This window comes from Phocoena phocoena, chromosome 12 (assembly GCF_963924675.1).
Source record: "Phocoena phocoena chromosome 12, mPhoPho1.1, whole genome shotgun sequence".
NCBI lineage: Eukaryota > Metazoa > Chordata > Mammalia > Artiodactyla > Phocoenidae > Phocoena > Phocoena phocoena.
The window spans coordinates 26290741-26433882 of NC_089230.1; the positions used below are offsets into that span (position 1 = coordinate 26290741).

The following is a 143142-nucleotide window of genomic DNA, read 5'->3' on the forward strand; positions in this document are numbered from 1 at the left end:
AGTCAAATTCATTTTTCCTTTCATTCTTAAGAAAACTCCCTTTCCCAAGAAGATAAGAATTTTCACCCATGTTCTCTTCTACTATTTGGGAGTCATTGTTTCATTTCTACTTTTAATTCTTTTACCCGTCTAGTTTCTTTTTTTTTTTTTTCGTATAAGGCATGAGATAGGGATTCAGCTTTATTATCTTGGTTTCTAGGGCTGCCATAATAATTACCACAAACTTGGGTGGCTTAAGACAACAGAAGTTTATTCCCTCACATTTCGGAGACTGGGCCAAGTTCTGTCTGACAGCTCCCTGGAAAGGTCCTTTCTTGCCTCTTACCAGCTTCTGGGGGTTGCTGGCAACACTTGGTGTTCCTTGACTTGTAGATGCATTGTTCTAATCTCTGCCTCTCTTGTCACATTCTTCCCTATGTGTCTCTGTGTCCAAGTCTCTCTTTATAAAAACACTAACCATTGGATTACGGCCCACTCTAACCCAGTAAAACCTCATTTTAATTTGATTAGATCTGCAAATAGGTTATTTCCACATAAGATCACAATCATAATTATGAAGGGTTACGACTTAACATATCTTTTTAGGACACACAATTCAACTCATCATCTCTTTTCCCCTTATAAATTACTCAGTTGTCCCAACACTACTTATTAAAACATCCAACTTTTCTGTGCTGATTTCAGATGTCAGATTTGTCATATGCTGATCCTCAGTATTCCTGGGACTGTTCATTGTTTTGTCTTGTATACATACCACACTGTTTTAATTCTTACAGCTTTCTACTGGGGTTGTTTTACCTTGTGAGCCCCTCAATACTTTGGGTCAGTGTTCACTGCTCATGTTTCTCGCAAATGATTGTTCTTTCAGGTGAGTGGTAGAAATTTTTCCCAAGTTTTCCCCAAAATTTGGAGGTCCTTTTGGGATTTTTATTAACCTGCATTGACTTTGTACAATGTTTAGGAATAACTAGCACTTTCCAAATTTGATGTTCTGCAAGAATGGAGTATTGAATATAGTATTTCTTTATTCAAGTCTTATATCCCTCATTAGTTTTATGCTTCCTACAGGTGTATGGCATTTCTTACATTTAGTCCTTGATATTTTGTGTTGCTGATGGCAATATAATCTTGCATTATGACTTCTAAATGACTGTATGTAAGAAAACTATTGTTACAGATTGTTTTTAATCCAGCCAACATCTAAACTTTTCTTTTACTGAAGTTTCAGTTGATTGTCTGGTTTTCCCAGTATAAAACTGTGTCGTCTATAAATAAGAATCATCTTGCCTTCTTGTTGCCAATAATGTACTTTGTATTTTATTCCCTTGTCCTCAAACTTTGATAAATTGGAATAGTCTGTTTCTCTAGAGCAACATACCTACTAAATTGGTCAAAAGCTGGTGACTGTGGGTAAATCACTTAGCCTCATGGGAGTTGGATTAAATTCTCTCTACCTTTGGCTCTAAGAATCAGTGTTTCCATTTACATTAACTAATAAGGGGATCCTCTTCCTGACACAGTTCTGATTCTTAAACTAATTTTTCCCCTAAATTACTACTGCTTTCCAAAAACTCGTGCCATTGCATCATCATTTCATGCCAAGTTAAATTGTCTAAGATTACTGCCTGTGTCACCTTTAGGATACTGGATTTTATGCCTAAGAAGATATAAATGGATGACTTAGATCATAAATCCCAGCTTCGTTTGTTCGGTGACTAGTGAGCTTCCTTTATGAGGTGCAGGACTTACTCTACATTTTCCCCTTCTATGCTTCTACATTCTCCCCTTCTATGCCTCTACATTCTGGAGCTTGGACTCTTTTGGTCACTAGAGTTACCAGCTGGGAATGAATGAACAAACAAAAACAGATGTATAATTATTGAACTGTTTTCAAAAATACCCACCTCGTCTCATCTTTACAACACCCCATGAGGAGGAATTGCTGTCCGCATTTAAGGTGAGGAATCCATCAGATTAAGAGACTTACCCAGTAAGTGGTGGAATGGGGATTCTGCTTCCAGTGCTTTCTCCAGTAGATCTCAGCTGCCGGCTGGTGCTTATGGCATAAGTGTGTGGAATTATAGTCAGATGCTAAGAAAAGCTAGACAATTTGCAAAACTAACAAACAAAAAAACAGCTCTTTTTTCTTAATGGATTTGTACCTGCTATTATTTTTTTTGTTTAGATACCATTCGTATGCAAATGGGCATAAGTCTTTTTTTTAAATTCATTAATTTATTTAATTTTTGGCAGCGTTGGGTCTTCATTGCTGTGCGCAGGCTTTCTCTAGTTGCGGCGAGCAGGGGCCACCCTTTGTTGCTGTGCGTGGGCTTCTCATTGCGGTGGCTTCTCTGGTTGCTGAGCAACGGCTCTAGGCATGCGGGCTTCAGTAGTTGTGGCTCGCAGGCTCAGTAGTTGTGGCCCACAGGTTTAGCTGCTCGACCAGGGATTGAACCCATGTCCCCTGCATTGGCAGGAGGATTCTTAACCACTGCACCACCAGGGAAGTCCAAAATCATCTCTTCGGTTTTTTAAGAGTACCAATCTTCACGTTCCATAACAGGGTGCCAAACTCAGTGAACTGATTTTACCTCAACAGTTCCACCTGTGTTATGCCATCTATAGAACTGTTCTTTTCCATCATTTCCAGTGTTGTCGTGCAGGGCTGCATGGAACCAGATATGACTCTCTCCAGATCTGTAGGGATCCTGTGTTCCACATAGCAGGATTCCCACTTGACTCCTGCTGAATGTTTGGGAAACATTACTACAGCTGTCCCCACACACCCAGCCTGCAGGTAGGACTCATGTTTATCAAGTCTCTGTTATAAGCAGATGTTTGGCAAATTTCTCTTACTGATCCCCTAGAGACCTGGTGAGGCAAGTATTACACATTTTTTTCCAAGTGAGGAAACTGGGGCACAGGAAAGCTAAAAGTTGTTAGGTAAACTAGAAATCACAGAGATATGCCTTGGGAATATAATAGGAACTCAGAATGTAAATGAAACTTTGAGGACAGCAGGGCTGAGACCTTGTGCAGCTAGGGCATGGGGACAGGTACAGCTCAAAGGCTAAGTCAGCCAAGTGCTGGGATATGGGAGACAGGAGCCCAGCGTGACCTTGAGCAGGTCCCTCTGCGGGAGTCTGCCGGGCTGAGGGAAGGACACATCCCTTCCCCCAGGGATTGGGGGAAGGCAGGCGGCCTCTGCAGTTATGAAGGTGGAGTCCCTATTTTGGGGAATATGGGATGTTTAAAAGAGTCCAGAGACCCCAGTAATCACAACTTAGTCAGTGTTCTGGGTTTGTCTGGGCACTTGGGGGAGGGGGATAAGAAATGGCATCCTATAGGACTTTGAGCACCAGGATGGGGACCCCGCTGCAAACGAATGAATCTCAGAGAAATGTATTTTGAGACTCAAACTCGAGTTTCACTTATCTCCGAAGTCCAGGCTTTATCCACTGTGGTCTGATGTCTCTAGCTTCCTATGTAAACAAAGGGACACTAAACCTTCCACTTGTCTTTGAATATACATTATTCTTTAACTTTGACAACAGGCACCTACCTCCAGGTACAGCCTTCAGTGAAGCTGTAAATACACTGGAATAAGTTACGATGGTTACTCATGATGCTATAGTAAAATAGTACATAAAGGCATTATTTTAAAACAGGAAAGGTACTTTCCTTACTCTCAGGTTCATGAGGATTAAAAAATCTTTCTAGAAGCTCAGTGTCCATCTTGTTGTATTGCCTGGATGTTTTACCTTTGCTCATGAATAAGAAATTAACAGTAATCTGTTTCTCTGCCCTTCAACTCCCAGAAAGCAAAGCAATAGGAAAGGGGATTTCCAAATGCAAATGGTTGCCAAAGTCAGCCTGTTTTTCTTTCCTGGGAATCATGAAAAAGCAACAATGAGAACTGAAGTTAAAAAGCTTCTCCACTTGGAAGGTTGGTTTTTAATTCTCTCTGTAAAAACCCTTGGATCAGAAAAAGTAATCTGAATTGCAGAATTGTTAAAGAAATAAATAGAGGGAAAAAATTACATTTCAGAGCCAAAGGGAGAGCCTGTGGGATACATTCCAGAGTAAATTCCTAGTGTAAATACTTGTACTGTTATAAAGAATAAAACAAATGAAATAAACATCTGACAAAAGGAGTTTTTCGTAAAAAAAAAGAAAAACAGGTTAAATAGAAGAAAGATAGAAGAAAGGAATTTTAAAAGGTAAAAGGAGATATGAATGAGACATTAAATTTTTAAAAAGCAGAATATATAACTAATCATAAAATCTGGTTCCTTGAAAAAAAATTCAACTCTCTGCAAATACATTTAAAAGCATAAATGAAGTGCGCACTCTTCTAAAGGAAACATAATTTGTAGACTTTTCTGAAGAGAATAAGGACCACGTAGCCCCTCATTACCAAGAAGGGATGAAGAAAATGATGTTGGCCCCCTGTGGATGGGCTCTGCTGGCTTGTTCAGTACTGGATGCCTAACCTGGGGCCTGGCACACGGCACATGCTGAGTAAAGATTTGTTTGAGTGAATAAAGAAAGGAATGAATGGTCAAATCTTTCTTTATGGAATCAACATTACAAGTGAAAACAACACATGGTTTTATAATAAACCTCATACCCTGAGGGCAGGGAGATCTGACTGCACCCCTCACTGTGTCACAGCATGCTATGGAGCCTAGTCAGGTTGTCCTAGCCTCTCTGTGTCTCAGTTTCTTGTAACATCAGGATAATAATACAGACCTCCTGGGCTTGTTGTAATGATTAAGTAAGATAATGTATGAAAATGGGACTTCCCTGGTGGTCCAGTGGGTTAGACTCCTTGCTCCCAATGCAGGGGGGCTGGGTTCAATCCCTGATCGGGGAACTAGATCCTGCATACATGCCGCATCTAAGAAGCCCACATGCTGCGACTAAGGATCCCGCATGCCACAACTAAGACCTGGCACAGTGAAAATAAATAAATAAATTCATTCATTAACTTTAAAAAAAGATAATGTATGAAAAGAATCCACCATAGTGCCCCACAATTATTAGATATTATTATCAACACTAAAACACCATTAAAATTACTGTAAGAAATTTTATAAAGATGACATCTTGTAGATAAGCTTAAATTTTTTTTCTTTTGTTATGAAAATTTTCAAATATATACAAAAGTACAGAGTATAATGAACCCCCGTGCACCCAATACCCAGTTTCAATAATTATCAGCTCATGGCTGGTCATCCCCTTCCCCAAACACTTGGATTATTTTGAAGCACATCCCAGACATTATGTCATGTCATCTATAATACTTCAATATCTATTTCTAAAACAATAATAATAACCAAAATCCCATATCACACTTAAAAATAAATTAATAATGATTCCTTAATTAGATGAATTGTTGGTCGGCTGGAAGCCACAGGAGAAAAGAAGAGAATCGAGTCGGTCCAAGGCAGGGCTTTAGGTAAGTTCTCTCCAGATCCAACATGATAGAGGCATCCACTGTCACTGTCAAGGTAGTCTCTTTGTGCTGAGGGTCTGATGGCTGGGGGTTGGGGGTGGGGGCGAGATAGAGGGGAGGGGAGGGAATAAGTTTGAAGCCAGCATTTCATGCCTGAAGAAAAGTAAAGCAAGGGTCTCCCATTATCTGTAATTTTCTTACTTCCCAAAACAAATCTCATTTCATTTGAAACAATTCTGTACAAATTCCTTGGCTTCCAAATTGGTGAGATTTTAGAATTGAATTGTATCTTTTCATTACCTTGAGTCACAGTTGGTAGTGTGGCTTTTATGCACTCTGATATCACACAGTGAGCTCATCTAAGGGTGACAAGACTAGTTTAGTTTCTGAAAATTTTTTTTAAAGATTTTTTGATGTGGACCATTGCTTAAACTATTTATTGAATTTTGTTACAATATTGCTTCTGTTTTATGTTTTGTTTTTTTGGCCCCGAGACGTGTGGGATCCTAGCTCCCTGAGCAGGGGTTGAAGCCTCATCCCGTGCATTGGAAGGTGAAATCCTAACCACTGAATCACCAGGGAAGTCCCTGGTTTCTGAAATTTAACATAGCACAGAAGCTCACACATCTCTGAGAGAATTCAGTTCTTAGACTATTTGATGCTCTGCTCTCTTTCCCCCATTTCCCCTTATTTGTTCTACAACATCAGGAACCCAGTGGAAACCCCAATTTCCTTCTCTGCTGCTACTTATTAAACCTTAAATTAAGATATTTTCTTTTTTTCTTAACTGGAATTTGAAGCAATTTGGTTGCTCCAAAACATAAGCTACTGGCATTAAAGATATTGAACATCGATAGTTCAAACCCAGATTTCTATTCCCCATTTAAAACCAAGGTGGATGAAAAGTCTAGAGTTCAGTGGCTAACATGAGCAAGGAGATGAAGGACGACGCTGAGGAGGCTAGGAGACAAGGAGTCCCCAGAAGGGGCAAAGGGCACCTAAGATAGGCTGCTTGTTTCTTCTTTGAAAGCCTAAGCCAGCTTAGAAGCAATGGAAACTTCACCTGGAGGAGATAAGGAGTTTGGATTCAGAAGTCTGACCCAGCACAATGGCACTGGGAAACACCCTCCATCCTGCTGGGGAAGTATGTCTACTTCCCCCTTTAGCAGTCTGGTTTGGGTAGGTAGGGCAATGTCTATTTTATTTGCTGCTGCATCCTTGCTGCTGAGAGCAATGCCTAGCACGTGGTAGGGCAGCAAATATGTGTTCTTGACTTAATTAATACTTAAATAATTATTGATTAATTAGTACTGCTCTGCAGCCATCACTATTCCTTACTAAAGGGGCTATTCTACCGAGAACTTGAAAGTTTGACTACCCAAGAGGAAAAAGAAACCAGCATATATTTCTTCTTCTGACCCGAAAAGCCCCTTTAAAACAATCTTTATGACTTTCTTGTGCTTTAATGTATAATTTTAGTGTCTCTAAAATCATGTGGTACAAAAAAATTTTTTTGGTAATAAAACTGATGTAGTGAGTCATGGGCAAAGAACAGATGACCTAGTTTGATTAGATAAGAAGATAGGACAAAGATTTAATGTAGTTCAAAATGAACATTGCCCCCGCATTCATCCTTTTAAGGAATTACTTGGTTTGACGGGCTCAAAATCTTTATCAGCTAGGTTGCTGGAAACCGAGGGCAGGAATGGAAAAGGAAGAGGCATGAGCTGAGTGGGGCCCATTGACCGGGGCGGCTGTGGAGTGTGGGAGGGAGCCCTGCAGAGAGGCTGAGGGGGCAGAGGGTATGAGGTCTACACCAGGGAGGTTACTCGAGGAGCTTCCATGAAAGCAAGAAAAGGAAGAATCAACCAGAGACCCCACCTGCTTGAACCACTGCCAGGGGCCCTGATCATTGCAACTGCCAAGCCCTTTACTCAGAATCACCCTGGCAGCCCCTCTGCCCTCTCTGCCAGAATCCCCGAAGGCCTCCTTCACTCACCTGCGAGCATCTTGCATAATTCCTCACCCTACCTGCCCTCCGGGCCACCCATCCTCAGTGTTTCGCCTTTTCTCAGCTAGCAAAGCTTCCAAAAAAACAAGCGTCCACATCAAAGTGACTTAACAGCAAATGTTTTCTGAAATGATTCTTAATACTTATTACCCCCAAATTATAATACAATATAATTTATGAACAAAATGAAATTGTATTTGCTTCAAGAACCATGGTTACAACCAAAAGGGGATGTTGAGTGGGACGATTCAAGTTTCCTCTCCTGTCCAGAGCTGTCCTCCCCTTGAGGGGAACGCTGGTCGCCTGACCAGTCACGCTCGCAACCATGACACCTAAATGTTGTTTTCTAGGCTTCCTCATCGGTGTCCTCCTGCCTGGTGTGGTAGGTAAGTGCTTCATTTCTTTTTAATTGCTCACAGCTTTGTCATCTGAGTCTGCTCAAGGGGACTGTTAGACATGGCCGTGGTGCATTTCTGGGCTTTGTAAAAATTTCAGCTTTCTCCTGTCACTAACTGGTCCGGACAGACATGGGGTCCGTTTCTCTCTGCAGCCTGAATAACTGCATGCGGACTTCACGAGTAGCTACTAAAGAGGAGGCGCTCTGTGGGTGCAAAACCTTCACACAGGACAAACACACACCCCTCTCTGTCTCCTTAGCCTTTCTTTCGCCTTCAAGGGCAAGATAGCATACTGGTTACCAGCATAGCTCCTAAGCCAGACTGCCCGAATCTGGACTTCAACTCTGCCATTTTATCATCTAGAAAAACTGGGGCCACTAGCTTAAAGCCCCTCTGCCTCAATTACTTCATCTGTAAGGTGGGGATTGTAGGTCACTGTGAGGATTAAATGAGTTAATACGTGACAAGTGCTTAGAGCAGTGTCTAGCACAGAATAGACCATAAATAAACAACATGTGAGAATTTGCTGTTGGTATTTATGGAGAACTCTTCAAGAGCAGAGGGCATCTTATCATCTCAACATACCTCTGAGCAAGGTCATTAGGACCCCCAGTTAACAGATGGGTACCTCTCAGTATAAGTGTCTCAGGTAACTTTCACAAGACTGTACAGTTGCCCAGTGACTGATAACATAAAAACAATTCAATCCTCCGTTTCCCAGAAATGTGTGGATCTGAGTAGACTATGACTTTGGTCTTTGGTCAGACCAAGAACTCAATTAGCAGAATACGGCAGGAATTCAAGTGGTACCCAAATGACCTCGGCTCTGCATCTTACCAGACCTGTAACCATATGGGCAAGATACACAGCTTCTTTAGACCTCAGTTTCCCCACGTGTAAAATGTACTAATAAAAATACCTACCTTATTGGGTGGTTGTGAGAATGAAAGAAGATGTAAAGCTTTGAGCACAGGGCCTGACATACATTTAAGGTTCAAATACGTTCAGTGATGAATGAAGGCCGGCCAGGGGGAGGAGGCAGAGGGAAAGAAGAAGGAATATCTTCAGCCTCTCGTTACTCTGCTTCCTCCATTAGCTCCTCTCTCCTGAGGCTCTTCTGTTGATTTTCTGTGACGGGTGAGAGGCAGGCTCCAGGGCCAGACAGGCTGGTTACAAAATCAGCCCCACCGTCTGCAGCTGCACCAGCTCTTTCACTTCTCCAAGGCTTGGATTTTGGTCTGTAAGAGGAAGACCGCAATAATATCTTTTGCACAGATGAGCTGGGCAGACTCAGTGAAGACAGGTAAAATCCCCTCTGTGTCTGCTACAGAGGGATTGCTATTTTCTTTGATGGAGGTTAGCAGTGGTGTTACAAAAATGAGAGAAGAAATCTGAAGACAGACGAGGTAAAGGACACTAGACTATCTATGTTCGGGATAGAAAATCGACTCGAGGAAGGATCTTCCGGAAACTGTGCATGCTTGTCACCTCCTGAAAACTTCTGCTAAGTACAATTTTATGTGCTAAACACGATTGATCGGGTAGTGATCTGGGTGAACAAAACCAATGGTGGCATTTGACTCTTTCCAAGTACACATCACCACTTGATGCACTGAAGGAGGTCCAAAAATAAAAATAAAAAAAACACCAAATAACAGTATGACACTATTTGGTTGGTAAAAATAACTACCTAAGGAAACAGCCCCATTCATTGGAAAATAACACATCTTGAATGTTCAGAGCTGAGACCATGGGCTTAGGAGAATTTGCTTCCATCTTAATGATATTTGAGCAAAGACCTAAAGGAGATGAAGAAATGAGGCATGTGGAAAACGCGGGAAGAGTATTCTAGGAAAAGGGAAGGGCCACGGCAGAGACCTCAGATGGGGCCATTCCAAGCATGGTGGACCAGGAGAAAGGAGGTCACTCTGGAGAAGCCAAGGGGCAAGTGGTAGAAGATGAGAAAAAGACAGGGGATGTGCTTCCTCACTTCTCCTGCCCACCACCAATCCCTTAGCAGAAACTTTGGGCCTATTAGAGAGGCAAAGCTTTACCTCTGGCCATTTTAGGTTTTCAGCTGGGACTCTTTTTTTTTTTTTTTTAACTTGCACAACGTTACATGTCAAATTTGTTCAATAAAAAAGTCGGCTAGGGGCTTCCCTGGTGGCGCAGTGGTTGAGAGTCCGCCTGCCGATGCAGGGGACACGGGTTCGTGCCCTGGTCCGGAAAGATCCCACTTGCCATGGTGAGCCATGGCCGCTGAGCCTGTGCGTCCGGAGCCTGTGCTCCGCAACGGGAGAGGCCACAACAGTGAGAGGCCCGCATACCACACACACAAAAAAACGTCGGCTAGGACTCCTTAACAAAGAGGCAGATTAATAAAACAGTTTATTAATAAGTGCAGTGCACAACACCAGGGGGGATCCTGTATGAAGAGAAACTCAAAATGGCGGCTTAGAATTCCAGTTTCTGTAGCACCTTCAACTAAGCACGATACACCTGTAGGAACGTGACAGGACAGAGGAAAGCAGTGTTAGTCTTCCAAGGGAGGAAACTGTGGGAAAGTAAATACGTGGGAGAAAACTAATGGCGTAAGTTTCATTTGCAGATTCTTCTGGTGCCTTCTTTGGGCTGATAAGAATCTGCCTCCAGTAAAGTACAAGGAGACTTTATTGGGTTGGCCAAAAAGTTCGTTCGGGTCTTGCCGTACGAGCCTACCAAAAACCCGAACGAAATTTTTGGCCAGCCTTATATATCCTGCCTTTAGGTGGCAAAAGGGGGAGGTCAAGAGAGCTTTTCCTGCATTTGCTGCTTCTTAATGGCCTTCAGCTCAAAATAATTTTTATGTCAAAGAGACATATTTGGGGGTAATATATTCTGGTTTCCTTCAGACCCTAGAATAAAATTTTGTCAAAGGTCTCTTGCCTCCAGTGGACTGAATGTAGGTGAGATTGAGCTCTCATGTCGCATGAATTGACCAAGAAAGCACAAACTACACCAGTGAGAAATTATCCCCCTTCCTGTCGAGACTCTTCTCGGGAATGCTGGGTTCCATGGCAAGCCCTTGGGCAGTTTCCCTCCACAGCCCGGACCATTCCACCTGAGCAGTTATGCTCGGGCACTTGGAACCAGGATGCAGGCCGGTAAAGAGTGGAACCCGCCTACATGCAATGAAGCCAGGTCAGCTGAGAGAGGTGGAGGACAATGAAGTAGGAAGAAGAGATGAAGCAAGAACCAGAGAAAGGAGGAATGAGTTCCAGGCTGAGGTCCTGGAGGCAGAATAGAATCCAGGCGAAAGCTTGCCTCAGAGGAGCAGTAACGCCGGGTCTCCTAGGAAGGTGGGCAAAGTGGCCTTCATCTCAGTCATTACATTCCATCACCACCAGGGCTGGAATTAAGGACAATACTATCTTTTCACTGCTGTTACTTCCTCTCCAGCTTAGGAGTGGGGTGGGAGTTTATCACGTATGTTTTTATAGTCTGGATCACAACTGTCCTGACACTTTAGCATGCATCAAAATCATCACATCAAAGATCAAAGATGTTGATTTCTGGGCTCCACTTCCACCATCTGCACCTGTAGCAACTATTTCAAGGAATCCTGACGCAGGTATTATTACATTGAAGATTATGGCTAATAACGATGGTGCTCATATCAGTGTTGCTCTGTTTCTTATTGTTTTAGAAACTCAGCCAGCCCACGAGTCTCTGAAACCTCAACGAGTACATTTTCAGTCCCAAAATTTTCACAACATTTTGCACTGGCAGCCTGGGCGGGCTTGTCCCGGCAACAGCAGTATCTATTTTGTGCAGTATAAAACGTAAGTAATCTGAGCTTCCTCCAGCTAGTAGAGATGGCCACTAAGATTCCATGTTCTAGAAGGCGATGGAGTGTTAGGCTCTGAACTTCTGTCAGTTTCAGAAGGGTTGAGAAGAAGCAGAGGTGGGGGCAGGAGTGTGTCTTCCCTGAGGGTGACACAAAATGCATGATGACGTGTAGTCTGTGACGGGAGATAGTTCATCCCTCAGAGACCCAGCGCTGAGACTTCACAGGGTCAGCCTTTGGCTTCACAACAGAGACTCTCAATACACATTTGTCCACTGAATGTTAGAAGCGACTTGTTTAGCCCCTAATAGGTCGTCAATTAAATTGACGTTATTGATAGTTGAAAAAGAAGTTGTGGGACACATGGATGTGAGTGTGTAAACTACATTTTCAATTTGAAGGTCATTTCTTTAGAGTGGGTTTACTATTTAGAAAATTCTTTTCAAAAATGAACGCCTCCTGTAAGCATGAATGCAAATTGGAACACGCTGAGGCATGTTCCTCCTGTGTGATCTTCAGACAAATTCTAGTGGATCGTTGCCAAAATTCAGATATAATCCACTCCTTTCCTGGATTGAGGCCTGGAAACAGAAGCTCCTGATTTGCAAATGGCAGGTTTTCCCCTTCACACATCTCTGTTCAGGGGGCTGGGGGTGGGAGTATGCAGATAGGAGTTGAAGCTCTTCCTTCTCTTACATAGATTGAGAGTCTGGCTGAACATGAGACAGGAGATATTATAGTTTAGCTTTTATGATTTTCTATTCAGAAATTCAGAAGATTAGATGTAGCTATGGACCAAAGTAGCAATTTTTGTGCCATAAATTCCTTCATGTCTCTCCAGCATGGGGTAGATCCAAAGTCAGATTTTTCCATTTATCAAGCTCTCACTAACTTCAAAGGACTATTTCCAGAAGTTTCTCAGTCTTTAACTGCTGCTTTTCTCAACATATTTTGTGTAGCAACTGTAAACTTCACAAATCTTTACAATAAAGATTCCTCCACTCCAAAAACAGATTTGTGCGTCGTTGGAAATGCTTCCCTGTAGGAAGTGGGGATTGGTGATCTTTTTATATTTCCCCTGTAGGCAGTATAAACATATCCAAAGTGGGCCTATTTACGGTTCAACATAAACAGTGGATTAGACGTTGTTTTTCCATGAAATTAATGAAGAGTAAACGTTAGGGCCCCATGGAAAAATTTCATAGTTGTAATTCTTTTTCCTAAATAGAGCTCTTAAATTTGTATAAATTTCAGAATACCTGGATCCATTCCTACCTATGTGATATTTTCAATATCACAATGCAGATTTATATTTTCAAAATCTTTCGTTTTGGGTCTATCCAGTTCTCATGGGTCTACTGACAGTTTTTGTCCCATTTAGGATAGGACAAAAAATGAAGTATTACACTAAAAAAGAAGCCAGTCATTAGAGCTAAATTCAGCTAGCAAAGGCAATGTCTAATAAGAGTTAGAAAACATTAAACTGTGCTTAATATATGTTGTTGGTTCTGCTCTTATGGTGTCTTCTGATATAATGAAACTGCTGTCAGCATATAGTTTACAGAGTACAGACATCAGCAATGCTCTTCATTATATGGCTAAAAAGTTATATTTCAAGTCCTTCAACAAATATTTTGGAAGCTTTCTCCCCAGCCTCTAATTCCTGCTCTGTTCCCACCATCATCTTATTGCATTTTCTTTGATTTGTGACTGGTAAGGAAGGGAAGCATTAATCCTCCCTTTTGCTGTTACACCATCCCACAGTCTTAGGCTGAATGAACGTATCTGGCGCTTTGCCTCATTACCTTTTCTTCCTGGGTTCTCCCCATTCTCTCCCAGCCTCTAATAACAAAACCCCTTAAAGAGCCCTTCCTACAACCTTGTTCAGTTGTCAAATAAGAGATTGATGCTATGTGTTGGGTAAGTGTCACCTGAGATGAAAAGTGGTAGCAACTTCTCAGAATCAGCCACGTCACTCAACAGCAAGCTGATAAGAAGTGAGGAAAACCACAAAGTGTTGAAACCTCAGGAGCCTGAAGGACATGGAGAGCTCGTAGTCAAAAATGGAAGTTGGTTCAGACCCCAGAAGAAAAACTTCACTAAGTACTAAAACTCCCAAAACCCTCATGCTAGTGTTACAGAAGGTATCAAGCTTGAGTTTATATTTCAACGAGATAGCACTTTGATAGCACTTTAATTAATTTAAAACTTTTAAAGATACTTAAGAACAGCTGTCAGCTTTCACAGTGGCGCTGATATTGGAGGACAAATTTCAGCCAGTCTGAAAACTGAATAGACTGAAAAAAACTGAAGACTCCTTCAATGGAATAAAGGAATGCAGATTTTTGTCTTTTCCCTTCTATAGGTATGGACAGAGACAATGGAAAAATAAAGAGAACTGCTGGGGAATTCGAGAGTTCTTCTGTGACCTTACCAATGAAACGTCAGACATATGGGAACCTTACTACGGGAGAGTGAGGACGACCCTGGCTGGGGTCCACTCAGGCTGGACCATGACACAGCGGTTCTTTCCCTGGTGGGAAAGTGAGTTCCATGGAGTTTCTTTGCATTTGCTTTTCCTGCCCTTGAATAGCCCTCATGGAGCATGGTTAGCTAGCTACCAGGCCCTGTGCTTTGGTGAGGTCCACACCATCGTCTCACTTGATGTCATTCTCAGAACAGCTCTAGCAGATGGCTTTTACTATTCTCGTTTACAGCCCAGGAAGTCAGGGCACAGAAACTTTAGTAGTAGCCCAGGTCTCAGAATTCAAATTTGGCTGCCTCTGATTCAGAGCTGACATTCTATCCCACTGCCAGGATGTTGCCTGCTAGAAAAAAGAAGTATTTTTAGATGGCAGAAAAGGAGCCATATGGGGTTATTCCTAAGCATGACGGTGAAGTTCTTGAAAATACACATTAGAAAAATTTTCTATTGAGGAAATTAAGACTTTTAGTCACCTGTCCAAAAGAGGAGACAAAAAGTGCTCTCTTGTATCCATTTCTCAATGATGTATATTCTTCTAATTTAGTCATAATGTCAGAATAATATACTATAATCTATGATGTAAATTATAAATGGAGCCATTGCCAGCAGACCTTATACAAGGGGCTTCCCTGGTGACGCAGTGGTTGGGAGTCCACCTGCCGATGCAGGGGACACGGGTTCGTGCCCCGGTCTGGGAAGATCCCACATGCCACGGAGCGGCTGGGCCCGTGAGCCATGGCTGCTGAGCCTGCGCACCCGGAGCCTGTGCTCCACAACGGGAGAGGCCGCAACAGTGAGAGGCCTGCGTACCACAAAAAAAAAAAAAAAAAAGACAAAAGGTATGAGAAAAAAGGTTTAATGTGTATGTACAAAGATATGCATAACAAGACAGAAAATATGGGTATTTACTAGTCCTCACAATGGCAACTAGTCATGAAGCTGTAGTTAATATTTATAACTGCTTTTCTCATGATTTAACTCAACGTTCTCTTTCTTTTCAGCCAGCATCTCAACTTTCCATTTTTGAGGAGTTTGAGTCCTTTTGATCTTTTTCATATTAGCTTAACATAGTCTTAAATTAATTTTTATCACTGAATATAGGAGTTCTAAGAGACACCTCCAAGGATACCAAGAACACTTGACCCCGCTGTATATATAATTCTATTTCCCTTTGATAATTGGAACTAGTCACCCTAGACAACAGAAGTACCGCATTTCCTCCTTGTTGGTTAAATGGCATAAAGAGATCCCAACCTTCAGAAGGCAGCCTCAACTTCCAATTCTTTGAAAATATTGTTGTTATAACCCAGAAGAATTAAGGATCAAATGTATGGGCATTGCCTCCACCTAGATTTATTAAACAGCTTTACTGAGATAAAATTCACATCCCTTATGATTACTCATATAATGTGTACAATTCAATAATTTTTTACTCTATTCACAGATAAGTACAACCATCACCCATAGTCAATTTTAGAACATTTTCATCACCACAAAAAGGAAACTCCATACTCTTTGGCTATCACCCTCCTATTCTCTCCCTCCTTTAGCCTCTCAGCCCTAGGTGACCACTAATCTACTTTCTGTCTCTAAAGAGTTCCCTCACCTTGATATTTCATATGAATAGAATCATATAATATGTGATGTTTTGTGACTGGCTCCTTTCATTTAGCATAATGTTTTCAAGGTTTGTCCATTTTGTAGCATGTATCAGTGCTTCGTTCCTTCTTGTGGCTGAATAATATTGCAGTACACGGATATACTGCATTTTGTTTATCCATTCCTCAGTTGATGGATATTTGAGTTGTTTCCACATTTTAGCTCCTATGAATAGAGCCCCTATAAGTGTTCATGTACCAGTTTTTGTGTAGACATGTTTTTATTTCTCTTGGGTATATACCTAGGAGTGGAATCACTTGGTCACCCTGTAACTGTATGTTTAATCATTTGAGAAACTACCAGACTGTTTTCCAAAGCAGCTGCACCATTTTCCATTCCCATCAGCAGTGTATGAAGGTTCCTATTTCCCCACATCCTTAGCACCACTATGTCACCTTTTGATTATAACAATCCTAGTGCATGTGAAATGGTATCTCATGTGATTTTGCTTTGCATTTCCCTGATGATTAGTGATGTTGAGCATCTTTTCATGTGCTTATTGGCCATTTGCATATCTCCCTTGGAAAATTGTCCGTTCAGATACTTTGCCCATTTTTAAATTGAATGATTTGTCTTTTAATTACTGAGTTTTAAGTTTTTTGTATATTATGGACACCATTACCTTATCAGATATATGATTTTCAAATATTTTCTCCCATTCTGTGATTTGTCTTTTAACTTTCTCGGTGGTGTCATTTGAAGCCCCAAAGTATTTAACTTTGGTGAAGTCCAATCTACCTATTTTTTCTCTTGCTACTCATGCTTTTGGGGTCATATCTAAGAATTCTTTGCCAAACCCAAGGCTATGAAGATTTATCCTAAGCTTTCTTCTATGAGTTTTATAATTTTGGCTCTTACATTTAAATCTTTGATCAATTTTGAGTTCATTTTTATATATGATGTGAGGTAAGGGTCCAACTTCATTCTTTTGTATATGGCTATACATATGTCCCAGCATCATTTGTTGAAAAGGTATTCTCTACCCATTGAATGATCTTGGCACCCTGTTGAAAATGCAAGCCATAGAGAGAAAATATTCACAGTGCATGTTTGGGACAAAGGACTATGTCCAGAATGTATAAAGAACTTTTACAAATCAATAATAAAAAGACAAGACAACTAATTTAAAAAATGGGCAAAGACTTGAACAGGCTTTTCACAAAAGGGAATATTCAAGTGGCCAATGAACATATGAAATTCCATTAGTCATCAGGGAAATGCAACTTAAAAAACACAATAAATTGGTACTATACACTTACCAGAATGGCCAAAATTAAACTTTTTAAAAATAATAATGCCAAGTATTAGAGGGAATGTGAAAAAAATGGGAACTTTCATACACTGCTGAAGGGAATATAAATTGGTGTATCTACTGTGGGGAAATGGCAGAATTTACAAAAGCTAAACATATATAAACTCTATCACCCAGAAATTCCACTCTTAGTTATATTCCCAACAAAATGAATGTTTCTCAAGTGACATATACAAGAATGTTCCTGCTACTTTACTCAGAATATCCAAAAACTAGAAACAACCTAAAAGTCTGTGAATAACACAATGGATGAATTGTGTTATTCATACAATTAAATACCACACAGCAATCAAAAGAAAAAACTCTCTTTTTAAAACGTTTTTATAGCATTCTTTATTTTTATATATATATATATATATATATATATATATATTTATTTATTTATTTATTTTATTACTTATTTTTGGCTGCACTGGGTCTTCTTTGCTGTGCACGGGCTTTCTCCAGTTGCGACGAGTGGGACTACTCTTCATTGTGGTGTGCGGGCTTCTCATTGTGGTGGCTTCTCTTGTTGAGGAGCACAGGCTCTAGGTGCACAGGCTTCAGTAGCTGTGGCATGCAGGCTCAGTAGTTGTGGCTCACGGGCTCTAGAGCACAGGCTCATTAGTTGTGGCGCATGGGCTTAGTTGCTCCGCGTCATGTGGGATCTTCCCGGGCCAGGGCTCGAACCTGTGTCTCCTGCATTGGCAGGCGGATTCTTAACCACTGAGCCACCAGGGAAGCCCCGAAAGAACAAACTCCTGATACATGCAACATGGATAGATGCATAGACTTTAGATTGCCAGGGCTACCATAGCAAAATACGACAGACTTGGTGGCTTAAACAACAGAAATTTATTTTCCTACACTTCTGGAGACTGGAAGTCCAAGATCAAGGTGTCCACAGGTTTGGTTTCTTCTGAAGCCATTCTCCTTGGCCACTTTCTTGCTGTGTCCTTCCATGGTCATCCCTCTGTGCTCAATTGTATGTGTCCTCTTATAAGGACACCAGTCATATGGGATTAGGGACCATCCATACCACACATATGACTTCATTTTTTAAAAAGCCATATGCTTTTTTAAAAAAGACCCTATCTCCAAATGCAGTCATATTCTGAGGTACTGGGTGTTAGGACTTCATCCTATGAATTTGACGGGAGGCACAATTCAGCCCATAATTATATATATACAAATAAAAGTGAAAGAGTGAAACAAGGCAGACACACAAAAAAGTGTATATTGTATGATTCCAAAAATGAATGTACATGGCGATAAAAGTTAGGAAAATTGTGGTTATCCTCTGGGGTTAAGTAATTGGAGGAAAGGTGAAGGAGGTTTCTGGGGTGTTGGTGATGTCCTGTTGTTTGTTCTGGATGGTAGCTATACAGGATTGTTTATTTGTAAAGATTTGTTGAGCCATATCCTCACGAGTTATTTGTCTGTATCTATCTTATAAGTTGATAAAAAGTGTATTTAAAGATTTTAAATTCTAACTAAACAACAAAAAAGAAAGCATCAACTTTCAACATGTGTTCACAATAAAAACACAAGGAAGCAGATCAACACAAGCAAGGTTGGAAGAAACAAGTACTGGCTGGACCAGTGCTTCAAGGTTTTGTAATATTGGAAGCAGATAATAAATTAAATAACTTAAAGAAATAACAGAGGGAATAAAAACATAATCAAAGGACAAAATATTACTCAGACCAAATAGATTGAAAAAGACCCAAATAGAGCTCATAGAAATGAAAAAAATATAATCATTGAAATTCAAAAAGTTGATTTGGGGGGTTAAAGATTAGTTTAGACATGACAAAGTAGTAAACTGATGGACTGGAAGACAGCTCTGAAGAAACCCTTCAGAATACTCCACTGAGAAAAAAAAGATGGAAAAAGAAAATGACATATGGAAAATCGAATGAGAAATGCTAACAGATGTTGAACTGAAATTCTAGAATAAAAGCATGTATGTCTCTGTCTCTATCTATCTCTAAGTTGATTGATCATGGCTAGTTTTCAAGAATTATAAAAGATATGTATCTACAAACTAAAAATACATAATGAATGCCGAACAAGAAAACAAAACCCATTAACGAATTAAATCATTTAGAATTACCATAGTTAATCTGGGGGAAATTAAAGTGACTATTAATTTATTTAGTTTTCTTTCCTAGTTAGCGATCATCTGATTATTGATACCAAATGCAAGAAACAAAAATTCTCTCTTGATCCTTCTCCTGCTATTCCATAGTATATAACATAATTCTGTTGAAATAATTTTATAGCAACAAGTCTTCAAATGATTTTCAAGCTGCTTTGAAATTTTACATCTTTAAGGACCTACAAAATATTTGCCTTACACTAAGATCTTCACCCAAATAACTTTTTATACTTCGTTTTCCAAAACAATCACTGCAGGCTGTGGAAATGATTGATAAAAGTCCTCTTAAAGCTGATTCAGAATATATGTCTTTGCAAATAAAGAATCATCTGCAAAGAAACTTCTCAGATATTTATATTTTAGGTGTTAGCAGTATCTCTTCATAATGATTTTTGCCAGATCCTTGAGCTTAATAATGATTTGTTATTATGCATAATGTGTCCATATGAAATATTACATTTTTGGGTGATATTGTCAAATTTTCCTATTTTTCCTCAGCAAAAATAGATCCTCCATTCATGAATATAACCCAAGTTAATGGATCTTTGTTGGTGAATCTCCATGCTCCCAACTTACCATACAGGGACCAAAAAAGAAAAAATGTATCAATGGAATACTACGGGCTAGTATACCGAGTCTTTGTAATTAACAATTCACTGGAAAAGGTAAGTTCAGATGAATAGATTAGTTTGGTTTTTTTTTTTTTTGTTTAAGCAACATTTTAGCCATAAAATAGGTCCTGTCTTTTGCTACTCTATCCCCTCTTATTTTTCCTTATCGTTTTTTAGTTCCTTCTCACTTTCACCCTCATTGATAAGCAATTAGTGGTTATCATCGCCATCAGAATTGTGTGTACGTGTGTTTGCACCTTTCCCGTCATTCAGCTGGTTTCCTTTTGATTTTCCCTGCATATCTAAAGATTGGTATTAACACTATTTAATTCCATTTGATTGTCACAAATATTCATTTTTATGGACTTTACACACCTTATTTTAAAGTGGCTTTTGGATCAGAGCATTATATATTAGTGCCAGTTTTGCTCTGATATTATAATCCTCCATTGGTGACTTTATTTTGGTTTGGTGAATGTTCCTTTGTTTTGGTGTCCATCTAAGACAGGATTCCTTTGGCTGTAGAAAACAGAAACCCATTCAAACTGGTTCAAATAGAAAAGTGGAGGGGAGAGGAGGATTTTTACTTGGAGGTAATGATCAATCTTACAACAGCCAGAAGCAAGAAATAAAGAGCTGCCAGGCTTTGCAGTCACTGGGAAGGAGAAATGGAGAAGCAAGGTGTAAAGAATCTCACTCTGTTTCTCTGTGGTCACATGCCACATGTCTACAACTGTCCCCAAATCTACTCCATTCTCCTCACTGCACAGTTCAAATTCTTAAAAAAGAGACTCTGACCACTGGGTCAATCAATCAGCATCACTAGGGAGAAGTCATGTGGTTCCTCCACAGCCATGTGACCTGTCCCTTTCTCAGTCTGTGAGCTAGGACTCTGGAGAAGGAGGATGTGTCTTGGAAGAAACCCTACAACCCATCTAAACTGGTCATGAACAACTTAGTTTTATCAAAAATAGAGCAAGTCAATGACTTACTGGAAACCATTTATCATCTCATTTTTTCCCCCTTGTGTGTAGGAGCAAAAGGTATATGAAGGAGCTCACAGAGTTGTTGAAATTGAAGCTCTAACACCTCACACTGGTTACTGTATAGTGGCTGAAATGTATCAGCCCACATTAGACAGAAGAAGTCAGAGAAGCCAAGAGATATGTGTGGAAAGTCCTTGAAGTGCTCGGCAGAGTGGCAATCCAAACTTCTGAGAATAGGTCAGCTCGTTTTGAAGAATCTCATTGAAAGTTGTTTATATATATATATATATTTTTTCTGAAATATAGTTGATTTACAATGTTGTGCTAGTTAGTTTTTATATATTCTAAATGCAATGTTCACCGTTATACTTCATAGACCTCTTTGTTTAATCATTCTTTCTTCCTTTATATTTTATCTGTAAACTAAATTTAAGCAGTTCCCCTCCGCAAAAAAAAAAGAAAAACATTAGAATTTAAAGAAGAGGCAGAAAACAAAGGGCTCTGTGAAATACAGAACTTTATTTCTGACAGTAACATCTCTAACATAATCTCCATTCTTCTAAGTCAGCTAAGTAAAAATTAAAGAACCAAGGAGCAGTAGGCATGTTTTTAAATGTTGAATGAATTTTTAAAAATAGCATCATAGACAAGCAATCCTGATGCAATCCTTTTTCACTATCTATTGACAGTTAACTTGACATAGATATTTCAACTTTCACATAAGTGGAATTTTTATGTGAATGAGCATTTTCCCATACATTTCTATTTTATATGAATATACTTTCCATACATTCATTTTCTATTATATAATATTCTTACTTAATGAACCAATATTTTCTTTTAAATTCTGTTCTATGTAAATAAGAATAATATTTGAAAAAAAGCCTCTCATGATCTCTGGATTAATATCTAGGTTAAGTTTATCAGCACTAACATCTAAATACCAAAGGATGCCTACTCAATACAATTTCCTTCATTTAACACATACTCACATTAAGGTCTTCTTTTCTGTTTTTGTTTGTTTTTTAATATTGCCTGAGAAGAATGTATCTTTATTCTCAAAGTCAGGTATAAGATTTTTCAGCGACAAAGTAAAAAAGAACGTTTAACTCTAATTTATACCACACTCATTACTCAATCCTCCTGGTGAAGTGTCCCTTGCCAGTGGCATCTTCATAATCTCTATATACAAGGATCTTTTGAATGACAGTTTGGTTGGGGACATAGGGTATGGTTGGGGACCAGGTAAAGAAGTTGACTTGCAGCTGAAAGCGTAGCATGGGTGGTAGGTTTATTGGGGAGAGGGGCTAGTGCTGGCAGAGATTGTAGAGCCAGTTAAAACCCACCAACAATCTCCTAGCAGCTCCAGCCCGCAACAAGTGAAGGTCTATGGGCTCGGGCTCCGTGTAGCAACAGAAGGCTACCTTCCTCACCTTGGGCTCAGTGTTTAAAGCTGTCTTTTTCTGTGACGAGCTATGAATTGGAGAACATTTGTACGATTCCTCATGAACATTGCTACAAAATGTGACAAAAATATATTGTTTCTGGTTATATACAATTACACACAATAATAAACTGATTAAAAATTCAGAAATGTGTGGAGGGAGAAAGTAAGAGACGGAGAAAGAGCTAGAGAATTATTTTCACTGCTTTCCCATGTGGTCAAAAAAAATGAATTTGAGCACACATCTCAAGATAAAAATTACTTTAATCTATGTTTTTGAATTACAGTTTGCTTTTTTGTTGTTGTTGTTGTTGTTGTTTTTTTGCTTGCTGTCCTTTTGAGGGGGAATTAAGAGCAATGGGATGGGTATAGAGTAAGGATTGTGTGTGGCCAACAGCATTTAAGATTTTGAAATTCAATAGTCCTGAAGACTGATCTAAAAACAGTTATGGCTGCCTCATGAAAGTTATTAGGTAGCATCAAGTTTTATTTTATGTTTGTTGTACTTTGTTTTTGCTTTCATGCTTAGGCAAGTTACTTAGTCATGCTTAGGCAAGAGTAAAATACTTTGTAAAAAATGATAACTGCTACATTCTTCATTGGGTTCGGACTATACTGTACTATTTCAATAAATCTTTTAATTTTTTTGCTTTGTATTTTGACATATCTGTTACTTGGGTTTTTTAAAGGATAGACTTGTAAATTCTGTCAGATGAAATTAGACTTCTTAGACCTACACTAAGTTCCAACCAGAAAAGAGCAGTGTTGAGCAGGACTTCAGGCATTCCTTGATCTTGCCCTATGATCAAATGGCAATTCCACTCTTACAGGTTCTCTGGCCAAAAGCTTTGGGGCCATCTTTGTTTCCTCCCTTTCAGTCACATCCTATATTCAATCTGTCAATAAATTCTACTGGCTCTAAACTTCAAAATATAACTTTCCTCACACCTACCTTATTCCAGGCCAACACCCCTTCTCATCTCGATGATTTCTAGAGACACCTGGCTGGTCTCCCTCTCTGCTCTTGCCTCATTCTAGTCTGGTCTCAGCAGGGTAGCCGGGTGATGCTTTGAACATAAATCAGATCATGTCATTCTTCTGCTCCTAACCCTCCAATGGCTCCCCGTCTCATAAAGGTAAAAAACCAAAGTTCTTCCCATGGCCTCCAAGGCCCTGGATGATCTGACTCCTTTTCTCCTAATCTCTCCGGCCTCAGTCCCTAATTCTGACCACTCTCACTTTGTTCCAGCACACTGACCCTGCTGCTTGGCCCTCAAATGCAAACGTTCTGGCCTGAGGGCCTCTCTACCGGCTGCTTCCTGGAAAGCTGTGCCAGCAGTCCATAGGCTAGCGCCCTCACCTCCACTAGGTCTTTGCTGCAAGGTTGCCTTATCAGTGACGCTTCCCTCACCATTTGATTTAAAATGGCAAACTGCCCACCGTGACTCTCTCTACCCCTCATTTTCCCTCACAGCACTTAAACCACCTGACACACTGTCATTCACTTGTTCATCTTGTTTATTGTTTGTCTTTCCCTCCTCCACTAGAATGTAAAGGCAGGTCTGTCACTTTGTTTTGCTTTGTTTTGTTCTGTTCCCACAGCTGTCTCTTCATCCTCTAGAACAGAACCAGTGCATAGCAGATGCTCAATTAATATTTGTGAGATAATTTAGTGAAGCAAGAGTGGAACCACTGACATCATGGGAGAGTTGGTGAGGAGGACAGGGGAGGAGACTTTTCTTATCATTTTGTACAATCTGCTGCCTATCTTCCTCCACAGGTTAGTGTGAGAGAGTGAGCCATTCTTTACAGAAACTCAACGACGGAGATAAGCAGAGATAAGGTCTTGGGCAATTCTGAGCAGAGCTATTCTGGAGTAATTGTTTCTTCCTCCAACTGAGTGTCACTTCCTAGGCATTGTTTGCTCTCCTTGGATAGTGGTCACGTCCAGAATTCCCGCCCCAGGTTTTCTTTAAAAGGAGAGAGGGAGTGCAATTGGGAATGTGAAAAAACATACCCACTTTGATGAGAAGGAATTTTAGAAAGAGTTCTCAATATAGGGTTGAGGTAGGTGTTCATGGAGTAAATTCATTTCTAGGATGGGTTCTCACAGGACAGCAACCCAAGATCACACAATTTGGGATTATTTATATGAGGTTTATGGCATCCTTAGCAATGGCTTTTTTTGCCAGAAAAAATTATTCAGGGGATATTGGGATTGTTTTTAGTTAATTCTTGATTTATGAAAACTGCAAATTCAAATCCTTTGTTATTCTTCGTTTTTAAGTTCAAGTCATAAACCTCATTACTCCTGTTTATAAATCTGGCAACTTTTAGCAATCACTTTTAAGAGGACTTTTACAATTTAATTGAATGATTTTAGATATTTATAAATTTAATATATTCCATACCCTTTTGAGCACCTCAATTGTATAACACACAAGTTGTCAAGAACTGTAAGAGGTCTGATAGCTTACCCTGCTCAGAAGCTAACAAGTTAGCCTGTCAACATTTTCTCAAGGCTAGCAGCAGACATGAGACTCCTGGGTCAGAGACAAAGAGCTTTAACACTCACAGCAGTAGCCTTAGCCAGAGTATCATCATTTTGCATCAGTTCACTGTCCAGTAGGTCTGGGTTGGGGCTTCCCTGGTGGCTCAGTGGTTAAGAATCTGCCTGCCAAAGCAGGGGACGTGGGTTCGAGCCCTAGTCCAGGAAGATCCCACATGCTATGGAGCAACTAAGCCCATGCGCCACAACTACTGAGCCAGTGCTCTAGAGCCCATATGCCACAACTACCGAAGCCCGTGTGCCTAGAGCCTGTGCTGTGTAACTAGAGAAGCCACCGCAATGAGAAGCCCGGGCACCGCAACGAAGAGTAGCCCCCACTCGTCGCACCTAGAGAAAGCCTGCATGCAGCAACGAAGACCCAACGCAGCCAAAAATAAATAAATAAAATAAGTAAGTTATAAAAAAGAATAGGTCTGGGTTAGGACCCAATTATAATATGACAACTAAATTTAATGTGGTATCCTAAATGGGATCAAGAAACAGAAAAAAAAAAAAGGACATTAGGTAAAAACTAAGGAAATCTGAATAAAGTATGGACTTTAATTAATAATAATGTATCATGATTGGTTCATTAATTATGCCAAGTATACAATACCAGAGTAAGATAATCATAAGGGAAATCAGGTGTAGGGTATACAGGAAATCTCTGCACTATCTTCATAAAATTTTTGTAAATGTAAAACTATTTTAAAAACGTTTTTTAAAGTTGAGTAAATGAGAAATGTTAAATAAATTATAGAACATATTGTACTTGAGTATTGAAAACACTGTGAAAATTGTAATCAGTGACTGAAATCCAGGAACACTGCTTTTGAGCTTACCAGGGATGTCATTCTTTCTCACCGGTGTGACGTGGGAAGACATGTGACCAAACCACATCAGTGTCCACCCATAAGTTACAATTTCAGATGATTCTTAGTCAGAACTAATTAGAAGTCTTTCATCAACCACCCTGAGAATGAGCAGAGACTAACCACCAAAAGCAGAGCTGAAACATCTGCGAGAGTGAAACATGTCTGTCTAGAGGGAACTGGGGCTTCTTGGTGTCTGGGTTCTCAGGGGATTTCTTAGGTGGGAAGTCACTATTAACACCAGGCTCTGGCTTACCACAGGGGCGTGGCTCTTCAGAAGCTTGTGTCTTTCAGCAATCCCCTTGACAAACATGAGTCCTTATCTACACAGGCAAGACCCCTCTGTGTAGAGGTAGGGAGAGGGAATTAAGGGCCATATTCACTGATGCCCCATCCTCAATAGCTCCCTAACCTTCTATCATCCCACCCTGTTCACAATCATCTAGGGATTATAGCACTATCCCTCCCTAAACACTCAAAGTCCTAAAGTGAGAGACGAGAGTGCCAACATTTCTCGTCTGTAAAATGGAGGACAACAGGAAAGGGTTGGTCTAAGTCAGTGGTCTGAAACTTCAGTCTACGTGAGAATCATCTGGAGGGCTTGTTACAACACAAGTTACTGAGTCCCCCTCCAGAGTTCCTACTCAACAGAGGGCCAATAATTGGTATTTCTGACAGGTCCTCAGGTGATTCTGATGCTGCTGGTTGGAAAGCCACTCTTTGAGAACCACTGGCTTAAAGGATCTTGAGGACATCTTTCTACTTTCATATTTATTAAATCCATGTATCTCAGACTCATGTGGTGATAAAAATCACCTGAGAACTTGGTTAAACATACAGATCAGCAGACCCTACGCTAAACCTCCTAACTCAGAAACACCAGGAGAGCACCCCAAGTGATTCTTATGATCAGAGGAGTTTAAGAAAATTCATTGCATAAAAACTCAGGGGACCATCAATGAAGATGGTGTTAGGTTGGAGCAGGGCATGGTGGGGAGATCACAGGCAATCAAGGACAGCATGCAGCCCCAGAAGAAATGGGTAAAGCTGAAGGAGGGGATGAGAAGGGATCATCAGGGGCACCGTTTTGCCTTGACCCCTGCCCACTGGGTGTAAAGCACTGCAGAAATCATCTCAACCACTTGGCATGCTTCTTTACTACTCTACCAGTACTATTGGATGGGAAGGGCAGGAGGCTCCAGGGAGGGCAAATGGCAAAAAGGTGATAGATACGGGGTTAAAGAGCAATATTGGAAGGTCATCAAATGCAGCATTCATTGAGTGTTTTGAATGTGCTTGGTTTTCCCTAACATATAACAACACATCAATGGAAAAGCCTTTTATTATTTATTTACTTTTGTATCCTCTCTTACATGAGGGACAAAGCTGGTCTTATGAGTAATTAGAGCATATGGCTTCTAAAGCCTCTTATGGCCAGGGAGACCATATGTCCAGGTTTTCCCTGGACAATTTACTATTATCTCAGTTTCCTGTGCAGTCCTCACCCCCATTCTCTCTCAAAAGTATCCTGGCTTAATAACTTACATTACTTATATAAATTACATATAGCTCTAAAATTCCACACGTCCATAGATCTAGTCATAGTCACTTATATTTGTCAAATGCCTTACATTTTAAAAGACATTTTTTGTAAAATGAGTTGAAGATCTTATCCCCACTGTGACATTCTGGAAACAGACTCAGAGAGCCTAAGTGACATGACCAACATCACAGTGCTATTCGTGAATCAGAACTGAAGCCTCTTCTATACCCTAGACCAATGGGTTTCTTCCAAAATAGTATTATTTGAAGGTAAAGTGTTCCTTCTCTTTAAATTATATTATCCATGTATCCCAGAAAACAAAAATTCTGTCATGAAGATGTTCATTCCTTTTTTATTTATTTTTAAAATAAAAATATTCTAAGCCTCCATCAACTAATACATCTGTGGAGTTAAGTAGAGAGGTAGTAGAAAGCTGGGTCTACTATAGTAGGTAACAAAGCATATGCCACCACCGTAACCGCACCACACCCTGGCAGGAAGTAGAAAGAAAAATGGTAACAGAAGGAAAGAACAGTGAGTAGAAAGGCAAATCCCCTCAAAGGTATTTTTTGAGGGGAGGTGTAGGGCAAGGAGAGCATCACAATTCCTGCTTCCCAATTTTACCTACATAGTGTCCAGTAATGCTAGTCAGTTCATATTAAACAGAAACTAATTCTGTCTGAAAGCAATGTGAGGCTTTAATTCAGCCTAAATTCTCCTCTTATAGATTAAGCAGCAGAGAGAAATTTCTCCTTATAGAGAAAGCCCTGGCCCAATGATGGCAACCAAGATGCTCCATTTAAAAGACCGTTTTCAAAATGCCACCATCCTAGAAAGAAGTCTTATTTAGAATGAGACCAAGAATCTTCCTGGAGATATTTCTCCCTTTCTTCTCTGAAAGGCAGCTTCAGGACCATGTTGTTTTTCCGTGTTGTGACCGCCTGCCCTTCTTTCCTGCAGCATGTTCAGGGGGGCTGCTTGATTAAACAAGAGACTCAAGGAGAAGGCCGTTAGAAAATTGGAAAGAGTGGCAGCTAGAGACCAGCTGCTCCTGCCTTATAAATTAGTAGAAGATTATGCACAGCCAGCTGTACCATATAAATGCCCAGTTTTTATACCACACCATGACCCTCTGTGTTTATCACATGGTCCAGCATCTGGTCAATTCTGTCCCCAACTCCCATATATCTATTCAAATCAAGCATTGGCTAGGGATTTATTTATGTATATGCTTCAATCTCAATCAGGATACCCTCCTGAGGTCCTAACTTGCAGTGTGGCAGAGAATTAACCCAGCAAGTCCTTTGTATCATGACTATAAGTTCCTCATTCATCTGGAGGATCATTTGATTTTCGCAAGGTTTAAAAGGTGAGTAGTGGCCAAATAAGGAATGCATGCATGTATGTAGATAATAAAGACTAGATATAGATATAGATACAGATATAGAAATATAAGCCTCAAAGTCTTTACATACCAAGATATGGATTTTCTAGAATAAGGTAGAAGTAATGTTTTATATGTCTTGAATAATTAAGATAAAAAGGAAAGAGGCTTTCTTGTGTTTTTAAATCTTGAGCTAAATCTGAGGTTACAAAAAGTCTTCTAAGTTTCTTTTGTAAAGACAGTTTTTCCAAGAAAAAAATCCATTAATTGATGACTTGGCTTTGGGTGTTTGGCTTTAAATGTCTTTGTTCGTTTATTTTTAATGTGACCCAAGTTATGTGGGCCCATCTTTGTGGTGCAGCCCAAAGAATACTCCGATCTTCCCCTCATGCCACACATCAAAACAAAGTCTAGATTGACCAAAGAATTAAATGGAAAAAAGTTAAACAAAAAATAAAAGAAGAAAACACTTTAACAATTTTTTCTGATCTCTGGAAGGTAAAGGACTTTAGATTATAAAAACAAGGGAAGACATTATAATAGAAAAAGATTGATAGATTTTATCCCATAAAACTTTAAATTTTCTAAATTCCCAAATTTAGCACAACATGAATTAAAAGACAAACAGCATGGTGTGATTTTTTTTTTTTGCAACAGATCATGAACAAAGAATTAATAATCTTAACATATGGAAAACTCTTAGGGATCAACAAGGAAAACACCAAAGCAACAGATAAATAGGAAAAAGACAGAATTAAACAGTTCTCAACAGAGAAAATACAAATTGTCAGTAAATTTTTGTTTTGCACAGTTCATTAGTAATGTTAAAATCTTAAGTTGAAACAAGGTACCATTCTACACCTATCAGCTAGGAAAGATTAAATTATAATAGCGAGGATGAGATGACATCAATAAATGGGGCAATCAATCTGGAAAACAAATTAGCTTCAAAGTGTTATTTGATTTTCAATGTTGACTCAGATGTTATTTCTGGGCCTCTATACTAAGGGCGAAAATTTCAAAATGCAGGTGTGAATTCAGGCACAGTGATATTCACTCCAGGGTAAGTTTAATAGCAAAACAAAGAGTGGAAACCATCTAAATGCTCTTCAGCTATAGGGAAATGGCAAAGTATATCGGATGTGTCCTTTAGGCTATTAAGTTCTCATTAAAAATCATTCTTACAAGAATTTGTAATGACATAGGAAGGGGGAATAAATTCACATTTCTCTGGCCTAATTAACGTGGCACCTTTTCCATGGGCATTTGATCTGCATCGTGTCCAGTCTATGTGAAGCTTTCCACACAGTACTGAAAGGAATAAAGGTATACCACCCCCAGATATGTCAATTTGGCATAAAGATTATTTTGAGCTAGAGGAAATTAAGATTCAACAGACACAGGAAGACTTCTCTGCCCTCCCCTTACTTGCCTACATGCAGGGCATAAATTTCCCTTTGTGAGGGGTGACTTAAGTTCTCCCCATGTTCCTGCTCCAGAATGAGGAAAGCGACCTTTATTACGAGAGACAGTCAACACCAAGGTGACTCTGCATAAACAAACTTTACTAAAATAACCTGTATCTTCCACTAGTTCCCTCATACACTTCCTAGTTACTTCCCCACAATTTATAGTCCCTTGAAGTCCAAACCCTCTTTTGTTATAAGTTAAAATGTTGCATAAGTTAAAATGTTACATAACAAAAGAGTTTCACTTCTTTTCTGTGAATTCCTGTGCATGTAAAAATATTAATAAACGTGTATTTGTTTTCTCTTGTTAATCTGTCTTTTGTCAGTTAAATTCACAGGCCCCCAGACACAGAACCTAAGAGAATAGAGGAAAGGTTTTTCCTCCCCAACAGTTTTTGACATGTAGAAATTCTTTCATGAATCTTAGCTATTATTGTCACTCTCATTTAATCCTTGAAACAACTCTGTAAAGTTGGCATTGTTTTACCCATTTAATGAAAGAGTGAAACAAGGCTCACTGAGGTCAAGTGCAAGGATATCTAACTGAACTACTGTTTGAAAAAAGGTGGGTCAGAATCCACAGACCATGTTTTTCTCAACACATCCTGCTCCAAAGACTGGAGAATTCAACAAGACTCATCATAAAATTCAACAATATTCCACATTAAAAAGTTGTTTTCAATTGTTTGCAGGGTTGCATTTTGTACTTTGGGGTAGGTATAGAAAGAAATGCCTAAGAATGACTCTGATTGGTAGGAAGGAGGAGGGTTTAAGATATTAAGATTATTCTAAATTAAAGCAATATGAAAAAGAGCTATCATACTAATAGTAATACTTGACTTGCATAAAAAAAGAGTTTAAAAAATTTGCAGTATAATGATATACCTTGTTTTCTATGATTTTATCCAACTTCAAAGTCTTCTGATACCTGGAGGCAAGTATGCCTATAAATTGCAAATCCGAATTTCTAAACCTGGACTCTGAAGCATGTTTTGAGTGGAATGCTATAAATGTGACCCAGCTGTTACCTACACTTGCAACAAACAGAGGTGTCTCAAAATGGCTTCAAGTGACTTATAAATATCAGTGATGCAAGAAAAAGAAATTACTGGCACAAAAACAGAAATATAGATCAATGGAACAGGATAGAAAGCCCAGAGATAAACCCACCCACAGCTGGTCACCTTATCTTTGACAAAGGAGACAAGAATATACAATGGAGAAAAGACAGTCTCTTCAATAAGTGGTGCTGGGAAAACTGGACAGCTACATGTAAAAGAATGAAATTAGAACACTTCATAACACCATACACAAAAATAAACTCAAAATGGATTAAAGACCTAAATGTAAAGCCAGACACTATAAAACTCTTAGAGGAAAACATAGGCAGAACACTCTATGACATAAATCACAGCAAGATCCTTTTTGACCCACCTCCTAGAGTAATGGAAATAAAAAACAAAAATAAACAAATGGGACCCAATGAAACTTAAAAGCTTTTGTACAGCAAAGGAGACCATAAACAAGATGAAAAGACAACCCTTAGAATGGGAGAAAAATTTGCAAACGAAGAAACTGACAAAGCAATAATCCCCCAAATATACAAGCAGCTCACACAGCTCAATATCAAAAAAACAAAAAACCCAATCCAAAAGTGGGTGGAAGACCTAAATAGACATTTCTCCAGAGAAGACATACAGATTGCCAACAAACACGTGAAAAGATGCTCAACATCTCTAATCATTAGAGAAATGCAAATCAAAACCACAATGACGTATCACCTCACACCAGTCAGAATGGCCATAATCAAAAAATCGACAAACAATAAATGCTGGAGAGGGTGTGGAGAAAAGAGAACCCTCCTGCACTGTTGGTGGGAATGTAAATTGATACAGCCACTATGGAGAACAGTATGGAGGTTCCTCAAAAAACTAAAAATAGAATTACCATATGACCCAGCGATCCCACTACTGGGCATATACCCCGAGAAAACCACCATTCAAAAAGAGTCATGTACCACAATGTCCATTGTAGCTCTATTTACAATAGCCAGGACATGGAAGCAACCTAAGTGTCAATCAACAGAAGAATGGATAAAGAAGATGTGGCACAATGGAATATTACTCAACCATAAAAAGGAACAAAATTGAGTTATTTGTAATGAGGTGGATGGACTCTAGAGCCTGTCATACAGAGTGAAGTAAGTCAGAAAGAGAAAAACAAATACCGTATGCTAACACATATATATGGAATCTAAAAATATGGTACTGATGAACCTAGTGGCAGGGCAGGAATAAAGATGCAGACATAGAGAACGGACTTGAGGACACGGGGTTTGGGGGGAAGGGGAAGCTGGGATAAAGTGAGAGAGTAGCATTGACATAAACACACTACCGAATGTAAACTGGATGACTCGTGGGAAGCAGCTGCATAGCACAGGGAGGTCAGCTCAATGCTTTGTGACGACCTAGAGGGGTGGGATAGGGAGGGTGGGAGGGAGGCTCAAGAGGGAGGGAATACGGGGATATATGTATACATATAGCTGATTCACTTTGTTGTACAGCAGAAACTAACACAACATTGTAAAGCAATTATACTCCAATAAAGGTGAGAAAAAAAAAGGAAAAGAAATCTGTTTGTTTCTACTATACCATGATGTTAAATGCATTCTCTTTATTAGATTTTGTTACCTACATTTCCCCTTGGTTTATTTTTGAAAGATAACATCCCTTTTACCATATTTGAGACATATGTCAGTATGGAGGTTTGTACGTTAGAGTTAGTAAGAGAAGGGGCTGCTGCAAAGTGTGTCTCTGTTTGGTACAGAAAGGAGTCATTGAAGACTTTAAAGTGATTTTGAAAATATTTAGGTATTAGAGGGAAAGAACCATCATGCAAAAACACTAAATTCAAAGAGAGGGTTTTTAAAAAGCAAAGGAGGTGAGGGAAATGAGCTGCCTCCTTTTTTCCAAGATTTCATCTCATTTTAACTTTTTTTTAGGTACTCTGGATGCAAACATGTCTGTAAACATTACCAATGTGAAATTGCACTTCTTGAATTGGAAGCACATTATTCGATAGAATAGTATAAACATGATCACAGCTGTTTCAAAACATAGGTGTCCCAACATGGTCCACCAAGTGGCTTTTAAATATTGATGATGCAAGAAACATTAACTTGGTTTTATGTAATCGGGCACTACTGAGATTTTGCAAGGCTTCAGATTTTACTGCTAGTGAAAGCTGTAAGTCGAGTCCTCCCTCACCACCAATTTCTTCACCTCGGACCTCCCTCCAACCCCGCTTTTCCAGCATAATAAACAGTTGAATCCCAGCATAATAAACCAATTTTATAAGATGGTTTTATAATCAACCTAGAATATAGATGATACGTATGTCTTTCCCTAGTATGGGGACATTTATGAGATCATCCTTTCTGACCGCTTCATTCCCAAGGCAAGGGTGGAGGGGTAGGCAGCCGAGAAGAGTGAGAGGAAAAAATTCACCTTTCCAGGTGCTTGAAAACCAAACATTATATATTTGCCACAGGAAAGAAAGAGATGAAGAGAGGGAGAGAGGAAGGAAGGAAGCAGAAGTTCTCCTGTCAAGAAACTTGCAGTGGTGAGTGTGATGTGAGAATGAGAGCAGTTAGGGGAGATAAATAGCAGTAGTTTGGGATTTGTTTTGTTTTGTTTTTAGTTACTGGCTTCAAATCACAATGAAAATTTCAAAACCAGAAAACATTAACTTTAAATACCACTATCATATTATTTCTAAAGAAAGGTAGTTCCGATTAGCGCTTCTGAAACTAGCTGTGTTAAAAGATAAGTTTTTAAAAAAAATTTCTCAACTATCATGGTCAATACATTTGTGAAATACGATAAAATGGAATACCTAAAAAATAAAAACAAAGATACAAAAAAAAAAGAAAGAAAACATTAACTTTAAAAACTGAACAAATGACCCTCAACATCATTTGAAGGGTAAAGAGTTACCTTCGGATACAATGGCTAGTGGCCATATGGATCTGTGTTTTAATACTGAGGCATGTCACACACACACGCGTACACAATATTTCTGCTGCCCTCTTACTAATGGATTTCAGAGGTATTTCCATTCAGTCTCTTTGAGGTCTGGTGGGGGTGGGGAAATGAGAGAGGAGGAAGTCGCTGGTTCTATGGGAAACGGAGCTTGGGTGCAGCCCCTTGAGCTGGAAGAAAGATAAGCCACCTGGGATCCAGCTAACTCATCCAGGCAGCTCAGAATGAGTACCCAAGCCATCCTCAATCTTCTCTTTTTATTTTTTAATTAATTTTTATTGAAGTACAGTTGATTTACAATGTTGTGTTAGGTTCTGCCGTACAGCAAAGTGAATGAGTTATACATATATCCACTCTCTTTTAGATTCTATTCCCATATAGGTCATTACAGAGTATCAAGTAGAGTTTCCTGTGCTGTACAGTAGGTTCTTATTAGTTGTCTATTCTATCTAGAGTAGTGTGTATATGTCAGTCCCTGTCTCTCAATTTATCCCTCCCACCACCCTTTCCCCCTTGGTAACCATAAGTTAGTTTTCTACATCTGTGACTCTATTTCTCAGACAATTTTCTACAGTATGGTTGAAACCCTGCTTTCTGTGCCTAGAAAATATTTTTTATATTGGAATATCAAGAAACTAGGCTTCTTTTGAATTATCCAGCTTTTCTTTCACAATCGTTGATTGTTTTGTGGAATAAAACTCAGGAGAAACTCAACAATCCACTAATCAGAATCCTTCTTTAACTAGTAAATTTGCATATTTCCTGTAAAATTAAAGTTGAAGCTTACACTCTTCAGTGCTTTTGGTTGCAAACAACAGCAAGTTTTCTGGCTAATTTAAACAGGAATTTGCTCCAAGGATATAAATTACTTCACGGAATTGTTGGGAGAACTGTGTTTAGGCAGAAACTAAGGTCAGCAAAGCCCAGCCCACGTCCTGCTGAACTCCGCTCCTCCTAGGTCCTTGCTGCCGGGCCACCAGCCTCACAGCCGCCATTACAAATAATATCTAAGTGGTCCCAAGCCTTTGATGCTCCCAGTGAGAGCATCTGACTGGTCACCCTTTGGCCACCCACCCATGCTCTAGCAGTCAGGGGTCAAGAGTAGAAAATGGATCTGCCTCTCGTGGCTTCCACTGGGGTCGTGCAAGCCTTGTCTCCCATCCATCTTTGGATTCTCCCCAAATAGGAAGGACACTGGGCATACAGAGCCACAAATTTTAGGGCTTTATGATAGGCACTTCACCTACATTGTCTCATTTAACTATGACAATAACTGTATTATCTCCATTTTTAAAGATGCAAAATTGAGGCTTGGATAAGTTCAGGTGTCCATTAGGATGAGATCCGAGGTACTGAAGTGCTATCCCAAACATCAAAGAAATCTGAAATCATGCATACTCTAATTCTAATGATAGATGCGTTTGCGTATGTTTTGGGTTTTTTAAACTTTTTATTTTACATTGGACTATAGTTGATTTACAACGTTGTGTTAGTTTCAGGTGTACAGCAAAGTGATCCAATTATACATATACAGAATGTATTTTCTTTGAACAGTGGTGATCTAAATGTGACACAGGTGGTAACACCCTTAACCAAAGCATAGGTTTAATAGAACACCATTTCTTCAGACACACTGGTATCGTAGTACATGAATCTTTAAGAAGAGATTAGTGCCTCTGCTATTTTATAAGCTGCAAACATACTTTCTTCAAGCTACTCTATCAATCTATCTGCAGGTATGGAAGGAACAGATGCTACTCGTTAAGAAGAAGGAATCTATGCATGAAAGAGCAGAGAAGGTGCCGTTTTTTACCTCTTGGTGACCTCACAGAACACTACTGACCCCCTGTGGCCATATTTCAAAGTGCCATCTTCAACTGAAACCCAGCTGCTTCTGAGGGCCAAACAGCAACAGCAGGAGAGGGTCCCCTGAGTACCATGGTCCCTGTGCTCCTGTGTCATCATTGGGAAACTGGTTTTCATTGTACTGGTATGTGGAATCACTGAGCTAATAAGCCCAGTTTTGCTCTGCTCGAAAGCCACAGCCCACATCCTGAGGATTCGCCCAGTTCTACCCACAGCACGACGTCTGTATTGCGTTTGTTTATATTCTCCGAGCACCTTTCCTATTTGGGCCTTCTGACAAGCATTTGCCCTCCATTGTCTCATTTAATCATTGCAATAATTGTGTTATGCCCGTTTTACAGATGAGAAGTTTAAGTTCAAAGATCAGTAATTCCCCCCAACCCCACCCCAAGTCAGATGAATAAAAAGAAATTTTGAAAAAGGATCCAAATCTTCCTCCCAAGGTCTGCTAACATCTCCATGAAGGCTCCTAATGACTATTTGGTCCACAGAAATCTCACCCCTTCTAGACTTTAGTACTCAGCAGATGCTGTTTTGTATTATCTTATGTGTGTGGTAAAAACTTTGGGTGGCTGCTGGGTGGGAGGGAATGTGGGTTTGTAAACCCAGAACAGAAAATCTTTCCAGGACTGGAATCTGCACACATATGAAAAGAGAACAACAGTGACGGCTGATACGTAACAACGGCTCACCGTGTGCTGGGGACAGGACATCTCAAAATGCTTTCTAATGATTACTTCTTCATATCAACCCCACAGTGTAGGTATTATTAATAGCTTCGTTTTACAGGTGACAAAACTAAAGCACTGAGAAGTTAAATAAATTGCTGTTATGAGTTGAATTGTGTCTCCCCAAAATTCATATGTTGAAGTCCTAATAGCCAGCACCTCAGAATGTGACCTTATTTGGAAATAGGGTCGTTGAAGATGTAGTTAGTTAAGAGAAGGTCATACTGCAGGAGGGTGGGCCCCTAAACCGGTATGACCGTGTCCTTATAAAAAGAATGACATAACTCGTGTAAAGACTGGAGTTATGTTGCCACAAACTAAGAACACCAAAGATGGCCAGCAAGCCACCAGAAGCTAGGGGAGAGGACTGGAACAGATCACAGTCCTCAGAAGGAACCAACCCTGCTGACACTTGATTTTGGATTTCTAGTCTCCAGAACTGTGAGATGATAAATTTCTGGTATTCTAAGCCACCCAGTTTGTGGTACTTTGTTAGGCGGCCCTAGGAAAATGTTACTGTTGTGTAAGGTCACACAGCTCCTAAGTGGTGAAGGCTGAAAATGAACCTGGGCTGTGGGGCTTGGGAGCCCGTGCACAGTCCTGGAGAGAAATGGGGAGAAGGAAGGAGGGAATTGATGACAGAAGTTCCTCCAGGCCCTTGGCAGGGTGGCCAGCACCTAGGACCAGGTGGGAAAAGAGATCTGACTCAGAATCCCCACACTGCAGAAGCTGTAACTCTGTCCCCTGTCTCTCATTTGTACTTCTTATCGCCCAGGATCCCCAGGTCATCGTAGGAGCAATGCCATCAGCAGCAACAGTGGCAATGGTGATGGCTGCCCATGCCACCTTTGACCTTTAAGTTAGGTGTGCTTACCGCCTGTCAGACACCCACAGCAGCAAACAAGTATCCCAAAAATGTTAGCAAGGTTTTGTAAAGTTAATAGCTTTATTGACATACAACTGACATACAGTAAGCTGCCCATATTGACAGTGTACAGTTTGATAGGTTATGTCAAAGGTATATACCCATGACACCATCACCACAGTCCAGATACAAAGCATGTCCATCATCTACAAAAGTCTCATTATGTCCCTTTGTATTATCTCCCTCCACCATTTATACTTTCACCTGGTTTTTTTTTCTTCATTTTTTTTCATTGAGGTAAAATATACATAACATAAAATTTACCATCTTAACCATCTTTAAATGTACAGATCGCTGGTATTAAATACACTTGTAGAGTTGTGCCACCATCACCACCATCCATCTCCATAACTCTCTCCATCTTGTAACACTGAAACTCTATACCCATTAAGCAAATAACTCTCCACCTCCCTCTCTGTCAAAACCTTGGTAACCACCATTCTACTTTCTGTCTTTATCATTTGAACTACTCTAAGAACCTCATCTAATACGAGCTACACAGAATTTGTCTTTTTGTGACTAGTTTATTTCACTTAGCATAATGTCCTCAAGGTTTATCCATGTTGCAGCATATGTCAGAATTTCCTTCCTTTTTAAGGCTGAATAATATTGTATTGTATGTATACACCATGCTCTGCTTATCCATTGGTGGACACTTAGGTTGCTTTCATGTTTTAGCTAATGTGAGTAATGCTGCTATGAATTCTTTGAGATCCTGCTTTCAATTCTTTTGGGTGTATACCCAGAAGTGGAATTGCTGGATCACATGGTAATTCTGTTTTTAATTTTTTAAGGAACTGCCGTACTATTTTCCATACTGGCTGTACCATTTTACATTAAAACTTTCACGAAGCCCAATTTGTCTACTTTTTCACTTGGTGCCTGTGCCTTTGGTTTCACATCAAAGAAATCATTGCCATAGATTTTGCCCTGTGCTTCCTTCTAAGAGTGTTATAGTTTTTTAGGTCTTTCATTTAGACCTTTAAACCATTTTTAGTTAATTTTTGTATGTGGTGTTAGGTAAGAGTCCAGTTGCATTATTTTGCATACGGATATCCAGTTTTCTCAGTACCATTTGTTGAAAAGACTGTCCTTTCCCCATTGAATGGTTTTGACTTCTTGTCAAAAACAATTTGACTATATATGTAAGGGTTTATTTCTGGGCTCACTATTCCATTCCATTGACCTATATGTCTGTATTTATGCCACTACCACACTGTTTTGATTACTTTATCTTTGTAGTAAATTTTGAAATCGGGAAGTTCAAGTCCTCCAGCTTTGTTCTTTCTTTTGCAAGATTGCTTTGCCTATTTTGGGTCCTTCAAGAGTCCATATAAGTTTTAGGATGGGTTTTCAGCCAAAAAAAACTCCATGTCATTGGGATTTTGATAAGGATTGCATTGAATCCATAGATCACTTTGGGTAATATTGACATTTTAACATTATTAATTCTTCCAACCCATGAACATGGGATGTGTTTCCATTTATTTATGTCTTCTTTAATTTCTTTCAGTCATGGTTTGTAATTAACATTGTATAAATGCTTTACTTCTTTCATTAAGTTAATTCCTAAGTATTTTATTCTTTTTGATGTTATTGTATGTGGAATTGTTTTCATAATTACCTTTTCAGAACTTCTCTTCTGTTAGTAGAGAAGTTTAGTAGAGAAATGCAACTGATTTTTGTGTGTTGACTTTGTATCTTGCTACTTTGCGGAATTCAGTTATTAGTTCTACCAATTTTTTTGTGGCATCCTTAGGGTTTTTTACATATAAGATCATATCATCTGTGAACAGAGATCATTTTACTTCTTCTTTTCCAATTAGGATACCTCTTATTGCTTTTTATTGCCTAATTTCTCTGTCTAGGACTTCCACCCTATGCTGAATAAAAGTGGTGAAAGTGGTCATTCTTTTCTTCTTCCTAACCTTAGAGGGAAAGCTTTCAGCCTTCCACTATTGAGTAGGATGTTCACTATGGGGTTTTTTGTATACGGCTTTTATTATGTTGAAGTACTTTCTTTCTATCCCTAGTTTATTTTTTAATTTTTATTTTTTATACAGCAGGTTCTTACTAGTCATCAGTTTTATACACATCAGTATACATGTCAATCCCAATTGCCCAATTCATCACACCACCATCCCCACACTCCTGCGGCTTTCCCCCCTTGGTGTCCATACGTTTGTTCTCTACATCTGTGTCTCAGTTTCTGCCATGCAAAATGGTTCATCTGTACTATTTTTCTAGGTTCCACATACATGTGTTAATATACAATATTTGTTTTTCTCTTTCTGACTTACTTCACTCTGTGTAACAGTCTCTAGATCCATCCACGTCTCAACAAATGACTCAATTTCATTCCCTTTTATGGCTGAGTAATATTCCATTGTATATATGTACCACAACTTCTTTATCCATTTATCTGTTGATGGGCATTTAGGTTGCTTCCATGACCTGGTTTTTGTAAATAGTGTTGCAATGAACATTGGAGTGCATGTGTCTTTTTCAATTATGGTTTTCTCTGGGTATATGCCCAGTAATGGGATTGCAGGGTCATATGGTAATTCTCTTTTTAGTTGTTTAAGGAACCTCCATACTGTTCTCCACAGTGGCTGTATCAATTTACATTCTCACCAACAGTGCAAGAGGGTTCCATTTTCTCCACACCCTCTCCAGCATTTATTGTTTGTAGATTTTTTGATGATGGCCGTTCTGACTGTAAGACTTTATTTTCAATGTATCTGGGCTTAGTATAAATTACCTGTCAAGTGACATCCTAGCTGAAGGTGCCTGCAGGTGAAAACAAAACAGGATGGTGAGAAGTTGGCCTTTGACATATTGGAGGTCCATTTATGGAGATGCTGCTTAATGGTTCAGAGGATAGACTCAGAGCCAGACCATCTGGGTTTGAATTCCAGTTCCCCTCTTACCCACACCAAATTTCTAGCTGTGAGATCTTAAACTAGGTACACCAATACTTTTGAGCCTCAGTTTCCTCAGCAATTATATGAAAATAATACTTTATAATGTTTCTGGTTTAATAAAGGGAATCTAGTCATTCTGCCTCACACTTTCCCTCTCTTTCATTCAAACCATGACTAGGCGACCCAGTAGAGCTGCCATATATTTTCTCCTGTGATTTAGCTAAATCTGCAAACTGAAATTGAGGAGACGTCCTGACAGGATGCAAGGCAGCAAGAATTTAAGTATGATTAACTTGCAGGCATGCTGCACGAGATCACTGATATATTCTCACAGAACCACAGGAGGGAGGAAAGATAACTATGTTCTTACTCTAACCAACCTGAAGCCAGAAAAGTCACAAATTAATGTACTTTTATTATTGTGATTGGCAGAGTGTAAAAAAATTGTGCTGCTTCAACAAAACAGAAAAAGACTCAGGTATTCTCATATTTCTTTTCTGAGCTAGATTTGAATGGGACCATTCTATCTGATTGCAATTCCTGTAGGTAAGCAGACGGTCAGGCAGCGCACCAAGAATTATAATAATCTATGTGGAATGTTCCTAAAACATGAGTTAATGCTTTCAAACCCATAAAGCTTGGAATTTTATGGAGATGAACCACATTATAGAACCACAGGCAAGCATGTGCTCATCAATATTACCTCAGCTGAATCAACAGCTCAGCTCATTTGCACCTCCTGACCTTCTGGAAGTGACCTGTGAGATGCATCCTGAAAGCAATTTCTTCCTTTTAAGGATTAAAATTAGATATATAAAAATACACACAACTCACAGTGATAGCACATATTTTTAAGTTCAGATTTCTTCATCTAAAACAAACATGGGAAACAAGATAAACTGAACTGCCAAAAAACAAGTTTTAATTATAATCCATTGCCTCCCTAAGATTCCAGGGGACACTACCAGAGATGACTAGGAAAGAGATAGGAGGGAGAATAAATGGAAAAATGCACAATACCGTTGGCTCTTCATATCCACAATTTCCAAATCCAGGGGTTCAACCAACTGCTGATGGAAAATATTTGGGAAAAAATTCCAGAAATTTTCAAAAAGCAAAACTTGAATTTGCCATGCACTGGCAACTCTTTATGTAGCATGTACATTGTATTAGGTATTATAAGTGATCTAGAGATGACTTAAAGTATACAGAGGATGTGCATAGGTTATATGCAAATACCACACCATTTTATATAAGGGACTTGAGCATCGTGATTTTGGTACCACGAGGGTCCTGAACCAATCACCCCATGTATACTGAGGGTGGACTGTAGTAAACTGATCTCCATGGATTATATACAATTAATTGAGAGTCAGCTTTGGTGCAGTGAAAAGAAGGCACAGCTTGGAATATCCAAAAGGCTAGGTGTGAATCGTGACTCAGACACTTTCAAGCCAGTGGCATTAAGAGGTTATTTAACCTCTTTCTGCCTCAGTGTCTTCATCCTTAAAACAGGGATAACAATACCTACCTCACAGCACAGTTGTGAAATAACCTATATTAAGCACCTGGAACACAGTGCACAGCCAATGAATGTCTTTCATGTTTCTTTCTTCCTATATTTTTCACTTTTTAGTAAAAATGTTTTTATTTTTAAAACATCTTACTGCTTTCAGTGCACTTCTACATAGATTTTCTTAATCCCTCTCACAGCAAAATATACTAACATTAATTCTGTTTCACATATGAGAAAACTAAAGCTCATTCTAGAATGCAGTCTGTTTTACTTCTAGTCTTGTGCTAATCCCTCTAGAATGAATATTGGGATAGCTGAAACCATATGGGGAAAAAGGTCAAAACAGTGAGAAGATTCTAAGATGAAAATATAATAATCTAAGGTTTTTAGAGATCATTAAGTCAAACAGATAAAAAGAATATCATGGCAATCTAAGTGACATTTATTTCATTTTTTACTATATAGTTGGGGCTTCAAGAGACTAGAAATAAATATCTCATTAAGAATTATAGGGCTTCCTTGGTGGCGCAGTGGTTGAGAGTCCGCCTGCCAATGCAGGGGACACAGGTTCGTGCCCCGGTCCGGGAAGATCCCACATGCCGCGGAGCGGCTGGGTCCGTGAGCTATGGCCGCTGAGCCTGCGCATCTGGAGCCTGTGCTCCGCAACGGGAGAGGCCACAACAGTGAGAGGCCCGCGTAGCACACACACACACACAAAAGAATTATAAAGCACACAATATAGGATTTAGGGGGCTTGTGGAGAGCTGTGAAATGATTCTTTTAAAAATCCATTTTTGTTTGCAATTACTGTTTGCAGAAATTTACAGATAAGATATGCATGTATAAATTTATAAGACAGTTATTTAAAGCTCTTGCCTTTCGAAGTTAATGTTAAATAATAAGGGTGAATCCATTTTAGCAACTTAAAAAGCAATAAAATAACTCATAATATAGTTAAATACTACTGTGGAAATATCTTTTTTTGGTTTTTATCTAGTTTTCATTTATTACTGCAATTAGCACACACACGATCACTATAAGTCTTCATTTAGAAAGAGAGCTTCAGAACAATTTTATGAATATCTCAGAAATAAAAAGGTAAAACAAAGAGGTAGAATTCAGTGTTCAACAAATTTTGGAAGAGAACAGAAATAAAGGTTACTGTTTGAAAAAGGGCATACCAAGCACAGTGTCTGATAGATAGTAAGCTTTCTAGTCAAGTTATTTTCTGCCAAGGGAACGTGTGTTTTAGGTTTGGAAGAATAAAAGGCAGAGATAATGAGTCAACAAAGATTAAATCTGAGAGCAGAGCAAGTAGCAAAGTAGGGTCAGGGTAGCAGGTTCATGTTTTAATAGAGAGAAAATAATCCATCGATAATGTCTTGACCCCACAGTATGAAAACCTGGCTGGGTTGTCATAAGGGATGCTATTCCATACCACTCGCACCCCCACAGCTGCCAGAAGTGTTGGTTGTCACAGCTGAGTCCCGCCCAGGGAACTGCTCTTGGCTAAACGGAGCTGCCTTACGCAAGGTTGTGCTCCCCTCTCCTGGAGCAGTTGGAACCCAGTGACTGATGGATGCAAGGTTACAAGGCCCAGCAGCCTCTTCCCTCAATTAGGATAACCCCTTCCAGCTCCAGAGCCCCTCATGGGATTGGCTGAAACCCCTGTTACAGCTACTACACCAAAGTTTAACCTCACTCCACCAACACTGCTTCCCTTGCTTCCTTAGCCTTATTAATCCTTGGAGTTCTTACCAATTAACCACTGTCCATAAATCTCCATTTCGGAGCTGTTTCCGGGGGACCCAACCAAAGACAGCTGTTTACAGAAATGGTCCTAAGAATAAGACTCTAACTTGGAATTTGGGAGATAGGTGGCCTGCTGGCCGGCTGGTAATGAGGACCCTACAAAGAGTCGTACGTGAAGAACTGATAACCTGGCACATTGTAGCAGTCAGTTGTCAAAATGTCCAGTGGTGGTGAACTCAATGGGATAACATGTAGGGCAGTGCACAGGCTCGGGCATCTGAGAGGTACCATGGACAGCATCATTATCAGGACTATGGAATAGGGAAAACCTGATTAATCCGGTGGGACTGACTTCACTGCAGAAGTGATTGGAGTTCAAGCCACACTTAAGGGTGAGTGTGTGTGTGTGTGTGTGTGTGTGTGTGTGTGTGTGTGTGTGTGTGTATGAGACAGGGAATGAGGGATGGTTACCAAAGAGACTTCCAGCCAAAAGAAACAGCATCTACAGAAGCTCTGATGGACAAAAGCGCCTGGCAATGAGAAGAACTGGGAAATGAATCTCTAGAGAGTGGAAATGCAACAGGGGGAAGAATGGCACCTGGTGAGCCTGGAGGAATAGGCAGGAGATAAGTCTCAGCTGTGGTAAAGACCTTGTTGTCATCTTAAGAGCAGTGATAAATCATTGAAGGATTTGAAGCAAGAAAGCTAAAAGATAATATTAATTACTGAATCCAAGTTCGTATGCACGACAGAAGCCAATAAATTGAGAGACAACGTGTTGGGGCAAGGAACAGCGACTTTATTTGGAAAGCCAGCAGACTGAGAAGATGGTGGACTAGTGTCCCAAAGAACCATCTTGCCTGGGTTTGGATGCTAGTTTCTTTTATAGAACAAAGAGGAGGAGGTATAGTAAAAAAAAAAAAAAAAAAAAAGGTGATAAGGTGTTGCAAATATTTCCTGTTTCTTGCCAGACTCTGGAGGGGATGTGTTAATTTCTTCTTTCCTGGAGCCATTCACAGGTGGGCTTGGTCAGCATGTTTTCTGTGATCTAAACAAAGATATTTTAGCTTAATGCTCAGGCATGGGAGGCAGGGCTCCTGGAGATGGGCCATTATGTCTACTTTAAGCTCTAGGCAACATGCCTTTAGTGATCAACTTGTAGCAAAAGCAATAGGATAAGTTAAAGAAACAGAGCCAACATGGAGTCAGATTTGTTTTTCTCTCTTACTATGAGATTTGCTTTTAAAAAAATCTCTTTGGCTATGTGAACAGATTGGAGAGAGCAAAAATGGATATGAAGAAAGCAGGCTCTCAGAGGCCGTTGGAGTGGCCTATACAGGGATGTGGTGGCAATCAGTAGAACCTTTTTTACTCAGTGAGCTATCAAACCACCTTCTCTCTGAGATGCACCTCCACTTACTTGGTTGACATCTATAGAAACAATTGTGTGATCTCCCTTCAGCTTAAGATTTTAATCTCTGTTTGAACACTAGAATGTGGGCTCCACTGTAACAGGAATTTTATCTGTTGTGTCACTGTTGTGTCCCCAGCTCCTAAAATAGTGCCTAGTACTTAGAAGGTGGTACTCAATAAATATTTGTTTAATAGTTGAATAAATGAGTTTAATAGGAAACATTCCTAATGGAAGTGTAACAAGTTCCTATATTCCTACCTCGATATGAATAAAAGTGAGCAAGCATAGGCTCAAAGTGGGCAGGAGGGAAGCAATGGGTAAGGGGCCCGTAGCAACTTGCCTACTTTATTCTACTTATATGGCTGTGTAAGTATGGAAAGCAAGCAGGTAATGCCTGTGGGTTAAAAATCTTAATGGAACTGGCTGAAGATGTACTTCTAAGTCATACTGGAACCTTGCACTGTTCTTTCGAAGAGGGAGCAACTGTCATGTTTTGATATAAACTGGTCACTAAGCTTTGTTTTTCATTTCCTGTTTCTTTTTTTAATGGAAGAATTTTAGTATTATCTTTGAATGTAATCTGAACCAGCTATGAAACCCAAATGATTTCCAGTCCTCGTGTCCAAGCCTGGGTCTGTAGAAGAGTCTTGACTCTTGACTAAAAGATAAACAGCAGCTGGGTTCCTTCTGGCAGCTGTGTTGCTTCCCCTGAGCACTGTTTTCAGGCTGAGACTATAGCTGAGAGCGGCACTTGAGATCACATATCTCTTCTAAACCTTTCTGTGCTGCTCAGAACCGAAAATAAATTTTATGTAAGAGAAGTAAGTGATCCCATATTGAGGAGGCCTTTACAGGTGAGTCTGTGCCCTCTGTCAGGGTTGTAAACTAGGACATTGCATATTCATGCGTAGAGAGACCAGCAGGACACCCAGACTCGGTAGTGTGGGAAACAGTGACATCCAGTGGCCGGCCGGCTGCATTTCTGAAGTGTGGTGCACACTGATTGAGAGGGACGGGGACTCACTCATTACTCCAGGTGCTGACTTCTGCTTTTGGCCTTCCAAGCCTGTGAACCCTGTGAGACGCCAGGAAGATTCTGATTTCAGATCAACCAGGTTCTACCAATAATATTTATCCTTTTACATCTCCTGTTTTTTTTTTTTACTTTCAGGATAAGCACTCATCTCTCCCTACAGCTGCAATGTCTTAAATTGTATCATAAAATTGAATAAATGTTAATGATCAACAACTGAGAAAACGTAAAATTCCAAAATTACATTTTTTCCTGGTGTTGAAAATAACCTTTGTCATTCATTCAACAAATGTTTATTGTGCACCTACTAGGTGCCAAGCAGTGAGTACAAGAGGAATTCTTACCCTCCTGGGGAAGACAGTAATGTACACACACACATAGAGACATCCCATAATGCCCGGTCATGGTAAATGCTAAAAAGAAAAATGAAACAAGGGCATAGATTTTGACAAGAGAATTGCTGCTATCTTGGATGGTGACCGTACAAGGTCTCTCTGAGGACATTTGAGCAGAAACCTGAATTGAAGGGTCAGATCATGCGTATATCAGAGGAGAGCCTTCCAAACACAGAGAAAGGCAAATGATAAGAAGAACTGTTGTGCAAAATCCAGCTGCTAGAGAAAATTAAATATGATGTCAGTGTTGAAATAAAAATAATTATATATGAAAGCAGTTTAAATCTATTTTTAAAGATGAAAAGAACCTATAAGCCTAAACTCAGCTTTCATATTTTATACGGGAGAGTGCAAGAGTTAATTACAGCCAATCTTTGAATTAGGAATTCAGACCCAAAGTAAAATAGTATCATATGCCACTAAAATGCCACTATTCATAATCAATTTGCCACAAAATGCCACTATTCATAATCAATTTGCCACAAAATGCCACTATTTATAATCAATTTGTTTCAGAGTAAAGGCAGTGAGTCAGGAACGTGGATAGTCAGATGTTTCATTCTGTCCCCATACACAACATGCCCAGACCTCCTCCCAGTGCTCCCAGGGGTAGCTAGGGTGCTACACACACACACACACACACACACAGAGGAGAAAGGGTTTTACATTCATTATGGTATTTGATAAAGCTACTTCGGGAAAGATAACTTTTTTCTTTTTGTTTCCTCTTTTTGAGATATAATTTACACATACCTTTAAGGGTGCAGCTTGTTTAATTTTTACATATGAGTTTTGACATATGTGTAAGTTTAACCTCCACTGAGATTAAGGTATAAAACATTCCCAGCTCCTCAGAAGTGTCTCTTTTGTCCCCCTCCTGCTAACCTCCAAAAGATAACCAGTGTTTTGATTTCTGTCACTATATATTTAGCCAGCTTTTTGAACTTCTTATACACGAAATCACATAGTACGTACTCTTTCTGCATCTGGGTTCTTTCGTTCAACATTCCACCTGTGAGATTCATTCATGTGGCTGCATGTAGCTGTAATCTATCTGCTTTCATTGTTGTCTAATATTCCATTATATGAATATGCTACAGTTTATATGTTCTACTATTGACAAACTTTGGGATAATTTCTTGTTTGGGTGGGGTTAGTATGAATAAATTTATTATTAACATTTCTGTACGTGTCTTTGGGTGAAAATAAGCATTCATTTTTGTTGAGTTTCTATCCAGGATTAAAGTCACTGATTCAGAAACTGGGCCAACTACCTAATTTGCAAGCCCAATGCAAAATGAAAATGAAAAGCCCCTTATTCAAAAAGTGGGGAAACATGCTATTAAAGATACTAAAATATAAAACTTTTTCCTTTTCCCCAAGTCTCTCTCAACTTGTCATGGTGTTCTTTTATTTGCTATTTAATGTCCTGTAAGTAAGAAAACCTAAATGTTTAAATTTTAGCGTAAATTTCACCTTTTTAATGAATGAATATGAATGAATATTATGCAATGGCTGTTTTATATGCAAATATTAAAGCATTTAACCTGTATGCAAGATCACTGAAATTACACAATTCATTTTTCATAGTTTGTATATGCATATGTATTTCATTCTTAAGAGAACAGTGAAAACGCTGCATGGAACTAAGTTAAATATTTTTGTGTCTTCTCTTTGTACATGCCCATTATGTCAACACTTTCTACCCTCAGCTTACTGGTGAGAAAGTAGGATCAAAAAAAAAAACTATAGGTGGCCCTATCTTTCCTTTCCTTCCACGTTATCATTGCTAGCATACGCGTTTGGTTAATGCAGGAAGTAACATGAGTAAGAAAGGCTATGATAGAATTCTTTGGGTTTTTGTGTGTTTCTTAAAACATCATTGGGTTCTTTCTGTTCAAGGCAAGTTCTGGTTCAAGCAGAAATGGGGCTTCTCAGGGCTGTCAGTGTCCCCCACTTACCTTGCATTCCTTTGAATTTCATTGAACTCCCAGGCATTGGGGTTCCACTAGAATACTGTGCCCATGGGTACAGTGAATGCTATCCATGACTGGGGTACAAAGGAACAGCACAGACACACAAACTGCACTTCCTTTCCTGTTCAGGTGTATGCTCCGCAGTCTTGCAAGTCTTCACTTACAAAAAAAAGTTTAAAATCGGCAAGAATTTGGGGCTTTCCTGGTGGCGCAGTGGTTGAGAGTCCGCCTGCCGATGCAGGGGACACGGGTTCGTGCCCCGGTCCGGGAAGATCCCACATGCCGCGGAGCGGCTGGGCCTGTGAGCCATGGCCGCTGAGCCTGCGCGTCCGCAGCCTGTGCTCCACAACGGGAGAGGCCACAGCAGTGAGAGGCCTGTGTACCGCAAAAAAAAAAAAAAAAAAATCAGCAAGAATTTCGAAATGTTGACAGCAAGGCATCAAACCATGCATACAGCCCTTCTAAGTTATGGGCCCTGAGCATCTGCACAGGTCACCTGTCCATGAGTCTGTCCATGGAGTTATTCAAAGCATCTTTACCAGTTTAACTCTTCCCCTAGAAATACATGAGAGTTCTAGTTGCTCCAACTCCTTACCCACACTTGACATTTTAACCATCATAGTAGGAGTGTATTAGTATCTCATTGTAGTTTTAATTTGCATTTCCCTGATAACCTATGCTGTTGAGAAGCTTATTATTTATTTTGATATCTTATTTTGTGAAGTACCTGTTAAAACTTTTGCCCGTTTTTGTAGTGGGTTGTCTGTCTTTTTCTCATCAATTTGTGGGAGTTATTCATATTTTCTGCATTCTTTTGTCATACATATGTATTGCAAATATCTTCTGCTCTGTTCTTATTCTTTCATTCTCTTAATGGTGTTTTTTGATAAACAGCAGTTGTTACTTTTAACGAATTCTAATTTATCAATTTGTAACGTTATAGTAAGTCTTGATGTCTTTGTGTAAGTTGTTCAGTTTTGTTCTTCTCCAAGATTTATCTTGGCTATTCTAGGCTCTTTTCAAATAAAAACTCTGAAATGACCTCTGTGCTAACCTAGCATTTTCAAAAGTTTTCAGACTTAAATTCCTTAAATTACCCAGCAGAGGGTACTATGCTACAACCAAGTAAAGCCAGACTACTCTGGATTTTGACCAAAGAGGATTATTAATGTTGTGCTTTTGTCTTTCCATACCAGAAAAGAGGAATCTTTAGTTTCTTTTCACATATGCTGGCTAATTAGCATGCCTGGCAGGTGCAACTACCAACTGAATTATTATACCAACAGTTGTTGCATTGAGAACTTTTTTTTTTTTTTTTTTTGCAGTACGCGGCCTCTCACTGTTGTGGCCTCTCCCGTTGCAGAGCACAGGCTCCGGACGTGCAGGCTCAGCGGCCATGGCTCACGGGCCCAGCCGCTCTGCGGCATGTAGGATCTTCCCGGACCGGGGCACGAACCCGTGTCCCCTGCATCGGCAGGCGGACTCTCAACCACTGCGCCACCAGGGAAGCCCGAGAACTTTTTTGATGATCATGAATGCCAAGGTCATTCAGCATTTGCAAGGATTTTCATCTTCTTTATTACCACCATGCTTTACGGTAGTGGCTGAAGTAACTTCTGTGGCTTTTTATAAACCCTTCCAGAAGCCAGTTTCTGTTAGGAGTACTGTTTCCATTTTCCATAGTAGTTCTCAAAATAGAATAGATGACCAAAAACACATTACAAATCCCTTAGTTAAAAATGTTCTTTGAGACAAATATCATATGACATCAGATATATGTAGAATCTAAATTATGATACAAACAAACTTATTTACAAAATGAAAACAGACTCACAAACATAGAAAACAAACTATAATTACCAAAGGAGAAAGAGGATGGAGGAGGGATAAATTAAGAGATTGGGATTAGTAGATACAAATTATTATATATAAAATAAATAAACAACAAGATCCTACTGTATGGCACAGGGAGCTATATTCACTGCCTTGTAATAAACCATAATGGAAAAGAATAGGAAAAAGAATATATTTATATTATATATATAAAATTCATACTTATATATGAATCACTTTGCTGTATACTAGAAACTAACAAAACATTGTAAATCAACTATACTTCAATTGAAAAAAAGTTCTTTGAATATATATACACACACACACACACATATATATATCCAAAATATATGTATACATAATATAATGTTCTGCATAATACATGTTATATATGATGCACATACAGTCTTCCAGTTTGCAGCTTGTCTCTTAAGTGTCTCTTTCAGTGTCTTCTGATGAGCAGAAATTCTTAATTTTAATGTAGTCAAACTTTCCAATCTTTTTATGTGTGGTTAATGCTTTTTATACTTAAGAAATGCTTTCCTACCCAAGGGTCACACCCAAAATCTTTCTGGATTTACCTTTACGTTTAGTTTTTGGATTGGTTTGCTAGAGCTGCCTTAAGAAAAGTGGCTTAAATGTCTCACAGTTTGGGAGGCTGGAAGTCTGAAATCAACATGTCGGCAAAGTTTGCTCCTTCTGACACCTGTGAGGGGGAATCTGGTCCATGCTTCTTCCACAGCTTCTGGTGGTCTACCTGCAATCTTTGGTGTTGCTTGGCTTGTAGATGCATGACCCAGTCTCTGTCTTTCTGTTCACATGGCATTCTCCCTGCGTACATGTTTGCATTCAAATTTCTCCTTTTTATAGGGACACCAGTCATATTAATTAGAGGCCCATCCTACTCCAATATGACTTCATCTTAACTAATTACATCTGCAACAACCCTATTTCCAAATCAGGTCTCTTTCTGAAGAACTGGGGGTCGGGACCTCAGCATATAAATTTCAGGGGGAAAGGACATCATTTAATCTAAAACAGCTCTTTAATGCACCTCAAGTTGTTTTTCATGTGGTGTAAAATAAGATAAATACCCTATGTTCCCAGAACCATTCACTGAAATCCCACTCTTTTTCCACTCTTCTAAAATATCTGTAAAATGTCGCCAACAAATGTCTATAAATGCTGGACTTTATACAGGTATACCTCGTTTTATTAAACTTCACTTTATTGTGCTTTGAAAATAGTGCAGTTTTTAAACATCGAAGGCTTGTGGCAACCCTGCTTCAAGCAAGTCTATTGGTGCCATTTTTCCAACAGTAGTTGCTCACTTCTTGTCTCTGTGTCAAATTTTGGTAATCCTAGCAATATCAAACTGCTTCTTCATTATTATATTTTTTATGGTGATCAGTGATGTTTGATGTTATTACTCTAATTGTTTTGGGGTGCCAAGAGCTGTACCCATATAAGACTTAATCGGTAAATGTTGCATGTGTTCTGACTGCTCCACTGACCACTGTTCTACTGTGGGTAAAACTTTATCATACAGCTTTGTATGCTACAGAGAAATCATTCTTGAAAGGAAGAGTCAATTGATGCAGCAAACTTCACTGTAGTCTTATTTTAAGAAATTGTCACAGCCATCCCAGCCTTCAGCAGCCATCTGATCAGCCATCAGACCACTCTGATCAGCCAACAACATCAAGATTGAGACAAGACCCTCCACCAGCAAAAATATTATGAGTCGCTGAAGGCTCAGACGATGGTTAGCATTTTTCAGCAATGAAGTATTATTTAAGGTATGTACATAGTTTTTTTAAGACATAATGCTGTTGCATACTAAATAGACTATAGTATAGTGTAAACATAATCTTTATATGCACTGGGAGGCAAAAAAAATTCGCGGACTAGCTTTATTGTGATAATCACTTTATTGTGGTAGTCTAGAACCAAACCTGCAAAATCTTTGAGGTATGCCTGTATACTGTTTCATTGATCTTTTAGTTTACCACCTTTCCTTGCTGTAACTTTACAATAAGGCTTGATATGTGGAAGGGAAAGTCCTTCCATCTGAACTTTAAAAAAAAAGTCTTTATTTCTGGACCTTTGCAATTCCACACAAATTTTATAATCACCTTGTTAAGTTTCACAAAGGTCTGTTAAAATTTCGATTAGATTTGAATCTGTGGTCATTGAATATATGACCTAATTTTAACAGATATTGAGTCCTCAATCCATAACTACAATTCATATCTCCCCACCTAAAAAAAAAATTATTCTTCAATGTCATTGATTGGAATTTCATACATTTTCTTATAAAGGTTTCTCACATACTAGGTATCTTTCATACTGTTATAAACAATATTTTATTTAATTTTCTACCTGTTTAATGTTGGTGTACAGATGTGCAATTGCTTTTTGGATATTGAATTTATGTCTAGAAAACTTGCTAGACTAATATTGGTATTTTTAAATTATTCATAGATATTTTTTCAATCTACAGGATCCCTGGCCAATATTCCTTAAGACAGTCTAGTTCATGAACACATGGAAGTATTGAGAAACTATCACAGACCAGAGGAGACTGAGCCATGGCTGTCGCAAGCAATGTGGTACCCTGGATTGGATCCTGGAACAAAAATGGAAAAAGCAGAGAAATCCAAATAAAGTCTGGAGTTTACTCAAAGGTAACATGCCAATGTAGCTTTCTTAGTTTTGAAAATTTACCATGGTAATGTAATGGGATGAGGAGTATGCTGAAATTCTCTGTACTACCTTTGCAAATTTTCTGTACAGAAGTACATAAATAAAAACTAGGGCTTCCCTGGTGGCGCAGTGGTTGAGAGTCCACCTGCCGATGCAGGGGACACGGGTTCGTGCCCCGGTCCGGGAAGATCCCACGTGCCGTGGAGCGGCTGGGTCCGTGAGCCATGGCCGCTGAGCCTGCGCATCCGGAGCCTGTGCTCCGCAACGGGAGAGGCCACAGCAGTGAGAGGCCCGCGTACCGCAAAAAAAAATAAATAAATAAAATAAAAAATTTATCATGGAACATCCTAGCAATAAAAAAGATTAAAACTACTAATACATGTTATAACATAAATGAGCCTCAAAGACATTATGTGGAACAAAAGAAGCCAGATGCAAAAGAATACATGCTATCTGGTTCCATTAGTAGGAAGGGCAAGAAGATTAAAAAGTAATCAAATGGTAATGGAAGTCACAATAGTGATTGCCTGTGTTGGAGGGATATTGATTGGAGCATGTGGAAATTTTGCAGAGTCCTGGAAATATTCTATATTTTGTTCTGTAGTTGGTAACATGGTTGTGTATACATGAAAGATTTAAGATTAGTGGACTTTATGCACCTTATTTTATGTATGACAATAAAAAGCATTTTTTAAAAAAGTCTCAGCCAAGTTGTTTTTTGGGAATTTGCAAGTGATTCTAAAATTTATATGGAAATGCAAAGGGAAAAAAATAGCCAAGGTACTCGAATAAGAACAAAGTAGAAGGACTTGTTTGCCAGCAAAAAGATGATTAAAATAGTGTGGTATTAGCATAGGAATAGACAAATAGATCAACAGAACAGAGGATGGTTATAAACAGACCCCTTCATGAAAGACAGTTTATGAAGAGCTGTAAGGAAAGGATAACTTTTCAGTAAATAGTGCTGGGTCAGTTGAACTCACATAAAAAATAAAACTTGAACCCTTACTTTACATCATATATAAAATCAATTCCAGGTGGATCATAATTTGAAATGTGAAAAATAAAACAATAAAGCTTTCAGGAGATAACTTAGAAGAATATCTTCGTGACCTTAGGCTAGGATAACATTTTTTAAACAGAACACAAAAAAGCAATGACCATAAAAGAAGTAATTGGTAAATTAGACTTGATTACATTTAAGAACTTCTTTTATTACTGTCTGAAGAGACTGGAAAGACAAGCCACAACAAGAAGGAAAATATTTGCAACATATATAACTGGGAAAGGCCTCATATTCAGAAGATGTAACAAATTCCTTCAAACCAATTAAAAATAAAATTAAAAGACACGATCGTATAGAAAAAAATAGGCAAGAACTTGAGCAGATCCATGATACAAGAACTAATTATGTGTTATCCAAAAGGCTGATATATTATCCATTATCCAAATGGCTAATTACTTACGAAAAAGTTCTTAACATCATTAATCATCAGAAAAATGCAAATGAAAACCACAATGAGATAATTCTACATATCTTCTAAAATGGCTACAATTATAAAGCCTGAAAATACCAAATATTAGCAAGAATGTGGAAAAAGAACTCTCATTACAGCTGATAGGGGTGTAGATTGTTACAAGTACTTCAGAAATCAGGTTTGGCATTATTTAAGTTACTGAGGTTGAAATTAGGTATGTCTTATGATCCAGCAATTACACTTCTGGGTGTGTATCTGGCAGGAATATGTGCACATAAGCAAGAGACACGTACGAGAATGTTCACAGCAGCACTTTTAATAGCTTCAAACCAGAAACAATTTAAATGTCATAAAAAACAGAATGAATAAATAAATTGTGGCATAGTCGGCCAATGAATAACTTCACAGCATGGTACAACAGCTACAGGCAACAACATGGATAACTCTCATAGCCTAATGTTGAGTGAGACAAGCCAAATACAGTAGAATACACCCTGAGTGATTTGGGGGAGAAGAGAAAGAGTAGGAGAGGTGACTCTGTCAGGTTAGAATTGTCCTATTTCTTGACTTGAGTGATGCTTACCAATGCTTTCACTCCGTGATAGCTCGTTGAGTTGTAACAACTACCTGTGTGCATTTTTCTGTATACATATTAGGCTTCACAATTACAAAATTTTTTAAAATGCATGAACCACATTTCTCAAAACAAAAACTGAAGAGTTGGAGGAAGATTTGATGAGATAGGATGCCATAGGATTTTAGATATTGGATATAATTTGATTTAAGCAGACAGCATGACAAAAATTGCTAGTGGCCCCAAATAGCCACAGAGAATGGCAGAGTAGACGAAAAGGCTCATAGAAATCCTCTAAGTACCAGATGCTAATTACTTCCCCAGAACTCTCCTTTTCTCGAATTTGTCTCCACCCCCAATCCTTTTCAGAGAACTTTATCTTGCCAGCTCTCTCCCTCTAACTGCCACCTGTCCTCTAATCTTCAGGTTTACTTCTGGAGCAATCACCTTAGTACTTTCTGAGCCTGCCCTGTCCACAGCTGAGTATCCAAGAATGGACATCTCTTCTCCCTTACAGAGTAACTTACGCTAAGGAAATCACACCCATGCTGCATTTTCATAAATTAATAAGTATACATCTTAATATATGTGTTATTTTACAGTTCACCCCTCAAATGTATTGGCTTCATTTTCTTTTTTTTTTTTTTGCTGGGGGGAGGGAAACCGTCCTTTACCACATATGGTTTTATTTTATTTTATTTAACATCTTTATTGGAGTATAATTGTTTTACAATGGTGTGTTAGTTTCTGCTCTATAAAAAAGTGAATCAGCTATACATATACATATATCCCCATATCTCCTCCCTCTTGCGTCTGCCTCCCACCCTCCCTCCCTATCCCACCCTTCTAGGTGCACCGAGCTCCTCTCCCTGTGCTATGCAGCTGCTTCCCACTAGCTAACTGTTTTACATTTGGTAGTGTATATATGTCCATGTCTCTCTCTCACTTCGTCCCAACTTACCCTTCCCCCTCCCCGTGTCCTCAAGTCCACTCTCTACATCTGCGTCTTTATTCCTATCCTGCCCCTAGGTTCTTCAGAACATTTTTTTTTTTTTAGATTCCATATATATGTGTTAGCATACAGTACATGTTTTTCTCTTTCTGACTTACTTCAGTCTGTATGACAGACTCTAGGTCCATCCACCTAACTACAAATAACTCAATTTCATTTCTTTTTATGGCTGAGTAATATTCCATTGTGTATATGTGCCACATCTTCTTTATCCATTCATCTGTTGATGGACATTTAGGTTGCTTCCATGTGCGGGCCTCTCACTGTTGTGGCCTCTCCCGTTGCGGAGCACAGGCTCCGGACGCTCAGGCTCAGCGGCCATGGCTCATGGGTCCAGCCGCTCCGCGGCATGTGGGATCCTCCCGGACCGGGGCACAAACCCGTCCCCTGCATCGGCAGGCGGACTCTCAACCACTACGCCACCAGGGAAGCCCTCAATACATTTTTTTTAAACTGAAGTCAGAGTTGATTTACATTGTTGTGTTAGTTTCTGGTGTACAACAAAGTGATTCAGATAGACAGATAGATATAGAGAGATATAATATAGGTTATTACAAGATATTGAATATAGTTCCCTGTGCTATACAGTAGGACCTTGTTGTTTATCTATTTTATATACAGTAGTTTGTATCTGCTAATCCCAAACTCCTAATTTATCCTTCCTCTACTCCCTTTCCCCTTTGCGAATCATAAATTTGTTTTCTATACCTGTGACTCTTCAGCACATTTCTTAATTTCAGCCCCGCCCTCCCATTATGAAGAGCATGGGACCTAGAATCAAGCCTGTGTGGAAATCCGGGCGTCACTGCTCACAGGCTTGTGGGACTTCAGGCCGACGCCCCAACTTTCTGAGTGTCCCTTTCCTCATCTGTAAAATGGGACAATGCCTAATTGCAGATGAAGAGGATTAAATGGAATCAATGGAATCAAATACAATGGATGGCAGAGTGACAGTGTGTGGAGAAATAAATATCCATTCTTCCTCTGGCACTGAACTCAAAAGTTTTCAAAACATTTCAAAAGTTTTACAGAGATGACCATCAGGCCCGAAGACCAGAATCACTCTTCAGTGTGCGTGGCTCACGCTCCCTTTACTGGAGGGAGGTTTTTCCTGCAGTAGTAATCTCCTTGGTCGCGGCGGTGGAGAGTCTCAGATTGTCAGAGCTGCGAGCCTGAGGAGCTAGGACTAGAAGTCGCGGTCCCTCCCCTCTCCCTGGCGTCCGGCCCGGGCTGCGGCGGGAGGCGACTCCGCCTCCCCGGTCGCCCCGCCGACCCGAGCGCGGCGCGCAGTGGGAGCTGGGGCCTGGGGCGCCGAGGGGAGGCCGCGCTCCCACCGCCCGCGGCCCGAGGGGGCGTCGGACACTACCGGCCGCCCGCGGAGATGTGACCCGGCCCCGCCGCCCATGTGCGCCCCCCGACCCCCCGCGAAGACGGCTTCCATAGGGGCCCCGGCACCCGGCCTCCCGGCCCTGCCGCTGCTGCTGCTGCTGGTGGCCGCGCCGACGGGACGGGCAGGTAGGAGGGTAGCGCCGGGGCCGCGACGACCGCCCAGTTCCGGCTGGTTTAGGCCCTCCAGCCCCCGGGTTTCGCTTTCAAGCGCGCAGAGCGGGAGGAGCGCGGGTCAGCGCCGGGAGCCCTGGAGTCCCAGGGAGAAACTCGCCGCTGCCTCGCGTGGGCCGGCTTCAGGGTCAAGTTCGCGCGCTCCGCGTTTCACACTTTTCGTTGCGGGCGAGGTAGAGGAAGGTTGACGGTGGTCGCTCCGAGCGGTCCCCACAGCTGGTAACTTACGGTCGGTGACAGTGACCCTTCGCATTGCACTCGCCGGCACGTCGCAGGTTCCCGCCACCCAAGCTGTGGCCGCACCGACATGTAGCCTTTCAACAGAGCACCCTAGGGAAGGAGGCGATGTCTGCGCTTTAAAAATCAAACTTCCTGAAAGAGTGGGCTTTGAGGGAACCGGAGCTAGAAAGTGCAGCGTTTTTAAAGTAAGATCTTTCTGGGCACGTCATTTTTTTTCCTTTGCAGTTTTGATCTTGTACATATATGTGCTCTTTGATTTTTTTGCAAGTAACAAAACTTTGAACTGATCCATGATATAGGTAACTCAAGGCTTTTTGGTTTTAAGTTTTAACTCTCTACCATCTGGAATCCAGTAAACCAGAATGATTCATTAACCTGATTTCTTTTTTTTTTTTTTCCTTCTGCATTTCTGGTGTATGAGAGAAAGAAATTTTATAAAAGCAAGATATCTAGGACCCTCCTTTTTAAAAAAAAAAAAAAAAAAGTTAAAGCAACACAACTTCCCAGAATACTGTGCTTTGTACAGATTTGATCCAGGCTTCCATGTTTTTAACCCAGAGCTGAACAATGACAGTGAATGCAGGAAGAAAGTTGTTCATGACACTGCGGTGTCCTTAGTAGTCAAAGAAAAAGTTACTAAAGTTCAATATAGTTACAAAGGTAAGAATTGTGTGCATATAGATCTTGGAGAGATTTTTGGACAATAGACATTATACACAAAAAGTTTCTGTTCTAAATCCTGAAGTTACCAGAAATTGGAGTTCTTTTGTCTTGTGATAAATATTCTTAGGTAAGCTGAATGGGAAGATCTGCTCCTGACCTATCCAGATACTGAACCTCAACTAACAGATATGAATTTAGTTGTTTCTATTTCTAATCAAAGAAATAAAGCTTGCTCCTTAATTGGGTTGGGAGGCTGACATTAGAAGGTAATAATATTCTTGGCTTCAAAGCAAAATTGGGGAAAAAACAAAACAGAAGAAACTCTTTTCGGACCCACGAGACTCAGGTACTTTCTTAGCTCTTCTTAAAGAGTTCCTGTCCTTTTCTGGGCCTCCAGGCACCCTGAGGACTGCTGGGAAAACCAGGTGAGAAGGCATATGTGGTTACATGGTATGTGGTTACATACCTGGCTCTTAAGAGAGAGCTATTCTATCTTGATGGATCCGCCACCATATCTGCTGAGCAGTATGAACCTTCTAATAGTTATATGACGTTACCATTCCCCAGTAGGCGAGTTCTTTAATTTTTCGAACCTTCAGCACAAAAGTTCGAAGTCACACAACTCTGTGATTGGATCAGGCTGTACCATACCAAACATCCAAAGAGAAAGAGAAAAAATGCAATGGGGCATCAACATTTTAGGAAAGTTCTTTGTAGTTCATTTCAGGTAAACTTTTAAAGGAATCCAGAACGTCTGTGCCACTCCCTCAAGGCAGGAGGGATACACATCTGTACCTTCACTCTCTTATGTCTCCAGGGACAGAAGTTTCACTAGGAAGTTTATCACTGTGGTTTATCAAACTCTGCCCTGTTGGCCCAATCCCATGTCTTATTCCTCAGTGAAGATAAAGAACCATGGTCAGCATAATATAAACAAGCATTTAAAGCCAGTAAGAGAGTGGAAGGAGATGACTTTCCAAGGTCATGTATCTCCTCTCCTCAAGCCCTTCAGAGGCTTCCATCTGAATTCTCCTACGTGGTCTTATACGGCTCACTCCTGCCTGTGTCTCCAGCCTTACCTCACATCACTTAATTCCTGCTATCCTGGCCTTTTTCCAGTTCCTAGAGCAAACCAAACCATCTTCCCTCTCAGGACTTCATACTTGCAGATCCTTGTGCTGGAATGTTCCTGTCCACTCTGTCCCCGGCTAACTCCTGTTCAGACTTGGCATCTCACCTCCAATGTGCGTCCTTCAAGGAGAGCTTCCCAAAATCCCCAGAGAGGGAAGAAATATTGTTTATTATGCCTATGAACAAATGAGCCAAACTCTAGGTTTGGAGCTTTTGAATGCAGTCTATTACAGCATCTCCGCTTATTAGAACTAATATACTATAATTAACAGAATGAGGGTATTTGTTGAAGTGTGTCTTCTTTGATATGAACACAACAGCATCAGGTATTTTATTTCACTGAGAAATTATTTCAGGATATTTTTCAAACACACACAAATTATTCCAGTGAACTAATTAAATTTTCTTCATTATTTTATTCTTTTTAGCTTTTAATTTTGAACTATTCTGAGACTTACAGAAAAGCTATAGAAATAATAGAGCTCTCATAAACCCCTCACCCGGTTTCTCTTAATTTTAACATGTTACGTAACTGTGGTACAGTGTTCAGAATGAGGAAATTAACATTGGTATAGTATTGACACTATTCACTAAACTATAGGCTTTGTTCCAATTTCACCCTTTTTCCCACTAATTCCCCTTTTCTGTTCCAGGATCAATGCAGGATCCTTATTACACTTAGTTGCTGTGTCTCCTTCCTCTCTTCCAATCTATGACAGTTCCTCAGCCTCTCTGCTTTCATGTCTTTGACATTTTTGAAGAGTTCTTATCACCTCCTCCTCAGGCTGCCCCTCAATGTGGGTTCATTTGAAGTTTCCTCTTGATTAGAGTGAGGTTATTCCTTTTGGGCAATAATACCACAGAGATTATGTTGTCTTTCCCAGCGCATCATATCAAAGGGTTTATGATGTCAATGTGTCTTCTTCCTGGCGATGTTAACCTTGATCATTTGGTTTAGGTGGTGTCTGCAGGGTTTTTCACTGTATAGTTACTATTTTCACTTTCTGATTAATAAATACATTGTGGGAAGATACTTTGAGATCATGCAAATATCCTGTTTCTCCTCAAACTTACACCCTCTAATTTTAGTATTCATCAGTGGATACTGAATGTAACAACTATGATGCCTAATGGTGATTTTTTTTAATTTCATTTTTTCCTTCTCTATTTATTAAATTGGAATTCTAATGCAAAGAAGAGCATTTACCTCTCCCCCATTTATTTATTTATTCAATTGCTTAAATATATCAATATGGACTCATAAATACTTACTTTATTCTTTGAGTTATAATCCAATACTATTATTATTAATTTTGCTGCTCAAATTGTTCCAGCTTTGGCCATTAAAAGCTCTTTTAGCTTGGCTCCCATGTCCTTTCAACAAGCCCCATTCTTTTTAAGCATTTCATTGCTTTCTAGCAACATAAAATGTTTCAGGTTCATCTTGTATTTTCCCTTCCCCAGGGCTGAATCAGCTACTTCCCCAAGGAGCTCTAGCTCCTTCTACTGGAGAATAGGATCTAGAAACCAAAATCTAGTTGCCAGGCATACTCATTGCTACTGGAATGTTGTTTCTAGGCTCTCTCAGCGGACAGAGCTGGAAGTTATAAATATGTACACTAACCCAGGCATCCACACACATCTGTATTTCTGTATCTATATGTATGTGTCTATGTATACAAAAGACAGTAAGCCTACACTGATACCTCTGATTCCAAGAGCACAGAGTTCATTGTCTTTCTTTATTTGTAGCTTCTTTCTCCAACAGTGAGAAACCCGATATCATTATCTATAATAGATTTACTTATTTCTTCATTTCTAGTTTAGAGTTTCAGAAGTATTAACCCATGCTTCTATGAGAAGGACATTTACTAACTAGATTATAGCATCTATATACAGTTCTTTTGTCTTTAGCTTTATAATACCCAGTCAAGATACTGTTGACCAAAGTTACTTAGATTAGACCGGTTTTCTTTCACCTTCTTTACTTTATTGTCTATTTGTAATAAGGTTAGGTTCATTTGTTACTGTTTGTATTTCAGTTGGGGTTTCCCACATGCTAGGTGGTTTTGTTTCTTGATTTGGGAGTATTTGAAGGGTATGTGAGACATTACTGTAGTTTAAGAACCAGAGAGAGATGCACCAAATGGTACACTTGGAGAGGGGTTGCCCCCCTCATCATCCTTACAATCTGGTTCCTATTCTCATTCCATATCACCCCCATAGGTAACCAGTCTCCTTAGTTACTGGTTTATCTTTCCTGTATTTCTTTTGCCCCAGTGAACAGATATGTGTGTATTTTCTCATATTCCCCTTCTTTCTCACATGAAACCTAGCATACTACAGGTTCTCTTTTCCACTTAGCATTTTTTCACTTAACAGGATATGCCTTTTCTGCTTCACAAATCTGTAATCCTCAAAGGTAGGCCCTGACTATACCGGCCAAATTCATATCAAGGCTAAATCATTTCCAAATCTTGCTTCAACTTCGCAGGAAAGCATCTGGTTTTAAACATATTGTATGCTAAAAGTCAAGAACTTGGTCTACATCTGGGTGCTCTATTGCAGCTAAAGCAGGATTTGTCTTCTCAAATGTTCTTTCCATCAAACAAGCTCGTCCTCTTTTCCAGCTTCTCTCCCATTCCCTTTGGAGCAGACATGAGGGATTTCTTGTACATTTGCATGTACATTTATCATTTATTGGCTATTATATAGCTCCTCATTGATCAGCTCGAAGCCCATCCTCAGCATGTCTGGAGAGCATCATATACCTGAGATCTAAGCGTGTGGCTATAGGTATCACCAGCCTCCCCTTTCAGAAGATGTGCTCCTACTGCCTGTAGCTATTTATCCAGCTTCCTATAGAACAAATCCAGGAAAGGCAGAATTGCTCCCTAGAGAACAATAAAGGAGATCTGTTACCCACAGGAGGTGGCATGGTGTACGACCAAGGCGGTAGGGCTGAGGAGGGGCGTCAGTTCCCTGAGTGAACCATTCCATACAGCTCTGACTCAGAGCCATAGGTAGGATGCAGATTTTGCACTTAAGCCTAAACTTTAGACAAAGACAATAAGCAGTAACATATATTTTAAATTTTTAATATTAATGCTATAAAACTAATACTTTAGTATAAGCATCTCATAAAACATTAACTACTTTTAAGTGCTTGGCATAGTGCTTTTCACAAATGTCACTCAGTAAATTTGCCTTTTTGGTTAAAAGGCATCTTTCATTATATGCATGATTTTTTTTTTTTTTTTTTTTTTTTTTTTTTTTGCGGTACGCGGGCCTCTCACTGTTGTGGCCTCTCACTGTTGTGGCCTCTCCCATTGCAGAGCACAGGCTCCGGACGTGCAGGCTCAGCGGCCATGGCTCACGGGCCCAGCTGCTCCGTGGCATGTGGGATCTTCCCAGACCGGGACGAACCCGTGTCCCCTGCATCGGCAGGCGGACTCTCAACCACTGCGCCACCAGGGAAGCCCTGCATGGTACTTTTAAAATGACTCTCTACTTGCATCTTTTTCTTCATGTACAATTTTACCAGGTATCTTTGACATGTTTACTTCCATGATGATAAAAAAAAGACTGACAAGTATTAACGGCAGCTTAAGGTAGTATATATTTTAAGAAGTGAAATCATTTTATTCATCTTATTTATAACATTACCTTTATGCTATGATTGTGATGTTCTGACAGCATTTTTACTTGCTCCACATTTATGATTATTTGACTCAAAAGGTGATACTAGAAAAATGAATTAAATCTCTATAATCTGTCTCAAGATGTGTCAATTCCATATAAAATTGGAGAACAAGAGAACTTTTTAAAAAAAGAATGCTGGCTGAAGACAATACAATTAAATACTTCCTCTGCTTTATTTTCAGAATTCCTTTTGATATAGAAAACTAGGCTTGAAAGGGCCTTAAAATCCCGTCCAACTGCTTCCCTTGTGAATGTTCCCTGCAACATAACTTCAGAGTCATTACCTATCTGCTGTTGGAGCACCTCTCATCACAAGAAACTTGATACCTGACACCCAAGACAGGATGTCCTGTCGTTGTAGACTTCCAGCTACTAGAATGTTCTTCCCATGAACGAGCTGAGGTCTTGATCGCTCATCTTGTCACATTGTTGGTCCTCACTCTAAGCTGATGCAGTCATGCAGAACAAGCTGCTCAGCTCATTGACTGCAACCATCACATTTCCTCTGTCTTCATTCGTCTCAGCTAAGCACCTCCCCAGTTGTGTCATGCCAGGCGTCTCTCTCTCCTGGTCTTTTCTGTATGTGTGTGTTCCAGATTGTCTGTAAGTTCTCAGGCGTACTCACTGTAGATCATGATGACATGGCTGGTCTGCCGGATTTTAATCACTGCCCCTGGCATGTTGGTCCTTAAGTGATTCAGCATCAGTTTCCTGGCGAACAAAGGGTTCCTGATGCCTAAAAGTTACCCTCCCTTTTTACCTTTGCTGTCTTTTCCTATAAGACACAGACCTTGACCCCTCATTTAAACTCAGCATTTCATATTAATACAATTTCAGTTTGTGGAGGCAATTTTCTTTCTCTACTTCTCAGAATACAGAGAATGAAAGTATGGCATGATGTTTTATCTAGAGCACATGATGTCCGTCACGGTGGACTTTAACGCAATTAAGGAGACTCTTCTGGAAAGGAAATTTTTATTGATTACAAATATTATCTATTCAAAATCAGTTCTGTTTTTCAAGCGTGGTGGTCACCACAGTGCACGTTGAGACGCCAAAATGGCTTCCACTCAGCTTCTCCAATCACTTTATGCACCGCACCATCAAACACCAGCTCCACCTCCCGGCACAGAGAATGGGCAAACCTTGTCCTGTACAGATTTGTCAGGAAGTTTTCCTTATACTTCTTGAGTCTCAACATGTATGCCTTTAATCCAGCCCCCTGAAATTTTCCATCCCATACCATTAACATTTGTATTTTGGTGATATGAGACATTTTGGCAAGTGTATCCTCTTACTTGAAGCATTTGTTTACATTACTTCCGCCATTTGAATTTCCTCTTTTTCAACTTTGCAGACATTTTTCTTTCTCCTACTTCAATCCCTCCCTCCTTACTTCCAGGTTACTTGGCAGCCCTTAAACCATTCATTCTTCTGTTAAATAAACATTGTGTTCATTTTTGAGGAAAGATACAAGGAACAGACACCTACTATGTTACTTTCCTGAGGCTGCCATAACAAATTACCACAAACTGGGTAGCTTAAAATAACATAAATGTATTATCTCACAGTTCTGGAAGCTAGAAGTCTGAAATCAAGATGTTGGCAGGGTTGCTTCCTTCTGAAGGCTGTAGGGGAGCATCTGTTCCACGCCTCTCTCCTGGCATCTGGTGGTTGCTGGCAATCCTTGGCATTCCTCGGCCTGTTGAGCATCATTCCAATCCTCTGCCTTCACACACTGTTCTCTGTCTCTTCACATGATGTTCCCTCTGTGCATGTCTCTCTTTGCGTCCAAATTTTGCGTTTGTATAAGGATACGAGTCATGTTGGATTGAAGCCCACCCTAATGACCTCTTTTTAACTTGATTACCTCTATAAAGACATTATATCTAATTAAGGTTACTTTATGAGGTACTGGAGACTAGGATTTCAACATATTTCTTTGCGGGGCCACGGTTGAATTTATAACACCTACCACACCCTCAACGGCTTGTAGGGCAGTGAGCAGGACTTGAGCTTGGCTTCTAAAGTGGAGAAAAGCTCCCTTTTCTTTTTTTTTTTTTTTTTTTTCCGGTACGCGGGCCTCTCACCATTGTGGCCTCTCCCGTTGCGGAGCACAGGCTCCGGACGCACAGGGTCAGCGGCCATGGCTCAGGGGCCCAGCCGCTCTGCGGCATGTGGGATCTTCCCGGACCGGGGCACGAACTCGTGTCCCCTGCATCGGCAGGCGGACTCTCAACCACTGCACCACCAGGGAAGCCCGAAAAGCTACCTTTTCAACCCCGTGCAGTTTTCCTCCTCAACGTGTTTATTAGTCGTTGTCCACTGCCAAAAGGAAACCTTTGCAGAAGTCTCACGCCTGAAAGGCTCTCCTGAGAATGTAAAGGGCAGAGATGAGTCGTCTCCTGTACTTTCCATAACATGAACATAAAAGATAGCCACCATTTTGCAATACGTACAAACATGGAGTCATTATGTTGTACACCTTAAACTAATACGTTATATGTTCATTATACCTGTTTTTTAAAAAGGAGAGAAACGTCAGTGGGTATGTAATAAAGATGGTGGAGTTTAAATTTCTTCAGCAGAGGGGTTCACTCTCGTCAGACCTCCATCTCTGTTGCTCTACGTGGCACGTTCATTGCAAAATCTTCACCCCTGCTCCGGCATGGACCATTTTCATACTTAAGGCTAACTATCCATGTGACTCCAAGTCAGCCCTCCTCCGCCATTTTAGATGAAAGTATAAAAGAAGTAAAAGGTCCTCTGAATTATCCTACTGAATGCTTTACGTTGTTATTTTTTAAATTTGCTGACAGTTTTTAGGTGCAAAATAGAATATCACGTGTGCCTTAGGAGCAAATAACTTAGGGGAATGATGTATTTGAGGTGGTCAGATTTAATGAAAAAGAATTAACCTTCACACCCCACACATTCATTTTGAGTTTTCATAAGTTAAAATACAACTTGACACAATGTGATTTTTAAATAACCTTCTTTTGAGCACTTTTCATTTATTCATTCTTTCTTTCATTTATTCAATGTCATTCATTCATACATATCAGGAACTGTTCTCGGTATTGAGGTGAACAAGAAAACAGGGCCTCTTTCTTCTTGGAGCTTTTAACTTCGGGTGACTACATCGAAGTATAAATGCCAGAACTGAGGAAACCAAGCTTCTTTAGAAGCACGGAGCAAGGCAACGGATCTAATCTAGGAGTCAGGCAGGGCTTCCTATGAAAAGGGAAAGTGAGACATGAGAATTGCCAATATACTTGTTATATTTTGCATTTAAAATGCTAGCAAGAAAATAAAGTTAAATCCTTCTCTAAGCATATTCTATCTATAAACTACCACGTAGTTAACATTCCTTTTTCCCACCTACATTTCTTTCTTGTAAAACTACAAATCAACCAACAAAACCCAACAACAAATAGCAGAATCCTATGAAACAGGTGATTTTTTTCTGACAATGGTATTTATTGCCAGGTGGGTGGGAGTAAGGAGCTTTGCAGCTGTAGGACAGCCCGACCTCAAGGTCACTGACAGCTTCAACAGGTCACTGTGGTCTGCGGCTCTGTGCAACACTGAATCCAACCACAAACAGGTATCAAAAGGCTCCCTTGTTACAGCTGTGGTTTTCTAGAGGGCTGGTGCCGGAGGCTCACTTTCTCACTTCCTGAATCAACACAGTCCTTTGAAGGCTCTGTTAGCTTTAACGGCAAGAGCAAAGGGAATGTCTTCATTGATCCATTCTCTGAGTTGATCCTGGAGAGGTTCCAGTGTTGTCAGAGCCTTTGGCTCTTCGTGGGTGGCCTCTTCACCGTTGCTCTGCTTTTATCCTGACCAGTGTGTTTTAATATCTTTGTGGTAGGATAACCACCTCAGAGAGCTGATCTTCAGCGAGCCCCCGCGCAGCACGTGGATCCCCCGTCCATTTTATGACATTTAGTTACACAACTTCATTGAGGCTTAATTCAACCCTGAAGAGGTGTGATCCGAGCCCCGGTCACCATCAAAAACATCAAAGCATTGACTTGTCACTATGGAGGAGAGTTAGCCTATTGAAAAATATTGCACCTTTCTGACAGTGTTTTTGATGGCTGCTGTACACTTCTGTCTTCATCTTGTTTGACTGGAAAGTCTGAGATCACACTCTCAACCTCGTTTGCCTCAAAATCCCAATCAACAGCCAAGAGAAGTAAATACTACTAATTACTTCCAAATCTCCACTAAGTAATTATTTTTGTCTCTCTTACTTTTTCTATTAATTTTTTTCTCACATTTTTATCTTGATTTTCTCTCTGAAAATGTCAAGTGATGGAGATGTTAGTGGAAGAATCACATTACTTATGTGAGGATAAAAAGAAGTACTATGATTTATGGAAATTATTTGAAAAATAAAGTGGACGATATATGTTGATACCTAGTAAACACCTATTGATGGAACTGGGAGTTCCCAACAGCTATTCTTTCCAGTACCTTAGTGGTTTCAAATGGTTTGTCTCTGACTCTGTTATTTCTTTTATCTTTTCCTTTCTGAGGCAAGTTATCAAGTTGTAGAGACTCCAACCCACATTTGAATCTGTTTTTCCACAGTTACTATGATATTTAATTTGGATAAACACTTTGGAGATCACAAAATGTGGAGAAAAATCAAGTCCCTGGCCTCAAAAAGCAAGTCTGAAAGGGAAAGGGAAGGGAAGACATACGTACAAGAGATGACATAAGGAAGTGGGACTGCTTTTCTAACAACGAGACCAACATTTTCAAATTAATAATGGCGTCTTCAAAATAGACATTTTAGGAGGCTGTGCGCAAAAATCTCACAATGTATTTCCTAAACTCCTTTTTTCAGAGTTCTCAATAGAACCTGTATGCATCGGTCAGATTAAGGTTTGCCATTAAGTGGCAAACCTTCATCGTGGAGGTGTGGTTTAATTTTCAAAAGCATTCAAAGCCACTTCCAGCCAACTTGGGTAATCAAGCTAAGAAATGCTATGTTGGGCAAAAACAACGTGTGACTATAAAAAAAAAATGAGATGGAATTTTTTGCATGTATGCAAGCAACCGCTGAAGACAGTTGTAGCTGAAAGGAAGCATGCCCCAGATGCCAGAGCTGAGCGGTACCAGGAAATAATTATAAACCCTCCCAAGGGAACTGCTAGGACAATGCACACTCTTTGATGGGTAAATGCCAGTGTATTTATTTTAAGAAGTAGTCTCAACCTTAAAGTCCTACTTGCTCTCAAGCACCAACAGCAATATTCCAAAACATGTTTAAGCACATAGATTTACTTATTGAGGTGTGGCTATAAAGAAATAACATGCTTTTTATGTATGACTTATATATCACTCATCCATAGAAAAGTTCACATACCTGGCAGGGAAAGCATGTATTGATGGATTGTGTCCCAGATTCAGAAAATATCTGCTCTGTGAGAGCAGGGCCTTCTGTCTGCCACTGCACCCTAGTAACGATCAGTTTCTGTTTCTAGTAGGTGCCCAGTAATGAGGTTGAATGAATGATATGACTAAGTACCTTTCCACCAGAAAAAACTTCAATGAAGGAGAAATACTAGGGTTTTCCTCCTTGAATTCCTTGTGTGTGTGTGTGTGTACATATTTTTATTCACACTGAGAAAAGATAGGGAAAATCAGCATATGAAGCGTTTGCATTTTTAAGAATTGAACCCCTCATTGAAATTCTTATATATCTCCTTAGAAGCAGTCATCTGTAACATGCACACTTTCCAGTGACCATGCAATCTTTTCTTCCCACAACACTGCTCCTCGAAGCGTTCCCTAAAGGCAGTAAGTGAGTGTCCTAGTAGAGAACCCCGTTGTCCTCAGAGCACTTGGGCTCAAACAGCTTCCAGATGGCTGAATAACCACAGGCAAATCAGTCCGCCTCTCTGGCCCTCTATCTAATCAGCTATAAAGGGAGAATAGTAACCATGGAGGATGATACTGAACTAACGATTATCGAGCTCTTTCTTTGTACCAGGCGCTATTTTGGGAACCTTATTTAATCATTCCAACAAGCCTATGAGGCAGATGATATGATTGTTTTATTTTACAAATGAGGAAATCGAGTACAGAGGCTAAATGACTTACTTCAGGGCACACAGCTTAGGTACGCTGTAGAACAGGGAGTAGGTCCCAGTGTGGCTCTAGAACTCTTGTTCTTAAAACTTCTGCCTGACCTACTCCCGTAAACAATTATTAGAAGCCAATGAGATAGGGCGGGTGGCAGTGCCCTATATAACGTTCAGTATACTATTAAGAGAAAACAGAGGCAGTATGCAAGTACGGCAGCAAGTGGGCAAAGAAATAATTAGAGAAATTGTAGCGGGATTGGTAGAGGAAGATAATCGAGTTCAGAGGAACTAACGTTAACATCAAACCGTACTGGCTCCTTTACAGAAGACAGTTAAGTATATTTTCTCAGGTAAATAGTTCCTGAATAACATTTCAAGTGTTGTTTAGATGACTCACTTTCTGAGGGCACTTGATATATGTAATATATGTCAAGGGGGAAAAGAGGAAAGAGGAGTTAATATTTTTCAGGAGAGACAATTGATAACTTAAGACAAGAGAAAATATGCCTTTCCTTTCAGCACGATGAAGTTACAGCAATATTTAATCTGTTTGAAGGTAGTGACACTGTTTGGCTCTCCTTTGGTGGAGGCTGGGATGAGATATATCCAACTTTTGCTTCCTGAAACCGATCAATTACCCTCTGGTGCTTCTTGTACATCGATTGTTTTTAACCCCATTTCCCACAACAGAAAACTCATTCAGGAGGTGATTTTTTTTTCTTTTTTTGGTCTTACAACATAGTAGGTATTTTCCTATTTTGAAAGGCACTTGTAAGATGTAGCAACCACTTGCCATGAGCTGCTCTTCCTTCATTAAGAAGCATCTGTTGAGTATCTTCTGACTGTGCTAATCCCCTGTGTATAGTGTAAGTTTCCCAGGGTGATTTCAAGCCATCAGGGTTTGGTGGTTCAGACTGTGTCACCCTCATCCAGATGCTCATGTGAATCTGGGTCCTTCCCTTTCTCTACAATTTATGTGAGCCCAGTGGTCCCTGGTTAGTTCAGTTCAAAAGTATTTATTTGAGGGCTTCCCTGGTGGCGCAGTGGTTGAGAGTCCGCCTGCCGATGCAGGGGACACGGGTTCGTGCCCCGGTCCGGGAAGAGCCCACATGCCGCGGAGCGGCTGGGCCCCTGAGCCATGGCCGCTGACCCTGTGCGTCCGGAGCCTGTGCTCCGCAACGGGAGAGGCCACAGCAGTGAGAGACCCGCATACCGCAAAAAAAAAAAAAAAAAAAGTATTTATTTGAGAGGCACCGGGGATACAAAGAATCTTATAAGATATGGTGCTCAGGGTCAAACAGCTCAGAGCCTAGTGATGCCTTCATTGCTTCAGCTTCAGAAAGACAGATGGGGCTGGAGGGCTGGAGCCTTTCTCCGGGCAAAGGTGGGCAGGGCTTCCTCAATGCTGAGGTTCCCTTATTAATCATGAGCTTGAGAGACTTGAATGGCCCCAAAGGGAAGTCCCCAAAAGTGGACACATTTGACGGTTCAGCCTCTTGTAGTCTGATGGTTTTCCACAGGAGTGAATGAGCATACTGTCCATAATGGGAAACTCAGAAAGCCTCAGCCCCAGAAGAGAGAGGTTTGGGTAACCACGAGCCTGATTACCCTTTGTGAGTTCACTCTGAAAACCTCACCACTTTTTACCAGTGTTCATCAGGCACCAATTTATGCATAGACTTTTCCCACAGTATAATGAAATGGAAATACCTTTTACTGTCAGGCATATAATTAAAACTGCAACATACTTAAGATGATGACCTTAGTATTATCTTTGAGGCCATTAAGAAAATGTCACATACCATTTCATTCCACCTACAGAAAGGTAACTATAAGGTAATTCTTGGAACTAATGTAGCAGCCACATTTTATAAAACTCCACTAATGAAGTTGTCAAAGATTTACCCATTTCAAATTCCATTTATTTATTCTCTTTCTACTAGAAGGACCCAAGAGGAGATAGAGGACTTTTTCTTTTTGGGGTTATAACATAGATGAAGCTGGGCTAGAAGACTTTCCCAAAGGCCAAGATATAATGAGAGGAAAATAAACACTGAAAGGGAACACAGGTCTAAATGACATGACTTACAGGCTATAGCTAACCCATCATTACTTAGGAGTTCATTAAGTGGACCCCTTCTTGCTGACCCCGCACAGCTTTGTTAGGACAGAAGCCATCTTTTTGGTTGTTGTTCATTGGTTAATTTTTTTCCTTTTTTAAATTGAAATAGAGTTGATATACAATATTACATAAGTTACAGGTGTACCATATAATGAGTCACAATTTTTGAAGGTTATACTCCATTTATAGTTATAAAGTATTGGTATTCTTTGTGTTGTACAATATATCCCTGTAGCTTATCTTATACATAATAGTCTGTGCCTCTTAATCCCCTACCCCTCTACTGCCCTTCCCCACCTTCCCACTGGGAACCACTAGTTTGCAGAAGCCATCTTAAATACCCATTATCCAAGCGGGCCCCCCTCAAGTCTCCCTCCACTGACCAATGTCCATACCCCGGTCAGGGAAGCTCAAAGGGAGCCTGGATTTCTTGTCCCTTTCTGAGGTCTTCCGTGTTTCATTTTCTCCTGATAGACCAGCCTCCCACCCAGTGACTGTCGTCAGGAATACCCACTCCCTTTAGGGGAGACCATGCACACCCTCCACAACATCACGATGTAATCATGTCATTAAAATAGTGCAAGCCAATACTCTAAGTGGAGGCACACATGGAAAAATAAGGCGTCTTTTAGTTCCCAAAGATACTATAGGAAGAGGGTACCAAAACGGTAAAGGCATAAAAAGCGCAGAGCTAGTTAGGGTTTTGTGGGTGATTTGGTGTGACTAACGAGCATATAGTGCATTTGGCAGAATTACCAAAGGAGAGGCCAGACCAGACCATGGAGAACTTTGTGTACCAAACCGAAGTTGTAATGGTATAGCACTCCCAGAAATAAAATTATGTGTGCTAATCCAACAGCTTCGTGATTTGGGATATTAAATGGACGGACTTTCAGAGGATCAGAGCTGTACTTCCAGGCCATCAATCTATGCGAACAAAAATGCTTTTGTTACCCACGAATTGGCACATGACTCCTGATACCAATGTGGGTGTGACGTATTTCCTCTTTGGTGTTGATTAGATTATCTTATCGATACTGGCAGGTTAGGAGAATGACTTATCTCAACTGGAACATTTATTCAGGAGTGTTTTCTTTATGTTTTCCAAACTGGAAACAAACAGTGCCTACAACTTTGTGAAGATGAAAACACCACAAGGAAATACTAGTTATAAGTTGTTCTTTTTAAGATACTGTTTCTCCTCCTCAAAAACAAGTGCTAATTCTATTTTTTATCACTCTCTTGCATCATCAAAAGGGCAAATATTTCTTGATAAATCCTCATCTGTTGACTTAGCTTTCACAACACAGCAACTCTCTTACTGATGTGACTCTCATAGCTCTGCTTCATCAGGGGTTACTGTTTCTACTTTGAAAAGAGAGCTCCCAGCTGCGCCCACCTCACCCTCCATATCCACAGCCAGCATCTCGGTGCAAGCTCAGCCTTCCTCACTGGGGCTGCTGCAACTGCAGTCGCACAGGTCTCTCCAGTGCTATTCTTGCCCCCATCTTTCTTCCTTCCTCTCATAAAAGGCTAAGCCTTTTATGCAGTGGAAGCCATGGGCCTATTTGTATTTCAAATGGATTATTTCACCGTCCGGAGCCTGTGCTCTGCAACGGGAGAGGCCACAACAGCGAGAGGCCCGCGTACCGCAAAAAAAAAAAAAAATTAAAATGAACAGTCCATTTACTTTATTCCAAGTTATTTCTTTAAAAATTTGGGGGTATGTTTTAGGCATTTTGAGAATTCTGTTATTTACTTATATTAAAAGTCACACAGAAACCAATGTAGAAGATAAACCTTTGTATAGATAAACATTGAGAAAATATGCCTGGATTATAATATCTAAGATAACTTGTGTTTTTTTATTCTCCGAAAACAAATTGCCACAAATCAGACTATTGTGGTTCCTTCTCAGTTAGTTCTGTGGAGCCATGTTTTGGTAATGTCTTCCATCGCGATATTATAATACACAGTCTATTTTAATTTAGTTTTTACAAGATGCTAACCACTCTACATGTTAGTGTCATCTAAAAATATAGAACCACAGCATTTTAGATCTGGAAAGATCCTCCGAATTGTTTATGTTGACAGTGTTCCCCACTTTTTGTTTTGTTTTGTTTTGTTGCGGTACGCGGGCCTCTCACTGTTGTGGCCTCTCCCGTTGCAGAGCACAGGCTCCGGACACGCAGGCTTAGCAGCCATGGCTCACAGGCCCAGCCGCTCCGCGGCATGTGGGATCTTCCCGGACCAGGGCACGAAGCCGTGTCCCCTGCATCGGCAGGCGGACTCTCAACCACTGCACCACCAGGGAAGCCCTGTTCCCCACTTTTGAAGGGTTGGGGAATACTATACTTCATGGTGCTGCTTCCCCAAGTTCTCTGTTTTGTCTTAAAAATATGATTAAAAGTTAGAACCTAGTGATAGCACAGAGCAGTATTAAATCATTAATAATTATTCATTATATATAAGCTCCAGAAAAAGCCAATACCAGTTGATATGCAGTGCTTCCAAGGAGTTCGAAGAATAGAAATCAAAGACAGACACTTTGATGGCAGGTGGCATCCTTTAGAGATCCTTTCTACTGCTCCTACACACACACCCACACAGTGACCAGTTGACAGAGCTTCTCTTTGAGTGTTTAACTTCCCTCTCTGAAATAAAACTGAGGACTTCCCTGCTGGCGCAGTGGTTAAGAAGCCGCCTGCCAATGCAGGGGACATGGGTTTGATCCCTGGTCCAGGAAGATCCCACATGCCGCAGAGCAGCTAAGCCCATGTGCCCCAACTACTGAGCCTGCGCTCTAGAGCCCACGAGCCAGAACTACTGAGCCCGCATTCCACCACTACTGAAGCCCGTGTGCCTAGAGCCCGTGCTCCTCAACAAGAGAAGCTACCGCAATGAGAAGCCTGCGCACCGCAACGAAGAGTAGCCCCCGGTTGCCGCAACTAGAGAGAAAAGCCCGTGCGCAGCAACAAAGACCCAACGCAGCCAATAAATAAATAAATAAATTTATTAAATAAAATAAAACTGAGGTATTAAAAAAAATGAGCAAGGTTAAAAGTAGGAGTCATTACAAATGTAGCACATGCTTGCACACATGCCCGAACACAAACTCAGCCACTTATAGTTCGGTCACCCTGCCACGTGTTAAAGAGCTTACTTTGGCTCAGAATCAGGGTCATGTTACATTATAAAGTTTAATTCCAAAGGAAAGAATTTTTTCTTTCTTTTCATTTGGCTTGTGGGATTACAATACATTATATAGAGCTAATCTTAGCCAAGGATTACCACAATCATAAAGCTAATTCCTTTCTCTGACATTAGTCTCAGTTGATTTATACAAGAATTATTGAACGTTAGCCAAAATTGGACCAGCCTTCAGTGACTTAGCTCAGTTTTATTTCCTGTTTGATTTGAAATATCAAAATTTGATATTTTCCAAATTCATTGACTAGAATATGCATATTTATGATAAGTTCTTCATAATATCTGATTATTTGTTACTCAGGACTTTGGGATCTCTCCAGTAGTTTAAATTAATATTTTGATTCTTTCATATCACCACAGAATTTTTTCATTTATTGTATTTAAAGGATCGTCTTTGTTTTCTTTTATAAGTAACTATTCTTCACTTTTCTTTTTTCCTTTTCTAATTTTTTGGTAGTTTCTCCATTTTTTATCATTCCTTTACAGAGGATTTCTATAAATTAATCCTCTAGGATACAGCCTTTCTTAGAACACAGTTAGGTGAACATATCAGTGTTTTTATTGTTTTGTTTTGTTTGTTTTTCTTTTTTGCAGTACGTGGGCCTCTCACTGTTGTGGCCTCTCCTGTTGTGGAGCACAAGCTCCAGATGTGCAGGCTCAGCGGCCATGGCTCACGGGCCTAGCCTCTCTGTGGCATGTGGGATCTTCCCAGACCGGGGCACGAACCCGTGTCCCCTGCATCAGCAAGCAGACTCCCAACCGCTGCGCCACCAGGGAAGCCTGCATATCAGTGTTTAATTAAATAAATTGTCTTCTTTCATTAGTTCTTATTATAATTATTTCTTTATTATATACTTTAGTAAAGCTAACCCCAGCTCCAGTCTCCAGTCTCTGGCCTTTCAGTGACATCTATCCTAAATTTTATTTCTATATCTAATAAAGGGATTGTTTCAGTTATCTTCTGGTGCATAACAAACTGCCCCAACATTTAATGGTTTAAAAGAATCATTTTATAATTTCTCATAATTCTGAGGATTTATCTAGGGCTCAGCTGGATGGTTCTTCAGCTGGTCTCTTTCAGAGCCTCTCGTGAAGCTTCAGTCTATGGCACATGGGGCTGGAATGTCCACAGTGGCTTCATTCTGGCCCCTTGGTTGGAAGACTGGGCTCAGCTGGGACACTGGGACAGCCGAACCTCTCCCTCTTCACATGGCCTCTTGACATGGTTTCTCCAGCATAGTAGCCCACTTTTTACATGGCAGCTCAGTGCTTTCAAAAGGACAAAAGTGGAAGCTCATAGGCCTTGTTAAGGCTCAGTCCCAGTATCAATTTTGTTGGTTAAAGAGGACCATGAGGTCAGCCCATGTTCAGTTTGGAAGGAAATACACAGAGCATGAGTACTGGAAGGTGTGGCTCATTGGGGACCGTATCTGGAGACCAGCTACCACATGTTAGGTCTTCCTTTCTCTCTATTAAGACCTCAATTCCTCTCTACTCCTTTTTCAGTTTCCTGTGTCTCTGGTGGTCTGCCTAAACCTACAAATATAACCTTCTTATCTATAAACATGAAGAATATCCTACAGTGGAACCCACCACAGGGCCTACAAGGAGTGGAAGTTACTTATTCTGTGCAGTATTTCATGTAAGTTGGTTCTTTTCGTTTTGGCTAATTTATAAGCACAAGACTCAGACTCCTATTAATTGTGCAAAGATAAACCATCTATTGTATTAAATGAGTGAGGAAAAAGAAAGGTTTTAGATATTTCATGTTAAATTATCTCATTGTGTTGTGTTAGATTAAATTAGACAACAGTTTCTTCATGGAAACAGAGTATTGAGTACTTAGGCAAGAAGAAGTTGTTTAAATGGAGAAAAGAAGTCTGTCAAAACGTTATTCTGTGGCTGAGCAAACAAGGAAATCCATCACCTCTGAAACATCGATACTTATTAGAACTATAGGACATTTTTAAGTGAAACTGAGTGCAGAATTCTGTACAACTCACAGTTTTTATTAAAGATACTAGTGAATGGACATTTTCACTTTTCACCTCTCACTCAACGCACATTGCAATCAAGAAGGAATGCAAAATGGTAAGTCGGTGTGTGATAGATCCTCACTCCTATACCCACTCACCTAATATTTAATAAAGAGCTGGCTCCATTCAAAGAGTAATTGTCCCAGAGAATCCAGCACACCTATCCCTAATTACTGAAAGGGAGAAAGACAAAAAGAACACAAGTCAAACATTCCTGAAAGCTTTCTCATGGAAATTAAAGAAAAATTCAGACAAATAATGGTTCATAGTTTGAATCCATAAACAACATGTTCTCTAATGGTAAACCTCAAAGAAGGGATAACAGTCAAAGAAGAGATTCCAAGACAAGAAGAATAACTTTTTTAAAAAGCACGGTGGCAGAACTTAGGAAGAAGATGGAAAATAAAAATGTTATATAGAGATGAAAAACCTATTATAGCTAACAGGTAGTAATAATTGAACAGGTAATAATGACTATCTGGAATTGCATACTGAAAAGCATGCTCTGTCTAGGAAAATTTAATAAAAATAACAGGAAGACATGTCTTGGTAAAGTTATTTAACTTTGAAGAAAATGAAATTATTTATGACCGTCACAGCAAAAGCAATGATTTCTATCTGGCAACACTCAGTTCATGACAGTGATGTATCTTCTGAGGGAAAAATAAGTGTGACCTAAGACTCTTACCAAGTTCAGCAAATATATTTTCTGTATTTTCAAGCAGGTTGAACTTGGGCTATCACTCCCCTGAGACCTTCTTGCAGGCTGTGGTTGGGAGGGAGCACTAACTAAAGATGATATCCAGCTGACAGAGGGATAAAGATGAGCCTAAATGAGCTTAGAAATGACAAGACTTTGGCAAAAAGGGAGCAGGCATTGAAACTACCTAGATGTAGAACTAAGACTAGTGCTGGGAAATACGGTTACAGAAATTTCTTGTAAATGTTTGAACCTTATCAATAATATAACAAATCAGAAGGTGGGGAAAAACTGTATATGTACTGACTTCCGTAGCATGAAGCCATTATATGTGATCCAAAATGAAAATATGTCATCATTTTAATAACTAAACTCTCAATATCTTTCATACACAATTTTCTTAATTTAAAAGATCTTTTTAAGAACTAATATCTCATGTGGTGATGAAACATTTGAACTACAGTGATTCATTTCATTTTAATTTCTTTTTCTTCGAAGTTTGAATCAAGTTAAATTTACTACTTTTATTAAAGTCATAAGTATGGCATAACCTAGCTTTTGTCTATGTATTCAGCTATTGAATCATTCCTCTGGGTACCTATAAGCATAATGAGATGTGCAGAATCATGTGTACCAAATGTTTCAGGGTAATGGGCTTCAGGGTAATTTATTTCTCTCTTGGTTATACTTTTCTGATTGCCTGAGTTTAAAAACTGTACCATATTTACAAAAAAGAATAACATCATTTTTGTCTTTGAAAAGAAAATTCTGAGGCGATATGGGGATATATGTATATGTATAGCTGATTCACTTTGTTATACTGCAGAAACTAACACACCATTGTAAAGCAATTATACTCCAATAAAGGTGTTAAAAAAAAAGAAAAGAAAAGAAAATTCTGACCATTAAAGGCAGTGAAAGACTTTGGCTGCTACTCACAATGACCTCATTTATCTAGAACTTCATTCTCATTGCCGAAGAATTTCTCAGGAAGCAGTATTTTAGGGAAGAGGCGTCACTCTGCCAGGAGAAACAGCTCATGAGTGTGTCCTTGTCTCCTTTTTCATTAGGTGGAGCAAGGAGCTTGTTCTGTTCTTTATGTGTTTATGTGATTCAGAAAAGGATTTAAAAAGAGAGAGAGAGAGAGTAATCACTGCTCTGTGAGAGTAGATAATTTAGATTACATAAATTTCAAAATGAATATTTGAAAATAAACTTGCCATGATGGAGTTCTTACATGCCTGTGAATGTGGACAGTGGGCAGGATTACAGGGCAGCTGTGTCACTGACGGCTCCAGGCTCAGTTCCAAAGACAAACTGTCCTGGGGTCATAGCCAGACTGTGAACCTAAATGGGTAGCCTTGGGCAGGTTACATATTATACTTTTTTACTTTTGAGTGAAGTTTGTTTCTAAGCAAAAAATGAAATTTTAACAAACGTTTAAATTATATCTACCCAAAGAATTTAATGCCAAAAATAGAGTGTAGCATTAAAAGCACAAGCTTTAGCATCAGGGAAAAGTGGTTCAAATCCCAGATATGCCTGTTATACTAGTCAGACTGCCTTGAGCAGCTCCCTTAATATCATTGAGCCTCAATTTCCTCATCTGTAAAATGGGATGAAAATAACAGTACCTACCTCCTAAGGTTATTATGATAATTAAATGAGATAAAGCTTTTAAATCCTAAGCAGCAGTCCAAGCGCATAATAGGCACTTGATAAATATTTCCTGCCATTACCAGAAATCAGAGACCACTGAGGGCCCCGCATGACTTTTTGACATGCATGAACATCATTACTGTAGTATTTATTGAATGTTTCATGTCTATCAGCTTGTCAGACTTACAAAGCATTTTGTCCAGAATTCAGTAAAGAGCGTTTCTCCTTCATTGACATCTGTCATGGGAAGCTGCCTTGCCCTCGGCAAAGTCAGGAAATTTGAGGAGAAAAGGTCAAATAGGGGATGGCAATATTTTTCAAACCACAAGTCAAGATCTGTTGGTGGGCCATGAAGTCAATTTTGAGGGAGGGACATAACTAGCATCTTTTTTTTTTTTTTTTTGCGGTACACGGGCCTCTCACTGTTGTGGCCTCTCCCGTTGCGGAGCACAGGCTCCGGACGCGCAGGCTCAGCGGCCATGGCTCACGGGCCCAGCTGCTCCGCGGCATGTGGGATCTTCCCGGACCGGGGCACGAACCCGTGTCCCCTGCCTTGGCAGGCGGACTCCCAACCACTGCGCCACTGGGGAAGCCCTAGCATCTTTTTTTTAACGGGAAGGATTAGAATGGTGTGGAGTGGATTAGAATGGAAAATAACTAAGTGCCTGGCATGTTGTAAAGTTTAGGTATTACCTTCCAAGACCTTTGTTTTAGTATGTTGGATGCGTGTGTGAACTGGGTCACACTGTAAAATGTATTTCTTTCTATGGCTCACAGTCAATAAAAAGTTTGAAAGCCCCTCAGCATGGTGATTACTTGAATGGAGAAATTGGTCAACAAGATCTAACTATATTTCTAATGTTTTCTGGTAGCTGTGGTACTTATGAAACAGGAGACATTTACTTTCAGGACTCTGCTGCCGTATTTGGAAAAGAGAAGATACCCTTAAGCTTCGGCAACACTTGATAAAGTTGACATTTCATCCTTCTCAACACCCAGTCTTCCCTTGACTTTTGTGATGTCTGTTTTTCCTTCTCCCTCTCTAGCTGCTATTTCTAAGTGTACTTTGTATCTCACCTTTATTTTTTAAATAAATTTATTTATTTTATTTATTTATTATTTTTGGCTGCGTTGGGTCTTCGTTGCTGAACGCGGGCTCTTCTCTCGCTGCGGTGAGCGGGAGCTACTGTTCGTTGTGGTGCGCGGGCTTCTCATTGCGGTGGCTTCTCTTGTTGCGGAGCATGGGCTCTAGGCACGTGGGCTTCAGTAGTTGTGGCACACGGACACAGTAGTTGTGGCTTGCGGGCTCTAGAGCGCAGGCTCAGTAGTTGTGATGCATGGGCTTAATTGCTCCGCGACATGTGGGATCTTCCCGGACCAGGGATTGAACCCATGTCCCCTGCATTGGCAGGCGGACTCTCAACCACTGTGCCACCAGGGCAGTCCCTGTATCTCACCTTTAAATCTTGCTGCCCCTGAAATTTTATCCTAGGCTTTGCTTTGTCTCCATGGGTAATTTCATTCATGCCTGTGCCTTCCATGAGCAGATTTATGCCATAGATTTCAAAATCCCTACCTCCCACTCACCCCTTTCTCCTGAGCTCCAGCGCCTTCTGAGCATCCGCATTCGGATACCTTTTACGTATCTTAAGCTCAACATGTCAAAAACTGAACTCATTATCTTTCCCTCCCCCCTCCTCTCCCCATTTCCCAAACCCACTCTTCTTCCACATTCCTGATCTTGGTAAATGTTACCACCATTCCACCCAACTAGCCCGGACAGTAAGAGACATCGTCCTTAACACCTTCTTTTCCCTCATCTCTCTCATGCACTCAATCACCAAGTCTTGTCTCCTAATATTTTTTACTTTTGTCCTGTCATTCATTCCACTGCCACCATCCTTGTGCAAGCCACCTACCTCTTCCACCTGGACCACTCTAGCATCCTCTCAACTGCTCCCCAGTCAGCCACCCTTGACCCATTACATTCTCTACGCTACCACCAGAGTTAGCTGTCTAAAAGCCTGACACACCTGCTTTAATCCTTTCAGTAGCCTCTCATGCAACCCTGTCTCTTTCACTTGGCTCTTCCCATGTCACTTAAACTCTCAATACCTCAGTCTCTTCCACCTGAGAAATGCTAAAATATTTCCCACCTCCTATTTTCTATGGGTGTTATGTTTTTAATAAAGGAGAGGAAAAACAGATGTGAACAACCTAGTTACTATCATCATCATCACTATGATCATTGAAAATGCTAATTTCGGAATGCACTCCAACCTAGTGAATTTTCCCCAGAACCCTTGAGGGCAAGTATATTTTTAAATTCTATGAGAATGTCAAGAAGAATTTCCAAGGAAAAAATGACTAATTTTTCTTAAAACAATCTATCCAAAAAAAAAGACACATCAAACTGACCTTGGTATGCATGTGGGCTAAAAATTTACATAGAAGAATTGATCACACAATCTGTAAAATGTTTACTGTAGGCCAAGCCTAATAATAAAATACATGCTTTCAAAATGTACTATCCACATTATAATTCACAGAAAAGAGAGGTGATTATAGAAACTCTGACTCATGTTCCTGACAGCTAATGAAAAAAATTGCCAGCAGCAAAAGTAGATTCTTTTTTATCTCAATGACAAGCACTTTTGTTGTTCTGAAGAGAAGGTCTTAAGTTCCATTCAGTTTTATGTAATGACTGTTTTTTTTTTTTCCTACTGTAAAGCATAGAGAGCACCTCATTGTTAATTCACAGTTTCCTTCTCAGCAGATATGGGCAAAAGGAATGGCTGAATAAATCCGAATGCAGAAATATCAGTAGGACCTACTGTGATCTCTCTGCTGAAACTTCTGACTACGAACGTCAATATTATGCCAAAGCTAAGGCCATTTGGGGAACGAATTGTTCTAAATGGGCAGAAACTGGACGATTCTATCCTTTTTTAGAAAGTAAGTAACACAGTTGTTTGTTAAACATGTATCAATATCAAGTTCATCTGACCCCCTAATGTAACAGTCTCTGCCTCATAGACAGCCTTGTCGAGGCCAGCACTCTGCACTCTGTCGATCAGGTGAAGTGACCAGCCCAAGGTACTTCACCTTGCTGCATCTCAGAGTCTCATCTTTAGAATGAAAGTTTTGGCCAAGTGTCTCTTAAGATTGCTCCCGGATCCAGAATTGACGCTAGATGCCAATAATTTTTTTTTTCTTTTTTTGCGGTACGCGGGACTCTCATTGTTGTGGCCTCTCCTGTGCAGAGCACAGGCTCCGGACGCGCAGGCTCAGCGGCCATGGCTCACGGGCCCAGCCCCTCCGCGGCATGTGGGATCTTCCCGGACCGGGGCACAAACCCGTGTCCCCTGCATCGGCAGGCGGGCTCTCAACCACTGCGCCACCAGGGAAGCCCTAGATGCCAATATTATCAAATTTTGAGTTTGTTTTATTGTTTAGTTGAGATTATATAATTTGAGGAACAACTGACAGATTTATTTTCATGTTGTGGGTTTATAAACTATTTGACATATGCCCGCAGGTTGATTGAAGATTGTTCTGATCACCAAACTAAGTCTCTTCTTGTTACAAACTTGGTAGAGTTATTACATAATTTCTAGATGTAACTCAGAATTAAGGCAACATCTTCCTGGTATTTCCTTTGAAAATTTTCCATCCCTGATCTGTGACTGATTCGGCCATAGAGGACCCACTCAGAGCTGCCATGATGAAATTTACAAGCACCCCCTAAGTTCTGGAGCTGGAGCCTTTCCTTTGCTGCCTTTCTGGATCAGAAGTCAGCAAACTATGGCCTCGGACTAAATGCAGCACCCCCTCCCCTTTCTATTTTTGTACAAGACAAGAGCTAAGAATGGTTTTTACATTTATATAAATAATAGTTGCGACAGAGATCACATGGCCTGCAAAGCCTAAAATACTTACGTCAGTACCTTTATGGTAAAAGTTTGCTAATCTCTGTTCTAGATCATTCTCCAAAGTTTACTTCCCCAGAGGTCTTTAGCAGCGCTTCATTTCTCCATTTCTGATTTTTACAAACACATCAAATCCTCTTAATGTTATTTATCACCAACGTTTCAAGTCCCAGGAGTGTTGCACACACTTTTTTTTTTTTTTTTTTTTTTTTTTTTTTGCGGTACATGGGCCTCTTAGTGCTGTAGCCTCTCCGTTGCAGAGCACAGGCTCCGGACGTGCAGGCTCAGTGGCCATGGCTCACGGGCCCAGCCGCTCCGCGGCATGTGGGATCCTCCCGGACCGGGGCACGAAACCGTGTCCCCTGCATCGGCAGGCGGACTCTCAACCACTGCGCCACCAGGGAAGCCCATGCAAATACTTTTAATTATATTTACCGTCATCTAGTACTGTTGATCCATGTGACTAGGAGCTACATATGACTAAGTAAACTTGCTGCTTTAACGTTCTATCAGTGTGGGACATGATTGCTTCAAGATTCGGTATCACTTGGGCCCACCTAGAGCATTCTGAGGCATCTCAGATAAGAGGGTGGGCTTTAGAGCTTTGATCCCAGTAGGATTATATTGTCTCATCCGAGGTGATTTCTACATCTCAACGTGATCATTCCCTCTCCCCTCCCCTTTAAGCACAAATTGGCCCACCAGAGGTTGCTTTGACTACTGATGAGAAATCCATATCTATTGTTCTGATGGCTCCAAAGAAGTGGAAGAAAAACCCAGAAGAAAGCTCTATTTCCCTGGAACAAATATACTCTAATCTGAAGTATAATGTGTCCATACATAATACTAAATCAAATAGAACGGTAAGCCTGAAATGGAATGGGGACCTATCATTTGTGTCACTTTTTGCAGCTAATGCTGGAACACACAGCCCTGATGCTTAAATTCTCGGCATGTGAATCTGGGAAGGTGTGACATTCAAAAGTGTTGCCATACAAGATACAGTTGAAGCTGATGTGTAGAAATTTTAAAAACCGCCTTCAGATTTCCTTTACAGAAAGTCCCTGCTATGATGTTGCTGTTGGTGTGTAGAGCAATTGTCCACCTCACTTTGATGGAGAGTTTTTACTTGCGTAACATCTGTCAGTCACTCTCCAAGAAAGAAAAACATATCAGCAAGAACCCAGGACAAAGTGGAAGAAGAAATCCCTCCTTATGTCCTTATTTAGAATTGTTCCCACAATTTGCCCAGTCCCTAACTGGGACTGCCAAGCTGAAGGAAACGGATATTTTAAAGCTGTTGCTAAAAAAAAAAAGCTCTTAGTGATAGTAAAGGACTTACTGGTACCTCAGTCTTCTGTTTCCTTCTAAAGTTACTTGTCTGGGGTGGTGCTGGAAATCTCTGGCTCTAACTGCTCTTCGCAATCCCCTATCCTAGTGGTCCCAGTGTGTGACAAACCGAACGCTGGTATTCGGCTGGCTGGAGCCGGACACTCTGTACTGCGTCCTCGTGGAGTCCTTCGTCCCAGGCCCTCCTCGCCTTGTTCAGCCGTCTGAGAAGCAGTGTGTCAGTACTTTGAAAGGTAAGCTTTGAGAATCTCAGCTGGTCTGAGGTAGGAAATCTGCTGAAACTAGAAGGAAGGATGGTGGTGTAGACAAGGTTTTGAAAATCCGTGTCTACCAGAAACAGGCTGGAGTGCAGGCAGAAACAACCACCAACAGAAATGCACTGAGCAGCCTGGGACTCTACCATTGAACTTGGCTCACAGCAGGGAGTGTTTTCACCTCCCAGGGCACTCTTAGCACCAGTCCAACAAGACTCTACCTTGGGAAATAAGAATTATAGGAATTTTTACACACACGGTTTTTCTTCTTTAAAACTATAATCGCTCTGATCAGTAGAAGTTCTGTGGTCTTTAAGAACATCACATGAGTTTTTTCCTAGGAACAAAGCAGTATCCTAAAAACACTTTACGACAGAGTCTTTTGCTCCCCCTCGGGAATACAAATTATAGGCGCTGCAGGTTGTGTTCAGATATCACTCACTGTGCAAGGCTGTGCAAGGGCCTGGGATCAGCAAATCAGTTACTACTCCCTCACTCTTATAGTTGCTTCTCTCTCTTTCCTTTTGTCTCCTCGTGTTTTCTGAACTTGGCTGCCAAGGAAGTGTGGTTGAAGAGTCTCGTTCCTGTTAGGAGACTAGAGTTATAGGAGCCTGGCGTTTGTTTAATCGTTCTCCCCTGAGGGTGGTAAGACCCTGAACTCAAAACCTAAAAATTGAAAATAAATCCTAAAGTTTACCTTCATTGAATGGCTCTTCATCCATTCTTCTGTTTCTCTCTTCCAAATGTGCTGGCCTTCCAAACGTCACAATCATTTTCCCCAAGACTTGGTTCCGTCACCAGCTATGGGACAGGAATGGTGACAGAACCTCTGTTTTCCTCTCCCCTCAAGCCTCCCACATTTCGAGATGAAACTGTCCTAAGGATTAAAAAGGGAATTTTGTGAATACATATCAGAAGTGAAAAGCTTTATTTTTGAATCTCCATCATTATCATACCTTTCCCTTTAAAATGAAGGGTTCTCCACCATATGTCAAATATCAATAAAATGAAAATGCAAGGCAAGCAAAAGGCAAAGCAAAGCAGATTGAGGAAATCATTTTTGTATTTGGAAAAGTGCTCTGTTTACTAACAGCTTGATCAGTGGGCAAATGGTAGGAATGAATTCCCAGTGGAAATCATTTAAGCCATTGGCAGAGCTAAAGCAACTAAAGTACAGATTAAATGAAGTACTTCCCAGTAAGCAGAAGGAGCCGACCTTCTCACTAGTCCTGGAACGGTAATAACAAGGTACCATTTCATGTTCTGACCTTTCTTGATATCCCAGCTGTTAGAGCACCCCAGATACCTTTCCAAGACACCATTATGAGGGTCTACTTTTTCAAAAACCCACCATTACCTCTTTGGGGACTATTCTTTGAAATATTTCTGCTCTCCACACTCCCCCAATTCCTAAAATACAGATACAGTTTATTAGTTGGTTGTTGCAAACATGTGCTGGTGTATGCTAAGTGCCTTCAGTCACTGTTGTCATGGCTCTGTTTGTCAGGACGAGTTTGGTCCAGAGGCCAGGGATTGTATTAAGAGGACTGGATCGATTGGGATTGACATATACACACTACTATATGTAAAAGAGATAACTAATAAGGACCTACTGTATAGCACAGGGAACTCTACTCTGCACTCTATAATGACCTATATGTGAAAAGAATCTAAAAAAGAGTGGATATATGTATAAGTATAACTGATCACTTTGGTGTACACCTGAAACTAACGCAACATTGTAAATCAACTATACTCCAATAAAAATTAAAAAAAAAAAGGACTGGACTGAGTTGTAGCCTGAAGTAGGGGCAGGTGATGCTCAGCCATCTGCATTATTGGCATCTTTCTATGTGGAACCTGTTGACAGATGTGCTCTTCGGGATGGAAGAGCCTGCAGTTGGACCCCCATACCTGGGCTTTTCCCACTGGCTATTGTTGACCAGAAGTCCATGATGCTTCTGTTTCCACTCTTTAACTAGACAGTTGACCAGACAGTAACTTAGCTGCTCTCTCCCAGGACTAGGCATCAAGAGTACCCAACGCCTGCAATGGGTTAGAATACTCCCACGACACTCCTGCTGATTGTATTAGTATGTAAAGAATGCCCTAGAACTTTTGTCATTTGTGCTAAATGCTGTAGTAGTCAGGGATCGCCATAGAACACAATATACATAATCTTTATATATATAAATGTACACACACACACACACATCAAGATGGAGATAGAGACTTATTTTAAGGACCTGGCTCACATGATTTTGGAGGTTGGTAAGTTAAAAGTCTGCAAGGCTGGAGACCTAAGGAAGAATTTATGTTGCAGTTCTTATCTGAAGGTGATCAGCTGGCAGAATTCACTCTTCTGGGACATGATCAGTCTTTTTTCTATCAAAGCCTTCAACTGATTGGATGAGGCTCACCCTCATTATAGAGGGTAATCTGCTTTACTCATGTCTACTAATGTAAATGCTAATCTCATCTAAAAAATGCTTTCACAGAAACATCTAGAATAATGTTGGACCAAATAACTGGGTACTATGGCCTAGCCAGATGGACACATAAATTTAACCTTCACAATTTACAAGTACTCCACAGGAACTTAACAAATATAAATTAGTCACAATGAGTCCTATCTATCAAGCATATAGTCTGATCCATGGTGATCCAGGGCTACTTTTCTTAAAACCAGTCACCAGATCTTTTCATTCCTCTATGGACTTTTAAACTCATCATGAACCTACGGCACAGCAGGACCAGGGAGGGAGTTACTGCCATTCTCAGCACACACCAGCTCAGCTGCCTCTCCACACATCCCCAAGCTCCAGACCTACCAGAAAGCCTGGCCAGCTGTGTAAGGATGATTCTGTTTGTCACACAGAAGATGACGCCGTACATTCGTGGCAAGGTCCTGAATATATGGAAAAGATTGAGTCAAATGAGGGGCATGGAAACGTGGGGCAGCTTAATGGGATCTTCACAAGAAGGTTTTGTTGTTTGGTTTGAAGCACTGTGAGTTACTTGAGTATCAGGCACACTTTCCTGCAAATAGAAGAACCGGCATGAAGCTCGTAGCCAGATATAAAATGTTGGAATATCTGCTGACTTGGGTTGTTACGGCATCCTTGCTGTAAAGGTTGGAGACAAGTCCAGATGATTCCTTAAGCCCATCTGTTGTCAGAGAGAGTAAGAATTCTGAGATCCCTTCTAACATTTAGCTCAAGCTTCTCAATTTATAAATGAGAAAACTGAATTCCTGAAAGTAACTTATCTCTCCAAAGCTTCTTGACGTTACCAGTGTTTTCCCACCACACCAAATCACAACTGTCTACCCCACCCTACTTTTCTTTTTACAGATCAAACATCAACACTGAAGGTTAAAACCATCTTCTGCTATGTTTTGCCCATATCCGTTACTGTGTTTATTTTTTCTGTGATGTGCTACTCCATGTACAGATATACCTACGTCGGCAAAGAGAAACACCCAGCAAATCTGGTGAGTGCCTAGAGTGGTAGGAGGCTTTATAACACACCCAGGAAGATAGAAAAGGAGGTTCTAGAACAGATACCGTTCCTTTTATGGGCAGAGTGAGTTTCAAGTTAAAGAGTTGATGAATTAAAAACACTTTCTGTACTAGACTAACTCAGTACCATAACCAAAGAGAAAGATTCCTTAACTTTTGACAAAGATTTTATATTTATGGAACAGATCAGACTAGGTCTTGAGGTACACAGATAAATTGTCATGACCCATGCCCCTCCGAAGGCTTAAGTCTAGTTGGGGACTAGAAGTTTTAAAGGGTATGTGAAGACTAAGATGAAAGTGGGTTCTAGGGACTCTTGCGGATACAGGAAGGGCGCTGGCACCCTACGTGGAGGATCAGAAGTTTCATGCCTGGGCTTGGTCGTGAAAGTTCAGTAAGAGTTAGGGCACCTACCTCAAGTGGAAGAAACAGCAGGGGCAAAGGTAGGAGGATGTTTGGGAAAACATATAATATTGCAAAACCATGAGGTTCCTGATGAGAAGCTATGAAAGAAGAGACTGGAGGGTGAGGGGGTAAGGCCAGATAATGGGAGAATTGGGGAGCTATTCTAAGGACCTTGGACTTCATTGTGTTTGCAAAACTCTGTAGGGTTTTGAGCTGGGATCATTATGGTCAAGATTGAGTTTTAGATACAACTGGATAGTGTTAAGGCAACTTTAGTGGGAGGAAGACTAGAAACAAACAAACAAACAAACCAACCCAGCTAGGAGACTGTGGGAGTTGTCCAGGAGAGAGAAGATGAGAGTCTAAAAGAGGAGAGGGGGATGTAGGGCTGGAGACAGACACGGAATGGAAACACGTTTAGGGGGAAAGCGGCCAGGGCTTAATCATTCCCAGCAAGGAGAAGCAAGAAAGTAAAAGAAGGAACAAACCTTTTGCTTCTGGACCATGTACTGGAGGTTTCCCAAGGCTGAGCATATTTTAACAATCACAAACTATTTCTTTGGGAATTATCAAAATACGTGTTCATGTGTACACGATACATACATGCATTCCTGTTAGTTCTGTTTTTAAATGTTTCTATTATTCTGCCTTCATTTGGGTTTCAGAGTTAGCTTTTTAATGACGTAGGGAGACCTCTCCTGGGAAGAAAAAGCACAGGAGAACTGACAGCCTGTGACTTTTTGAAACCCACATTTTTGTAAAAGAAAGATGCTGAAGTTCCTATTTTGTAGTTAAATGAAATCACATCATAGGGTGTATAATGAGAGTTGTAACATAGCTCATCATTGACAATCTAAACAGGCACCTTCCATGTATTGCCAGCAAAACTTTAATCTTAAACAAGTTTTCCTGACATGGTTTAGAGTTTCTCTCTCTGCTATAAATTGGCAGGTGAATTTCCGTTTTGGGCCCTATTATAGCATGATTAGTTTGGTGTATGGGGGAGTAAGTAAAACCATCTCTATTCATGTGCTTATTTCTCTTTTTACACCTAGTTTTCATGCCCTTCCACATTTCCTGTCCAGAGTATATGCAAAAAAGAGCTGGTAGCCCAGAGGATGGCTTATTGATAAACACATAGTAAACTGTAATTAATAAAGCAATTTCAGCAACTCTCAGTCTTCACCACTCCTGACACAGCAGAAATTCTGATTTTACAGAATTAAAAAAAGGAGGCTCAAGAAATTTAAAAAGCCCCCTGAATTCCCTCAGCCAGTTAGAGGAAGAGGCGGTCACACCCGATCCTTGGACTGGATCACGACCACCCAGGGAACCACTCTTCACTGCCATATGCATTTCGTGCATCTTGGGTCTCTTCCCTCAAGGTGAGGGAGTTTTCCTGCGTATTCCAAACATAACTTTCACTTCCCTGAGTTGGTAAGAATAGGCCTTTACAACTATCTGGGGACAGTATAAATTCTAACTAACAGCTGGTTTTTTTTGTTTGTTTGTTTTTTTAATATCTTTATTGGAGCACAATTGCCCTACAATGGTGTGTCGGTTTCTGCTTTATAACAAAGTGAATCAGCTATACATATACATATATCCCCATATCTCCTCCCTTTTGTGTCTCCCTCCCACCCCCCTTATCCCACCCCTCTAGGTGGTCACAAAGCACTGAGCTGATCTCCCTGTGCTATGTGGCTGCTTCCCACTAGCTATCTATCTTACATTTGGTAGTGTATATATGTCCATGCCACTCTCTCACTGCGTCCTAGGTTACCCTTCCCCCTCCCCGTGTCCTCAAGTCCATTCTCTACATCTGCGTCTTTATTCCTGTCCTGCCCCTAGGTTCTTCAGAACCTTTTCTTTTCTTTAGATTCCATATATGTGTGCTAGCATACGGTATTTGTTTTTCTCTTTCTGACTTACTTCACTTTGTATGACAGACTCTAGGTCCATCCACCTCACTACAAATAACTCAATTTCGCTTCTTTTTATGGCTGAGTGATATTCCATTGTATATATGTGCCACATCTTCTTTATCCATTCAGCTGTCGACGGGCATTTAGGTTGCTTCCATGTCCTGGCTATTGTAAATAGAGCTGCAGTGAACATTGTGGTACATGACTCTTTTTTTTTTTTTTTTTTGCGATACGCGGGCCTCTCACTGTCGCGGCCTCTCCCACTGTGGAGCACAGGCTCCGGACACGCAGGCCCAGCGGCCATGGCCCACGGGCCCAGCCGCTCCGCGGCATGTGGGACCCTCCCAGACCGGGGCACGAACCCGCGTGCCCCGCATCGTCAGGCGGACTCCCAACCACTGCACCACCAGGGAAGCCCATGACTCTTTTTGAATTATGGTTTTCTCTGGGTATATGCCCAGTAGTGGGATTGCTGGATCATATGGTAATTCTATTTTTAGTTTTTGAAGGAATCTCCATAGTGGCTGTATCAATTTACATTCCTACCAACAGTGCAAGAGGGTTCCCTTTTCTCCACACCCTCTCCAGCATTTATTGTTTGTAGATTTTTTGATGATGGCCATTCTGCCTGGTGTGAGGTGATACCTCATTGTAGTTTTGATTTGCATTTCTCTAATGATTAATGATCTAACAGCTGTTTTTAATGTCTCTCTAAAGTGAAAAGGTGAAAAACATTCTCTTCTCTCTTTATAGATTTTGATTTGTGGAAATGAATTTGACAAAAGAGTCTTTGTACCTGCTGAAAAAGTTGTGATTAACTTTATCACCCTCAATATTTTGGAGGATTCTAAAACTTCTCATAAGGATATAAGTGTAATGGAAAAAAGCAATGATGCATCAGACCTGAATGAGCCCAACAAGGACCAGGGGCCCCATCAGGAGGAAGTGGAGGTGAAACACCTGGGATATGCTTCACATGTGGTGGACATTGTGTATGACCCTGAGAAAAGCACCAAAGGGACTTCCTTAAGCCAGCAAGAGCCACCCAGCAGGACAATGCCCACAGACAAAACAGTCATCGAATATGAATGTGATGTAAGAACCAGTGACATTTCTGTGGGGCCTGGAGATCAGGAGTTCAATTTGCAGGAGGAAGTGTCCCTACAAGGAAAGTTATCTGAGCAACAGGCAACTTTAGCAGACTTGGGTCCACAAACACTACCGTATTCATATACCCCTCAGCTCAGAGACTTGGACCATCTGCCGCAGGGGCATGTGGACACAGAGGAGGGGCCAGAGGCAGAGCCATCAACCACACTGGTCGACTGGGACCCTCGGACTGGCAGGCTGTGTATAGCTTCATTATCCAGCTTTGAACGTGACTCAGAGAGGTGTAAACATCCTGAGTCTGAGGGACTCGAGGACGAGGGCCTCTTGTCTAGACTCTACCGGGATCGGGCTCCAGACAAGACGCTGGAGGAACACGAAGCCTATCTCATGCAGTTTATGGAGGAATGGGGATTATATGTACAAATGGAAGACTAACACTCAAACGTCCCTTTGCCGACCTCTACTGTTAAAAACATGGGAGTGCAAACAGATAAGTGGCCGAACAATAAAGTACCGGACACAGAAGTTCACTCAGATTCTGTGTCAGTGAGAATTACTTATTCCTTCTATTTTCATAGCGCTTGTTTCATTCCGCCTCCTGTGGGTGGCTGGGTTGTGCATGTGGGCCTCCCGCACTGATGGTGGGTGCCCAGAGCGCAGTGGCTGACCCTCTTTGTACCCAGTAAGTATTCAAAAATGTTGGCCAACTTGGATGCAGAATTTATTCAGGTGGGTGTACTGTGGCCTCTTTATTTATGATTTTCTAACAAGAACTTGTACAATTATTTTCTGGGCCCTTACCAAGTGTATAGCACTGTAAAACATACTTCATGAAGACCATTCATTGTATAAGTGCTACTTTTTTAGAATTTGGTTTATTGCCAGAATGATGAGATACTTAAAACATGCAAATACCACTAAGTGGGTGGGAAGTGGTCACATTTAAAGACCTAACCCGCTGTTCAATCATAATAATCCATGTTCAGAGTGAATAAACCAGGCACAGATCTTGATGTCATATATGCTTTGGGCTACTTTAAGTGGCCATATTAATACTTCAGGAGAAGTTCTGGAGTGTAAACATAAATTGTTGTTATTAGTTTATAGTCAGAAAATGTCCTCTCGCCTTCCCTGGTGGCAGAGTGGTTGGGAATCCGCCTGCCAATTCAGGGGACACAGGTTCGAGCCCTGGTCCGGGAAGATCCCACATGCCACAGAGCAACTAAGCCCGTGCACCACAACTACTGAGCCTGCACTCTAGAGCCCGTGAGCCACAACTACTGAGCCCACGAGCCACAACTACTGAAGCCTGTGTGCCTAGAGCCTGTGCTAGCACAAGAGAAGCCACCACAATGAGAGGCCTGCGCACCACAACCAAGAGTAGCCCCTGCTTGCTGCAGCTAGAGAAAGCCCAGACGCAGCAACAAAAACCCAAGGCAGCCAAAAATAAATAAATTTATTTTAAAATGTCCTCTCAATAACTAGCAGAGGCTTTTTAGTAGGGAATTAACCTGAAAAAAAATGCCACATTTTATAATAGAACAGTACATTTATTTCTGGATATGTGTTTTTCAAAAGATATTTAGATAGTCTGTAAACTAGAACATGTTTAGTAGCTGAATCACTGTTACTATTATAATATTAAATATTCTATTTGAATGAGCAGTGCCTTAGAGATTCCTTGGAATATGTGTGAATGAATATCTCATATCTACATAATCTTAAAGTCAATAAATAAAGACATACAAAAGAAATAAGTTGAGTTTATATGTAAGGGAGAGTGTATTTGACATAATTTACTGTGGGAATGAAAGTATATCATAAAACAATATCACCCTAGTTAAATTACAGTAACCATTCCCATCTCATTCATCATTTGCTTAGAAAACTAAATTCGATAGTCACATTGTATTAAAATATGACAGAATCTGTTAAGTTGAGCCATATAAAATTGTTGATGTTTGACTGTTTTTGACCTGCAGAGACAGCAATTTCGTATGATTTACCTTAGCATATGTTTGCTTTAATCATGAGCTCATGACCCATTGATGCTCTTTCAGGAAAACAGATATCATCCGTATTTTCTTATTTATATTCTTGGCACAGACAGACAACCCTGGTAAGAGAGGTGGATTCTGAAGTCATGGTCTTTTCAGATTGTCCACAAATCCAAACAGCTTAACTGATCTAGTGATTTAATTTAGAGCGTAATTCTATTAACCAGAGTGTTCTGTTCTTCTCAATCTTTGTAAAAATGATTCTGCTAATTTTGAAGAAAAAATTTATTATTAAATAAATAGGTAAGAGAGAGTGTATTAAAATTTTGACATAATTTACTGTGGGAAAGAACGTATATCATAAAACAATACTACCCTAGCTAATTTCCACTAAGTATTCCCATCTCCTTCACCATTTGCTTCAAAACAGACCGTTTTGAAGAACAAATTTATTATTACTATAAAGGAAATTCAGGAGTGGGAAAGAATGAGTTGCTATTAAGAGCAAAAAGAAAATAAAATGATTGATGATTGTTTGGCTTATTCATTTCATTCACAAAATACTTACTGAGCATCTACTGTGTCCTACAATGTCCTCGTTGTAGGGAGGATAACAACAACCTTAGGGTTACTTTGAGGATGAAAAAGCGTTAGAACGTAGAAGGCATTTAGAACGGTGCCTGGCACATAGCGAGTGTTAGGTGTCTGTTATCGTTGTGCTTAACACCAGGAAAAGAAGCCATTTAGACATATGACTATTTTGATTCAAAGGCAGAGTTTGCCTCTCTTTGTTTCTCTTACCGAAAAGTACAAGAGTAATTTGCTTCCTACTTTATGCCTTCAGATTGAAATCCATCTGTGGTTTTGCAAAAGGGAATCTAATTCTGAGTTGCTTTCACATCTCTTATCATTCTAAGCATATCAGAAGTATTGAGCCTTTGTAAAATTTCGTTTCTTTAGTACTTTGCAACATACATAATGCAAGCAGGTATATATATGTATATATATATATATATATATATATATATATATATTCAAATGTGAGTGTACCGTAGGTATGTCTTGTGGGGGAAAGTGACACAGTCTTCGATGCAGTCTACCTTTATGAGCAACAATCACCGTGCTTCCTGTCACCTCTGTGGCCAGAGCCTCAGCAGCTCCGAGAAGTCATCCTCTGGGGCCTCATTAGATTCCATCCCTAGGCCTGAGGTCCCAGTGGAGCTGGGAAGTTGAGGTTTCAGAATCTTTGACCAGCACCTTCATCCTTTCACTAGCTGTTCACCAGTTTTAGGATTTTACATACCTCTTCCACATTAGGTGATTTTTCCACATGAAAATGTCTGCTAGTGGCTCTATGTCCATACCCCATAAATCCTAAACAACTGGGTGAATAAAAATACCCCCTGCTACAAAGTGAATGAAACCTAGTGCCACATCCTGCACATGGGAAGGAAGTAGAAGAGGGACATTTGTCCCCTCAGTCTACAACATGGGGAAGATCGGGTGCCCCCAGGCTGAGTTCACCTCAAAGGAAATCAGTGCAGGGAAAAACTATTTGTACAGCCCAGAGTGCAAGTCAGCACAGCATGGTAAATCTAATGAGAACATCAAATAGAGGGCTGCACCAGTGTGGATCAGTGCACCTGGGTCATAAATCAAATTCTTTCTGGCCCACACACTGCCATCCCACATCTTGAGATGAATTTTTGCTAAATTACCTTGGAAAGAAGTTTTTCTGTTTCCTTTGTGGTTCCCACATTATATCTTCCATAAATCTTCTATCCACGGTTTTTCAAAGACTTTGCTCAAGAACATGTGCCTATAATTTTTTAATAAATAACGCAATAAATTAGAAGTTTGGGGTTAACAGATACACACTACTATATATAAAATAGGTAATCAACAAGGACCTATATATAGCACAGGGAACTGTTAATAACCTGTATGGGGTAAGAATCTGAAAAAGAAATCATATGTCTATGTATAACTGAATCGCTTTGCTGTACACCTGAAGCTAACACAACATTCTAAATCAACTATACCCCAATATGAAATAAAAATTAAATTAAAACATAAATAAATAAACATTTTTTAAATTTAAAAAAGAAGAGTGTGACTACAGACAAATTACCAGCAAGATATATTACTTCTTAGTTTCAAGCAGCCTATTGGCTAGTTGCAGTTCAGCCAATAAACTTAGAATATTTTAAAATCTAATAAATAAATAAATAGTGCAATGGTTGTGGGTATTTTAAGACTAGATTTTTTTTTCTGTAGAAGATAAATGTACACATACTCATTACAAACTAACTAGAGATAAAGGGGGGAAAATTAAAATTACCTGTAATATTGCCACCCAGATTTAACCACTGTACACATCTTAGGGTAGAGAAATGATTCTCAGCTGGGGGTGACTTTGTCCCCGACGGGGCATCTGGCGATATCTGGAGACATTTTTGGTTGTCACAACTCTAGGGAGAGGGTGCTGCTGGCATCTAGTGGGGAGAGGCCAAGAATACTCTTCCACATCCTACGATGCACAAGGTAGCCCCCCACAGCAAAGAGTTATCTGGCCAAAAATGTCAATAGTGCCCACATTGATAAACCCTGGTGTAGAATTTTCCAGACACTTTCAATACATTTATGTATCTATTTTTCCTCAAAAGAGGGATGCTACTGAACTTTTATAACTTGCTCTTTTCCCTCACTCGAAAATATATAACTGTCTTAACTATACTTAGATTAACTTTATGAAGCACCAATCTTATTCAGACTAAAACAACTGAAATGACAGGTGATGAATTATTTTTTCTAAATGCTTTAAAACTTTTTTAGTCAAACAGCAACTAAAAGTTGGCATTATTAAGAGCAAAGTGATATGAATCCTTTAAAGAAAACTGAACCTCTCCAAAATGTTATTTCCTGGAAATCACTGCTTCTGCAGAGTGGCTGGATGACCCTTAGATGGTCGTTTATCTTCCCTTTGAGGGTGTTGGACTCCCCTGTGTTTGGTTTTGACCACCTTCCACCTTTCCGCTAAAGGTCTTCAGGATCTTCAGTGACAGATCCTTGAAGGTAATCTTGGCTTTCACTGTAAATCCTGGATAAACATTCACGTTTATCACTGATTTTCCTCCAGATTCCTTTGCCTATGGCAGCCACAAGATTTCTTTTGTACTTTACTAGTTTTAGACTGCAACAAATCTTCCAGGTGGTTTTCATTTCTGAATGCCAGTAAAGACGGCAGGTTAAGGCTCTGAAAACATTGCTTCATCCAAGGCTCCCTTCCGGGAGGGGTTACATTGTGTTGGTGCCGGATGAAGGAGTCTCCTTCTGTCCTCAGGCAAGGCTGCCTCTTCATGGGTTTCCCTAAAACCCTGTCTCTAGCACTTTGCTAAATTTGGAAACAGACGAGGTATTTTCTCCCTTACTTCCTCAACAGATTTCTTTTTGACATCTCAATCTGTCGTTCTCTGGATTAAGTGGTATTTGGTATTAAGTGGTATTAAGCCATATGTCCATCGTCTGGTGTTTGTGTTTTCACGCCCAGGCCACTGAGACAATGAACACTGCTGGGGATAGTAGCTACCATCTGCCATTTGCCTGTCCCTGGAACTGACTTTTATGGGACGTATGAATTAGCCACTGCTTTTAGAGGTCTCATAGAGTTAAGATAGTTTACATATTCTTCCTTCTCCTCAAGTGCATTCTTCTCCAATCTGAAATGCAGACGCTTCAGAACATTTGATGTGAGCGGGGGGAAAAAAAATCAGTGGGGATTTTAAGCCCAACCCCCCCCCAAAAAAGGAGGCATGGGATATTGGATCTTCATTAAATTTGTCAACTTTGTGCTTTTAAAAGAATTTGGCAGCATTTGACTAACAAAGGGATATATGGAGTGTCTACTGAAAAAAATTGCACAACCTAAAAGGTGAGAATTATATGTTATTCGGCAGACCTTCTGAGGACTGAAGCCCAGGAGGCAGCCTCTCACATAACTCTGATAGACTGTTCCGAAGGGGTAAGAGAAGAGCCAGGCTATATAAGAGTTTTTGCAAATAAACATCAGTCATAGAATATTGAGCAGTTCCCTGTGCTATACAGTAATTCTTTATTGGTTATCTAGTTTAAATATAGCAATGTGTACATGTCAATCCCAAACTCCCTAACTATCCCAATCTATTGAACACTGCTCAATGTTCCGTAATAACCTAAATGGGAAAAGAATTTGAAGAAGAATAGATACGTGTATATGTGTAACTGAATCATTGCTGCACACCTGAAACTCACACAACATTGTTAATCAACTATGCTCCAATATAAAATAAAAATTAAAAAAAACACCATCAATCAGAACATCAAAAGCCTACTGCTAATTAAAGAAAACCAGACATATCAAGTTAATGCATTTAGTGCTTTTCCATGTCTGGGAAGATCCAAGAGTCTGGGCTCATTGAAATCATTCCTTTGATATGCACCTTAACTGTATATGGCCAATGTCCTGCTCTTCTCCATCCTGAAACACCTCAGCGTGCACCGTCAGGATATGGCAGGCGACATTTTTCATCCACATTACCTTAGGCAATTTATTTAACCTTTTGGGACCAACTTCCCTCATCTGTGAAATAAGGATAATAATTGTCCCTACCTCCTAGGGTTGGGGGAGGTTTAAAGGAATCAATATATTGAAAGTTCTTAGAAGAGTGCCTGACACTAAATGAGTGTATTTATCTATCAGCGGAAGAAAGCCATGGACAGGAAGGAACTACACGTCCACATGGCAACGTGAATCTCACAGGCGTGGTGAGCAAAAATAGTGATTTCTAGAGAATATACAGAGGATAAATCCATTTACATAACATCTCAAGAAATACAGAATTAAACACTAGTCATATACACATGGTAAAACTATAAAGAAAGGCAAGGAAATGATTAACACAAAGTTTAAGATCATGGACTCCCCCCGTGGACTGAAGGGGATGGGAGTGCACAGAGCTCACGGGAACTTCAGCGGAACTAGCAACAGTCTCCTTAAACATGGTAGAAGCAGTGTATTCCTTTGATTATTCTTCTTTAAAGTGCACATATGTATTAATATATCCTCTAATGTGTGTATATTTAATTAAGGAAAACAATAATGGTGCCCCTAAATTTTGTGTCATTCTCATAGGTTCCATAACCAGTGTCAGCTTTGTACCATTGGTAAAGCTATTTGGAATGATGATCGCTCTTAAACATTTTCCCTTGCAAGTCGGAAACAATTATTTTATGACGATATTCTGCTTACCGATCTTCTTAGTTTCCCAAGATTTGATTATGCCTAAACTTCTGAACAGAAAAGAACTATTGACCAATTGATTCATTGGGTTTCCGTGGTGAAGGGCGTGCCTTGGCTCGGCTGAGAACTGCCATTATTCAAAGAGTGAATAACTGAGCCCTGGCAGGAAGTGAGGAGGACACGTGATTCACACAAGCTTCTGAAATGCAAGCACCTTCTCCTACTCACTGGTAATAATGAGTTAAAAAGATCTCAGGCGGGCTTTCCTGGTGGCGCGGTGGTTGAGAGTCCGCCTGCCGATGCAGGGACACGGGTTTGTGCCCCGGTCCTCGAAGATCCCACATGCCCGCGGAGCGGCTGGGCCCGTGAACCATGGCCGCTGAGCCTGCGCGTCCGGAGCCTGTGCTCCGCAACGGGAGGGGCCACAGCAGTGAGAGGCCCGCGTACCGCAAAAAAAAAAATCTCGGGCAGGCAGGCAGGCAGTCCCACTGACAAAAATTACACAGTGTAAATAAATCCCTTCCTTATGAAGCAGCTAATAGCTGATCTCTGCTGGTTTTAGGATGCAGAGAAGAAGGATTACGACTTTCAAATGCGCTGCCTTTACACTCCAGCTAACTGTTCCTTTCTGTAATAAGCTTGCCTTGGTTACACATGCTTAGTGACCATTGGCAAATAGAACGTGTTTGCTTTTCCTAAGTCCCATATTTCCAGCCAGCTTGTTGCCAGCAGCTTCCAAAATGAAAAATTTGCAAAATTACAGATTTAAACAACACTTTCAAGTGGAAACGCCTTTAATCCAGGCATAACGATGAACTTTAAACATTTAACTTTCCCCCAAATGAAGTATAAACAGAAGTATAATTAAGGTGTGCTAATATTTCTTTTTAGCCACCCACATGATCTTAACCCCAGTTTCAAAAATCTAGAGTGTATGTTCGTTCTGAGCATCACATTTTAACAAAGACTTGAACAACCAGAAAGCATCTCAGAGAGAGTCCAGGAGCCAGGACATAAGGGGAAGTGTGGAGGGGAATCCAGGGTTTAGTGAAGTCCAAACAGCTGGCACATGCAAAGGACTTTTCTATGAGTGAGGACATTGGCCACGTGTTTATTGCTCCAGAGAATGAAATTAGGACACATATTTGGGAGTTGCTAGAAGGCAGAGTTCAGTTCCAAGGAAGGAAGGGCTTTCTATAATTAAGTGGCAGCTCTTAATTCATAACCATATGAGGAACTGAGTTCCCCGTCACAGGAAAGGTTCAAGCATGGGCTGGTTTCTGCTGACACTTTTGCAGAGAGGATTCCTCCATGGGGCTGGGGGTTGACGTAGGTGGTCTTTAAGTTCTCTTCTGCCTCTAAATGTCTACTATGAAAAAACAATATTTGGGATCTTCTTTATTTCCCCCCTTTGTCTCCTTTTTCTTCCAGGCAGTTCACTAGCTAGTCACTCATCCTGTTTTTCGTAAATTGCCGTAGACCTGCCATTTGTGGACAGCTAAGGCGAGCCAAGCAGTGCCTTTCCCTGAATGTGATGTACAAGAGCTTAGAAATTCTTACCTGGGGGACTTCCCTGTCAGTCCAGTGATTAGGACTTTGCACTTTCACTGCCGTGGGGCTGGGTTTGATCCTTGGTTGGGGAACTAGGATACTGCAGGCTGCACTGTGCGGCCAAAAAAATATTTTTTTTTAATAAAAATAACAAAATAAGGGGCTTCCCTGGTGGCGAAGTGGTTGAGAGTCCACCTGCCGATGCAGCGGACACGGGTTCGTGCCCTGGTCCGGGAAAATCCCACATGCCGCGGAGCGGCTGGGCCCGTGAGCCATGGCTGCTGGGCCTGCGCGTCTGGATCCTGTGCTCTGCAACGGGAGAGGTCACAACAGTGAGAGGCCTGCGTACCGCAAAAATAATAATAATAAATAAATAAGGAGTGAAGTGTTATATTTTTTAAAAAAAGGAAAAGAAAAATTCCCACCTGAAGCATTTGGCACTAGACAGACTCTTCTGAGCTCTCTCGCTTACAAAAAAACAGTGCGAGTCTAAAAACCAGTGTCTTTTTAAAAATTATTTCTCCTTGTCATTGCCATCCTGCCTAAGCAAGTCTCTTTCATCATTTTTTTTTCCTTAATGAAGGTTTTGGGTTGTCAGAAAAGGAAACACTTCACACAAATAAGGCTCAGAACCCATCTTGTTTCCATAGATCTCTTTCTGACTCTGAGACCAGGACCAGACAGCTATGTATCAAAGAAGTACAAATAAATGACAGGTTAAGAGTGGTTTACAATTTTAAAACATTGCCTATATCACCCTTCAATCTGAATAAATATTATCTGTTCTCCTTCCAATTATACAGAAAAGCCCAAGGTAGTTAGCACTGAAGTAGAGGTTTCTTTGCTGGAAGCATCAGAGTAAGCTGGTAAATACAACTTAGCCAGTATCTCATTTCTTAGTGTACTCAAGGTCTCAGGTATGCCTAGGTCTAAATATCATATTATCGTTCTTTTCCAACAGCTAGAGAAAGTGAGAATCGAATGAACAGAGATGGGAGGGAAGGGGGTTTTCATATTTTCTCCATTTTAGCTTATTACGGGATACTGAATACAGTTCCCTGTACTCCACAGTAGGACCTTGTTGGTTATCCATTCCGTATATGAGTTTGCACCTGCTAATCCCAAACTCCCACCCCATCCCTCCCCCACACCCCGTTCCCCTTGGCAGCTACAAGTCTGTTCTCTACGTCTGTGAGTCTGTTTTCGTTTTGCAGACAAGTTCATTTGTGCCATATTTTAGATTCCACATGTAAGTGATATCATATGAAGAGCATATGTGGCAGCTGTAAGACGTTTGGGTTACACTTTAATGACAATGAGAAGCCACCAGAAAGTTTTATGCAGGAGACTGATATGACGTGATGAAGTCGACAAACATCAGTTGACTGAATCTGGACGACTGTGTGCAGGTAGATAGTGGTCACCTTCACTTTAAAAAAGAGAGAAACGAAGACCCAACACAGCCAAAAATAAAAAGTAAAAAAAAAAAAAATCCCAAAGTGAGATACAGCAACTAAAATGAAGACTCGAGATCAGAAAAACTAATATGAAGAATCCAGTAGAGGCAAAAGCTTCTGTGTTGGGAGAATCAAGTCCCGCTGAAGGGGGAGGCCACTTGAGGCCATGAGCAAAGCTACTGTCAAAAAGAAACTGGGTTCAGGAAATTCATCTTGCAAAAATACTTGAGCAAATACACAGGAATATAACTATGTTCATCACTGCATTGACCATAGCAAAGATTTTTAAATAAATTGAATCTCCAACAACAAAAGATTAATTCTGTTACATCCATACAAGGCAAAATTAGGCAACCATTAGAACCAAGGAACATGTTCATATTATATTAAGCAGGAAAATATTAAAAAGTGATGAAATGAATCACATTTTTACAAATATACATTTTTATAAATACTTTTTATAAATATGCATATAAGAATGCATTGTTTTTCTTTCTGCTTACATGTTTCCTCATTTTCATCATGGTCATGCATCACTTGTGACATTTAGCAAAGTGTGGAAATTCTATTAGGAGCACATTCATGCTATTACCCGCACCACCCTCAAGGACAGAGAGGCCTCTAGTTGTCGCATTTTTTTTTTTTTTTTTTTTTTTCCGTTACGCAGGCTTCTCACTGTTGTGGCCTCTCCCGTTGCGGAGCACAGGCTCCAGACGCGCAGGCTCAGTGGCCATGGCTCACGGGCCCAGCCGCTCCGCGGCATGTGGGATCTTCCCGGACCGGGACACGAACCCATATTCCCTGCATCGGCAAGCGGACTCTCAACCACTGCACCACCAGGGAAGCCCTAGCTATCGCATTTTTAAAGACCAAAGACTCACAGAAAAAGTAATTAAGATGGAACAGTGAGAATTAAATGAACTACATCCTTCCAACAATGTTATAAGGACAGGCACAGTGTATAAACTCAGACAGGAACATTCAAAAATGTATTTGAAATTAGGAAGTAAAACCGGATGCGCACGCTGACGGTGAATCTTCCCCTGAGACGTCTATCAGGCTGGAAATTAGCAAACAGCGCAGTCTACCACCCGAAGAATAATGATAGCTCTTCAACGCAGTCCCAGAAAAAGGAGCTCATACAACCTTGGGAACCTTTAATTTTAACTATTTAAAAGAACCAAAGTAAACTTTGTAGTCGTAAGTGGAATGAATTAGCTGAATATTTCAATACTGCTAGATATAATCAGATGCTCTCTTAGGAAGCCATGTTTGGTTTGTTTAGAATCTGAAATGCAAATATATTTGTAAGAGCAAGGGCCCTAACCCTCAATAAGTCTGCCTTTTAAACAGCATTCAAGGCTAGGTGGTAGGTATGATAGAAAAGAATTATTAAAGACCCTACGTATCTGATAAGGCAGTTAGTGAACATAAATATCTCTGAGTCATAGCTGTATTTCCAGGGAAAGTACAGAAATCAGCGCCTAAGGATTAAATTTGGAGACCCCCGGCAAAATTTCAGACAAGCCCAGAATTCATCTACGAATGCATAAACTCGGCCTGTCTCTGACAGAGAAGGTTCCCGCCTCTGGTTACTACATATGCCCTCAACTGCGGAGCCGCCCAAGCCGTCTTCACATCCCTGAGCATCTGCCGACTTGAGTTCCACGCTGCTGCCGGGGTCAGGACTCTGAGAAAGCCGGAGTGGGAAGCAGCTGCGAGCAGGTGCAGCCCCTGCCGCCTTTCCTTCCGCGGAGCGTTCCTGTGGCTCAGCTTCCGGGGAGGTGGCTGGCTCAGCGCGGGAAGGCAGCGCGCACCGACCGTCTTCCGTGAAGTGCAGCAGGCAAAGCCACTGACTTTTACATCCCAAACTGGCTCCTTCGGGTCCAACGGTCGTTCCAGAGGAGAGTCGGCTTCATCACCCTCCCCTAAGGACGAGGAGCCGTTCGTGACAGGAGAGCCCATTCTCAGCGCGCCCCCTCCACTTGCATTCAGAAACGGCACAGGGTTAGTCCCTGCGCCCCGCGCTGCCCGCCCGTACCCTGCCGCCCCCAGGCGCCTCCTTTGCCTGCCTATCTACAGGCCCCACCTGCTCCCAGGTGAACGTTGAGCTGACCAAGCCCTCCCGCAATCCCACAGCCCCTGGTCGGGGACAGCAAGTCCAGGGAGAGGTGATGAGCCTCTCTCTGCCCCCAGGAGCTAGGCTGTGTGCCCTTTCCTTGGTGGCCCCCTTCCCAGCTAAATGCTTCCAGAATGATTTCCCCACCCAGAGGTGGCTGAAGTGGGAACGGTTCACCTCTACCTGGCAACTAGCCAGCCACACTTACTGAACAACTTTCAGGTTTACAGAAAATCCCAGCTGCTTGCCGGGGACGGGGAGGGAGCGTTTCAAAAGAAATAAAAGCATGGCTTCTCCAACCGAGAGACATAAAGAATAAGACATAAAGACCAAGAAGGCCCACTGCCCAGTGTTGTTTGAATTCACACACCCATGTCCTTGCAGTATAGTGTTTATCCAACTAGAGATTTTATAGTGACAAAATCTGCTATTTGATCTCACAAATTTAGCAATCTGATAGAGGAAGCTATATTTCATGGGCAAGGATGAACATTCTCAGGAGTGTTTTTGGAAGTTGGTTTTCCTTACGCAATGTGATTCTTATTTTCTCTTGTTTCTGTTCCTGCTTCAAAGCCAACTGAGATTTTATAACTCATTTTTTCATACGTATCAGTCATGACTCATAGCTATCTGATAAAGGATAAAATGCTTCTGTTTCTCAGGCTTAACTTCCAAAATTAAACATTCAAATAAAAGAAAAATTACATTGCTCCAGTAGATGTCAGTGATTAAAATCACGAAAACAGTTCTTTTCAGAGAAGCTCCATAACGCATCTAGACTGTGTTTTCCCTTCATCCAACCCTGACCCAATTCTGAGCTTTTCTTTTAAGTGCATCTTGACTTAATTAACTGTCTACAAGTTGCCACTTGGAGATAAGCTTCTTTTCTGAATAGATTCCCATGAGGAACCTTCTTGGTCAGGAAGGCTGAATGAGGCCTCCTTGCATTTCGGGAATGACACGCTCCTACTGCACATGTATCCCTGGACCTGTGAGCACGCAGAGTGCCTATGAGTACACAGGGGCACTCCCGCTGCCCTGAGGTGGCACTGCCTGTGTCCCTCCAGATCCTACAGCATCAGAGAGCGAATTGGTGTCTGCTACTTTTGTAAAAGCCACTGGAAATCTAAGGAGATGGAAAGGCTGCTTGCCAGGGTCTTCAGAAGATCTGATCCAATATGACAACACAGACTTTTCAGTTGCCTTAAGAAAAATTCTGTTTGAAAGACTATGTCTGGAGCCAATAGCTATCTGCTCAAGCACGAAAGACATTTACAAATTTCCTCCGTTTTATCTTACTCCCTAAAGGGAGATGACTAAAAAAGGTCAGAGTGATTCTAATTGGTTTCTATAAGTCAAATAAATAAATTATTATTAAGCACCCACCAGATTTGGGCACTGGGGACACCAGGATAAATCATGTATGTCCTGCCCTCAAGGAACTTACAAGGACTTCTCTGTATACCGTTCATTTACAATGAGGTGTTTTATTCCCCAATACAGAAAATCACTACTAAATGGATTTCATACTTCCCTGACCTTATGTCATGATTCCCAAGTCTTCATTTAAAATGTCAGCTGTAATAAGGTGATGCCCTTATTGGAGAGATTGGAGCCTCTCACTGTTTCTTCATGCCAGCCAGAAATCTCAGAGCCATCCTTGACTTTTCCTCCTCCCTCACCTCTCCCAACTAATCAGTCATCCTGAAGTGGAAATTCTACCTCCTTGATCTTTCATATCTCACACATTTCTTCATTTCCACTGTCTTAATTAGGGCTTCTTCACGTCTCACCTGGAACACTTTAACCGTATTCTGGCTCATGGCCCTGGGCTCAGTCTTATCCAGCACTTAACCATTTGCCATACTATATGATAATGGCATTTTTATTTGTCAATCTTTATGCTGGATTATAAGCCCTTGTGGGTAGGCACTGAGTTTCCTGGACACCAAGCACAGTGATAGGCTAATAGGAGGCACTCGGCTTATGTTTATTAAATGTATGTGAGAATGCAAAATGGATGCATGTGTGCATTAAATGTCTCCAAACTACTGTGATTTTACAGTTCCTTCTTTCAGTTTCCTCTCCAATGTCAATAATCACTTTATATGTTTTAGCAGCATTTCTGCTTTCCATTCACTTATTTCCACTATCCTAATAAATTTTTGGTTTTAACCTGCTGTGGGCTGGCAAACCAGAAAATCAAAATTATTTAGAGAGAGTATAAAGTAAGGGTGAGCAGGCTCTGACTGGGTCCCTCATCTACAATTAACGCAAATGAGCTTCAGTGCACTGCTTCTGTGAGAGATGTCTCAGCACCTCAGGGAACTTTGTTCCCTTGCTGGGTTCCAGGTTGCAGGAGTTGTCAATAAGCCTGAATTCTAGGTAACTAAGGTGTGACTATATTAAACTTTTTGGTAATTGGTGATTATTTTATTGAAGCCGAGTGGATTTATAATGCTGTGTTAGTTTTTGGTGTATAGCAAAGTGATTCAGTTATATATATATATATGTATATATATATATATTCTTTTTCATATTCTTTTCCATTATGGTTTATTATAGGATATTGAATATAGTTCCCTGTGCTATACAGTAGGACCCTGTTGTTTATCTATTTTATATACAGTAATTTGTATCTGCTAATTCCAAACTCCTTATCTATCCCTCCCTCATCTCCTTTCCCCTTTGGTAACCATAATTTTGTTTTCTTTGTCTGTGAGTCTGTTTCTGTTTTGTAAATAAGTTCATTTGTGTCATATTTTAGATTCCACATATAAGTGATAGCATATGGTAGTTGTCAGTAATCAATGATTTTAATTTGTACTTTTAATTCAACAGGACTCTTCCAAGTTTGCTTCTGGAAACGTATAGCAAGACTCCTGATTTTAGTACATTTTAAAAATTATAGGTATGAATCTAACCCAAAAATGTTATTAAAATTTATCTCATTGGAAAATATTTATGTTGCTCTTTTTGTTTATATCTTTGCTGTTTAACTTTTTCAAATACAGTTTAATGTTAAGTGAGACAGTATGTCAAAAATCCATGTTGGAATGAATTGAGGACCCTCAACTAAAAATTCACGGACATTGCATTATTCTGTTGAAAATTTCCACCTAATCCTATTCTTAATGGGTTCTTTGTAGATGGAGAACTGAGCAACACAGCCCTGAAATACTTGTTAGCACAGAGCAGTGGTTTCTGCTTTTCCTTTTTAAACTGAGGTTGGTTACATTTAGGAGTGAAGATAGCGCACACCCTTAGAAAAGAAGTTGAGCTTGGAATTGAAGCCAGTTATCCTCCCCATATGCATTTTATTGTTTCTTTTTAATTATTTATTTACTTATTTATTTTGCCTGCACCAGGTCTTAGTTGTGGCATGCATGCGGGATCTAGTTCCTCGACCAGGGATTGAACCCGGGCCCCCTGCATTGGGAGCACAGAGTCTTACCCACTGGACCACCAAGGAAGTCCCCACGTATGCATTTTAATTGCCTCACTTAAGAGCACAAGCCCAGTCCTCAGCCTTTGGAATCGCCTTCCATCTCAGCTCCTGCAGCTGGAGGCCTGGACATCCAGGAACACATGTGTGACCCCAGCCAGTTGGAAGAGGTGGATACCTGACACTGGACCAACAAATCCATAGGCCGGGCCAAGCCAGTTAGATTCTTTCTCTTGGAAATATAGAGCCAGGGCTCTGAGATGAAACTAATGGGTTGATGTTGAGCACTTGACCTAAAAGGTCATGTAGAGTTGGGATGGAAGTGGCCTGTTGGGTTATATGCAACCATGAAAAGCTGATTAGAGAGAAAGGAAGCAGGGAGAAGAGACCCTAGGAGAGACGCAGAGTGTGACCTCAATTCAGAGAATGACCAGCTATATAATTGGCAGGGTTCAGCACACAATGGAAATGTGGACCCCCTTATTCAAAAGCAAGGGGGAAAATGCCACTAAAGGTACTAAAATATAAAGATCTTTCCTTTAAAATTATTCATAAAATGTACAGGGGTATATTAGTCAGCTAAGGCTGCCTTAACAAGGTATCACATATTGTGTGGCTTACAGAACAGAAATTTACTTTCTCACAGTTCTGGAGACTAGAAGTCCAAGATCAAGGTGCTGCTAGGGTTTCTGGTAAGACCTCTCTTCCTGGCTTGCAGATGGCTGCCTTCTTGGTGTATCTCATACAACCCTTACTCTGTGCACACAGAAAGAGAGACATGTCGAGTGTCTCTTCCTCTTCTTATAAGGACACTTGTCCTATGAGATTAGAGCCCAAGCCTTATGACCTTATTTAACTTTAATTACTTCTTTAATGGCCTTGTCTCCAACTACAGTCACATAGAAGGTTATTAGGATTTCAACATATGAATTGGGGACAGGGGACAGAATTCAGTCCATAACAAGGGAATAATAGTGACACATAGGATTCATTTACAAATTGAACTTACAAAATGAACAAAATAATATTCTTTTGTGTCACGATCTTATCTAACACACTAAATAATAGTGTATTAGTGTGATGGCTTGATTGATCATTAGACTTTTCTGGCTCACTACTGAAAACATAATTATTAGGCCATCAAAATGTATACTTTTAGCAACTTCATTTTCAATTGATATTGAAAGCAATGTGAGGTGCTCTTGGAAAATTCAAGATTGAATTTTTTTCTTTTTTGCGGTACGCAGCCCTCTCACTGTTGCAGCCTCTCCCGTTGCGGAGCACAGGCTCCAGACACGCAGGTTCAGCGGCCATGGCTCACGGGCCCAGCCGCTCCGCGACATGTGGGATATTCCCGGACCGGGGCACGAACCCGTGTCCCCTGCATCGGCAGGCGGACTCCCAACCACTGCGCCACCAGGGAAGCCCATATCTATCTTCTGATAACTCCAGTTACTGGAGCTGTTAAGAGTATTTTATAGGCTGTGAAAACTTTGGGGAAATTTTCTGATTATTTATTTTGAAATACAAATATCAGTACATCTAGAGCTGATGATTCTTGCAGAACAATTTTTCTTAAAAAATGTGATCCTTCATACAAATCCCTTTCATGTAAGTCTGGATCTAATTTTAAATGCAAATTTGAACAATGGCATGTTAACATTTCCTCTTATATTTCCTGTAACTTGTGGGGGTTATACAGAAATCTGACTTCATGATTTATATACAATTCAAACACCTGTTTATGTATTCTATCACTGTATCTTCCATTACAAGAGAAAATTAATTTTAAAATGATTTCCTTCATTAATAATTGGTTCACCTGATGCTTCATATGACAATAGTGTTCTTTTCCATCAGATGCGATGATCTTTCAATCTAATTTCTATTTCTAGGCTTGTGGATATGTATTTGGCAACGTTGCAACAGTTTTCAAAACCAGAGATTTTAAATTATGAAGAATTGTAGCAACTCACTGATAGGCTTTATTACAAGGCCCATGTGTCTTTTCCTATTTAGTAATAATTTGCTGACAAAGTTTTACCAGCTGAGCTCCAGCAGTTCCTGGCCAAAGATTTAAGATTTGTGTCAGTGCCCCAGAGATAGGCTCCATGACCAGAGCAGCAGACAGGCACCCACCATGGATCCTAGCATCGTCTTCACACGTGGGCCCTCCTCTCTCCAGGGCTATGGCTACTGCTGCCACTATTGCTGCTTCTGCTGCCGCTGTCGCCATCATCACCACCAATCCGGACCCAGGTCCCAGCCTTGGTGTGTGCAGCCAGGCTAACTGCTTAGCAAGAACATTGGCCACTGCTCACAGTGCCACAGGACTAAGCCAGCGTGCATGAGGGCATGTGTGTGTGCGTGCGTGTGTGTGTGTGTGTGCTGTGTGCTGCCACTTCACATATCTCCTCTTTGCACAGGCATGTTCCATTATCTATTCAGACTTAACTTACAAAACACAACCTCCTCATTGGCCAGTTCTGGCACCATCCCTCAGGAATCCAAGCTGTGCTTGTGTCTTGTCCTTGGATGCCCATAAGATGGCCCACTGTAGTTTTGCAAAAAATCCCCTATTGGATGCCCAGTCATTGTCCTTTCTCTCTTCTTTACTAAAAGAAAAGTTAGTCTTTTCAGGGGAGCCATATGCCACTTCCCAGAATTCCTTACATCTAAAGGTAATTATGCAACTCAGAGCCAATAAAAAATAATCAGAAGGCTGTTCTAGATTTCTGGTGTTTGTTTTCCTGTTCCTCTTCTTCTTCCTACAGGAATGCACACATGAGGCTGGAGGTAGAAGAGCCGTCTTGCAAGCATGAAGCCAAAAGCAAGAAGGTTGAGCTGGAACACTGTTCACTGATACCATCAGGAAGCAGCTACACCAATCCCAGACTGCCAACTTCTGAACTTATTTTATTAGAAGCATAAACTCTTTTGGTTGGGTGCTGAATCCAGTTTTTATTATATGCAGCCAAGTGAAATGTTAACTGAGATACCCCTTTGCTTACGTTACCTTGGGTGGGTTTTTGTTTCTTGCAACTTGCTGTTTTTGCACCATCCATACCCTATGGGATCCTTTTCCTGCACAAGGGCCTTCACTCAAGGTGCTTTCACTCCTACCAACCAGTACCTGCAGCTCTTTGTTAGAGGACTGCTCTCAGGCTGCCCAGCCTGTTGGTCTTAAGAGCTGTAACTACCGGGGAATTTACATCCCCTGGGAGCTATTTGTAACCCTTGCCTTACTCTGGATGGTTTTACTTACTGCAGGATTGAGTAAGAGTTATGCCCTGTGAGATATTGATCTGACACTCTTTCACAATCCCACTCCCCTACCAGTTTCTCCTAGGGACGTTTCCTAATAAACTACTTTCCCATGAATCCTTATCTCAGGGTCCACTTCTGGGAAAGTCAACCTAAGATGCAATCCAAAGATCCCTGAATAGAATACATATTCTCAAGTGCTATGGACTGAATGTTTGTGTCCTCTCAAAACTCTTTTGTTGAAACACTTTGTCCCCAATTTGATGGTATTTGGTGGTGGTAAATAGGAAATTAGGCCTTAAGGGTGGAGCCCCCATGATTATAAGTGCCCTTATAAAAAGAGGAAGAGACATGAGATCTCTCTCCCTCTTTTTTTTTGTGCACATGCCAAGGAAAGGCCATGTGAGGACATAACCACATGGACCCTCACTAAGAGCATGCTGGCACCCCGATCTTGGACTTCTAGCCTCCAGAAACATGAGAAATAAACATTTATTGTTTAAGTCATCTAGTCTATTGTCATCTGCTATAGCAAACTGACTAAGATACTAAGGGACTTAAAGGTAATTTAAAAGCCAATCAGTTTTGATGTTTGTTGTACATTCAAGTCTTTAACGGAAATAAAGGTATCCTTCTTTGCATCAAGCATAAGCTCCATCCCTCTTCATATATCCTGTCTGACAGCAGCCCAGGAATTGCTGTCACCCTCAACCTCCTCATTACCTCCCAACACTGTGCTTTCTTAATCCTAAAGTCCTAATTATCTCGCTGCTCTTTTTTGGCCATTGAAGGCAGGCATTTCAGACTTTTGTTTTGTGCGTAAAAGAAAATTAAATGGCTTTATTCACAGCCTGATTCTCTTTTATCTTGATGCTATGAGTCGTCTCCTTGATGTCAGCAAGGCCGGGAATTATTTTTAAAGGCCTAAATCAATACTTTCATTGAGAAAACTGGACCATGCGGGCTTGCAAGCTGCAGATGAAAAGCTGAAACCCTTTCCAATAGCTCAGTTCTGAGGGCTGAGATCAAGGCAGATGGCTCAGTGTCCCTCGATATGATTTGATTACCTGTCACTGCCAGATGCCCAGTCTGAGGTACGTGAAGAGAAGCACAGACAAACAGCTGAAATTACACTGTTTAGGAAGCAGAGGTACTCGTTCAATTCAGTGACTGAGAAGCAAAATGCTCCTTCAGGTTTTAAGGAAACACAATTTTTCGAAAATTGGAAATGTCTTCCTGTCTTAAGAGGTCTGTCTTAACACATCGCCATCTGGCTCCTGGTTTTCACTGAATCTTTGTTATTCCAGAGTTCTACCAAGCTGGGTTTAGAAACTGTCCCAATAAAGGGGACCATTAATTCCATAGACTTATAGAATTGTGGGGCTTAAGGGAAACTTCCAGATCAGATAGTGCTGAGTTCGTCCCCTTCGTATTTTTTTTATTATTTTTGGCTGTGTTGGGTCTTTGTTTCTGTGCGAGAGCTTTCTCTAGTTGCAGCGAGCGGGGGCCACTCTTCATCGCGGTGCGCGGGCCTCTCACTATCGCGGCCTCTCTTGTTGCCGAGCACAGGCTCCAGACGCGCAGGCTCAGTAGTTGTGGCTCACGGGCTCAGTTGCTCCGCAGCATGTGGGATCTTCCCAGACCACGGCTCGAACCCGTGTCCCCTGCACTGGCAGGTGGATTCTCAACCACTGTGCCACCACGGAAGGCCCCTTTCCCATTTTTGAAGGAGGCCAGTGACATCCTGAGTGTCAACTGAAGGCTTTTTGGTTGCGTAAGTCAGAAATCTACAACTACCTTAAGAGAGAGGAAAGTATATGATTGAAAGAACCCTGGAGGGGCTCAGAATCCAGGGGCAGACGGTGCCTTTGAGACTCATTGGAAACTTGAGAAACTCAAGAGCCCTCGAAAACCCACCCTGCACCTCCCACCTCTCAGGAACCACAGGGTTTCTTGCGTATCTGCTTGTTTATCTTGTATGTGGCCCAACACACCTGCAGCTCAGGTGCTCACCGCTGAATCACTCAAAGTTACACATTCCTAAGAGTCATGCCAGCCTGGTCTCTGGTGAGTCTACTGAGGGAACCCTCTGGTCAGGTGTCCAATTCTAGAGCAGTCACCTGATATTTGGAGTTGGGAAGGCAGTGCCACAGCTCAGCTGTGGAAGAATCCCCAAGGCAGGAAATAATTGGCATCTCTAATAACACGAAATGATTTGTTCTCCTGAAAAGTATCATCAGATTCAAACAAAATTATGGCATGTCTAAAAGAGTTTATGGAATACAAGGATAGTCCAACATATGGTTTATTTTTCTTCCTGCAATGTATCACATGTATAGATTTAAAAATAAGAAAAGCTATTAATAAGTATCAATAAGATACTTGGTAAAATTCAATAACCATTCATAATTTTTAAATTCAAAAAAAATTGTGAAAATGCCATTAAAAAGGCAGATAACAGGCTAATTATAATATGTAATCAACAAGGGATTAATATATTTAGTATAGAAAGTTCTTAGAGTAAGGTTTTTTCCTTTTATTAGCTCCTCGATTAAAAATAATAATGAGCCAAGGATGGGAAAAGGCAATTCCTACACACAAAAATACTCAGCCTCATCAGAGTTTAACATAAAAAAGAAACAACACTAAAGTATTACTTTACTCATCAAGGAGGCAAAGATTGAAACAATGATTATACCTAAGATTATTTAGCACATGGTAAAACACATAGACTCACGCAACGTTTTTAAAAGCATATACTGGTAAAACTTTCTGAATAACCATCTGGTATAATTCATCAAAAGCTTTAAAATTGATTATGCAATTTTACTAGGAACTTACCAGAAGTATTCTAATATATAGGTAAGTAAATGTTTATTATGGCATCCCTTAAAATATAGGAAAATTATAAACATTAAACATGTATAACAATTGGGAGTTTTAATAATTTATGATAATATAAAATTGAGAGAAATGAGAAGCTAGAAGGAATAGACACAACATAGTTTATAGGTTTATTTCTAAGTGGAGTTTTTTATATTAACTTATTTTTATTTTCTTCTCTGTGCTTTTTTAAATATTTTCCAAAATTTTTATGATGTATGGTAATTTTGCTATCTGAAAAGAATAAAGCATTCACAAAAATACAAAGGGAAAATAAAATTTAAAAATAGGAAAAAGTGGGGAAATATTGGAACCATTCTCTTTAAAGTCAGTACCAATAAAAAATGTCAAATGTAAAACTATTATTTAATATTTTTATATCTATATAAGATATATATTGTTATATCTTATCCAAGAAATAAAAAAGAATAAAACAGAGGTTAATCCATGGAAAAGAGTTTAGAAAAACTAACCAGACATGGTAAGATAGCATATCTTCATGAACATAACAATCACAGGCCAGAAAATGTAGATAGGAAATAAGGAGAACATACAAACTTGAGATTCACAGCAGATAATCATATCTAACTTACCTTCCTAAAACTTGTTGTGAGGATTAAGTAAAATGATATATATGAAAGTCCTTTCATATTTAAAAAAATGGTGTAATGGTAGTAATAATGATTGTATGAGTGTGTTGGGTTTTTTTGTTTTATTTATTTAACATCTTTATTGGGGTATAATTGCTTTACAATGGTGTGTCAGTTTCTGGAGTGTGTTGTTTTAATCAAAAAAACATATATATAAAATTATGTGGTCCCTTCCAAGCAATAGTCACTATTCTCCCATTCGCCAAAAAGTACATTTTATAATATTAAAGTATACTCATTGTTGATATTCAGGAGCACAGAGATATAAAAGCAATGGCTTATAGAAGAAAAATGGTTTCTATCCTCTGACTCTCACCATGATATACCCTTCTGGGCTTGATACTTACAGAAGCCAAGATATGAGAAGAGGGCATTAGGGATCGGAGTTTTAGAGAGAGGGCATAAAAACTACACAGAAAGCCTAGGGGCATATGTACTGATTGTCTTGCAGATGTCACACATACTATCCAAGGTCATTTTCAGCCCACCCCATCCAGAATGGATAAGTGAGTGGCATTCTTCCCTGGAGGCAGCAGAGGTCAGAAGGGGCTAGAAGACCCAACAAGGAGGAGACAGAGAGTCCAAGGAGAGATGAGTATCTAAATAGAAAGGGATGTTCAACAGGGTAGGATGGGGCACTGGCCCTAAGGGCTGAGACTGAAGGACCATCCCTCATTTAGGAGCTAGGAGTGGAGTTTGGCAGGGTACAAAAGCCACCCCTAACCACCACCTCCCATCCCCGCCCCAACTTCCTCTTTGGGTTCTGAACTGGTTAGAAGACAAAACTCAAACTTGAAGTCAAGAACTGTTTTGTGCCTAGACGAGCTCACATACCAAATGAGAAACAAAAACATTAATTCAAAAGGATACATTCACCCCAATGTTCATAGCAGCATTACTTACAGTCACCAAGGTATGGAAGCAATGTAAGTGTCCTTCAGCAGATGAATGGATAAAGAAGATGTGGTGTATATACACAATGGAATACTACTCAGCCATAAAAAAGAATGAAGGCTTGCCATTTACAGCCTCATGGATAGACTTGGGGGCCATTAAAATAAGTCAGACAGAGAAAGATAAATGCTGTATGATATCACTTATATATGGAATCTAAGAACTACAACAAACTAGTAAATAAAACTAAAAAGAAGCAGACTCACAGATATAGAGAACAAACTAGTGGTTACCCATGGGGAGAGGGAAGGGAGGAGGGGCAATATAGGGGCAGAGCATTTAAAAAAGAGTTATTATGAGATTATATGAAATCATGTGTGTGAAACTTTTGAAAATTGTAAAGCACTATAGAATTTAAAGAGTCTTTCATTCACTACAAACAATAAATGCTGGAGAGGGTGTGGAGAAAAGGGAACCCTCTTGCACTGTTGGTGGGAACATAAATTGATACAGCCACTATGGAGAACAGTATGGAGGTTCCTTCAAAAACTAAAAGTAGAACTAGCATATGACCCAGCAATCCCACTACTGGGCCTATACCCTGAGAAAACCATAATTCAAAAAGTGTCATGTACCACAATGTTCATTGCAGCTCTATTTACAATAGCCAGGACATGGAAGCAACCTAAGTGTCCATCGACAGATGAATGGATGAAGAAGATGTGGCACATATATACAATGGAATATCACTCAGCCATAAAAAGAAACGAAATTGAGTTATTTGTAGTGAGGTGGATGGACCTAGAGTCTGTCATACAGAGTGAAGTAAGTCAGAAAGAGAAAAATAAATATCGTATGCTAACGCATATATATGGAATCTAAAAAAAAAAAAATGGTTCTGAAGAACCTAGGGGCAGGACAACAATAAAGACGCAGACGTAGAGAATGGACTTGAGGACACAGTGAGGGGGAAGGGTAAGCTGGGACAAAGCGAGAGAGTGGCATGGACATATATACACTACCAAATGTAAAATCGATAGCTAGTGGGAAGCAGCCGCATAGCACAGGGAGATCAGCTCGGTGCTTTGTGTCCACCTAGAGGGGTGGGATAGGGAGGGTGGGAGGGAGACATGAGAGGAAGGAGACATGGGGATATATGTTTACGTATAGCTGATTCACTTTGTTATACAGTAGAAACTAACACACCATTGTAAACCAATTATATCCAAAAAAGATGTTTAAAAAAAATCTTTCATTCAATAAAAAAGAATAAACTAAAAATAAATAAATAAAAGGGAATGCAAAAATGCTCAATATACAAATGAATGATGACAATAAACAAATAATTTTATAGCAGTGAAAAAAAGCAATTCTAAAATAGAGAATATTTAATAAATTAATAAAGCAGTTTTTGAGTACCTATTCCCAAATATATTTTACTTATCTAATACTCTCTCCTGCTTCTCTGTTCATACCTTGTTCAAAACTTAATGTCAAAAAGAAATTAAAAAAAAATTAATGTCCTTCATGCCTCCCTAGATGTAAGTGTATATCATAGTAAAAACCAAACTCCTAGGTCCAAATCCCAGTTTCACCATTTACTAGCTGTGTGATTTCGGACAAATTGCTTAATAACAGGGAATAAAACGTTTATTTTTTAGGCTTGCCAGAAAGGTTAGCTAGTAAGAGAAGGCAAGGAAATCACTTGGAGAGGGATCAATACATAAGGATTGCATCATAAATATTGCTTATCTTTTAAGTAAGGCAATGTTTTGTCTTTAATATTATACCTTTCAGGTTCCATAACATCACTGTTATAAATGGAATGAGACAGAGAAAATTTACTCACTGGAATTCCTCTGAGGAAGTGCTCTATGTTTATCTGGAAAAAATATTTTGATAAACTGATTGGGACTGAGGGTAAGACAAGACCTCAAGATCAGGCTTCAAGTGAGAAAAATGCTAAATTGAGATTCAAGAGGCAAGTTGAGGAATGTGTTTTGCTTTGAGAAAGAAGGAAGAGAAGAGAAGTGAAGCAAAATGGGAGGGAGAGAGAATGAAAGGAGAGGGATGCCCCAGAATTTCATGCCCAGGTTAATTAACCAGCCAGACACAGGGAGAGGGTATCAATAGCTGGGTTGCGTAGTCTAGGAGAAAATCATCTCCTCTGGAGATTTGAGAAAGGATTTTTATACAGTTTTGAGTAGTTCACTCATTTTCCAAAGGGACAAATGCCAGAGCTGGATGCACAATTTCTTCTAGTCTAGAACCTGGCCAACGAACAAGGTCGTGTCTCCAGAAATACTGATAAGGCAACAAGAGTTCTGGAAGTACAGGAATGCTAAGGGGGATTGGCTTAAAGTATCCACTTCCAAATAGAGATGACCAATATATTTTGAATCAGTACTTTCCTGACTTTTGTTTTCAGCCTGCCAGAGACCTACCACTTCAGGGAATTTAAGGCAATTTAACATGCCACACACCCCATTAGTCGGGGGTATGCTTGGCTTGCCACTGTGCCTTCCTGTGTCAGTTTCTCCACCCAGAATAATTACTTGATTTCAAAACACAGGCTTAGCTTTTGGCAGTTCTACTTCCTTTGCCATCAGATGGGGCCAGTTGGAAAAAATGAACCTCTGTTTATCCATTTATATTTAACAATTTATGTATGGTCAGCTAGCCCAGTGATGCAATTTGACTATATTAATTACATCATCCCATTAAGGCAAGAACGATGAAACTCATGAGACAAATATTAAGAGACCATCTGCAAGTAAAATGCATATCTGCCCCCAACTCAGTCACAAACCAGAGATGTGGGTTAAAGACACTGTAATCCTGAGTATATTTTATTTTACGGGTCAAAAGGGATGGCGGTCTGGGACTTCCCTGGTGGCCCAGTGGTTAAGAATCTGCCAGCCAATGCAGGGGACACGGGTTTGAGTCCTGGACCGGGAAGATCCCCCATGCCGCGGAGCAGCTAGGCCCATGCGCCACAACTACTGAGCCCGCGTGCCACAACTACTGAAGCCCACACGCTTAGAGCCCGTGCTCCGCAACAAGAGAAACCACCGCAATGAGAAGGCCGTGTGCTGCAACGAAGAGTAGCCCCCGCTTGCCGCAACTAGAGAAAGCCTGCGTGAAGCAACGAAGACCCAAAACAGACAAAAATTAATTAATTAATTTTTAAAAAAGTAAAAAGGGATGGTGCTCAACTTCCTCCAAACTTGCTACCCTGTAATATATAGGCATAGTTCCCTTGCTACCTTTGGTCAGTTCCCAAGTGTTGGGTACTGTGAATTGGGGCAACTTTGTTCAAAGAGTCATTAACCTTTCTGGAGGAGTAAAGAGAAATCAGAACAATGGCAATGAAGATTACCAGAAATTTTTTTCACCTCAAAAAGAAAAAGAAGTCCTCTCCCCACCTTCTGTACAATAGTCCAGTCAGAGGCACTAGAAAGGCAACAACTGGAACCTGACTGAAGAGAGGGAGAGAAGAGCACCTTGGAGTATAAAAAAGGTCCCCCAAGTTGGGGGAAGTTGTCTAAAAGCCAAACTCTGCCTGAAGTCTCTGTCTGCATATTCCTGACCCTCGTTCCCATGATCTGAGATACTCAAAGAACTTCTCTTGGGAAGCCAAGCCACTTAAAGGGCCCATTTAAAGCATCAAAACTAATGCTGGTATGTACTACTTGTTCTGAAAAGGAAATTCAGAACATTCAGATATGCAATAAAACCAAAAAAATTATATGACACACATATATCTCTAACATACAAGCAGTCTCGAGCCAAATTTGTGCATTTTTGGATTTCTGTTACATCAGTTTGGAAAGCTAATTTAGTATACTAGGGCTATAATTTTACATTAAGCAATTCAATTTTAGCAATCTTTATTTGCACAGAAGTAAATTGGAGTGGGTAGCCTTTAAAAGAAATTTTTTTTTATCTGTAGAGAGAATACATGTGTATTGGGTAGATACAGAAAATATACGGAAGAAAATAAAAATCAACAGTAATTCCAGCACCAAGGGAAAACCCCTGTTGACATTTTGAGGTATTTACCTTCAGGTCTTTTCTGCTCATATATTTAGACATACTTTTCATGGTTATCCTATTGTTTATGCAGGTTTTACATTAAATTTATTTTTGAATATGTAAAACATACATTAAAATCTGATTGAAATATACTGTTTACAATTTTATCACTTTTTTCTATTGTTGCATTAGTGTTTTTCTTATTGAGTTTGAAGAATTCTGCATATGTTTGTCATATTTATCGCAAGTGTTTTCCCTGCCTTAGTATTTTTTTTCATTTTTTTAATTTTAAGGGTTTCTGACAAATTTAGACAAACATCTACTACTGCTTCTATAGTTAGAGTTTTTGACCTCCTAGGATGTAGTCATTTTTCTTCTATTTTTCTGTTTTACTTTTTCATATTTTAGGTTTAATTTTAATCCATTTGAAATTTATTTGGGGCTGAAGTGTAAGGCGTGTCCAACCAACTTTAATTTTTGTCCAAAAGAGTTAAATAAATTGCCATTTCTTGAGCAATGGTTTCTTTCCCTACAATTTTGTGATACCATCCATTATGGATTGAAATGTGTCCTCCAGAAAGATATGTTGAAAGTCCTAAGCCTCAGTATTTCATAATGACCTTATTTAAAAATAGGGTCATTGGGCTTCCCTGGTGGCGCAGTGGTTGAGAGTCTGCCTGCTGATGCAGGGGACACGGGTTCGTGCCCCGGTCCGGGAAGATCCCACGTGCCGCGGAGCGGCTGGGCCCGTGAGCCATGGCCGCTGAGCCTGCGCGTCTGGAGCCTGTGCTCCGCAACGGGAGAGGCCACAACAGTGAGAGGCCCACGTACCGCAAAAAAAAAAAATAGGGTCATTGAGAACGTAGTTAGTTAAGCTAAGGTCACACTGGAGTAGGATGGGCCCTTAATCCAACTAGAAAAGAAGCAGACAGAGAGGAGAACTCCAAATGAAGAGGTACACAGGGCGAAGACGGCCATATGAAGGCAGCTCCAGAGACTGTAGTCATGTTGCCACAAGCCAAGGAACACCGAGGATGGCCACCAACTATCAGAAGCTAGGAAAAAGCAAGGAAGGATTCTTCCTCAGAATCTCCAGAGGGAGCATTGCCCTGCTGACACCTTGAATTTGGACTTCTAGCCTCCAGAACTGTGAGACAATAAATTTCTGTTGTTTTAAACCACTCGGTTTGTGGTACTTCATTACAGCAGCCCTAGGAAAGTAATGTACCCTCCGTATCACATATAAAACCCCCTTATGAACTAGTACGTATTTTGGTTCCATTGATTTATGTGTATTATTGTATGAGTATAAAGCTATTTTATTAAGGTTTTTTGATTTAATCCTCAGTACTTTTCCCTCATTACTTATCTTTTCTGAGTTTTCTTAGTAATCTCACAAATTATTCTTCACAATAAGTCTTATTTTTAGAATGAATGTGTCAAGTCCTATTTCCTCTAAAACACAAAACTTGTAATTTTTTATGTACAGTGATTCATTACGTAACAAAAAAATTCACAGTATGATTATGTTAAGTAAAAAATCTCCAGTTCCTTTGAAATAGGATTTTGATTTTTAAAATTGATTTACATGTAACAATTTACATTTATTCCATGAAATTGGACAAATATGTGATTTTAAAACAATTATAGATCTTAAAGAATAAAAATCTTACATTGCATATAGTTGAAGGAAGCTGTATTTTTAAATGATAAATTTACTATTATTGATAATAATGCATACCTCTTTGATTTCCACATTATTTTAAATGTTTAAAAATGCTTTCCCATCATTTAGTTCAAGTAAACAGTATAACAGATGTTCTGCCTCAAGGATGTTACCACATTCATCAGCTAACCAGCCCAATGCCCCAGCTCCAATCATAAAAATATTTCCAAAATCCTTACCTGCCTTCCCCAAAGTCTTCCCCTTCCCTATATCAGGAATGCTTGGACCCCATCAATCCTTCAAGGCCCCCTCAGGAGTTGCTGGTATCTTAAAGCATTGAAGCCACCCTAGTTGGAAGGACTTTCTTCCTATTGCTTAACTAGCCACTTTTTGTCTACAGTTCATCTTGCACTTACCATGTATTGTGTAATAATGTTAGCTTTTATCTATATTTAGGGTTTGAACTATGATTTATTAAGTCACCTTCGTTTGAGCAATATATTTTGTTAAAATGTGTACTAAACCCTTTTTGAAAGATCGGATTGGCTAATTCCATCTACTCCTCCTAAATTTATGCTTCCAAATTACCTGTTCCTTATGTAAGTGAATGATGGGAATTGAACTCACCTAAGACATTTCTGTAGAGGGGAATACCCAGTTTAAAATGCATCTCTGTGTAGGTCAGGGTTGGACCCAACAGCTGTCTTTCCACAAGCTAGATACAGACATCAGTACTACAATGATGTTTTCCAACAAAACTTCAAATATCACTTTCTCAGTGTGATGGAATAAGCACTGGGATAAGGGTCAGAGAGACTGGATTCAAGTTCTGGCTTTGTTCTAAACTTTCCTTCTCTGGGACTGTTTCTTCATCTATATCATGAGGTTATTGCACTGGGATCACTGGGAGGTTTTCGTTGTGAGGCGTTATTTGTTGTTTGTTTGATTTTTGCTTTGTTTTGTCTTGATTGCAGCAGCAGTAAAGACTTTCAAAAATTAAAGTGGGAGGAGGGGAAATAAACGTTAAAAACAAAGAGAGCTGCCCTGGTTGAAGCTGATAGAATGGGCTGGAAACCTGCCTCTTGACCTCCCCGCCTTCTCATAGCAGCCCCAGAGGCTCCTCTGTGGCTTGAATCCCAGGATAGTTCCTGAGAACACACTTTGAAACCATTAAACTAGGTCAGGGTTTCCTAAGCTTCAGGCATCCATGTACCAACTTATGACTTTTGCCTGAATCAGCATCTATCATGTGCTACTCATTCTTTTATTCATCCATTCAGCAAAGATTTGTTAAGGCCCTACTATGCACTGGGGATCCAGCAGAAACAAAGCCCCTGTTGGGGAGGAGGAGTGATTACATTTTGAAGAGCCACATCTCACGGTGTTCTGGGTCCAGACTTACATTTTGGAGAGCCGTATCTCACGGCGTTCCGGGTCCAGACTCTGAATTCCGACAGATCTGAGTTTGTCTGCAACCAGACAGGTCTGCCCCTTATAACTGTGTGAATTTGGTCAAGTTATGCAATTTTTCTTTGCTCTAATTTAGTTTCCTGTAAAATGGAATTCAACTCATAGGATGGCTGTGAGAAGGTTAAATGAGGGACTACCTATCAAGCACTTAGTAGAAGACTAGGCACACTGCACTTAGTATCAGCTGTCATTTTTCTAACCTACCTACTTTTTAAACTTAAGTAATTGCTTTAGCCTCATTCTAAGCTAATAAATTTAATACGCCAGCCATGGATTTCTAGCACACTTGAAAATATGTACACAACAATTCCATTTGGAAATGTTCCTCTTCACACCTAAGTCATTTCAGCATCCCTATGGTATGTGGGACACATTTGGGAGCATAATTGCCCTCGTTTCTTCTAGCATGACCTTTCCACTCTCTGGCTGAATGCAGTGGAAGGACCTCATTTTCCTCTGGGCACTGCTGTCACTCCTATCCATCTTAAGAAAATAGTCATTAAGTGCTTAATTAATTGCTGCAGTGTCTCATATCTGGGGAATGGCCTGCACTCATTTCTTCATCACCCATATAATCATCAAAGGCACATATATGTACCACATCTTCTTTATCCATTCATCTGTCAATGGACACTTAGGTTGCTTCCATGTCTTGGCTATTGTAAATAGTACTACTGTGAACATTGGGTGCATATATCTTTTCAGATTAGAGTTTTCTCTTGTTATATGACCAAGAGTGGGATTGCTGGATCATATGGTAGCTCTGTTTTTAGTTTTTAAGGAACCTCCATACTGTTCTCTGTAGTGGCTGTATCAATTTATATTCCCACCAACAGTGTAGGAGGGTCCCCTTTTCTCCACACCCTCTCCAGCATTTATTATTTGTAGACTTTTTGTTGATGGCCATTCTGACTGGTGTGAGGTGATATCCTGTTGTAGTTTTGATTTGCATTTCTCTAATAGTTAGTGATATTGAACATCTTTTCATGTGCCTGTTGACCATCTGTATGTCTTCTTTGGAGAAATGTCTGTTTAGGTTTTCTGCCCATTTTTGATTGGGTTGTTTGTTTTTTTTATGTTAAACTGTATAAGCTGTTTGTATATTTTGGAAATTAAGCCCTTGTAGGTCACATTGTTTACAAATATTTTCTCCCATTTTGTATGTTGTCTTTTTGATGTGGTATATATACAATGGAATATTACTCAGCCATAAAAAAGAATGAAATAATGCCATTTGCAGCTACACAGATGAACCTAGAGATTATCATACTAAGCTAAGTAAGTCAGAGAAAGACAAATATCACATGGTATCATTTACTTGTGGAATCTAAAAAAAGATACAAATGAACTTATTAACAAAACAGAAATAGACTCACAGACATAGAAAAGAAACTTATGGTTAAAGCGAAGGGGGGAGGGATAAATTAGGAGTTTGGGGTTAACATATACACACTACTATATATAAAATAAACAACAAGGACCTACTGTATAGCACAGAGAACTATATTCAATATCTTGTAATAACCTATAATGGAAAAGAATCTGGAAAAGAATATATACATATATGAAACTGAATCACTTTACTGTACACTTGAAACTAACACAATATTGTAAGTCAACTATACATCAATTTAAAAATTAAAAAAAAAAAAAAAGGCATGCAAGGTGTGATGAAACCTCATGCCCAGATCAGGCAGGCACTTTAACAAAGAATAAACAAATACATGGAAAGCTGATAGAACATTAATATCATATAGTGCTTTAGAAGGATTTTTCAGGGATAAAGACAAGAGTGGGGTCCTATGAAGCTGGCAATGGGAGCTTCAAGTTCAGATCACAAGTAGCCCCGCCCCCTTTCCAAGGGCCTGGCTGCTGCGTAGAGAATCCTGCAATGCTCCTTTCTCCTGGCTCCATTCTCCCCACCCCACCCCCAAGTCAGAGCCTGGGGACTCTGCAAGGGCAAGAACACTAGGGGATCCCAGGCCGGAGAACTCCGTAGCCTCCTGTTGTGGAGAAGCACACAAACGTGGCCGTTTCTGAAAGCCAGACCTTTCCTGGGGACTGCCTTTCCGACCCTCACCTCACCCAACTAATTATCTGCCAGTTATTGGAAGAGTCCCACGGCAACGGCACAGAGGCAGAGAACCTAGAAGTAACCGCAGAGGTTTTCTAGTGGCTGGGCTGTGGCCAGCCCTCTGTGCAAATTCAGGAACTCTCTCTATGGACATTCGGTTTCTGCTTCAACACTAAACAGAAGCCATCACCCTCCCTCCCCCCACCTTGGGTACAGCGTACAACCTGATGGGTGACCATATTTGGGTATAGTTCAAGGTCAATGTTCTTGTCCTAGCTCTATTACCAGCCAGTTGTGTGACACTAGGAAAGTGTTACTCTCTTGGCCTCGTTTTCCCCTTTTGTAAACTGGGGAGTGTGTTTGATGGGATTTCTAAGGTCCCCTCCATAATTGGCATTTAACCAATCTGATTCCAACCACCTGTCTTCTCCATAACAGCCCTTCAAACGTCTAAATGCAGCGTTCACGTCGCCTCTTCCTCAGCAAACATCCCCCTTCGCCTCCACATGTCCCGGTTGCTCCTGGTTTCCAGATCCCTGTCTGCTCTGGTCACCCTCCTCTGGAAAGGGGCCAGCTCATCAGCTTGGTTCAGATAAGGGGCACAGCAGAGCCTGCCTGGGACTTCTTCCAGAGCACCTGCTCATTGCCGGAACCAAGACTGTCTGCCTCAATTAGAACATCTGGTCACCTTCCCTTGTCCCCTTAATCCCATTGCAAAACCACTGGCTTCACAGATACAAAGAGTTAGATTTTAAATACTGGCTGTTAGGCAAAGACAGAAGAGGCACCTGCTAATGCATAACCTCATTTTTTCCAAGACATTAATTTAAGAAAAGAGGAACATTCAGAAAACTCCTGTGATAAGTACTGTGAAGATCCTCCAGTCCTCAAAGAGCAAATTGTTTCTGAAAGTACAAGCTGGGAGAAAACCATTTCTTCTGTAGTTAAAGAAAATGTGCCCACTAGGCTAGTTGAACACAGCCAAGGAGATGCTGCTGCCACCTTGTGGTAGCAGTTATTACATTGCATTTCTGTCCATCAGCAGGACTTAGGGATGAATCGCTGAGTAAAGTACATGTTGGCTGGTTTTCATATAAGGAGTCCTGACACAGAGAAGATGAATGGGGATGGCAAACTTGACCAAAACTTCACCCAGATTCGTTCCCCTCTCTCCATTCTTCTCATCTGTCAGGCCTCACCTTCCTCCCAGCCCTCCTTCACGGGGAAGCTGATGAGCTTTGACAAGACCCCTGCAGCATGGTGTCCACCCCTACGGGGGAGGGTGGCAGCATCTGTGACCACCCACCTGTGACTCGCAGAGGCTGGGGCAGTTTCTGGACCACAGTGGCTGGCGCTCTCTCGTCTCCCTGCCCCTACCTGTGGGGTGTAGGCAGTGGCGGATTCCTCCATTATTCTCCACATTCCTTCTAGCTGGTATAACCCCCTGACTGGTGCCTCAAGTAACACCAGCGAGGACCAAGTGTGTGTCCACAGTCCACTAAGTATGGCAAGAAAGGCCCTGAGGTCTGACTTCTGTCTCTGCAGGGAAGATGAGCCACCTCCCCTTTCAGCATCATGGCCATATGATTGGTGTCGTGCACGGTCTCTACCCAGAACTCTACCTAGAGATCTGCATGCTGGAAGCGGGCTCTGGAGTGCACAGCCAGGGCTCCAGGCTGGGTAGGGGCTCTGGGGTGCATAGGCACAGAGGCCGAGGTTGGTCCCTCTGGACTCCATGCCCCACTTGCCTATCTCCATAAAGGTCAGCAACACCAGCTTCTCCCCTGCAAATATGTCCCCCTTTCCTCCCTTGTGTCCTACTGCCGAGCTCAGAAGGGGCTGCAGAAGCAGTGTACGGGGAGCAAGGGCAACGGTGTGTATCTAGTCTAGTGATAATCCCCGGGGCTGACTGCAGGCAGTTTGTCAACCTTAAAATAACTTATTTTCTCTATCACTAGCTCACAAGTTCTGTTAACTGAAGAAAAAGGTGCAAAAAAAGAAGGAGGTAGTAAATTAGCCCATGGTAGAAAAGCGCTATCTTAAGCTTATTTTACAGTCCACACTGATATTTACCTAAGTACTCTTCCCAGTCAGCAGCAAAAAGAACCACTGCTATCCTAAAGAGGAAAAGGGACCCAAGTGTTCTGGTTAAAAGGTGATGAGGAAAAATGGTGTAAAGAGGGGAAGGGGTGAAAACATAAACCAAAAGGAACATATCTAATATTCACGGCATGGTCTGGAGCAGAGGAGAGAGCCACTTGCACATGGGCAAGCTGTAATTTACGAGGAGAAGGATTTGCAAACCAGCCAGTTACCAAGTGGAGCTGCTCAGCTACATGCAAGGTACTGGACGGTGTCATGGGAAGTCATCCAGGCAGAGGGGCCAATGCCTGAGGTGCTGTATTGGTCCCTCCAGTGCAGTGGAGCACGAATAGTCACATGAAATACCTAGAATAAGATCTGGAAAGCTGTACACCGAACTGTGACTGTGGTTACCTTTGGGGATGGGGACAGGAAGAATAGGAATAGGGAGGGGTGATATTAAGAATATTAAGTTGTGATATCTTTTTGATTTTTTTGCCAAGAGAAGGTATTCATTTATCACATGTGTAATTTTTAAAATACATTAAAATATATTACAAAACACCAGCAGAAGGAGCAGAAGCATAGGTTGCAAACTGGGTTTAAGTGTCAGCTCTGTCTATATCTTACTAGCCTCTAGCTTTGAGCCAGTCACTAAAACACTCAAGCCTCAGTTTCCTTGTCTGTAAAATGGAGGCATTAATACCTAATCCACATGGTTGTTGTGTTGCTTGAGACTGTAATAGGAAGTACTTGAAATTCAGTTGGTCCTAAGTAAATAATTTTAAAAAAGAGAGAAATGATTGCCCAGACCAGAGGCAATACAGGTTTATGAGGATGATTGCAAAGAAAACAAAAAAGAAGAGAAGGATGAGAAAGAGATTTCAGAGACATGACAGAAAATAAGATGATTTGCCAACAAAACTGAGCTTTATGACCCGAAGCCTCTTTCCCTACACCCCCTCCCCAACCCTGGCTGTCCTTGGGTTCTGCTTTTCTTCTTTCAGACTGTCAGAATGGAGCTGTTGTGGGAGAAGATGATGGGGAAAGAGAGAAAAGAATGGAACAAGATAAATTTAAGACCAAATAAAGCCCATGCTAATAGTTTTAAATATTTGTGTGTTGCAATGAGTGTTCTGTAAAAGAATCTGCAATGCCCCTGCTTTCTGTATGTGTATAGGTGCCCCCATCCTGGGGATATCCTCATCATAATATATCTCATCATGACTGCCTGCTTCCATCTCTCCCTCTAAACCATTCTCAACGGAGGCAATATCTCTCCCAAGAAGGCAAAAATTGCTTCTTGGGGGGACAAAAAAGTCTTACTATTTTAATGTATAAAGCTTAGATAGATAGATAGATAGATATTACACACACATATATAGTATACCTGTGGTATTACATTTTCGTGGGAGGGCACTGGTTATGAAAAAAGTTGTGAAGCCTGCTGAAAGCCCTTTGGGGGCAGGGATTCTGAATTCATGTTCACGTAAGCATCCTCCACAATGAGGAGGACACCTGTGCACAGCAACATACTAGAGGGACATAGGGAGCCAGGGAGGGAGGGAAGGAGGAGGGGGGCACTTGCTGTATCCGTGCATCCATTTTGGGGATACAAACAAAGGAAAACATTCAATGGGCTTAAACAATAAACACCAGTCATTGACTCACTTCATTGTTAGTTCACGGGTAGGTAGTGAGATGCTGCTGCAAATCTCAGCCCTGACAAAATAACCTCAGAGAGACGGCATCTTCTGGAAATCTCCCCCAGAGCTTCCAACAGTCTTCCCCTCTTGTCCCATTTGACTAATTCATATGACTTTCCCAAAACCAATCATGGGCAAGGGTGTGGACACCTCCTTACACTCATGGAGACCAGCCCTAGAGCTGGGAAGGGGTCCACGCCACTGAGGCACAAAGGGACAGAGAAGTGTGACAGGAACCCAAATAAAATCAGGGTCTGTGGGGAAAGAAGAAGGAACGGATGGAACCTAGTCATGCAAACAATGGACCGAGTCCACTTAATTACTGGCTCAGATGTTCCTGAGCACTTTTATTAAGGGAAATGGGCTTCCCCCCTGTTCCCGCCAAATTTTAGTAGCTCTTAATAAAGCAAACAATTTTTATTTTTTATTGAAGTATAGTTGATTCACATTCTTAATTGAATAACAATCTTTAACTATTTCAATATATATTTTGGCTAACGATTTAATTTAATCATGAAATATAGTCGTAACCTTTCATGTTCTATGCACATATTACAGTATACTGTGATCTCTTATTTAAGCAACCTTAAATAAATCTTTGGATTTTTCTGAGAGAGGAAATATGGTATCAGAAAAGGAACGTGGATCTGAGGACCAGGTTTATAACCTTAGCCTTTTTGAGTTAAGTGACTGACACCAGGCAAGTCCTTTCCTCTCTCACAGCTTTGGTCTTCTCACATATACTTCTACTATATTATAGATTATAGAGGTTTGTGGGGTTTTACTTGTATTGATGCTTTTGCCAAATATTTTGTGTCTTGTTTACTTTTTTTCTGGTATTTGAACAGAAGCAAGCTCTCAATTGTAATGCTGTTTTGATAGGAAAAATATAATCCACTTAATCATAAATCATGTCACATTATGGTTTCCAAGAGGGAATATTTGTACTGACAGAAGAGCCTGTTGTATACAGTTTTAAATGACCACATTCAATCTTTTGGATGGACGGATGAGTTGATGGACACATAGACAGATAACTGAATGAGCAAATACTCTTGCTGTCTAAGATTAGGTATAGTTCACAGGTGACACTGAGGCCATTCAGTGGCAGGTATAAGTATGTCATTCCACAGTTAAGAGAGCTGGACGTTGTCCCTATTCTAATAATAGGCCTATGGATGGAGCTTGTGTCCGCGTTTGTCACACACTTTGCCAGCTTCCCAAAGGGCTTACTGGCATTTTCATTAGACTCTCTGCTTGCTTTCTGTTGCCCATCTGCACGGTATGTTGCCCTTGCTGAGGGAAGCCAGTGACCACACCGAGGTCTGCAAAGGCAGGCAACGTCTCTCCTTGTAGCTCCATTTCTCTGGTCCCTTTTCCCTTAAGGATTATGAGATTTACAGGTTGCTACTGAAGAGAGTGTGTTTCCTTTTTATATCATTTCTCATATAAAAATAAAAAACTAAATACACAAGCACAAACAGCACACACACCTTGAACCACTTACAAAGGTAGGAAAATTTTTAGATTAAGAGCGGTGACAAGTTATCCATGTTTCTGAGATGAAATTTTAATCTAGAAGGGCTTTTTTTTTTAAAGCAATTTTCTATTTTGGCCCAGTAAATGAACATAATCAAATAGCTGTTGTTTATTATTGAAGTATTCCCAACTAATACGTAAAACCCAACTGACAAAAGCGAATCTAATATCCCAGGTGGAGAAACTCCACGGCATATGCTTACTCGTGTTCCCCATTCAGTTGAAGACCTCCCTGTCAACACTGTCCGGTGATTGTTGCCTCCCTGGCTGCTTCCTGCAGCTGCCATCTGGCTGATTAGAAGGGGTAACGGCCTACGTGACAAGCCCTCAGGGCATTACTCCAACCCTTTGGGAAAGAGATCCAGCAACCACTAATAAACCTTTCAAGCAGCTTTAAAGAGGAGAGGGCATGGGGTCGGAAAGAAGTCGATCCCTTCATGTGCCATATTCCACACTCTCGGTTAGTGCCCTCCCTTCATTTTCCAAGAGTCTGGGTGCGCGCGCGCCCCCCGCCCTCCCGGAGCCCTTGCCCAGCCGGCGCGGGAGAAGGGCGGCTGCGAGGATGCGCGGTCCCCAGGGGAGGCGGGAGGGCGGCGGGAGGCTCTAGGATCTCGGCCCGTACTTCATTGTCCCGTCCGACTTCACTTACCAGACACAAATTCAAAGATAAATCAGAATGGTAAAGCGGCTACGGCAGAAACTGGGAGTGCCGGGGTGGGGGCGGGCCCTTCTGGGCGCGGGACCCTGTGTGACGGCGCTGGTCGCTCGCCCACGTGGCCAGCCCTGCCCCGGCTCCTCTCTCGATTGGAGCAGTTCCTTCCCCTCCAAGCACGGGTCTGCCTGCAGTGTGCCACGTTTATCTTTCTTCCTGCTCTCCCCACCACCGCATCCCACTACCACTAAGCTGGTGGAGATAAGTGCAAGCGGCTCCAGGGAAAACCGGGACGCCCTTCCTTCTGTTTGAGGTCGGCGAGAGCGCCGGAAGTGCATTCCCTTAATACCAGGAGAAATTCTCCAGGGCTGCTTTTGATACTATTCCTAGAACCAATTAGTCAGACCTCTCATTTAGATGCAACTTGAGGATGCAAAAAACAAACAACTATGGTACTGTATTTTAACAGCTTAAACAGCTCCACTTGTTTAGCTTACACAGAGGAATAGCTTTCCAGAAATACACAGAGGAGGCTTCAGGCCTGCTGAATGTATAACAAAGAGAGCTGCAAAGTCACAAAGGAAGTACCATTTAGGTGACATTTGCTAATGAGTTGCATTTGAAGCGCGAAAGAAAAAATTGTTAAAATAATGAAAGTTAAAGGCAAAATAGAGACCTTCTCACCTGCTTTATTTTATGAATTAACAGCTGGATCATCAGTTTGGAATACGATCTAGTTGGCATCAGCAAGGAGAGGGTTATATAGTATTTAATAGTGAAGGCTCTGTCTCAGAAGTCTTTTTCGACTTCTCATTAAAATAGAAATCATCTACACGGGATACTTTGATAATTGTGTGACTATAACTTTTGCTTATTTCTTTCATAAAGATATGTGTTAACAATGAGATAAATACATATGCTTAAGAGTCATATTTAGAAAGCAGAATTTCTACAAATAGATAAGTTTTGCAATTCTGGTGAACAGAGTTAAAAACAGTGCTGAAAAAATATGAAACGAATTTTCAAATATTTTCTTCAATTTTAAAGTTATGTATTAAAAGTAAGTTCACGGGCTTCCCTGGTGGCGCAGTGGTTGAGAGTCCGCCTGCCGATGCAGGGGATACGGGTTCGTGCCCTGGTCTGGGAGGATCCCACATGCTGCGGAGCGGCTGGACCCGTGAGCCATGGCCGCTGAGCCTGCGCGTCCGGAGCCTGTGCTCCGCAACGGGAGAGGCCACAACAGTGAGAGGCCCGCGTACCGCAAAAAAAAAAAAAAAAAAAAAAAAAGTAAGTTCACAAAAGAGTTTCATGAACTTTGAATTCAAGCAAAGATTTTAAAAATTAATTTTCTTATTTCTTTTCATCTGTTCATTCAAAGGTAGTTTTTCAAACTTAGCTTAGTGACTTTTCCACCTATAGAGCCAAATCTTAACATAGGTTATTTTGGATTAAGCTGCCAACAGTGTAAGCCTAATAGCAAACATTTCCCTGAATCGATACAGACCTGTCAAAGAGAAATGGCCTGTTTCTAAATGATGCTCAAAAACATTCTATGTATTACACACAAAATACACCTTAACAGTTTTGAAAGTACCGAGAGATGGTATACTCTGGTTGAAAGATAACTGAACTGCATTATTCCAACTCTAAGGACATTAAAATTTAATTTGAGAAGAGCAAGCAACATCTGCCGCTAACAGTGCTAACGACACAAGCCAGGGACACAAAATCAGCCTGCCCAGTCTTTACCTTAAGTCCTCTCTCCTTTTTCCAAATTGTACCCTTTCTATCTTCTAATCTTGACCTGTTTTGTAAACCACGTATTCTAATATTAATTCCTTTCCTGACTGAAACCCTGAATAAAAATCAGCTCCTCCAACAAACACTAGGTTCTAGATCTTGTGCTGGTGAGGGTGAGTCAATGCCCAGTATATGACACAGAGGGGCCAATCACGGGCAAAGGTGAGTTAACTCTTTTGTGCCCTTTCAGTTCTCCCCCATTTTCCTACCGGACAGGTGCTGCCTTCCTCCTCCCCACTGCCTTTTCTACACCTCCCTCCCACCCTTGTCATCCTATCCTTCGAAAGAGTTCTTATCAACTCTTTAAAGAATTTCCATCATGCCCTACCCCAGTGGACCTCAAAATAGGCACAGGTAGTGTTATGGGAATCAGTTCCCAAATCCTTAGCATCCATATGGGCTTTTTTTTTTTTTTTTTTATATGGGCTTTTTATTAAAACCATTCTCCCTGAGAAAAAGCCTGTGGTCAAGGTGCCCTTTTGGTTCTCTGTTCCTGTCCCCCCTTTCATAGGCACCCTTTTCTCACCTAAAAAAAAAAAAACAGAAAAAGAAGGCATACCTCTCACCTATCAGGACTCAATTCAGTGTATTACCAGAGGGCTTAAAACTCTCTGAGGCAACCAAGGTAAAATCAATTTAAAGTAGTAGTGTTGGCTGGAAGATAGTTTGGAAGGCCCTTAAAAACTAAAAATAGAGTTACTGTATGATCCAGCAATCCCATTCCTGGGCATATATCCAGAAAAGCTGAAAACTCTAATTCAAAAAGATTCATGCACCCCAATGCACTATTTACAATAGCCAAGACATGGAAACAACCTAAATGCCCATCGACGGATGAACGCATAAAGAAGATGTGGTACATATATACAATGGAATATTACTCAGCCATAAAAAAGAATGAAATAATGCCATTGGCCCCAACATGGATGGACCTAGAGATTATCATACTAAGTGAAGTAAGTCAGACAGAGAAAAACAAATATATGATATCACTTTTATGTGGAATCTAAAAAAATGTATAAGTGAATCATTTTGTTGCACACCTGAAACGTAAATCAACTATACTTCAATTTAAAATAAGTAGTAGTGGGACTTCCCTGGTGGCGCAGTGGTTAGGAGTCTGCCTGCCAATGTGGGGGACACGGGTTTGAGCCCTAGTCCGGGAAGATTCCACATGTCGCCGAGCAACTAAACCCGTGAGCCACAACTACCGAAGCCTGCGTGCCTGGAGCCCATGCACCACAACGAGAGAAACCACTGCAATGAGAGGCCCACGCACTGCAACAAAGAGTGGCCCCTGCTCGCCGCAACTAGAGAGAGCCTGTGCCCAGCAACAGGGACCCAATGCAGCCAAAAATAAATTAATTAATTTAAAAAAAAAAGTAGTAGTATTGGTGTTGCGACTATAGTGACTGTCTAACAAATCCTTTTGCAAGTCAAGTGGCTTCTGATTCTTTTGAAAAAAAAGCTGATAAATCATTAAAAATAATTTTCCTTCACAGATTACTATGTGATTTTTGTTAGGCTACATCTTGGAGAAGTGAGAGGCTTTCCTAACAACAAAACTCTTTCCACTACCACCTACTTACTCAGTGAACAAAATTTCTCAACACGTCTATAAAAATGCATAATGAAAATTAGAGCTGAGCCCTGACTTTTCCTGACCATAAGTAATATTCTTCTATGAATTCATGAAATAACTTTTTAAACATCCCATCTATCTCATTAAGAGATGCAGTTCTAATAGAATTTTATTTTTATATTTAGTAATTATTAACATTTGTAATATAATTAAGCTGAGAACCCACTTAGTCCTGATAATAATTGTAATGATAACTCAATTCTAGAAGAAAACCTTTATGCTTAAGGTCCTGTGGTCAAAAAACTAATTTCAATTTCTATACATATTTTTGTTTGAGAAAAATATTTAAGACTGTCAAATATAGAAAGCACTAGGATAAAATTTCTATCAGGGAGTGGAATAGAAATACAATTTCAAAGGGTAAGGAAAAAAGAAGATGGTATAAAATTTCCCCTCATCTATACCCATGTCTTTCTTACCACTATGAGATTTAGGCTTTGTTGAATACATAAAAATGATGTATCAATTTTATTTTAAATAAAAGTGGAAATTAAATCCTTTGCAACTACGTAAACTTCTCCTGAAAATTTTTAGATATCAATTTAAACAGGTGCAAAGAATACATAGCTTTTGAAAATTCTCTCCTGGAATATATAAACAAAAAACTTTGAAGACCATTGGGCTGCCTTATTCCAATCTACACCTCTTCCCTTCTCAGTATTACCATCTGGGATGCTCTGCTTTAGCAGGCATAGCTCAGGGGTGGAGTATTTGACTGCAGAATATTCTGCTTTCAACTATGGTGTAGTGGTCCAGAGCATGTGCTTTGGAGGCCAGAAGACCTAAGAATTCCTGGGACGGGGGTGAGGCAGGCTAGATGCAAAACTTGAGATACTCTCAGGTTCTTGCAAGCATCAGCCTGCACTTGCTCAAACCTGAGAGTTTGCCTCCTTAAACTTGGTACTCCGCATGCCTCACTTGCCTCACCCTAGTCCTTTCCTCTTATTACTAAGTAATCTCAGTAAGTTATTTCACTTCTCTGAGCCTCGGTGTTCCCTATAATAAAGAGGGAAAATAATGTAACTGTTTTACAGAGTTGGGTGAGAAGATTAACGTATAGAACATGCAGAGTACTCAGCAAAATGCCTGTCTGTGGTCACTAATCAAGAAAGAGCAGCTATTTTCTGACCCCGAGGAGAGTATCTGATAAACCAATTCATAATGAGGCAATAATCACTGAAAGACTTAAAGGATTATCATTTCCAGGAGGTTTGATTTTAGAAGGCCCTTGGAGAGGCAATATTTTCACACGTGTGCACAGTTGCAGACACACACATACACACACAGAGCCGGGTGGCTGATAGCTGGAGGGTTTCCCCCTGCCCACCTGTCTGTCCTCTCCCACTGCCCTCTGGCCTCTGCTTACACTGAGATGTGCTCTCTCTGTGCTCAGGAATCTCCCTGTCTTAGAGAAATCTGAAAAGTGCAGGGAACTTGCCTTCCCTTTGCAAGAAGCATAGATGTAAGCACTTAGTCCACATAATACTTTAAACATAATACAATATAACCTAAAAGCATGGTCTCCAAAAAGGTATTATTAGTGAAAATACCAAAATGTGCAGGTAGGGTGGTTTCCACATGGGTGCAATGGATAATTCTGTAAGAAGCCTAGTGAGGATTTGCTAAGTCATCCTCCCCTCCCCTGCCATCTTAGTCCATTCAGGCTGTAACAACAAAAATACCACAGACTGGGTGGCTTATAAACAACAGAAATTTATTTCTCACAGTTCTGGAGATTGGGAGACACTGGCAGATTTGGCATCTGGTGAGGACCTGCTTCCTGATTCATAGATGGGATCTTCTCACTGTCACCCCCATGGTGGAAGGGTCAAAGAAGCTCTCTTGGGTCTCTTTCATGAGGGCACTAATCCCATTCATGAGGGCTCCACCCTCATGACCTAAACATCTCCTAAAGCCCCCGACCTCCTATCCTAATACCATCACATTGGGCATTAGGTTTCATGATATAAATTCTGGGGGTGGGCAGGGGGAAGGACACAAACATTCAGACCATAGCACTGCCCACCATTAGGGTCTGCCTTCAAGACTTGGCTCCACCCTCAAGTATCTCATTACCAACACAGTGTGGATTACATAGGGCACAGTCCTGTGCTGGATGCAGAGATGAGCAGACACAACACTCACCTTCAATTAGCTTTAAATTGAAAGTGTATATTTGATTTCTTCTCTTTGCAACTGTTTTTTCTAGCCTTGCAATACTGAAACTAGTATTTTTGCTTGTTTGTTCATATATTGAGTCATGCCCAGGGTCACAGAGATACTAAATGTTCATTCAACCCTGTTATGTAAGATAATTTTATTCACTAAATATTTACTCATCAACAAGTGTTTTGGAGTGCCAGGCAACGGTATGGGTGCAGAGGATACAGCAGAAACAAACAAGAAAAAAAATCCCTGTTCTCAAGATTTTTTTGAGGTGGGGGTAGGGAAGTATCTCTCTTAATAAATTAAAACCCAAACACTCAAGTCTTAGGCAGCCAGGAGATCCTAGCCTGTCTCCTGAGCCACCTATGCCTTCTGCATCTCTTGGTTTCCTTCTGCTACTGCTACCCTGGACCTCAGAGATGGATCATACCCCCTTTCCTGTCTACAGCACACTAAGGTCAGTGGGCCAACGACAACCTGCTACCTGTTTTGGGTTTTTTTTCAGGGGGGGAGGCACCACGCAGCTTACAGGATCTTAGTTCCCCAACCAAGGATCAAACCCGGGCCCCCACCAGTGAAAGTGTTGAGTCCTAACCACTGGATCACCAGGGAATTCCCTGCCTGTTTTTGTAAATAAACTTATATTGGAACCCTGTCACACTCATTCATTTATGTGTTGCTTGTGGCTGTTTTCACACTACAATAGCAGAGCTGAGTAGCTGTGACAGTGACCATATGGCCCACAAACCTAAAATATTTATTCCTGGTCTAGAGGCATAACCTAACCCTATACCTTTTCCCTTAGCTCCTCTTAGCATATCTATAAAAAGCTCAAATTTTCAAAAAGATTTTACTCAGTATTTTCAGCAGATAAAATGGAGATGAACACAGAGAATAAAATAAGCTTACAAACATTCTGACATGGGACTTTGGGATCTGACCCTGTCGTGGTTGACTGAGCATAGCATGTCTAGTCTCTGCCTTCTAATCCAGCACCAAAGACAAACCCAGAAGTGCAAGCTCCTGGTCTCTTCTGCTCCCACCTTAGTTCTTTGTGGAGATTGCCATCTTATGATCCAACATTTGGGAACTACTTCCTGGACATCTTGAGACCCTCTGGCCAAAACCCCAACAGACTCCCATCCCACAGCCCTCCTGGACCTCTTTTCTCTCAACTTTCCATAAGCATCTGAGTGCTGCAAATCTTCCTCGAATGACTGACGTAGTCAATGACCTCATCCTTCAGAAAAGGGTGTTGTCTAGACTACCAAACCAACAGTATAAAAACTCACGCTAAATACAATATCCCAGTGAAAGGGTCACCTTCACTGACAGAGAACAAGGGTCAATAGAGTTATGGTTCTGTCTGTTTCTCAACTCCCTACTCAAGAAACCCAGTCTCCTAGAGAATATATAAATTACTAGAGAAAATCAAACCTACTGATGGACAATAATCTGAGAAGGACATGAGAAAAGTCCATAAATAAGCATAGGTATGAATGTAGTTGCTGAGGGCTATGGAACCAGAGGGCCTGGAGGGAGAGGCAAAGAAGACCTCTTTGGGGGAATGGAACTTGGATAAATGAAAGATGAGAACTGAGGAAGAAGATCTGTGTTACTCAGAGACCCTCTGCTACGTGTTGCCCCCTGCCAGCTTCTCATCTACATTATTTCCTCCCTGGTAAATTATCTCCAGACCAGCGACCACAGCAGTGGGTGACTGGGGGCCTGGCCACAGTAGCTCAGTCATTAATGGCTGTGTTTACTCAAAGTAAAACAAACACAAAAACAAAAAGAGAGATTGAGAGAGAATTTGAAGAGATCTTAACTCTGTAGAGAAAATAAGGCTTTTGGTAATCAGCATTGAAACACATTTTGCTCAAATAATCACTCTTCTACTCCCATTTTCTTCGTAAACACCCACTGAAAATGGACGAAGTCTGTGACTAAATAATAACCCTAAGAGGCTTTCTCTCACTTAAGCAAAATGAATTTTTATAATTGTAAGGTAGCTGCTTACAGATACTGATGTCCACAAAAGAGGTAACAAACTTCTTCAATATTGCATGCTCCCTCTACCCAATAACTGTTTCTTAACTCAACGATTTTCCTTCAACACAGGGTCATGGAATAAATATTCTTTTCCTTATAAATTAAGTTGATCCAGACTTTGATGTAAAATAACAATGAAGACAGATGAACAAAGATAAGATTGAGTTTAGTCGTTTGCCTATGGATTTTTATCTTCCATTCTATACTAGTATTTCTAAGGAAAAACAGATGAGGTCAAAAACATAGTATAACTAACATTTATTTAAATTCAAAGGAACCAAGATCTTTGTTTCTGTGGGATTGTTGGGCCCCTGGTCAGCATCAATTTCATTCTAATGGACACTCTGTTTTCTGTTTTACAATTGACATTTGAATTCCAAATATTTCTCTTTGATACATTTCCAAAAGAAGATTCAGACAAATTGTCTGTTTTTTCCTTTAAGTGCAACATTAAAATCTCCTTCTATGCCACTCCCCTGGATGCCTCATTAAAATTTTTAAAAAGTCATCACCTTTGTTCTATCCACGGAGGTTTTGGGGGGAAGAGGGAGGTTGGAACAAGATGAAGAGGATGTTTTCATCAGAGGAGAATTGTTCCGGGATGAAAAAGCTCACTGGAATATATGATGTGTTTCAGAAGAATGAAGGAGAAAAAAAGCAAAGGCTGGGAGAAATCTTCTCCTGTGGGTGTCAGCCCCGCCAGAGACACTGTTCACGAATGACATGTTTCAGATCACTTGACAGGGTCATGCAAGCAACAGAAAGCTATATGGTTTTTAGTCTTCAGGTAGCAGTGAAATGATAATGTGGGTGGATCAGGGGGAAAAAATGAGCTTCTCATTTTGTATTTAAATTACTTTTGAGCTAGTTCTAGACTGTGGAGGAGTCGATAAGCCACCCGATTCATACACACTCACACCTCCCTCCTCCTCCTCCAAAGCCTCACCAAAGTTTCCCACAGACTTGCTCTAGCCAACTCATCACTCACTCAAATTGCATTTATGGAGGGACTGGTAAATGTGGGCATCGTGTTATGCCCTGGCAAAACAGATGAAAGAACACATTTCCTGCCTCTAATGAAAAAGTCAGACAAGTAGACAGACAATCACAATGCAGAGAGGGAGGTCTCCTGCTATGAGCAGAATGCTATGAACCAGGCACCCAACCCAGCTGGGGATGGAGTGCAGAAGGTGAAGGTGAGAGAATCCTTCCCAGAGCTGACTGTGTTTTGAAAGATGAATGGAAGTTGTTCAGGAAAAGCGAAGGACATTCCTGGCAATCTCACCTGCACAATCTCAAGATATGAGCTATGGAATGAAAAAGTGAAATTTGGAAAAGAGAGCCAGGGCAATCATAGAGGGTCTTGAAGGCTATACTAAGAGTTTGAACTTCATTCTGAAGTAGATGGGAAGCAATGACTAGCATGTTTAAGAAGGGATTAATCTGATTTGTATTCACAGCATCAGCGTTGTACATAGGCTGTCACCCCCTTTCTAAATGACTCAAATCAAGAAAACCAACTAGGATAAAAGGCAGGGCTAGGGACTACCCTGGTGGTCCAGTGGTTAAGACTCCACACTCCCAATGCAGGGGGCCCAGGTTTGATCCCTGGTTGGGGAACTAAGATCCCACATACCGCAACTAAGCCCACGAGCCGCAACTACTGAGCCCACGTGCTCTAGAGCCCAGTGCCACAACTAGGGAAGCCCAAGAGCCGCAAGTAGAGAAGCCCACGCACCGCAGCAAAGAGCCTGCGCACCATAATGAAGACCCAGCACAGCCAAAATAAATAAATAAATGTTTTTTAAAAAGAGTAAATAATAATAGTTAAAAAGAAAAGGCCTGGGGCTTCCCTGGTGGCGCAGTGATTGAGAGTCCGCCTGCTGATGCAGGGGACAGGGGTTCGTGCCCTGGTCCGGAAAGATCCCACATGCCGTGGAGCGGCTGGGCCCGTGAGCCATGGCCATTGAGTCTGCGCGTCCGGAGCCTGTGCTCTGCAAGGGGAGAGGCCACAACAGTGAGAGGCCCGCGTACCGCAAAAAAAAAAAAAAAAGAAAGAAAAGGCCAGGTTAGAGCAGTGAGTGTGAGGACAAGAAACACATATGCTTCAAGAGGATTTATAAGAAATGAAGGTACCAAACTTGTCGATGGATTCGTTGCTAGTAGTGAGGGAGAGCTAAAGGGACAGCATAGATGGTGGTACAATTCAGGGCTCAGGAATAGGGAGCCTGATAGAGGAGGAGGAAGTGGAGAGAGCGGCAATAGTGGACACAGCTGAGATGAGATGTTTAATCAATGGGGCATCCCACGGGTGATTGATACAGAGATGTAGAGCTCAGGAGACAGAGCTCAGGATAGAAAGATACATTTGTGTGCTACCTGGAGGATAGGAGGAGTCACAGGTAGGGGTGAGATAGATGGTCAAGGAGAGGTAGGGAGCCCTGAAGATCACCTGCATTTCAGGGACCCTGTAAAAGAGACTGAGAAGCAGTGGGCAGATAGGCAGAATGAAAACCACGAGAGCCATGTAAAATCCAAGGAGGGAATGTGTTTCAGAGACAGAGTGATCGACAGGGACAAATGCCACAGAAAAGTAATAAGATCAAGCTAAAGAAGGACTTGACTTCTGTAAGCATGACATCTTTGAGGATCTTGGCAGAGCGGTTGCAGTGGAGTGGTGGGGCTAGAACCCAGATCTCAGAGACTGAAGACTGAAGGGGAGAAGCGAGAGCGCAAACAGCAGAGTAGACTCGAATTTCAGGAAGCTTGACATCGAAAGCTAGTGGAAAGAAGGGACAGAAAATAGTCAGGAGACTCAGGTCAAGGAGGAACGTGTGTGTGTGTGAGTGTGTATGTGTGTGTGTGTGTGTGTGTGTGAGAGAGAGAGACAGAGAGAGAAAGAGAGAGGGAGAGGGAGAGAGAGGGAGGGAGACAGAGGTGAGTTTTGCTTTAAGAACGTGCTGTCACCTTCTATTTCCTGCCTGCTGAGAACTCTGGGACTAATCTGATCCATTTCTCTGGTTTTAAATGAAAAAAAGAGTGGTGTGTGTGGTGTAGGAATTCATACAACACAGTGCCTGTCAGACCTTTGTGTGTTTTTTCCCTTTTATCATCCCAACAGTTCTACCGTATGGGCATTATTATATTCTCTCTTTAAACTTCTCAGGAAATTGAGTCAGAAAGGTCCACTGGTTTGCCCATAGCCCAGGGTACATAACCCATCGAGCTGGAATTTGGTTCCAGGTCTATCTGAATCTAAAGCACCGAGGCCCTGCGAGTGAGCGGGTCAGCCACTCTCTAGCAATTTCACCTCTAGGAGTTTGTTCCCATCTCCGTGAGATGAAAGCTTTGAACCAGGTCACAGTCATGACTTGCTTCTAGTGCACCAGGCCGTCAAGACCCAAGAGTTCCGTGGAGGAAGCAAACCACTCGGTAAACAAACCATGTGATAATCCATCTATTTATCTTCTTGCCACTTTAACTCCCATCTACACATCTGAACACACAATTCTATTCTTTTCAAACTCCAACTTCAGTCTAAGAGGAACTGAGTTAGTTTTAGCACCTCAAGCGTCTGGCTCAGCAGGACAAAGGCCCATTACACTAAACACAAACGCCCTTACTGGGTAGTTTCAGAAAAGTTAGTCCGGAAGGAGATCTTTCTTCTTTCTCTTTATACCAGGTTTCTTAATACATACACACACACACACACACACACACACACACACACATTTTTATTTTAACTTGTCATCGATAGGTAATATACATTCACAATAGTGCACACACCTTAAGTATGTAGCTTGATCAATTTTCCCAAGATGAACATATCCTTGTAACCAGCACCCAAATGGCTGCCTCTTTCTGAAAATTATTTGTTCTTTGTTTCCACAGTTATAAAGCTTCCTTGATAATTCAAATCTTTACCTCACAGTGAGTTTAGAAGGGCTAGCTAATTATAGCTTTAACTGTAAAACACTTTGACAAACTTGAAGTAGTTAGAGAGCTGCTTAAATTGATTATGTCACATGGTTTCTACTTAAATTATTTCACCTGGGAAAATGTCATACTGTCCTCATTAACAGATCACAAAAGAGATGTGTTTGAAATTCAACTTAATGGAGACTCGTGAATTTTTTTTAAACTATTGGCAGGCAGCTTGTTAACATGAAATATTCCTGTCTGAGTTTTGAGTCAGCCTCTTTCCCTCCTCATAGCTCTTTCTATATTCCTTTTTCTGTAGCAACGGGAAATTTTGTGTTTGAAAGTAATAGTGGTCCCCCCAAACCTCCATGTATTACAAATTGGTTATATGGTTGGTTATCACTGGTCCTTGGCTTCAACTGTGGGTTTTCAGGCATTGTTAATAATGTCTTGTACAAAGCCACATTCGTATTTTAACCTTCTCCAGATATGGACCACCTTTCAGAGTCTGATCTCATTCTAGGTCATTTCTAATCCGGAGGGGCATTGTTTGAAACAGCTCAGGTGCACTCATCTCAGTGTGGGATGAATAAGCAGAAAAGCAACTGGCCTCTTCTGTGGATGATGACCCTACCTCCTCAAGGGGAAGCAGGAAGGGAGAACCCTGTATGTGACAAGGACTCTGATGGTGAAACCTAGAGAATCCCAGCGTGAACAGCAAGAAAGGTTGATTTAGCCGCACAAGATTTTGGTTCCAGAAAGGCAATAGCACATCAGCCATTGCGGTTATTCCGCAATGATATGAACAGAGGAAGAATAATGCTTTTTGTGGCACCTGAGAAGGAATCTCATTAACATTATTT

The 143142-nt window shown here is 40.7% G+C and overlaps 2 protein-coding genes across 2 annotated transcripts; both read left to right on the plus strand.

Annotated features, from left to right (window-relative positions):
• Positions 1 to 7794: 7794 nt before the first annotated feature.
• Positions 7795 to 21084, plus strand: IL22RA2 (interleukin 22 receptor subunit alpha 2). The gene is made up of 5 exons (XM_065889157.1): positions 7795 to 7855; positions 11553 to 11688; positions 14059 to 14237; positions 19788 to 19954; positions 20935 to 21084. The coding sequence occupies exons 1-5, from the start codon at positions 7795 to 7797 to the stop codon at positions 21082 to 21084; spliced, it is 693 nt and encodes a 230-aa protein (XP_065745229.1).
• Positions 21085 to 57649: 36565 nt separating this feature from the next.
• On the plus strand, positions 57650 to 92472 carry IL20RA (interleukin 20 receptor subunit alpha). The gene is made up of 7 exons (XM_065888858.1): positions 57650 to 57833; positions 76554 to 76689; positions 82219 to 82397; positions 84059 to 84234; positions 84810 to 84954; positions 88329 to 88468; positions 91580 to 92472. Exons 1-7 carry the CDS (start codon positions 57722 to 57724, stop codon positions 92369 to 92371), a joined length of 1680 nt encoding a protein of 559 aa, XP_065744930.1. The 5' UTR covers positions 57650 to 57721; the 3' UTR covers positions 92372 to 92472.
• The last annotated feature ends 50670 nt before the right edge of the window (positions 92473 to 143142 follow it).

Coding starts and splice junctions, on each gene's coding strand:
- IL20RA (XM_065888858.1), top strand. CDS start 57,722: ATGTGCGCCCCCCGACCCCCCGCGAAGACGGCTTCCATAGGGGCCCCG. Junction 84,955..88,328: donor GTGTGTCAGTACTTTGAAAG/GTAAGCTTTGAG, acceptor TTCTTTTTACAG/ATCAAACATCAACACTGAAG. Junction 88,469..91,579: donor AGAAACACCCAGCAAATCTG/GTGAGTGCCTAG, acceptor CTCTCTTTATAG/ATTTTGATTTGTGGAAATGA.
- IL22RA2 (XM_065889157.1), top strand. CDS start 7,795: ATGACACCTAAATGTTGTTTTCTAGGCTTCCTCATCGGTGTCCTCCTG. Junction 11,689..14,058: donor TATTTTGTGCAGTATAAAAC/GTAAGTAATCTG, acceptor TCCCTTCTATAG/GTATGGACAGAGACAATGGA. Junction 14,238..19,787: donor GTTCTTTCCCTGGTGGGAAA/GTGAGTTCCATG, acceptor ATTTTTCCTCAG/CAAAAATAGATCCTCCATTC.